At 40.0% G+C, this 123,546-nt stretch overlaps 3 protein-coding genes across 5 annotated transcripts in view; 1 reads left to right on the plus strand and 2 right to left on the minus strand.

Annotated features, from left to right (window-relative positions):
- The window catches only part of LOC133575083 (aminopeptidase N-like), a 57,220-nt gene extending 54,274 nt beyond the window's left edge, over positions 1 to 2,946 (minus strand). Inside the window, exons 1-2 of the mRNA XM_061927544.1 lie at positions 2,322 to 2,946; positions 1,951 to 2,093 (exon numbers count right to left, since the gene is read on the minus strand). Of these exons, the coding sequence (XP_061783528.1) occupies positions 1,951 to 2,093; positions 2,322 to 2,926 (748 nt within the window). The 5' untranslated portion in view covers positions 2,927 to 2,946. The remainder of the gene's footprint in view (positions 1 to 1,950; positions 2,094 to 2,321) is intronic.
- Positions 2,947 to 4,376: 1,430 nt separating this feature from the next.
- Positions 4,377 to 45,322, minus strand: LOC133575280 (uncharacterized). Of its 2 annotated transcripts, none has more exons than XM_061927905.2 (3): positions 45,067 to 45,322; positions 11,395 to 12,005; positions 4,377 to 7,184 (listed from the first exon to the last, which is right to left on the minus strand). In XM_061927905.2, exons 2-3 carry the CDS (start codon positions 11,923 to 11,925, stop codon positions 6,597 to 6,599), a joined length of 1,119 nt encoding a protein of 372 aa, XP_061783889.1. In that variant the 5' UTR covers positions 11,926 to 12,005; positions 45,067 to 45,322; the 3' UTR covers positions 4,377 to 6,596. The 2 variants fall into 2 exon arrangements, with proteins under 2 accessions (XP_061783889.1, XP_061783888.1); XM_061927904.2 differs by lacking the exon at positions 45,067 to 45,322 and adding an exon at positions 15,593 to 15,884.
- On the plus strand, positions 44,768 to 121,616 carry chka (choline kinase alpha). 2 transcript variants are annotated; one of them, XM_061927902.2, is made up of 12 exons: positions 44,768 to 45,140; positions 67,708 to 67,816; positions 77,181 to 77,234; positions 91,338 to 91,451; positions 93,198 to 93,331; positions 100,977 to 101,081; positions 101,348 to 101,406; positions 101,480 to 101,567; positions 108,226 to 108,334; positions 108,403 to 108,509; positions 108,592 to 108,673; positions 112,950 to 121,616. In XM_061927902.2, the coding sequence occupies exons 1-12, from the start codon at positions 44,905 to 44,907 to the stop codon at positions 113,007 to 113,009; spliced, it is 1,257 nt and encodes a 418-aa protein (XP_061783886.1). In that variant the 5' UTR covers positions 44,768 to 44,904; the 3' UTR covers positions 113,010 to 121,616. The 2 variants fall into 2 exon arrangements, with proteins under 2 accessions (XP_061783886.1, XP_061783887.1); XM_061927903.2 differs by lacking the exon at positions 77,181 to 77,234 and having other exon boundaries at positions 112,950 to 121,615.
- Positions 121,617 to 123,546: the final 1,930 nt, after the last annotated feature.

Below are 123,546 nucleotides of genomic sequence, written 5' to 3' on the forward strand. Positions count from 1 at the left end.
TCCCCGTCATCTTTGTTGTAGCGGTGTAGCGTGCAAGGACGGCAGTGGAAGAAGTGTCAGTGGCCTAGTGGTTAGAGTGTCCGTCCTGAGATCGGTAGGTTGGGAGTTCAAATCCCGGCCGAGTCATACCAAAGACTATAAAAATGGGACCCATTACCTCCCTGCTTGGCACTCAGCATCAAGGGTTGGAATTGGGGGTTAAATCACCAAAAAATGATTCCCGGGCGCAGCCACCGCTGCTGCCCACTGCTCCCCTCACCTCCCAGGGGGTGATCAAGGGTGATGGGTCAAATGCAGAGAATAATTTCGCCACACCTAGTGTGTGTGTGACAATCATTGGTACTTTAACTTTAACTTTAAGATGGAGCTAACTGTTTTAATGACATTCAGACTTTATTTAAAATGATTAAAGGAGCAGCATCTCCTCATCCGCAGAAAATATGTCCCATAAAAAAACGTCCGACCGGAACTCTGTAATAACTAAAGTTCCTTGGGTGAATAATGTAAACTCACTACACCGGTATGTTTTAGCCCTTTCATGGCGAGTTCACTGACAGATATAAGTACTTTACACTACTTTATATTATAAATGGCAACAGTGGAGGATGAATATCACATAACAAGAAGATAGAGAAAAAGAAGAAGCTTATCAACTACTACATAGGCGGACATGCACAATTTTTCAGGATTTATGCAGATCCCAAGAACAGATCAGCAGGTACCAGAAGGTAAGACAAGTTGCGTTTGCATAATATTACGAAACAAAACGCCAGATATTATATCTTACTTTATACACACACCATAATAATACTCGTATGTTGAAGCACAGTACAATCAATTAAGCGGTGCAACTTCATAGCTTACCAAAGTCGTACTAAAACATTTTGATAGATTTTTGAGCGTTGTGTGTAATGTTTTATATTTTCAATGGAACATATAAAATGTCGGTGTTATTTTACTTGTGACTGCCATTATATTGCAGTCTACACGTATATATTATGTTTGACTGCCATCTACTGGTCACACTTATCATTACACCATGTACCAAATAAAATAGCTTCGAGGTCGGTAAGCAAAACCAGAATTATTCCGTACATAAGGCGCACTGTCGAGTTTTGAGAGAAAAAAAAAGATTTTAAGGGCGCCTTGTAGTCCGGAAATACGGTAATATAATTAATACTATCAATATATAATTATAATTACAGAAAGAAACATCACCTAAAAGCTTCCTTATAGTCTGCTGTATGCTCTGTCAAATTGCCGACATTCTCTTTATACGTTTTACACTTGAATAGTCCATCCCTGGGTTTCCCCTACATGTAAATGATCGTGGCAGCCCGCCAAGGCAAAACTAAAGCTGCCAAACCTTAAAAATTAGGGTTCTTTACGTGAAAACAAATTAAAGTAATACAATGCATGAATGCACAGATATAGCCAGTTATTGTAACACTATTGACTAATGATACACTGAAAATTATTATTGTGTAATATTGACTTTGTTTTGATCAATTTTGAACAATTCTATGTCATAGTTTAACTGTCCTGTAGGTATTGTTACGCTGTCAAGAGCACTTAACATAAATAAATGGAAACATTTTACAGTTGATACAGTACATGTGATCGGTATCAGTATGGGTAATCAGCCCATCTGACTCATTGATGATCAGTTTTAGAATCGTTTTTGACAGCAGAATTGTTTGGTGCACCTTTGGACGAGCTGGGGGGGGGGGGGTTCTGGATGACATCACTGGTCAGAAGATATATTTTAGAATTACTTAAAATGTTGACAGCACAAAGCACAAACTAATTTTTTTACGGCACAAGCCAATAAAATTTGCATTGTGTGACAAATAAAGTCTATTCTATCCTATCCAATATGAAGGGAATGGAGGCCGGCAGCTTCATAGAGGTCACATTCCAAATGTTATTGGCATTGAATTGATTATTTACCAGACGATTCTGCGTTTCCAAGCGCTGTCATCTTTCGTCTGTGAACGATGGTGACGTCGAACGCGGCTTTCATTTGAGGCTCATCAAAACAAGGAAACACTCGTCTGGCGGCTGTCGGCTGCAGATTTGTACTGGCAAGAAATCTGCAAAGAAAAACATGTTTTTAAATTTCATAATCCTACTTATCGTTTGTATCGTTTAATGGTACAAGAAGCTTATAGGACAAGGGCAGTATTGTTACCGCCTTACTGAGATCAATTCATAAAAATATAAAATCAGTTTATCAATTATTTTTTAAAGTAACTAGCTTACTGTTTTAGCTGGTGGTATGAAGAATATGAGGATTAAAATGATAAACAATACAGACTCACCTGTGTGTGTTTGATGGACTTTGAGAGCGTGCATGACGTTCATCATAGGTGCTAATATACAGTCCGTGGAGCTGGTCTGACATGTGTCCACTGAAGGACACCAACAAGCTGTAATTCCTTCCTTTCTCCAGCGTTTCCTTCAACTGAAACTCCAAGAAGTCACTTTGGTCTTGGTGAGGCTTCATGCTCAGAATACTGATCTTCTTGTTCTCGTCTTCGTTCTTTACCACAGCGTCAGAGACTAGCAGGTCCCGACTGTGCAGGTAAATGCTCTGGGTCTTCTCCACACAATGGAAGCGTACCAAGGAGGTACCGGAGAACAGCAGGGTTTGGTTGGGAGTCGTGACATTCACCTCCTCCACGATTTGGGAGTAGAAATCCATTTGTAGAAAGATCTTGTAGTTTTCGGGGACCAGACTCGTTGGCAGCCGCATCGCAGGCGGCGGTCCCAAAGTCGTGGTAGGATAGGTCGGACGAGGTGAGGGGTTCATGGGTGTGATCTGAATGTTGTATATAATGATCATGGTGACGATGCTGCCAATGGCAGCCAGCGCCAGAATGACAAACGCGGCGGCAAAAGCCTTAGAAGTGGAGCTCTTTGACATCTTGGCCGCTGTCCTGAAGGTCCAACGTCTCTCTGTGCTCTCTCGGATCTGCAAGAACTTATCTGCATGCCAGTCACCGCCCAAGCATAAACAGGGCTTGGCCGGACCAACCCAAGTATGTTTGTGTTAAACATTAACCTGGACGTTGAAGAGGGAGCAAAGAGCAGGTGTTACATGGTCTTGGAAATGATCCTTGTTAAACATCTGGGTTTGCGGAAAATGATTTCTTTGGAGCCAGAACATTGCCAATAAGGAACCAGAACACTGCAGATGCCATTAAGGAACCAGAACAGAACCAGGACACTGTCATTAAGAAATTTAAAACACTGCCTTTAAGGAAACAGAATACTGCCAGCAAGGACGCTGGCCCCATGTGCTTCTTGCCGGGTCCATTTCTGGTCCGATCCTTCTGTCACGGTCGTGGATGTGGTGGGAAGGTGAGGTGGACCCAAATGCAGGGGAGCAAGGTGGAAGGAACACTGGTGCAGTGACGAAAAGATGGAAATTAGCCACTTGCTACTGAAGTGAATAAATTAACTCATTGTTCTACATATGGTGAATGTTTATATTCAACTTGGAGAAAGCTAGCCACCAGGTTTAAGTAAATAATGCTTGAGAACCAGCCTTAGTTGGATATTCACATGTGGCCTGGAATTAGCTCTCTCACGAGAAGAAGGACTCAGGTCCTCCACAATATAAAAAAGCGTATCTGCCTAATCACGTTATAACTATAGAATGATGGAGGGCGAGTTCTTGGTTTCTTATGTGGGTTTATTGTTAGGCAGTTTCATTAACGTCCTCCCAGCGTGGCAACAACACAAAACAACAGCAGTCACTTTTTTGTATACCGTAAAGCAGTTCGTCTGCCGTAAACAGCAATGTTGTGACACTCTTAAACAGGACAATACTGCCATCTAGTGCATTTGATGAAAGCACTTTTGTGCGTGCCACACAGCAATGCATCATCAGAGAGGGTGTTCAGCATGGTTTGAAAAATAGTGACAGAGAATAGAACAAGGATGGACAATTCAACCCTTAACTCAACAATGAGTAGATGAGTGTTATGTGTGTGTACATGTGTAAATAAATGAACACTGAAATTCAAGTATTTATTTTATATATATATATATATATATATATATATATATATATATAATTAAAAAAAAATATATATATATATATATATATAAATAGCTAGAATTCACTGAACGTCAAGTATTTCTTATATATATATATATATATATATATATATATGAAATACTTGACATATATATATATATATATATATATATATATATATATATATATATATATATATATATATATATGAAATACTTGACTTGGTGAATTCTAGCTGTAAATATACTCCTCCCCTTTTAGCCACGCCCCCAACAACGCCCCCGCCCACCCCCCTCCCCCCACCTCCCGAAATCGGAGGTCTCAAGGTTGGCAAGTATGGTTATGGTATACATCTGTTGTCTTCCCAGTCACTACACACGAACATCTCCTTACATGGTCAGGTTGTCCTGTCCTGACTAAGCACACACCCAGACAGAGAAATAAGGAATATATAACTAACTGATGGTTCGGCTCCTCCAAATTAGGAGTCCTTCAGTTTTTGACCGGAATAGTGACGCTCGCTTGTAATAAAGCAAGTTTTTGTTCAGCAAAGCATCTCCGACGTCTCTTTTGATCCAGCCACACTGCCGTGTTGACCTCCTGCCCGGGAGGGGGTGACAAGAACAGAAATCCACTTCACTACCATCTTGCATATATACACTTGTGTGTTCATCAATATCATTTATAAAAACAAAATAAAAAAATTAAGTGCTGTCAAAAAGTTGAATCCAATTTATCCAACAAACCACAAAGGATTTATGACAATCTGACAAAGAGGAGACAGCAAACAGAGAACTAAGTACACAGAATAATAAGACAACGGAATACACCTGGACTAGACATAAGAGGAAGAAGACAGCGGATTGGAGGAAACTATGACACAGGTGCAACCAATGACACAAACGAGCACACGGGGAACAAAACACAGAACAGGAAACAGATATTGAAAATGTGGCCTTCAATAAAACCGAGTTATTGACATCCATAGATACTCTCTGTATAGTCTGGACACACTTTCATACGTAATGTATAGATTTTACATGATTTCATTTATAAATTCCAGGCTGATGCTGCAGAACTTCCCTTCTTTCCATTAACTATGGAAAGGCTAGTGTCATAAATCCAAGAAGCAATCATGGCCATTGAAGCAAAACACGATCATCTTTTTATACAATGGTGATCACACCTTTGTTTATCTCTCGTTTATTCCTTTGTGTTGACGTGCACACACATGAGGCTACATTCACAGTACACTTCTTTCACTGCCATGGTCGGGTTCAGATGACAACATTAAAGAAGCGCATTAGAATAACGATTGTATTACTCAGCAAACAATTAAGATTCCCGGTAAATAAAAACCATGGAACTTGACTCACACTTGGACAACAGCGTCGGTCGGTCACACATCCTGGACAGCTGAGGAAAACAATCTTTTTTAGTTTGACTTGAAACATTTGTCAAATCTGATCATCATGAAACAAGTCCATGTCCGGTCAGTACATTTGTAAAGAAGTAAATCTGCATTCTTAGTTGAAACTCAGAAGTTTCCTAAAAATAACCGACAGACACCAAACTTGTGATGTGACATTACGTGAAACAACAATGCTACGTTTGAAAGATACACAAAAGTACTCATATTGCTTTACAAATAATATTATTAGAGCACCTGTCATAAGAGATGTTTTTACAATTTTACTAAAGATTTGATCATTTCAGCAAATAAACTCAAACAACTGCTGTACAAATATGCGTGGTAATGTGCTAAATCCATTTTTTTCAACAGTTGATTTAAAAATAGATGGGTTCTATTTTAACATTAAAGGTCCTAAAGGAGCCCTCATGGTCCCAAGGTCCCAAAATACCCCAAAATGGACTCACCCCTATTGTTCCTGGTGCTCCAAAAAGGTCCAAAACATACCCAAGTGTCCGGGAGCTGAGCGCAGGCCTCTTTGGATGCATTGCGGATCTTTTGGGAAACCCCATTTATATTAGGGACCTTCCCGGACACCTCCAGGGCCTAAATGGGGTTAACTCGGACTTTGTAGGTATTTAACAAAGCAGATTAGGGTAAGGGAAAATTTACCTTTTCAGATGGGTTGGGGCACTCATAAAATGGGGCAGGACAATAAGGGGCACCTATTCACTACAACTGTCCCCAAAGTGATTAGGGCCCATTTATTTGTATTAAAGATAATTCATGGATTTAGGGAATTCCAAACATACCCAAAACTACCAAATTACCCCAAAAATGACCATCTTCCCCTACAGGTCCAAAATGGTCCAACAGTACCCCAAAACACACTTACCCCTCAAAGTCCCGGTGCCCCAAGAGGTCTAAAATGTGTACATTTCAAACCTTTTTGAAGCAAAGAACTTTCTGTATATTCATTAAAAATCAGTGACGTTTATTGAGTATGATGTTTTTACACTTGTTTGGAGATTTTGCATCAGGTTTTCACTGGTCCTATAACAGCTTGCTAAACTAACAGTTCAATAAAATAACAGTTTTTTTAAACAGTTAAATGTAAAACTACTATCTTCAGTTGATGGGCTACCACAGCCAGCTGTCTAGATGCTGGACGCAGTAACAGGACTGTTCCAGGATGCCTGACAGTTCCCCGTAGATCTTCTCTCTCCATGTGGGTAGGAGTCGTTCATTGTTGAGGGCTTGGAGCCTTGGCGTACCCTCCCGTAGGACTTGATACATGCAGGGCCATCGGCTCTGAATCCTCAGCCGCGTGCGCCTGTCCAGCGTGATCCCACGGACGGTCTTCTTGGCTCTAAGCTCACGCAGAGCGGGCAGCTTCAGACAAGAGAAGACCAGTCCTCTGCTAGGTGACACGTCCAGGAACTCCAAAGAGAGCGACTCTAAGGTGTAGGAGATGCCAAGGTTCCTCAGCGGCACCAAGATGTGCAGGGTCAGAGACTTGAGGTTAGGAAGGGATGTTGTTAGGGTTTGCAGCGTGGACGGAGTCACGCCTTTAAAAACCCAGAAGTACTTGAGCTCCAGGACTTTGAGCTGCTGGAACTGCGTAAGCAGCAACACGGACAAGTCTGACCAATCGAAGTGAAGCCGCATCTTGCTGATACGAGGACAGTTCTGTGTGAGTTTGGTTAACAGCTCTTGGAAATTCGTCACCTGGCAAAACAAAAATAATGACTTCAATAAAATAAACAACCTACGGAAAAAGATGGTTACAAACTCATGTTTGGACAACAGCTTTATGGACTGAGTTTGGCGTGACTTTGATGCTGTAAATATGGCACTTGGAGCCAAGCTACTGCAACATAAATGGAGTGCTTACCATAAATAAAACGGAAAAAAACGTCCTTGGCCAGCTGAACCGAACGCACAATTGTCCATCGAGTGAGTCACTTTAATATTGATCATGATATACACAGCACATAAAGCGTGTTATGACAACTACATACATTGTCGAGCTAGCTGTGTACAAAAAAAACATGAAATGTGGGCTAATACTTTACATATACTGTAGTATGTTTTTCAGGCAGTACATATTGGTGTCCTATTGCATTGTGTTGTGCATTACAAACTCAACCGCAATTCGGTTGCTGACGTAGAAGGTAGCTTGTGGCTTGCCGGAGTTAGCTTTTACGGCTAATACCGAAGCATGCCGATATGGTACTCCCCTGGAAAAAAACAATAACAATGTTGCTACAGCTGTTATTATACAGGTTACGGAACATAAATTAAGTATTGTTGGCAGATTTGGATTAATTTTTAAAGTGATTTAGAGGTAGAATTCATTGCTCCCATTAGCTGCATTGATAGCCACCTAGAACGAGACAATGTTTACATGTTAGACTGAATTTTAAAATTAAAACAAAAAAAACCTTTTGTCTTCTGGTCTCTCATAAGGATTGTGAACAATAAGCACATTTCTGAGCAGCTTGCATTTTCCTTTTTGTTTCTGCTTTGGTGGATTCCGCCTTGGATTTTATAGCCAATTTCTGTCTCTTCGACTCCCTCTCCACTTCTAACTGCTCCAAATGCAAAAATCATAAAGAGTACAAACATCCGTCCATTCATTTTCTACTGTTTGTCCCTTTTAGGGTAACGGAGGGTGCTGGAGCCTATCTCAGCTGCATTCGGGCGGAAGACGGGGTACACCCTGGACAAGTCGCCACCTCATCACAGGTCCAAAACAGATAGACAGACAACATTCACACTCACATTCACACACTAGGGCCAATTTAGTGTTTATTCTATTAGCTAACTTCCTTTATCTGAATAGCCATTTGTGATTTATAGCACAAAATAACAAATATCTTGCACTCATGTTGTTTATGTTTCAAAATGAGTCAACTGTTCAATGTGAAAATATAAACGTTAGTAATAATGAACAAAATGTCAGCTACTGTCTTGTTCTAAAACACCAATAAAAATTAAATGTAGTATTTAGACAGGCTATACTATAGTAAAAGTCATCACGTGTGTTCTTAAATGTGTATTCCATGTCTTCCATGTCAAGAGTTTACATGGTAAACAACTCAAATGAATGTTTTGGCTGTTGTTTTATCCAGACGTATACATTTGTCCAAATGTGGCCAAGTGATGACTCTCTCGTCATCATTTGGGATGTGCGGGTCTGTTGTGATTTCACTTTCTGGTTCAATGACCCACCCTATCTTACCTCTGATTGGCCTGTCCCTAATGTTTTGCCCTAATCTTAACCAATCATGGATGTTCTTATACGTAAACCAACCAATCATCATTAATGTTTCCCGTTTATTTTATACCCTGCCCGAGGAGTTGCTTTGCTACGTAGATTAAATTTTTAAGTTAATAATGTTTAATAGAAAACCGTAGCTTTTACCACTGGATTATCAAAAACCGTGCTGATTACAGGAAAACCGTAGTTGTTGGCAGGTATGGCAAAGAGACGGATCAATATTATAACTCAGGTTGTAGGTCAGAAAAACCGAAGAAAAACGGAAAATATTTTTTATTATTTTTACAGAGATAAAAAAAGACAAATTTCCAACTATAGACGGAAAAATCACATGCTTGCATTTTTGTTGCATTTGCGACTAAAAATAGGTCCTGCGAGTATTGAAAAAAATAAAGTAGAACATGTGCGAATACAGATTTTAAACCATTAATTCGAAATTTGCTCCTAAAATAAATCCATCCAAATTCTACCAAACTACAATAAAATTTTTGCCCGTCTGTATAACATGTTTGAAATAAACTTACCGTATTTTTCAGAGTATAAGTCGCACCGGAGTATAAGTCGCACCGGCCGAAAATGCATAATAAAGAAGGAAAAAAACATATAAATCGCACTGGAGTATAAGTCACATTTTTTGGGGAAATTTATTTGATAAAACCCAACACCAAGAATAGACATTTGAAAGGCAATTTCAAATAAATAAAGAATAGTGAACAACAGGCTGAATAAGTGTACGTTATATGAGGCATAAATAACCAACTGAGAACGTGCCTGGTATGTTAACGTAACATATTATGGTAAGAGTCATTCAAATAACTATAACATATAGAACATGCTATACGTTTACCAAACAATCTGTCACTCCTAATCGCTAAATCCCATGAAATCTTATACGTCTAGTCTCTTACGTGAATGAGCTAAATAATATTATTTGATATTTTACGGTAATGTGTTAATAATTTCACACATAAGTCGCTCCTGAGTATAAGTCGCACCCCCGGCCAAACCATGAAAAAAACTGCGACTTATAGTCCGAAAAATACGGTAAACCATAAGAATAACCAAATGGACAAGTGAGTGTCACTAATCACTCTTTGCGGCTCCTGCGACATGTACAGAGGGGGTGCGGGGCCGGTCAGTAAAATGGTAAATGGATTATACATGTACAGCACTTTTCTACCTTCAAGGTAGTCAAAGCGCTTTGACACTATTTCCACATTCACACATTGATGACTGAAAGACAAACATTTTTGACCACCTTAAAACTTGACACAAACTGCGCTGTGCACTAGTAACTACGAGGTCTGGAGGTAATATAGAACAACAAATCAAAGATTGAAGTGACAAACTTACCATCCAAACAATACCCCGTTTGTTGACAACAACATACAGCCATGGAAGCACATGCAATCTATTTATAAGACAATGCTAACACAAACTAGTGAAAGATTTAAAAGCGCTGCCGTCGGAGCTGACAATCTGCCGCTGCTAGCCTGCTAAGCTAACAAAAACAGCTCAAGCTAAAATGCCTGAGACAAAGACTGAGCGTGGACTCGCTGACGTCACACGTCACTAGGCAACAGGCACCCCCTTTTAAAGGCACTTAAAATGATGCACACACTGCTCTCATGAAACTTGTCTCAACTGCATTATGCATGCGATTATTGAATTTTTTTAAGGAACATATTAATTACTTTCCCTAGAAATTAATTACACTGTGTAGGTGCCTTGGTTGACAAGACACTGCAACATTGCGTGGACATTGGGGGTGGTACCCAAGTGCATGGATAGCTTGTTGTCAGCGAGCCAGGTGCAAATTCTACAGAGTTCAGCACTGAGGATTTTCTCCACCTGTGACTTGTCCTTGCTGGATACCAGCAGGGCCGAGTCATCCGCAAACAAGAACAATTCACAGTCGCATGCTGATGATATGTCGTTTATGTATATTAGGAACAGTAAAGGCCCTAATATACTGCCTTGGGGGACTCCCCAGCTTACTGAGAGGGGTGGGGACACGGTGCCGTTCACCTCTACCACGTGTTTCCTCCCCTCCAAGTAAGATTGCATCCAGCTCGATGAGGTTTTATCAAATCCGATTGCTCTGAGCTTATCCAACAGTATAGCGTGGTTAACGGTGTCAAAAGCCTTCTGAAGGTCCAGCATGACTATGCCGCAGTATTTGGGTCCCTAGTCGGTACGTGGGACTTGGGAAAATTCCTGCTAGAACTTTAGAGGGCTGTCGAACGCTGATTGGTTGAACACAGATGGGAGTATTCTAAACTTTGTATTCAAAATTTCAGTCGCCTTTAAGAGTACGTGGGACAAGTTGTCTATTTCTAATTTGTGTGTATTTCTCTTACAATACACTGGGCTGACTTTTTATGTAAAGTTGGGTACATTTTGCTTTTAAGTAATATCGTTTTGTATCTTATTCCATCCATTTTCTATACCGCTTATTCTCATTAGGGTTGCGAGTAAGTTGGAGTCTATCCCAGCTAACTTCGGACGAGAGGTGGGGTACACCCGAGGCTGGTCCTCAGCTGATCATGGACACATATAGACAACCATTCACACTCACATTCACACCTATGGACAATTTTGGGTCTCCAATTACCTCACATGCATATTTTCGGAATGTTACCCTTCCATAGTTACCTGGTCCATCTTAGTGATGCTGTCCTGATGGGAGCTGGAGCTGGAGTGCACCCTAAGATCCAGTGGTTCAAGAAGAGTAAATGTCCAATTAAGGTCCAGATGACTGAGATCTCTGCAGTGGACATGGTCTAACAGGTGGCTGAGGAGATCCCCCCACTTATTGCAGCAATCCCCCAAATCAAAGCTGGCTTTCAGCGTGAGCAGGCTGGCCCGGCGTGATATTAGATGGTGGGTGTAGTGGTGAACCCACGACTTCCACCTCTCAAACACACGATTAGACACAAGCAGTCCCTCTTGACCCAGGTGAAAAACTCCACGACGGGAATAGTCCGCGACCCGCCAGAGCTTCCAAGAACGAATGAGGCAGCTCCAGCTCAGGCAAACCAGAGCACAGCTACATTTATCTACCTCGTTCAAGAAGGACAATACGTGCAGCTGGCACTCCACGGGCAGCAAGTTGAAGGGGAAGTGGTCGTCCACGGCTTTCCGACGTTTGCTGACAGGAACCAGGGCTCTTTTGCGCGGAGACATGTCGATATGTGACCGTCAGTATCGCCACCTGGAGGTCTTGTGGTCCGGCTTTGCCATAAATCTCTCTCCTCACCTAAAAGCTGAACAAATACAATATTAGACCAGAAGCATGTGTAAAGTCTAGTTTATGCTTTTGTGTCGGCACTACATCATCCTGATTGTTTTATAAGTCTCAGTGGGGGATAGCGATGTGCTGTGCAATTCTCTGCTTAAATTCAACAGGCGCTGTCTTACAGGAGACAACTTAGTAAGAGAACACAACACTATTTAGCTTGTCACCAAGGATGTAACGATGAACAGTATCAATGATAACCACGGTATAAGTCACGATGGTTAATATTACCATTTAAATTATATACATATATACATACATATATATATATATATACACACACACACACACACACACACACGTATATATATACACATATATTAATATACTGTACATATGACAGCAGTTTGTGAATCTGTGCGTGTGCCTTTTAAAAGGTGCTGCCTGTTGCCTAGTGACGTGTGAAGTGAAGTGAATTATATTTATATAGCGCATTTCTCTAGTGACTCAAAGCGCTTTACATTGTGGAACCCAATATCTAAGTTACATTTTTAAACCAGTGTGGGTGGCACTGGGAGCAGGTGGATAAAGTGTCTTGCCCAAGGAGAAATATTTAGGAGAAATATAATCTTAGAGAAAAATGTAATTTAAAACATTTGTATGCATGTACAACACTTAAGACCTTCAGTATATCACTATGTGGAATTAAATTATGGAATGGATTAAGCAAAGCAATCAAACAATGTACTAATATGATCCACTTCAAACTTAAAGTGTTTACAAAGTACAAAGAACAAGAACCATGACAAACATTCTCAATTTATTTCATCCATCCATTCATTCTCAAAATAAACTTACTTATCTCATCATATGAAATATGACTTACTTCACCAATTATTATTATTAAATTATTATTATTTATTTATTTTTATTGTGATTACTTATGGAGTATATTGTGAATAAATTGTGAACAGGAAGTGAACAAAAAGTTTTAGCAACTGTTATGTAAAAGAAAAGCGGTAGGATTAAATAAAATCTGCTTCTTTCTACTCCTTTTCGAACATGTTGAAAAGAGAAACTGGAAATTGTGATGTATCATGTTGTATGCTTGCATGTTCCAAATAAACTCAAACTCAAACTCAAACTCAAGGACACAACGGTAGTGAGTAGGAAGCGGGGATCGAACCAGGAATACCTCAACCTACTCTACCAACCGAGCTATACCGCCCTGTGTGACGTCAGTGAGTCTGAGTTTGAGCTGTTATTGTTAGCAATTGCAATTTGTTGACTGTGACGGCAGTTACTTTGAATTTTTGGCTGGTTTGTGTTACCTCTGCTTAATAAACAGACTGAACGTGCTTCCATGGCTGCATGTTCTTGTAAGCAAACGCGGTATTATTTGAATGGCAAGATTGTCACTTTAACCAATGATTTGTTGTTCAATATTCCCTTCGACCCTAGTAGTTAGAAACGTGCAGTGCAGTTTGTGTCAAGTGGTGGTGAAAAAAACTTATTTTACAGACTAATTCCTTCAACTAATATCTAGTTTCAGAGCTCAGAGGAGCAGCCGCGCTCCCCTATGTGCATGACACTTCCGCGTCAATCACAGTCCAATTTTTTTATGGTTATGGTTTTAATTTATTTCAAACATGCTATACAGATGTGGGGCAGCACGGTGAAGAGGGGTTAGTGCGTCTGCCTCACAATACGAAGGTCCTGGGTTCGATCCTGCGCTCGGGGTCTTTCTGTGTGGAGTTTGCATGTTCTCCCCGTGACTACGTGGGTTCCCTCCGGGTACTCCGGCTTCCTCCCACCTCCAAAGACATGCACCTGGGGATAGGTTGATTGGCAACACTAAAAATGGTCCCTTGTGTGTGAATGTGAGTGCGAATGTTGTCTGTCTATCTGTGTTCTCCCTGCGATCAGGTGGCGACTTGTCCAGGGTGTACCCCGCCTTCTGCCCGAATGCAGCTGAGATAGGCTCCAGCACCCCCCGCGACCCCGAACGGGACAAGCGGTAGAAAATGGATGGATGGATGGATATACAGATGTGCGAACATTTTACTCTAGTTTTATCAAATTCGGATGGACTTCTTATAGGAGCAAAATGCGATGAAAGGGTTGCAATTCCTTTTTGCACGTGCGGTAAGATGCACGGTCTACTTTTGGCCCTAGTGTGGGAATGTGAGTGTGAATGTTGTCTGTCTATCTGTGTTGGCCCTGGGATGAGGTGGCGACTTGTCCAGGGTGTACCCCACCTTCCGCCCAAATGCAGCTGAGAAAGGCTCCAGCAAACCCCCCTCCGCGCGCGACCCCTAAAGGGACAAGCGGTCGAAAATGGATGAATGGGTCTACTTTTAGTTGCATTTGCGATCAAATTAATCACACCGCACAGCACTGAAAGAAAAAACTTAACGTCAGCTCTGTGTTATTGATGTCAAAGTATACAATTATTGTGCTATTAGTATCAATATTTCACCTTTTTCGCTCTTCCTATGTAGTTTTGCTGTAGTTTTATCTCACAATATGTCACAGGCCAATGAAAAACGAGCTGCGGGCTGCAAATGTCCACACTTTGCTACTGTTGCATGATTTGTTTTTGCTTTTGTTCCCCTGCAGCGTTTATGTGGTTGCAGTATTTTTAATTTGTTATGTGTTATGTGTTTTTTGGATCATTTCTGTATTTGGACAGATACTGCTTTGCAATTTGTTGTCTCTAATTCTTTCTTTTTAACTGAACTCTCTTGGGCTCAGAGATTTGTAAATGTAACTTGGACATCAATATTTAATACCACCCATCCATCCATTTTATACCACTTGTCCCTTTTTAGGGTCGCGCGGGGTGCTGGAGCCCATCTCAGCTGCATTCGGGCGGAAGGTGGGGTACACCCTGGACAAGTCGACACCTCATCACAGGGCCAACACAGATAGACAGACAACATTCACACTCACATTCACACATTAGGGACCATTTTAGTGTTGCCAATCATCCTATCCCCAGGTGCATGTCTTTGGAGGTAGGAGGAAGCCGGAGTACCCGGAGGGAACCCACGCAGTCACGGGGAGGACATGCAAACTCCACACAGGAAGACCCCGAGCCCGGGATCAAACTCAGGACCCTCATATTGTAAGGTACATGCACTAATAACCCCTGTTCCACCGTGCTGCCCAGCAATATTTAATTGTAAAAGCAAACAAACAAAAATGTATCCACTGTGCTTTAGCACACTGAACAAAAAGGAGGGGAAAAAAGATAAATGATGGTCTGTAAAACAATCTAAGCAACATTTTGACCAAAGAACCACCATAACATGTTGTGTACACCACAAGGAAGCGTTTTAAATGTAGGAAAAAAATCATAATATGACCCGTGTCAAACAGTACTTGACTCGGCTTTAGAAATGTAATATGCTTATTAAAACACTTAATCTTATGTTTTATTAACATGTATTTAAGTCACTTGAAGATACGAATCATTTGCGTTGCCGACAGGTATTTGTTGTGGTGTGATGAAGTTAAATGTAGCTCAAGTGGAACTAAGACATTCATTTAAATGAATATATTTTAAAATGTCAATAGGTATGTTTATATTTCATATTATCTGCGTGTGCTCACCTTTCAATGGAACAGGCTGCGGTACTTTCAGAAGCTAACATGCTAAGTCGCTAACGTCAGGACGAAACAAAATGAGTTTTCACTCCAAAACAATTTGACGAATTGTATTATAACCTAAGTGGAGGCAATACGTAGCTACGTGTCCCACGTCACAAAAAGATATTCAATTATATATATATATATATATATTTGTATTTATCGCGAGTAGCTTACAAACAGCTGACTTCTGTTGTTGTTTTTGCTATGCCGAGGCGGAAGTGATGTCATCAACAGTCGCCAAATTGCACCTTGCCAACTGTAGGCCTAGAGGGCGCTCGCCGTTAATAAACATGTAATATTAATTTTCGACCAAACGTTTATGTCGATGGAAGATTACATTTTTTTTAAAGTATTCTCGAGTAAGTATTCAACACAATAGCTGTACATACATACATACATACATACATACATACATACATACATACATACATACATACATACATACATACATACAGTACAGGCCAAAAGTTTGGACACACCTTCTCATTCAATGCGTTTTCTTTATTTTCATGACTATTTACCAGAGGTGGGACCAAGTCATTGTTTTGCAAGTCACAAGTAAGTCTCAAGTCTTTGCCCTCAAGTCTCGAGTCAAGTCCCGAGTCAAGACAGGCAAGCAGGCCCGGCCCTAACCAATCTGGCGCCCTAGGCAAGATTTTAGGTGGCGCCCCCCCACATCGGCAGTGAAGTGTATATACTCACAAGAACCCGAATAGCTTTGTCTGTGACCTTTTTTTTTTTACTTACAACTATACCTAATATATAAAGGGGTGGAAAAGTGACTATTACCTGCAGGGCAAACATTAGCTAACCAGAAGGCAATAACAATGTAAACAAAAAACACCTGCTTAAAAGATCTAATACAAATGTCCCTGAGGAATGTAAGGTGGGAGTACTGTAATTACCTAACGTTACATTATTATTTTCCATAACAATTTAGCCCCCTCCACAATATTAACCCGACGTTAAAACAGACTAGCTATTTATTGATTAGCAATTGCCGAATCATGTAACATTAGCTTAATGCTAAAAAGCCAGGTTACTATCACATTCTGTAACAGACAAATAATTTAATGTAGGCTAACGTTACCTAGCTGCTACCTCTGTCTTTTCTCGTTTCTCCTCCTCTTCTTTTCTCTTTTTTCTTCCCTGGGCACCTGACAGTTTTGGCCGTTTTGACATCTTGTGTTGATTTTTTGATGTGGTGACGTCCAAAAAGAGTCATGATACGGGAAGGGAGGGGGCGCACCGTGCGGGTTGTAACAAATAATATTTCTATTAAATAGGCTTTACTTTGCATTTTAATTAACGTGGGATTATTTTTTGTATTTAGAAATAGTACCAACTTTTTTTTATTTATTTATTTTTTTTCTCCAACATTTGTGGCACTGGCGTGGCGCCCCCTAATGGACGGCGCCCTTAGCATTTGCCTATACGGCCTATGCCACGGGCCGGCCCTGCAGGCAAGTCCCGAGTCAAGTCCAAAGTCAAGACTGGAAAGTCTCAAGTCAAGTCCCAAATCCTGCATTTTGAGTTTTGAGTCCTTTCAAGTCCTTTTAACCACAGACTAATATATTTACACAGATTGTGTATGCTTTTAAAACGCTGTATTTATTTATTAAAACAAGTGCATTTGAAATTGCAGGAAAAAAAATAGTGCTGACATTGCACTTCATAATAGCACTATTAACCAGTCATTTTAAACTCAAATGTAACTCATTCCTTTACAGAATAAACACATTTGAAAAAACAAGTGCAACTGTACTTATTTGCACAAAGTGTTAACATTGTATTTCCATGGCATATTTCATTGCAACTAGTTCCACAGCAGTTTCTATCCTGTTCTTACCTTATCTCATTGATCTCATCTCATACTGTATGTGTGTTTATGTGTGCGTACACATGAAAAACTTAAAAAATACATAAACATAACAATGACCAGAGTTGTACTTTTTAGATGTCAGGGCCCTATGCAATATGTACACATATTCTTAATATAGTATACATTTTAACTGACCTTTATTTGACTATGTTTGTCTTTTTGTAGGTGGGTAAAATACGCAGTGCTGCTGACCGCCGTCTAACGTTACGTTACTGTGTGTGATACATTGACTAACGTAACGTTATGTGTAGGTACCTCATGCAACCCTGCTTAAAAAAGGCAGCGAACTGCAGTGGACGCAACAGCTTGCCGTGTTTGCAATGACTTTATAACCATAGACATCTTATAAGTAGACGCAGCATTGGCTGCAGTGACGCAAGAAATTTGACCGCCATCTTGAAGTGGTGATGAGGAGCCGGCGAGCAGCCTAAACTGACAGTTGACAGGTAGAAAACAAAGATGCCGGGCTGGTGTTCAGCGTTTTCCTGCTCAAATGAGCGGACTGTTGAAAATAGGAATCAGGGGATTACTTTTCACAAGTAAGATTCAACATTATAGAGAACATACAAATCCTTTATTTATTGAATTAAAGATACTGAAATTCTACGACATAGTGAATTTGCAAACAGCTAAAATTATACACAAAGCAAACTACAACCTGCTACCCAAGAATATACAACAATTCTTCTCAAAAAAAGAGGAGAAATATAATCTTAGAGAGAAATGTAATTTAAAACATGTGTATGCACGTACAACACTTAAGACCTTCAGTATATCAGTATGTGGAATTAAATTATGGAATGGATTAAGCAAAGCAATCAAACAATGTACTAATATGATCCACTTCAAGAAACTCTTCAAACTTAAAGTGTTTACAAAGTACAAAGAAGAAGAACCATGATAAACATTCTGAATTTATTTAACTCATCCATTCTTTCATTCTTTCACTCTCAAAATAATCTTACTTATCTCAACATATGAAATGTAACTTACTTCACCAATTATTATTTATTTACTTATTTTTATTGTGATTACTTATGGAGTATATTGGGAATAAATTGAGAACAGGAAGTGAACAAAAGTTTTAGCAACTGTTATGTAAAAGAAAAGGGGTAGGATTAAATAAGCTCGGCTTCTTCCTACTCCTTTTCGAACATGTTGAAAAGAGAAACTGGAGATTGTGATGTATCATGTTGTATGCTTGCATGTTCCAAATAAACTCAAACTCAAACTCAAACATTAACATATTATTGGTTGTATTTTGTGAAAATAATATTACCACAGAGTTGAGAAGTATGTGAAAATCACAAAGAAATCTTCTTGGGGAGGATGACCCCCTACAGGTGTTTGGTTTACAAACTTTCAGCCCCACCTAAAACAAAATTCACCAGCCGCCACTGATTATGATGCATTCTCACTTTAGGCAAAGTATAAGACAATACTTTCTTAACAATATAATTGTAACCAGGAATAAGTCTTCAGGTAACAATATTCAAATATTAACATTGTAGGGTAAGACAGAATTTGGTTTTATTCTGAATCCAGTGAAACAGATTGGTGGTTTTAGCTGATATAAAGATTTTCATGTGTTTATATATGTTTATGTTATGTGATAAGTATTTGGCAGACGCTTTTATCCAAAGTGACATACATAAAAATACATATAAAACAATCACTGTGTACATGATCATTTAAGGGAAGAATGTAATACAAAATATCAATACGAAGTGTCAAGACAGAATAAACTCTCTGCTGCTGCAGCAACAGAGATACAGTCTATAGGTCCCTAAAATATATAGATATCTACATACATTGTTTATGTAGGATATACGCATGTATATATAACCTAATCATATTGTTTCTTGAACTTAAAAATAGCTGACCGTTTTTTCCCCCTTCCCTGGGATTATATTCCCAGTTTTGATCTTGGACGTCTGGTCACTTATAGCATACAGTATAAGAATATTCTATTACTGTTAAGCAAACTATGAATAATAAAACACGCCAAAACATGTGTCCTTTATCATAGCTACACATATGACAAAAAAAGGCTTGAAAATAAGTGGTATTCAGTGAGGTGAAATTAATTAAATGCGCTGACAGTTCATTGCTCCTGCTAAATGAATTGCACTGAGTGGAGCGGATCACCACTCCAAGATGGCGGCCCCGCGTCTTGTCAGCGCCAGTAGGCAGTAGCGCTCGATGCTGCGTCTACTTATAAGATGTCTATGGTTATAATGTTAGCAGTGAGTTTACAGCTTCACTGATTTAACTACACAGCAAATAAATGTCACGTTATTTAGCCAATAAACGTTAGCTTACATTCAAAACTTACCCTTCTTTGTGCAACTTCAAATGTCGAACGAAGTTGGAAGTTGTTGCGTCTCCGTCTGTAATCTTCGAACTGCATGTTTTGCATACGGCAATTTGTTTTTGTTGACCAAGTCATAGTTTTTATACCCGTACGAAACCAACTTTTTTACTGGCGCGTTGTTTGACAATTCTTATTCGTTGGTTTCCCTGCAATTTGATTGGATGAGTGCTGTGGGACGAAAACAACGTAAAACTAACTAGAACGTCTGGTATCCGTTATAGGAAGGGGGGCTACTGTCAGGCTTGTCCCTGACAGTTTTGACTGTGTTTTAGTTTTTTCTCTGCGTTTGTCTCAGTTTTCTGTCCAGCACTTTTATTTTGTCTTTATTTCCTACTTGTCTCCCTGAGTGCTGTGTCCCCTCAGCTGTGGCTGATTGGCACCTGGCCACACCTGGTGTCAATCAGCCAGCTGCTATTTAAACCTGCCTTCCCCTCCAGTCAGTGCTGGATCATTGTCATTTCTACTTGTCGTTGTCAGTGTAGCTGGATGCGGTAGCGGTAAGCTATATTCTGTAGCTGTTTGTAGTCTGCTGTCTTTTTGTTCCTCGTCTTCCAGTTCTTGTTTCCCTGGCATCCTGTTTCCTGTTCCTAGTTCCTGGTTTGTGTTTTTTCCTTTATTTTATAAACATTAAATCTTGTTTTCCCGCATAATGCCTTCCGCCTTCTCTGCATCTTGGGGTTCGGCACCTACAAACTCTGACAGTGGAGTTATGTACTTAACAAAAAAAAGGTGAAATAACTGAAAACACCCTTTGCTCTGATTACTTTTTCGCACACTCTTGGCATTCTCTCGATGAGCTTCAAGAGGTAGTCACCTGAAATGGTTTGTGCTTGCAGCTCATCGAGAGAATGCCAAGAGTGTGCAAAGCAGTAATCAGAGCAAAGGGGTAGCTATTTTGAAGAAACAAGAATACAAAACATGTTTTCAGTTATTTCACCTTTTTTTGTTAAGTACATAACTCCACATGTGTTCATTCATAGTTGTGATGCCTTCAGTGACAATCTACAATGAATATAGTCATGAAAATAAAGAAAACGCATAGAATGAGGAGAAGGTGTGTCCAAACTTTTGGCCTGTACTGTACATGCATACATACATGCATACATGCATATATACAGTACATACTACAAGCATAAGAACAAGTATTCAACCAAAACAAGATGTAAGATATTACAAACACTTTTACTGTAACAGATCGGTGACGGGACTGCAATGAAAGAAGAGACTTTTAATTAAATTCCCGAACTTCCCAGTCTAATCTGGCAACATTTCTGACAATCATTAAAAGAAACTATTTACAGCTATTCCTAAATGTTCTGGAAGACTGTCAGGCATATCATGGCCAACAGGCAATAAGCGGTCTCTTTTTTGGTAATAATTTAGAATACTGTAAACCAGGACTTGATTAGTTGATCCACATAAACCTGTTGTCGACATAAGAGGGACAACAAAAATTAAAAAGCGGCCTGTTTTTTTAGCGCATGTATTTTGTCATTTGGGGACCCATGGTGAATAAAGTAATTGGAGTCATCTCTAATGTTGATATAAACTTCCATGCGAGCTGGAACGTTAAAGCTTGGTGAGCTGCACAACGAGTTGCACAGATCCTATCACCTTAACTGTAATTAATAGGAACATGAATCAAAATTTAATGAAGTGTAAGCTATTTTTCGGCAATCTTTATTTTATTAGCACAGTTGGACCTCCTGTGATGCATAGCGCTAATATTGTAAAGGCCGGAAGTGTGTGACCTTTGGGAAAAAGAGAGCTTTTGATGGTGGGCGTGTTTGACGGAAATAGAATATAAATAAAATAGAATAAATATAAAATAGAATAGAATGTGATCTTGTAATGTAGGGGTGTCAAACTAGTTTTTATTTAGGGCCACGTCACAATTATGGCTGCCCTCAGGGCACATTTAATGACGAACCACGTTGAATGATGTGTCCGCCACGTTAAATAACGTGGCGGACCACTTTAAATGACATGAAACATGATGTGGAACACATTGAATGTCGTTGAAGGCCATCTTAAATAATGTAGCAGACCAAATTTAATTACATGGCAGGCCTCATTGAATGACATAGCGGACCACATTAAATGATCAATCAAAGTTCAATCAAAGTTTATTTATATAACCCTTAATCACAAGTGTCTCAAAGGGCTGCACAAGCCACAACGGCATCCTCTCTCAGATCCCGCATCAGGGCAAGAAATGATGTGGAAGACCACATTAAATGACTTTGCAGACCATATTGAATAATGTGGCAGACCACATATAATGATTTTGTGCAAAGAGAATGTAAAACCATTGACAGCAAATCAAATTACGAAGCATTTTACACTTAGACTTAGACTTCCTTTTTATTGTCATTCAAATTTGAACTTTACAATGCAGATAAAAACGAAATTTTGTTGCATTAGCTCATGGTAGTGCAGAATAAAAGAGCAATAAGGCGCAGATATAAATAAATAGATTACTGTACAGATAAATATATTGCACTTTTGCATATGCATCCAGGTTTATGGATGTATGTTATATTGTCTTTATATTCCAGCGAGTTAAACCGTTTTTGGGGGGAGTTGAGGGGATTATTATGATGCGTTTAAGAGTCTTATGGCCTGAGGGAAGAAGCTGTTACAGAACCTGGAGGTTCTGCTACGGAGGCTGCGAAACCTCTTTCTAGAGTCCAGCAGTGAAAACAGTCCTTGGTGGGGGTGGGAGGAGTCTCTGCAGATTTTCAGAGCCCTGGTCAGGCAGCGGCTTTTTGCGATCTCCTGGATAGGAGGGAGAGGAGTCCTGATGATCATCCTCACCACTCTCTGCGGAGACTTCCAGTCTGAGGCACTGCAGGCTCCAGTCCAGACAGAGATGCTGTTGGTCAGTAGGCTCTCTATAGTGCCTCTGTAGAATGTGGTGGGAACAGGGGGGGAGGGAGCTGTGCTCTTTTTATCCGACGCAAAAAGTGCATGCGCTGCTGAGCTCTTTTTACAAGAGCTCCGATGTGTAGGGACCAGGTCATATTGTCAGTTATCTGCACCCCCAGGAACTTGGTGCTGCTTACGATCTCCACTGCTGTGCCATTGATGAAGAGTGGAGCATAGCTGGACTGGTGCCTCCTGAAGTCGACGATGATCTCCTTGGTCTTGTCGACATTCAGGACCAGGTTGTTGGTTCTGCACCAGTCAACCAGATGTTTCACCTCCTCCCTGTATTCCATGTCGTTGTTGTCACGGATGAGGCCCACTACTGTTGTGTTGTCTGCATACTTCACAATGTGGTTAGTAGTGGACCTGGCGCAGCAGTCATGGGTCATCAATGTGAACAGCAGCGGACTCAAGACGCAGCCCTGGGGGGTGCCGGTGCTCAGGGAGATGGCACTGGAGGTGTTGTCGCCCACTCTCAGAGACTGGGGTTGTATGTGAGGAAGTCAAGCAGCCAGTTGCATAGAGGGGTACTGAACCCAAGGGGGGCCAGTTTGCTCACCAAGTGCTGCGGGATGGTGTTGTTGAACGCCGAGCTGAAGTCCAGAAACAACATCCGCACGTGTATGTCCTTTCCTTCCCGATGTTCTAAGCTCAGGTGGAGTGCAGAGGAGATGGCATCCTCTGTGGAGCGGTTAGGGCGATAAGCAAACTGGTATGGGTCAAATGTGGGGGGAAGTCGTCTTTAATATATTTTTAAGTGAACAAATTAAGACGCAATTGTTTTGATATAAGAAAAACATTTACATTTTTTTTTTAGACATATTGACAACATTAAGTGGCAAATCTTGGCACCCTAGGCAACTGGCTATGTCTGCGCCAGCTGGTCTGCCCCTGCGTAAGCGTAATGACTGAGACCACCATATATATTCATCCTTCCATTTTCTACCCCTTTACTTTTAATTAATTCATTTACTTGGTTTACTTTTCTCTATTTAAATGTTGTTTTTTTCCACTGAATGATACTGCATTTTAGCTGATTCAAGAGAAGGTGAGACAGATAAAGGTTAAATAAATAAAAACAATTCAATAGAATCTGTCTGGTCTGGAAGATAGGCATGGAATGTGTGCATGTTTACATTACATAGGGCCTGCACATGAAACTAAATTTGCTTTGTTTAGGTACTGCCTACAGGATCTTTTAACCATAGATATCATATATAAATAGATGCTGCATTGGGCGCTGTGGAACAAGAAATTCGGCCGCCATCCTAAACTGGTCTTCTACTCCTCTTTGAGCAGCAAAAAGAACGAGGAAGAACACGATGGCAGCGTATTTTGGCACAAATCGGTGGACCATGGAAAACAGGCCACGGTGGATTACCTTTCACAAGTAGGAGTGAACGTTATTATTTGTTATATTTTGTATTTATGCCCACCGGCAAAATTGTTGCCAGCTCCTGCAGCTATCTACTGTATGTTTAGTGCCAGTGTTCCGGATATGAACTGAGACTTTATTAGTCATTCTTTTTAACCCTGACTTAGATTACAACAGACACAATATGCTATAATACTAATATTATTGGTATAACACTGACCGGTGAATCAATCAATCAAAGTTTATTTACATAGCCCTAAATCACAAGTGTCTCAAAGGGCTGCACAAGCCACAACGACATCCCTACATCAGGGCAAGGAAAAACGAAACCCGGTGCAATGGACGTCGAGTAGATCTAGTAATAGTGTGAGAGCCCAGTCCATAGTGGGGCCAGCAGGAGATCATCTTGAGTGGAGACAAGTCAGCAGCACAGAGATGTCCCCAACTGATGCACAGATGAGTGGTCCACCCTGGGTTCCGACTTTGAACAGCTAACGCCTCATCTGTGGTCACCTAATAACCTCTTCACGCAGGAGAGGGAGGCAGAGCAGAAAAGAGACGGCAGATCAACTGGTCTAAAAGGGGGGTCTATTTAAAGGCTGGTGTATACAAATGAGTTTTAAGATGGGATTTAAATGTACAAACCCCGTTTCTATATGAGTTGGAAAATTGTGTTAGATGTAAATATAAACGGAATACAATGATTTGCAAATCATTTTCAACACATATTCAGTTGAATATGCTACAAAGACAACATTATTTGATGTTCAAACTGATAAACATTTTTTTTTGCAAATAATCAATAACTTTAGAATTTGATGCCAGCAACACGTGACAAAGAAGTTGGGAAAGGTGGCAATAAATACTGATAAAGTTGAGGAATGCTCATCAAACACTTATTTGGAACATCCCACAGGTGAACAGGCAAATTGGGAACAGGTGGGTGCCATGATTGGGTATAAAAGTAGATTCCATGAAATGCTCAGTCATTCACAAACAAGGATGGGGCGAGGGTCACCACTTTGTCAACAAATGCGTGAGCAAATTGTTGAACAGTTTAAGAAAAACCTTTCTCAACCAGCTATTGCAAGGAATTTAGGGATTTCACCATCTACGGTCCATAATATCATCAAAGGGTTCAGAGAATCTGGAGAAATCACTGCACGTGAGCAGCTAAGCCTGTGACCTTCGATCCCTCAGGCTGTACTGCATCAACAAGCGACATCAGTGTGTAAAGGATATCACCACATGGGCTCAGGAACACTTCAGAAACCCACTGTCAGTAACTACAGTTCGTCGCTACATCTGTAAGTGCAAGTTAAAACTCTCCTATGCAAGGCGAAAACCGTTTATCAACAACACCCAGAAACGCCGTCAGCTTCGCTGGGTCTGAGCTCATCTAAGATGGACTGATACAAAGTGGAAAAGTGTTCTGTGGTCTGACGAGTCCACATTTCAAATTGTTTTTGGAAACTGTGGACGTCGTGTCCTCCGGACCAAAGAGGAAAAGAACCATCCGGATTGTTTTAGGCGCAAAGTTGAAAAGCCAGCATCTGTGATGGTATGAGGGTATATTAGTGCCCAAGACATGGGTAACTTACACATCTGTGAAGGCGCTATTAATGCTGAAAGGTACATACAGGTTTTGGAGCAACATATGTTGCCATCCAAGCAACGTTACCATGGACACCCCTGCTTATTTCAGCAAGACAATGCCTAGCCACGTGTTACATCAACGTGGCTTCATAGTAAAAGAGTGCGGGTACTAGATTGGCCTGCCTGTAGTCCAGACCTGTCTCCCATTGAAAATGTGTGGCGCATTATGAAGCCTAAAATACCACAACGGAGACCCCCGGACTGTTGAACAACTTAAGCTGTACATCAAGCAAGAATGGGAAAGAATTCCACCTGAGAAGCTTAAAAAATGTGTCTCCTCAGTTCCCAATCGTTTACTGAGTATTGTTAAAAGGAAAGGCCATGTAACACAGTGGTGAACATGCCCTTTCCCAACTACTTTGGCACGTGTTGCAGCCATGAAATTCTAAGTTAATTATTATTTGCAAAAAAAAAAAAGTTTATGAGTTTGAACATCAAATATCTTGTCTTTGTAGTGCATTCAACTGAATATGGGTTGAAAAGGATTTGCAAATCATTGTATTCCGTTTATATTTACATCTAACACAATTTTCCAACTCATATGGAAACGGGGTTTGTAAATGTAATTCCCCAAGAGCAAGCCAGCTGTCATGTCTTGATATACGTACATTTATTTGAAAATATAAACAACTGAACATCTGACTGTGCAGTAGTTTGTCATCAAGCCAGTTTGGCTGTTGATGTATCAATAATTTCAGCGGCTTTGCTTCATTAACAACAGATAAGCATCAAAATATGAGTTTTGTTTGAGAATTTGTATTAAGTCCCACATGACATAAGTGCCATTACAACATCCATCCATCCATCCATTTTCTACCGCTTGTCCCTTTTGGGGTCGCGGGGGGTGCTGGAGCCTATCTCAGCTGCATTCGGGAGGAAGGCGGCGTACACCCTGGACAAGTCGCCATCTCATCACAGGTCCAACACAGATAGACAGACAACATTCACACTCACATTCACACACTAGGGCCAATTTAGTGTTGCCAATCAACCTATCCGCAGGTGCATGTTTTTGGCGGTGGGAGGAAGCCGGAGTACCCGGAGGGAACCCACGCAGTCACAGGGAGAACATGCAAACGCCACACAGAAAGATCCCGAGCCCAGGATTGAACTCAGGACTACTCAGGACCTTCGTATTGTGAGGAACATGCACTAACCCCTGTTCCACCGTGCTGCCCCATTACAACATGTTTGTTGAAATTATATTCATTTTGTTCCACTGTGCTGCCCCATTACAACATGTTTGTTGAAATTATATTCATTTTGTTCCACCGTGCTGCCCCATTACAACGTGTTTGTTGAAATTATATTCATTTCAATGTTTTTAACTGCTCTGTCCATCTTGTTTGCAGTGTATTGCAGATCCTAGATGCTTCTAAATGCTATGTATTACACATCATCAATGTTATGGATGGTAAGAATGTTTGTATAATGATGTCCTTTAAATGTTTTTCAACATAAAGTTTTGTTTTTGTTGGATTGATCTTGTAGTCAGTGTATGTTCTCACATGAGTTCTCTGCAATTACACTGTTCCATTGTCCCAAAAAAACACTGTATAAGCTAAACAAAATACAATTAAAATGTTTTATTCTTTGTGAGTTTACATCCCTGTGATAGGAACTCAACAGTTGTTGTTTGACTGAACAACATTACATGTTGCTTTTTTGGAGGTTCTTGTTTCACTATGATCCAACTATTACGACTTTTTTATTTTGCAGATATTTGTCCGTGATCGGATTTGTCATTAATATAGATGCACAGATGCTGATGATTCCAGAACTGCTCCAAGTTCATCGCCATGTGCTCATCTCCAGGTTCATCCAGGATCCCTTGGAGCTCCTATTTAATTCAATCAGAGTGTCAGGTAGGGTTGATGATCTTTTAACTATAATACATTCTGGGAAACAATTGTTTTTTTATACATCTTGGGTGGTATTCTGTATTGTCTGTTTTCCATGTAAGGCGGCTGGAACAACAATCCAGCTGCACGCCAGTTCTAAGCCATTTCCGCCGTCTGATGGTTCTTTGTGGCGTCGCACACACTCTTAGAAATAAGGATTCCAAAAGGGTTCTTCTACTAGGGCTGAGGTTCAAACTGGAACCATCCATCCATCCATTTTCTACCGCTTATTCCCTTAGGGGTCGCGGGGGGCGCTGGAGCCTATCTCAGCTACAATCGGGCGGAAGGCGGGGTACACCCTGGACAAGTCGCCACCTCATCGCAGAAATGAGCAAATGGTTCAAACTGGAACCATTTGCTTCTGAAAAACCCTTTCCCGAAGAAAGGGTTTTTCAAGGGTTCTTGGTAACGCTAATGGTTCCAGTAAGAACCATTTTGATCCAGAGAACCCTTTAAAACCCCTTTTCTGAATAATTGGTTTTAAAAGGGTTCTCACTAACACTAAGGGTTCCAGTAAGAACTATTTTGATCCAGAGAACCGTTTTTGGAAGAAAGAGTTCTTCAGGGATCGTTGAAAGCATGGGTAAGATCCTGTGTCACCAGGGACATACTTCCTGATAACATTTGCCAATAATGGTGCAAAATACATTTCCTTGTGACTACTGATACAAATACTTTTCATATACAATTGTTTTGTTTATTTTAAAGCAAACTCTTCTTCCCCAAATCCTGTTGATCAAACTGTAACATAATTGCCCATCTTGGGATTTGAACACCTGCCACCCAGATTAAAGTCACAGGCAATAGTGACTGAGCTAACCAGCTGGCTGCCTTCAGTCATCAGGTCCACCATACTAGTCTATTACCTTACACCTTATGATCAGACATACAAATAATGGCAGTCCTATAACTGAAATGTTCTGTTACCAATTTATTTCCACAACCATTAATTATAAGAAAGCAAGATCTTCATCAGCAAATCTTGTTGACTCAGGCAAAGATTAGCTGTGACTGGGAGGACCATTTTTGAAATCTGCATTGACAACTGCTGTCTGGCTAGTGATTCCGTTTGAGAAATAGCTCAGTGATTTAGGAGCTGGTTCTTGGTGCCAAATAACCTGGGTTCAAGCCCTGACAAAGGTGGTGATGACAGCTCATGAAAATGCCAGGTGGTCTTTGTGAAGCAAACATATACAATTTAGAGTCATGATAGATTAAACATCAGTTATTAACTTATGGAGCAAATCGAATCAATTAAAAAATCAAATTACCAATATCTCCATTCTGTCTAGATGCAATATGTGTATTTTCAGACTTTTGTCTTGATAACTGATATATTTACAGTGGTTTCAAATCTGCATGCACAACAGTGAATGGCTGAATCAATTTGTGAAGCCACTGTTGAATTGTCACTTGCCAATTAGCTCAGCGTGATAGACCACAGTCTTTGGTTCTATTGTTGTGGATTTTAGCCTCAACTGGTGCAAAAGGAACATTATAATGTCAACTGTCTTGCCTTCCTGTTCTCCTGTTTGTTGCTCAGAATTGCCTTAATTTGCCAAAAATCGCCCGGACCCGACCCATCGCTGCGCAGCAGTTATAATTGTGTTTATTTAGTTTAGTTACACTACTCCCTTCTTCAGGAGGAAATGACACACAACAAAGAACTAGCAAGGTGGTCCCTGCAGCAAGGATATAACCCCTCTTTCTGGGGCATCTAAGTGAGCTATACGACTCACTGGACAAAGGCTTTTGAAAGTTTGTTACAAGTCAGGTGATCTAGGGATACAGTTTGAAGTTGTGAGTTCAAGGCCTGGTTGATGCAGAGTGACCATGTTAATGCATACTGAGGTGATGTGTGGATTAGTGACAGACAATTTAAAAAATATTAAACACTTATTTTACAGACAATTTTACTCATGTATTTGTCTCCTCCTCATACTTTTCCATGATCGACCTCATCCCATGGCTGCTGTGCCCTGCTGACTGGCTTAGTCGAGTTGTGAAGCTGCATATACGTTCATTGATAGACAACGGTCTTTGATGTCAGAGGCCAAGCCTTAACTGATGCAAAAATCACACTGTAATGCTGACTTTTAGGCTACTACATCAGGGTTTGTTGATGCTGGGAATTGAACCCTGATCTCCCAGGGGAAAGGGCAAGGCTTGGTGTGTTGGGCTAGGGAGCTGGCATGATGGTGGCTGTCATGTGTGAGTTAAGAGCTGGTTGCCCCATGGATTGCACCACATGGTCTGGTCTTCCCTGCCTACAAACCAGTTGTGACATACGAATAGTGATTACTGTGAACAGAACAGAACAAAGAAGAACAGGAGAGAGAACAGAAGAAACTTCTGAGAATCCATCCATCCATCCATCCATTTCCTACCGCTTATTCCCTTTGGGGTCGCGGGGGGCGCTGGAGCCTATCTCAGCTACAATCGGGCGGAAGGCGGGGTACACCCTGGACAAGTCGCCACCTCATTGCAGGGCCAACACAGATAGACAGACAACATTCACACTCACATGTAGAAAACAAACAAACAAATTGTATTGTGGTCAAACAATACAATACCTGACAAAGCTCTGCTGAATGCTGCCATAACAAAATAGGTTACAATATATCTGTACAATTAATCTTAAATCATTCTAAAAAGGTTATCGTAGTTGTTATTTTAATGAAATATTATAGTATGAATTGTCAATGTTAGAAGGAACTTTAACGTTGTCGGTAGCGGCGTTGCGGTCGCCATCTAGCTCGTCTTTGGAGGGATGGGTGGGCTGGTGAGCACCATGGATCTAATACATCCATGTTGAGCACACACTAATGTGCGGGTAGGAGGAGCAGGGAGACTGGGCTTGAGCTTGGTCTCCAACATAGTCAATCAATCAATCAATGTTTATTTATATAGCCCTAAATCACAAGTGTCTTAAAGGGCTGCACAAGCCACAACGAAATCCTCGGTACAAAGCCCACATAAGGGCAAGGAAAAACTCACCCCAGTGGGACGTCGATGTGAATGACTATGAGAAACCTTGGAGAGGACCGCATATGTGGGTAACCCCCCCCCCCCCCTCTAGGGGAGACCGAAAGCAATGGATGTCAAGTGGGTCTGACATAATATTGTGAGAGTCCAGTCCATAGTGGTAGCAGAAAGATAACACAAGACGAAGGTTACAGAGAGGATGATTCTTCCATATTATATAACTTTTTAAAAAACATGTACACCTCATCTTAATGGTTACCTCTTACTATATTGCTTGTCATTTTTCTTGAATGCATATAGGCTCAGGAGAGTGAAGAATGTAGAGAGGATGAATGGAGCATTGAAGCTCATATCAATGAAATGTCTACAGAGATGCTTAAGGTACACCCAGATCTGAACTCTTTAAAGGAGAGAATGAGACGAACCTATGCATACCGAAAGACTTTCATGGCAACTGCCAAGGCAGAGGAAATCATCGAAAAGTTTCCCGCACTGAAGCTTCCTAAAATAGTTGGTATCTTCAAGCATTGAATTGACCATATTTAATAGTATGTGTATTATTTCATTTATGATCATCAAGTATTTTGAGATGACACTTTTTATCCCTCCTTACAGCTTCTGTGGGAGATGAAGGAGCAATTCCTTGTAGAAGCTGATCGCAGAATGGTCACAGAGCTGGTTCGAATGGCAACAAAGATGATTCAAAGAGCATCTGTGTGTGACCTAAAGGACTGCTGTCAGTGGGCAATCAATGCCTGCCTGGATGATTCAGTAAGACGAGGTATCTAGGCCTATATGTGTATCTATAGGAGCCACAATCTGTATTTCTGAAAACAAAAAATATTACAGAATAATTTTATTTCCTCAGGACTCATTAGGGATGCAGCAATTCTACTGCTGCCTTCCATTTTCAGAGAGGACTCATCCTTGCTATACACTCTACTGGAGGTAAATACTGCATTTAAGGTCAAGATTTAGGAATTGGCATTATCCATATTATGGCAACATTGAGTCATTTTGCTGTTTTCAGAGAAGGTTTTATTTACTGACATGTATCTGTTTTTATTGCATAGGAGCCAAGCGTGCCTACTCCAGCAATCATGCTCCATAACACACACGAGGGGAACCCTTTGCAGGCACAAAGGATAACCCTATACCTAGATGGTATACATGTTTTGACTGAGGACAGCAGCATGGACAAATCATATGCTATGAGTGCATTAATGTCACTCTATTTTGTTTTTGCTGTCCAGTACCCAAAGGAACTGAGAAAAACTCTTATTTTCATTGAAAGATTTGTGTTGGGGATCAAGGACCACAGTGTTGTACCCATTTCAGTGAAGAGACTATACAACTGTGTCGGAAGTGGGGAGTAGTGAGTAGATGTGTTGCAGCATGGGATTTCATGCTTTATGTTCTTGTTAATGGTCAAATTCCTGCTGCTGCTCTTTGTTTGTACATATTGATAAAAAAAATATCCCTTATTTAATACATATTTTGTTTGATTTTGGCATAGCGACGTCTCTAGATTTCCATTATTGTTACAATACGTAACATTTTGAGTACTTATTACATAACACTGAAAAGTATTTCAACAATATTTAAATCAATGTGAAAACTTTGTGGGATTCCCTCACTTTCTCATGATTCTGTTCCACTGTCACAATTAGTACATACAGTATGTACACTGATTCTTTTCATTGGACCATGCATTATTTTATTGTTTGTAGATAGCTTACAATAAGGCGCAGTAAATGCAGTAAGTGCACCTTGGATTGATTGAACTAAAACTATTTTGTGTCTCTTTCTGCCATGTCACCATTGCTGGAGATTTATTTACACAAATTCACCTACTGAGGACAGCATGATGTGTCTGGCCTGTCATGTTGCTGATTCCACTGGACCTATGCTGACTTTTGACCTGTTCTCCCCTGGGACCTACACAGCCTCTCCTGTTTTGTTGGACTATCTTTAAATAAATGTTTTTCTCATTAAAATGTTTTGAATGTTTGTTCAATGTCAACATGGTAAATGACCACAATATAATATGAACTAAACTGATCTGTAGAATACAACATGGTTCTTTATAGAACCCTCAGAAGACAAGACGGTTATCGGAGAAAACCTTTGAAAAGGGATGTTTTTAGAACCCCCTGTGTCAGGTCTAGATGAAACCCTTGAAACATGAAAGAGTTCTTAGTGGAACTCCCTGTGTGGGTTCTAGATGAAACCCTTGAAATACGAAAGGGTTCTTCGTGGAACTCCCTGCATGGGTTCTAGATGAAACCCTTGACAAACGAAAGGGTTCTTAGTGGAACTCCCTGTGTGGGTTCTAGATGAAACCCTTGAAATACGAAAGGGTTCTTAGTGGCACTCCCTGCGTGGGTTCTAGATGAAACCCTTGAAATACAAAAGGGTTCTTAGTGGAACTCCCTGTGTGGGTTCTAGATGAAACCCTTGAAACATGAAAGGGTTCTTCGTGGAACGCCCTGTGTGGGTTCTAGATGAAACCCTTGAAATACGAAAGGGTTCTTAGTGGCACTCCCTGGGTGGGTTCTAGATGAAACCCTTGAAATACAAAAGGGTTCTTAGTGGAACTCCCTGTGTGGGTTCTAGATGAAACCCTTGAAACATGAAAGGGTTCTTCGTGGAACTCCTTGCGTGGTTTCTTTGTAGAGCCTCTCATGGGGGGTTCTGGGTGGAACCTTACACACACCTTACACTTAATATTTTTGTTTTAAGGGTTAATATTTTTTGTTGAAAATTATTATGGTTGTGAATTCTTGTTACATTTTTTGTAAATAAGACACATTTTGTTTACTATAAAAAGGGCAATTTATTTGCTTTGTTACACCGCTATTCTCGCGAGGTTTTGGTTTACTATTGGAAGTTGCGAGAGACCTGCACTCGCCCAGACATGCAAAGGACTTTGAGCGAGCCATCAGCAGCAGCAAGAACATTTAGCTGGCTGAACAAGGTATTTGTCATATTGTGTCAAATTGTTCTGTATATTTATAAAGTACATTGGTTTAATTATTGTACGCTCATTTAGTATGCACAAGACTGAAATAGTTGCTGCCCAAGAACCTCCGAAGTGGCAGGCGGCCACGAGGTAGCTATTTTGTTTAGCACTTTATTTGCCCGTGACTGATTTATGTCTAAAGTATTGTATTTCATGTCTTGTCCAGTAGTTTTCACGGCATAAACCCAAGTAAAGAGCCCGTCTTTAAGAAGCCGTGCCTGTGTTGTCATTTCGGAGTCACAGCGAAAACTCGCCCAGCCCAGCGCCGGTGAGAAGCACGTTAAGACGACAGCAGGTGCAGTGGGTGACGGTACCGTGGTACGACACCAGAGGGCGCCATTACCAAAGCTCATCACACACAAGCAACCAAGCAATGCATGTATAAGGTTATAAGAATGAGTACCGTATTTTCCGCACTATAAGGCGCACCTAAAAACCACAATTTTTCTCAAAAGCTGACAGTGCGCCTTATAACCCGGTGCGCTTTATTACGATTCATTTTCATAAAGTTTCGATCTCGCAACTTCGGTAAACAGCCGCCATCTTTTTTCCCGGTAGAACAGGAAGCGCTTCTTCTTCTACGCAAGCAACCGCCAAGGAAAGCACCCGCCCCCATAGAACAGGAAGCGCTTCTTCTTCTACTGTAAGCAACCACCCGCCCCCGGAAGAAGAAGAAAAAACGCGCGGATATCACCGTACGTTTCATTTCCTGTTTACATCTGTAAAGACCACAAAATGGCTCCTACTAAGCGATCCGGTTCATAAAAAGACGCAATCTCTCCATCCGCACACGGATTACTACCGTATTTCACAGCAACTGATATTCCTGTGAACCGCACTGTGGAACGGGAGCACGTACGGTGAATATTCGCACCACAGGGAATGAGAAGTCATCCTTCACTGTGGTTCTAGCTTGCCATGCTAACTTCCACCCATGGTGATATTCAAAAGGAAGACCTTGCCAAAAGAGACCTTTCCAGCCGGCGTCATCATAAAAGCTAACTCGAAGGGATGGATGGATGAAGAAAAGATGAGCGAGTGGTTAAGGGAAGTTTACGCGAAGAGGCCGGGTGGCTTTTTTCACACAGCTCCGAAGGCGAACACACCTTCACTAAGACGGGCAGACAGCGCCGGACGACATACGCCAACATCTGCCAGTGGATCGTAAATGCCTGGGCAGATATTTCGGTCACAACTGTGGTCTGAGCTTTCCGGAAGGCAGGATTCACAGAACTGCTGGACAACAGTGACACTGACTCCGGTGACTTCGACGAGACGGAACCGGCCATTTTGGATCCCGTATTCGCCCAACTTTTCAATTCGGACACCGAAGACGAAGAATTCGAAGGATTTACGAATGAAGAATAACTTCAGAAGGTGAGCGCTATGTTTATTTTGTGTGTTGTGACATTAACGTTCGAGCAACATTATGTTGCTATTGTTCTACACCATTTTGAATTTTACTATGTTTGTGATTGCACATTTGCGTACATTTTGGGACAGAGTTGTTAGAACGCTGGTTTTCAATATATTATTAAAGTTTGACTGAACTATCTGACTGTTTTTTTGACATTCCCTTTAGCGCAGCGTAGGCGCGGCTTATAATCCGGGGCGGCTTATTGGTGGACAAAGTTATGAAATATGTAATTCATTGAAGGTGCGGCTAATAATCCGGTGCGCCTTATAGTGCGGAAAATACGGTACAGTGGAAATTAAGAAAGGACAGTGCTAAAGGAAAAACGAGTGGTTTAAGTCAAGTTTAAAGGTCCACTATACGTTTCTACAGTATATTTGTCAAAAGTTACTTGATTTTTACTGTATCTCAAAGTGATGCATTGTCGTTGAATTAAGAGTTTTGTGCATTTTGCTTAAGGTCAAAACAGCATTTTAAGTTTCTAAAAAGATATTTATAAGTTAAAGTCCAACTAAGCAAATTTGAAGAAGTATTTTTGGAATTTAAACAGTGTGTTAACCAAACGCTAAAGATGACCGACAAAGATAAAGAAGAGTTACCACTTAACGAAGTTGCAGAACATGATGAAGTGCAAGCTACAGAACAACAAACTGTTCGTAAAAGTGAAAGACTAAGAACATTAACCGAAAAGGGTAAAGAGCTTCAAGAGGAGAAACTAAAGAGACTCCAACACAAATATGCACTTGTTTTTGAAAAATGGAGATATGAAGCAAGATTGAGCAGAGTAATGCTGAGAAAGGAAGCTTCAGAAAGTGAATTAAAGGAGTTAATCAATAACATAAACATCACTTGTAAAGATGTGCAAGTCGTTTATGACCAGATACGTCAAATACAATCTCCTGAAGCAGACATTAGACGTAAAGTTGATGCATGCACGTCATTCTCCGGATTTATAGTCAACAGAGCTGAGAAATGGCTTGGAGGAGACATTGAGGATGACGAAGAATCGTGGCCAGATGTCAGATCATGCTTAGGATCTGAAAGTTCTAAATCAAGGTCAATATCACAAAGGTCCAAAAGTGGTTCAGGACAATCCTGCTCACAAATAATAAAAATAATGGAAGCTGAAGCTGAAGCAGCTGCATCTCAAGAAATACTAGCAGTAATGGACGAGCAGGAAAAGGAAACAGCTGAACTACAAAAATTGGAACTTGAGAATTTTGCAAGGCAACAAGCAATGGAAGAGCAGCGTAAAAAGATCGACCGCTTGGAAGAAGTTAAGAAAATGAATGCTGCCAAAGCTCGCATAAAGGTTTACGATGAAGTTGAAAGTACTGCTGAAAGTCGAAGTTTGTTACACAGTATTAAAGCAGCGAGTGAAACCCAAGCAATCCCTATCACACCAAGCACTCCCTTTCAAGCTATAAACACAACCCAAGTCTTTCATGCTACAAGCCATGCATTTGCTCCACACATTCAACAAACTCCTATCATACAAGCAAAGGCCACAAGTCAAACACTCAAAGCATCAAGTCCACCATTCATCCCTCAAGACACACAAGTTCAAATGGTTGTAACGCAACCACAGTCAAATTCGGATCTAGTTAGCATACTAGCAGAAGCAATAAGTGCAAATCGACTTCCAACTCCAGAACCTGCATTGTTCACTGGAGACCCGCTAAAGTTCAAAGACTGGCAGTTGTCATTCGAATCCTTAATTGAAAGAAAGAACATTCCCAAGAATGAGAAACTTTACTATCTCAGGAAGTATCTCGGTGGATCTGCAAAAAGAGCAGTTGAAGGATTTTTCCTAGTAGGCACAGATGAAGCGTACGACTCAGCTTGGAAAGTGCTGGAAAAGCGTTTTGGAGATCTGTTTACCATAGGAAAATGCTTCAGAGACAAGCTTCATGGTTGGCTGAAAATAAGCTACAAAGATGGAAGTGAGTTAAGGGAATTTGCTGACTTTCTTGGAAGTTGTGAAGCTGCGATACCACACATAAAGGCATTAGAAGTTCTCAATGATTGTATGGAAATTCAGAGACTCTTGTTGAAACTTCCAGATTGGTTGACTACAAGATGGAACCGCACAGCCATGAAAATAAGACGAACAAATAATGGAGAGTATCCATCCTTCCGCACGTTTGTGGAGTTTGTGTCTATGGAAGCTGACTTAGCGTGCGATCCCATAGCCTCAATGCAAGCACTCAAAGGTTTGGACACAAGTAAACCCAAACATTCACGCAGTCAAGTCATTCAAGCAGAAGCGTTTACTACAAACTCAAGTCACTCAAAAGGCTCAGGTCACACAAATACTGTAACCTGTCTCTTCTGCAAAAGGAATGGCCACACGCTTGATAAATGTTTCAAGTTCACGGAAAAAATGGTTCAAGATTGTATCAAGTTTGCACAGACAGAAAAGCTGTGTTTCGGATGTTTAAAGACTGGACATCATTCAAACAAGTGCGATAAAAGGAGCACGTGAGAAATGTCAAAGGAGACATCCTACATGTCTGCATGACGACAAGTTCATGGAACGTAAAAAGGCAACACCTGCAAAGAGTGAAGATAACTCAAGACAAAGTAGACACTAAAGTCACAAAGGATGAAGACAAATCTACCGCAATCTCTAACAGGGTAACTCAAGACACCTCAAGCACGTTGACATCCTCTATACTACCTGTCTGGGTCTCATCAACAAACCATCCAGAGAAAGAAGTTCTAGTGTATGCGCTTCTCGACTCACAGAGCGATACATCTTTCATCTTGGATGAAGTAGCTCAAGATCTCAACACAGATAAAAGCAAAGCCAGTCTGCGGCTATCTACTATGTCCGCCAAGTCAACAGTTATACCATGTGAGAAGCTGGTAAACCTTCAAGTCAGAGGATATAAGTGGGGAAAGAAAATCATATTACCACCAGTCTTTACTAGAGAATTTATCCCAGTTAATAGGTCACATATCCCGACGTCTGAAACCGCTTTGAAGTGGCCTCATCTGGAAAAGCTAGCAGATAAGTTACCACCAATGCTCGAATGTGAAGTTGGCCTTCTTATCGGCTATAACTGTCAACAAGCCCTTCTACCAAGAGAAGTTCTTGCAGGCAAAGAAAACCAACCCTACGCACAGCTAACCGATCTCGGCTGGAGCATAGTTGGTCGCTCGTCTCAAGTCCACAATCACAATGATGCCATCGGCACAAGTCACAGACTCATTGTGCGTGAAGTAACTCCTGTGTCACAACCAGCAGTTGAACTCAAACAAGAAGTGCGTTTTGTATGCAGAACTCAAGTAAAGGAAGTCAGTCCAATTGATGTGATAAAGGCTTTGGAATCTGACTTCTCTAAGCATGCAACAGACGACAATCCAATTTCTCAAGAAGACATTTTGTTCATGACAAAGGTGACAAAAGGTATACAACAAAAGGAAGACGGTCACTACGAACTTCCACTACCATTCAAAACAGACAATCCAAATCTTCCAAACAACAAACAATATGCTGAACACAGATTGTCTTCATTGGAACGTAGACTCAAAAGGGATGAGAAATACTACAAGGATTATGTCAAGTTTATGGACGACATCATAACCCACGGAGACGCAGAAAGAGTCCCAGTACAAGAGCTGGATAGCACGACAGCGTGGTACTTCCCTCACCACGGGGTTTACCACCCCCATAAGCCTGCAAAGATCCGCGTGGTTTTTGATTGTTCTGCCCGTTTCCAGGAAACATCTCTCAACGATCAACTTCTGACTGGACCAGACCTCACCAACGCACTGGTCGGAGTGTTATGCCGCTTCAGAAAGGGTCCCATTGCCTTCATGTGTGACGTGGAGAGAATGTTCCATCAATTCTATGTTGTCAAGGAACATCAAGACTACCTGAGATTTCTCTGGTGGGACAAAGGTGATTTGAACTCCGAACCTTCAGTGTACAGGATGAAAGTGCACCTTTTCGGGGCAGCTTCCTCTCCCGGATGCTGTAACTTTGGACTCAAACATCTCGCATCTCAAAGTAAAGACAAGTTCAGCAAAGAGACTGTCAAGTTCATCCAAAGAGGTTTTTACGTTGATGATGGACTTGCTAGTGTAAAATCAACAGCCAAAGCCATAAAGCTGGTCGAAGAGTCAAGAGCACTTTGCAAGACAGGCAAACTCCATTTGCATAAGTTTGTGTCAAACAATAAAGAAGTGCTCAAAGCAATTCCCCAAGAAGAACAAGCTCAAGCCAAAGACCAAGACCTGGCTCTTGGAGAACCCCACGTTGAACGCGCACTCGGAGTACAATGGTGTATCGAGGCAGATGAATTCCAATTCAGAGTCCAAGTCAAAGACAACCCGTTGACAAGGAGAGTGGTGCTCTCGACAGTTGCATCAGTCTATGACCCCCTTGGGTTTGTCGCCCCATTCATACTGATTGGAAAGCAAATACTCCAAACGTTGTGCAAAGACAAAGTAAATTGGGACGACGATCTCCCAGACCACATACTACCATGGTGGGAAGCATGGTTGAGAGACCTGCCCAAACTGGCAGCTCTGAAGATCCCACGAAGTTACTCACAAGACAGGAATGTTGTACAGTACGAGTTACATAACTTCTCAGACGCAAGCCTCGAAGGTTATGGCGCATGTTCATACCTCAGAGCAATAAGTAAAGAAGGAAAAATCAGTTGTTCACTAGTCATGGGTAAAGCGCCATACCAAGACTCGAACTATCATCAGCCGTGACTTCAGTCCGCAACGCAGATGTAATCAAGCGAGAACTGGAAATTGAAAATCTCAAGGAATATTATTGGTCAGATTCACAAGTCGTATTGGCATACATATCCAACGATGCAAAAAGATTTCACACATTCGTCGCCAATCGAATCCAACGAATAAGACAAAGCACAAGTCCTGAAAAATGGCAGCACGTCAGCTCAGAAAACAACCCTGCTGATCATGCCTCAAGAGGTTTAAGTGCAACTCAGCTGAAAGAATCAAACTGGTTAAAAGGCCCAGATTTCCTTTGGAAACAAGATATTCCAGTCAATGAGGAAATGGTGGGAGAGATCGAAGAAACGGATCCCGAACTCCGTAAAGGTCACACGCACACAACACAGTCAAAGGAAGCAAACCCAGTGCTAGAGCATTTACAGAAATTTTCCGATTGGTCAAGAGCAATAAAGGCCATTGCCAGACTCAAGAGATTCTTCAAAGAATATAAAGGTATCCAACAAAAAACAAACAAAGTCACAGATCTTGAAGAGAGAAAGGATGCAGAAGTGTTCATCATCAAGCTAGTGCAAAGAGAAGCTTTCTCTGAGGAAATAAAGAAAATCCGATCTCAAAAAGAAAATTCTCTACACAAGCACAGCAGACTAATACAGTTGAATGCTTTCCTGGACAAGTCAGATGTTCTCAGGGTGGGAGGAAGATTATCCCAATCAGCCTTACATCATGATGTGAAACATCCCGCAATTCTTCCCAAAGAATCTCACGTGTCAGCCCTACTCGTCAAACATTACCATGAACGTGTACATCACCAAGGAAGAGGCATGACTACAAATGAATTGCGTGCAAATGGAATATGGATCTTAGGATGTGGAAATGTTGTTTCATCGCACATCTTCGCTGTGTTAAGTGTAGAAAATACAGAAAAGCTGCAAATCTCCAACAGCGACAGAAATGGCAGAAAGTTTCAAGAAACCTGCAAGTAAATGATATTGTGATCATACAGGATGACAACGCTCCAAGATGTAAATGGAAACTAGCTCGAGTGATAGAAACTTTGGAAAGCCCAGACGGCAAAGTTCGAAAGGTGAAGTTGAAGACCAGTGAAACCACTTTTGACAAAAGGAAACCACTGACGAGACTGATATACCTAGAAAGACCTATTCACAAAGTCGTGACCCTACTTGAGACTGACTTACACAGTAAGATAGACTCTAACCAGGATACTTCTTAGAAAATCACATTGAGAGACAATGAGTGATTTTGGTGGGAGTGTAAGTGTCGTTGAAACTTACACTTAATATTTTTGTTTTAAGGGTTAATATTTTTTGTTGAAAATTATTATGGTTGTGAATTCTTGTTACATTTTTTGTAAATAAGACACATTTTGTTTACTATAAAAAGGGCAATTTATTTGCTTTGTTACACCGCTATTCTCGCGAGGTTTTGGTTTACTATTGGAAGTTGCGAGAGACCTGCACTCGCCCAGACATGCAAAGGACTTTGAGCGAGCCATCAGCAGCAGCAAGAACATTTAGCTGGCTGAACAAGGTATTTGTCATATTGTGTCAAATTGTTCTGTATATTTATAAAGTACATTGGTTTAATTATTGTACGCTCATTTAGTATGCACAAGACTGAAATAGTTGCTGCCCAAGAACCTCCGAAGTGGCAGGCGGCCACGAGGTAGCTATTTTGTTTAGCACTTTATTTGCCCGTGACTGATTTATGTCTAAAGTATTGTATTTCATGTCTTGTCCTGTAGTTTTCACGGCATAAACCCAAGTAAAGAGCCCGTCTTTAAGAAGCCGTGCCTGTGTTGTCATTTCGGAGCCACACACAGTTCTAGGTATAACCCTTCATGTTGGGTTCTAGGTAGAACCTTCCAAAAGGGTTCCAAGTGGAACCTTTATAAAAAGGTTCTACCTGGAGCGAAAAAGGGTTCTCCTATGAGGACGAGCCGAAGAACCTTATATGGTTCTACTTAGCACTTTTATTTCTAAGAGTGCAGAGAGCCCAAGGTAACACAATGTCCCTCTTAGCAGTAGAGATGTCCTCTGCTGAAACTGCAGAGAAGCACCCATCACCATTTGCCAACCTATCGGCCATTGTGTGTGACCATTTGCAGGTCTGGTGACGTATGTCACAGGACCTATGGTGGCCTAGGATGGAAAAATAAGACAATTTTCACAACAGACAAAACTCGTATTTTCTGACATTACCACAGTAAAATAATTAGTTCCTTTAGCTGCGTCACAGTTTATACATAACTTGATATCTGCTGTAGCCATTTTAAACCATTGAGAGGGTGTAAAATGTAACGTATTTTAGATGTTTAATTTACCCAGCTAATTTTAATTACCGTATTTTTCGGAGTATAAGTCGCACCCGCCGAAACTGCATAATAAAAAAGGAAAAAAACATATATAAGTCGCACTGGAGCCCGGCCAAACTATGAAAAAAAACTGCGACTTATAGTCCGAAAAATACGGTACATCTAAAGGTTGCAAATATCATTCTATGACGTGTCTTTTTTCTTTTTTTAAAGGAAGAGTAAATGCAGATGTAAACACTGCACTACGTAAAGTTGTTTATGGGTGTGTTTACTATCTGTACCTTGTATGCTATATTATTGCATGTACTTTGAAAATGTGTATTTAGTTCTTACTATACTTACTTTTAAGCCAATTAATGAATTTGAGTTGAGTAAAACGTTTAAAGACATGCCTGGATTACATTTTGACTGCAAACTTGCATTTGTGTCCAAATATTGGGGTATTTTCTTAAGCAAATGTTAAATATGAAAGTGAGTAATAACCTGAGATTAATCATGATTAATCACAGCTCAAGAGTGTGAATAATCTGATTAAACAAATTAATCACTTGTTGCAAATATCATTATAAAAGGGAAAAGCGGTAGAAAATGGATGGATGGATGTGTCTTTTATTTTTTTTAAAGGAAGAGTAAATCCATGCATCCATTTTCTACCGCTTGTCCCTCTTGGGGTCGAAATACTGCACTACGTAAAGTTGTTTATGGGTGTGTTTACTATCTGTACATTGTATGCTATTTTATTGCAAATACTTTGAAAATGTGTATTTTAGTTCTTACTATACTTACTTTTAAGCCAATTAATTAACTTGAGTTGAGTAAAACGTTTAAAGACATGCCTGGATTACATTTTGACTGCAAACTTGCATTTGTGTCCAAATATTGGGGTATTTTCTGAAGCAAATTTTAAATATGAAAGCAAGTAATAACCTGAGATTAATCATAATTAATCACAGCTCAAGAGTGTGAATAATCTGATTAAACAAATTAATCACTTGACAGCAGTATATATATGTTTAGACCAGCACACATGAGATGGCACAAAATTAGTACCCAATGTACCAGATTTAGCCCAATGAGTACCACTACAGCATAAGTTATGAAGAAAGGTGTAGAGTAAGTTATAAAAAGCATACTTAAACTGATTTTATGTATGCTTAAAAAGCATACTTAAAATGTAATATATATGTTTATGGTATAAACGTATATATTACAAATAGAAGACTGTGTATATGTGTTTGCAAAACACATGTCTACAGTCTGGCTCAGCAGCGCATGCACTTTTTGCGTCGGATGAAAAGAGCACAGCTCTCTCCCTACATTCTCAGCACATCCTACAGAGGCACTATAGAGAGCCTACTGACCAACCGCATCTCTGTCTGGACTGAAGCCTGCAGTGCCTCAGACTGGAAATCTCTGCAGAGAGTGGTGAGGACGGCGGAAAAGATCATCGGGACTCTTCTTCCTCCTATCCGGGAAATCGCAAAAAGCCGCTGCCTGATCAAGGCCCAGAAAATCTGCAGAGACTCCTCCCACCCCCACCAAGGACTGTTTTCACTGCTGGACTCTAGAAAGAGGTTTCACAGCCTCAGTAGCAGAACCTCCAGGTTCTGTAACAGCTTCTTCCCTCAGGCCGTAAGACTCTTGAACGCATCATAATAATCCCCTCAATTCCCCCAAAAACGGATTAACTCGCTGGAATATAAAGACAATATGACATACATCCATAAACGTGGATGCATATGCAAAAGTGCAATATATTTATCTGTACTGTAATCTATTTATTTATTCCTGCACCTTATCGCTCTTTTATCCTGCACTACATCGAGCTCATGCAACGAAAATGTGTTCTTATCTGTACTGTAAAGTTCAAATTTTGAATGACAATAAAAGGAAGTCTAAATCTAATCTTGTAATGTTAATTCCACTGTGAATATGACAATTCATTTGCTCTGTACCATAGCTACATGTATGACATTTGCATTAAAAAACGCGTGAAGATCATTTAAGTATAGAGAAAGTTATGATGGATTAAATGTAATTAAATGTAAATAAATAAATGTAGAATATATTTATATTATTTATATATTATATATATTATATTATTTATTATTATTACTGTCTATTGTGAGCGAACTGTGGTGCTGAATTTCCCCCAGGGATCAATAAAGTACTTTCTATTCTATTCTAAATGTGCTGACACTTCATTGACCCTTCAGTCGCAGGGTGTACCCCGCCTTCCGCCCGATTGTAGCTGAGATAGGCTCCAGCGCCCCCCGCGACCCCAAAGGGAATAAGCGGTAGAAAATGGATGGATAGATAGAGATGTTGACCGGTTTAAGATGGCGGCCATGCGGCTCGTCAGCGCCAATAGGCGGTCGCGGCCGATGCGGCGTTTATACATTAGATGGCTATGCCTTTTACTGCAAGGCTGTGTCCCAGCCAACCAATCAGGAGCGGGAACTCGACTACTGTGCGTCACGTGACAACAAGGTCCCCCGCCCCTCCCGTCTTGTGTGTGTATATGCGCGTGATGCTAGCGTCTTATTCATTCTCCAGCAAACTGCTTCAAGCGCACATTGATGCTACATTTACACACACTTAAAAACATCGCTTAGCAACGAACCATATCTTTAGAGAAGAAGCCTGGTTGAGCGTTCATCACAGAACAGTTTTACCCGAAAAGCCACAATGAAAACCAAATTTATAAACGGGGTTTCTTCTTCGCCCTCCATGTCGCTGGGCCTGCTGGTCACCGACAGTGTCCTGCAGGTCCAGCCCGACACCCAGGACGACTGGAAGGACCTGACCCGCCCCGACAGCCCCGACCGGGACACACGGACGATGGCTTACCGCTGGTGTAAAGAGTTCCTCAACGGATCCTGGAGAACCCTGGTAGAGGACGACTTCAACATCACCATCATTAGGTACTTCTTCAGAATAATTAAAAAAAAAAAACATGATGATATCCACGTAACGCTAACACACCTCCTGTCTTAGCAAAAAACATCCATCCATCCTTTTATATAGGTTAAACACACATACTTTTATTTTGAAAAGTGATGATGCCATGTTCAGTTCAATTGGAATATACAAAGACTATGAAGATGTACAAGGGTTATCAAAGTGATGATGTCATACCTTCGTAAACTATGAACTGTAATCACGATGACGTCATAACAAAGACAATTGACAGAATGATTTTAATGAGTCAATTCTTATTTAAATTTTTTTGTACTTTTTAAATTATCTAAAGACGTTTTTAGGCCCTTGCTCGCTTTGCCCATTCAGAGTTTCGGTAACCTTCAACCTGTTTTATAAAGGCTTTAATATAATGTTTCATACCAAAAATATATTGCAAGAATCTGTTTGAATCAACTATTGTGTTGAATTGAGATTTGATTCCGAACCGGATCTAGGGCTGCATTGATTGATTGATTGAAACTTTTATTAGTAGATTGCACAGTTCAGTACATATTCTGTACAATTGAACACTAAATGGTAACACCCCAATAAGTTTTTCAACTTGTTTAAGTCGGTCGGGGTGCACGTAATCAATTCATGGTGCAACGATTAGTCAATGAATTTTCTGCAGACAGATAATAGGTTCTCTAAAAACTCCGGTGGATCTATTTCAGAGCTATAGTAAAGCATGTCAAGTTATAACATAAATTATAACATAAGATACAAAAGTATTTTTTCTGGAACGTTCAACTATGACGCAAGGTAGTGAACAAATAAACACATGCAGTAGCTTGATGCTAATTTACATTGAAAATCCCATTTACTGTGTGCGCTTGTGATTAGCATTAGCGATCCGTTGCCAAATGTTTACTGGTGCGGGGTTTAGACTTAGACTTAAACAAACTTTATTGATCCACAAAGGAAATTGTTCCACACAGTAGCTCAGTTTCAAAGGATGGAAAGGGTAAGGATGGAATGGATAATGCAGATATTAAGTAGACTAAAAATGTACCCATCCATCCATCCATTTTCTACCGCTTGTCCCTTTTGGGGTTGCGGGGGGTGCTGGAGCCTATCTCAGCTGCATTCGGGCGGAAGGCGGGGTACACCCTGGACAAGTCGCCACCTCATCACAAGGCCAACACAGATACACAGACAACATTCACACTCACATTCACACACTGGGGCCAATTTAGTGTACCATAGTAGCAATATAAAATATAACATATATGTAACATTTATATATTATATATACAGTAGATGATATATTATGTTATTATATTATATTTTTTATATATATTTTTAGTAAGTAAGTTAAGTAAATTCTTTTTTTTTGTTGCTTTTTTGAATGCTGCTCATGGCTTAGTGGTGCAACCAGACAAGCTCTGCTACTCCCCAATCAATCCTTTTGGACAGTTAAACACTTGAGCAAAAATGTGTTCTTCTAAAGTTTTGTTTGATTGCATGGATTATTTTGAACTCTTCTGAATATAACAATTACAAACCCCGTTTCCATATGAGTTGGGAAATTGTGTTAGATGTAAATATAAACAGAATACAATGATTTGCAAATCATTTTCAACCCATATTCAGTTGAATATGCTACAAAAACAACATATTTGATGTTCAAATTGATAAACATATTTTTTTTTTGCAAATAATCATTACCTTTAGAATTTGATGCCAGCAGCACGTGACAAAAAAGTTGGGAAAGGTGGCAATAAATACTGATAAAGTTGAGGAATGCTCATCAAACACTTATTTGGAACATCCCACAGGTGAACAGGTAAATTGGCAACAGGTGGGTGCCATGATTGGGTATAAAAGCAGATTCCATGAAATGCTCAGTCATTCACAAACAAGGATGGGGCGAGGGTCACCACTTTGTCAACAAATGCGTGAGCAAATTGTTGAACAGTTTAAGAAAAACCTTTCTCAACCAGTTATTGCAAGGAATTTAGGGATTTCACCATCTACGGTCCGTAATATCATCAAAGGGTTCAGAGAATCTGGAGAAATCACTGCACGTAAGCAGCTAAGCCCGTGACCTTCAATCTCTCAGGCTGTTCTGCATCAACAAGCGACATCAGTGTGTAAAGGATATCACCACATGGGCTCAGGAACACTTCAGAAACCCACTGTCAGTAACTACAGTTGGTCGCTACATCTGTAAGTGCAAGTTAAAACTCTCCTATGCAAGGCGAAAACCGTTTATCAACAACACCCAGAAACGCCGTCGGCTTCGCTGAGCCTGAGCTCATCTAAGATGGACTGATACAAAGTGGAAAAGTGTTCTGTGGTCTGACGAGTCCACATTTCAAATTGTTTTTGGAAACTGTGGACGTCGTGTCCTCCAGATCAAAGAGGAAAAGAACCATCCGGATTGTTAAAGGCGCAAAGTTGAAAAGCCAGCGTCTGTGATGGTATGGGGGTGTATTAGTACCCAAGACATGGGTAACTTACACATCTGTGAAGGCGCCATTAATGCTGAAAGGTACATACAGGTTTTGGAGCAACATATGTTGCCATCCAAGCAACGTTACCATGGACGCCCCTGCTTATTTCAGCAAGACAATGCCAAGCCACGTGTTACATCAACGTGGCTTCATAGTAAAAGAGTGCGGGTACTAGACTGGCCTGCCTGTAGTCCAGACATGTCTCCCATTGAAAATGTGTGGCGCATTATGAAGCCTAAAATACCACAACGGAGACCCCGGACTGTTGAACAACTTAAGCTGTACATCAAGCAAGAATGGGAAAGAACCGCCTGATAAGCTTAAAAAATGTGTCTCCTCAGTTCCCAAACGTTTACTGAGTGTTGTTAAAGGCCTACTGAAACCCACTACTACCGACCACGCTGTCTGATAGTTTATATATCAATGAAGAAATCTTAACATTGCAACACATGCCAATACGGCCGGGTTAGCTTACTAAAGTGCAACCGACCAAGCTGTCTGATAGTTTATATATCAATGATGAAATCTTAACATTGCAACACATGCCAATACGGCCGGGTTAGCTTACTAAAGTGCAATTTTAAATTTCGCGCAAAATATCCTGCTGAAAACGTCTCGGTATGATGACGTCAGCCCGTGACGTCACAGATTGTAGAGGACATTTTGGGACAGCATGGTGGCCAGCTATTAAGTCGTCTGTTTTCATCGCAAAATTCCACAGTATTCTGGACATCTGTGTTGGTGAATCTTTTGCAATTTGTTCAATGAACAATGGAGACAGCAAAGAAGAAAGCTGTAGGTGGGAAGCGGTGTATTGCGGCAGGTGTTGTGCCGGATAACGCACCCCCGCCGTAGAATGCACCCCCTGACTGTTGTGCCGGATAACACAGCCGGTGTTTCATTGTTTACATTCCCGGAAGATGACAATCAAGCTTTACAATTGGCCTGTGGAGAACTGGGACAACAGAGACTCTTACCAGGAGGACTTTGAGTTGAATGCGCAGACGCGGTGCCGTGAGTACGCATGCAGCTGCGGCTTCCAGACATTTGATCGCTTGCCCGTACGTGCGTGCCGCTATGTGCATGTCACGTACGTAACTTTGGGGACTTTGGGGAAATATATGTGCTGTATGAACTTTGGGGAGGTGAACAGTACTTTGGGCTGTGGGATTGAGTGTGTTGTGCAGGTGTTTTTGAGTTGTATTGGTGGGTTATATGGACGGGAGGGGAGAGGTGTTTGTTATGTGGTATTAATTTGTGGCATATTAAATATAAGCCTGGTTGTGTTGTGGCTAATAGAGTATATATATGTCTTGTGTTTATTTACTGGTTTAGTCATTCCCAGCTGAATATCAGGTCCCACCCGCCTCTCACAGCATCTTCCCTGTCTGAATCGCTCCCACTGCCCTCTAGTCCTTCACTCTCACTTTCCTCATCCACGAATCTTTCATCCTCGCTCAAATTAATGGGGAAATCGTCGCTTTCTCGGTCTGAATCGCTCTCGCTGCTGGTGGCCATGATTGTAAACAATGTGCAGATGTAATGAGCTCCACAACCTGTGACGTCACACTACTCGTCTGCTACTTCTGGTACAGGCAAGGCTTTTTTATCAGCGACCAAAAGTTGCGAACTTTATCGTTGATGTTCTCTACTAAATCCTTTCAGCAAAAATATGGCAATATCGCGAAATGATCAAGTATGACACATAGAATGGACCTGCTATCCCCGTTTAAATAAGAAAATCACATTTCAGTAGGCCTTTGAAAGGAAAGGCCATGTAACACAGTGGTGAACAAGCCCTTTCCCAACTACTTTGGCACGTGTTGCAGCCATGAAATTCTAAGTTAATTATTATTTGCAAAAAAAAAATACAGTTTATGAGTTTGAACATCAAATATCTTGTCTTGTAATGCATTCAATTGAATATGGGTTGAAAAAGATTTGCAAATCATTGTATTCCGTTTATATTTACATCTAACACAATTTCCCAACTCATATGGAAACAGGGTTTGTAATTCTATCCAAGATATACCCGCGCACAGCGATCTACAAAATGTGCAATGTGCAAATTTTAAGAGGACAGTGGCAGCTTTTAGGGAGAGAAAATGCAGCTGGAGCAGGTGTGCCAAGCAAGTGTAACGTCCGGCTCGCAGTTTGTCGCGGACTTCAAGCAACACAGGTGAAGAGTCTCTAAACGCAAGTACCGTCTCCAATAACACCAAAAAAATATTTTAGATTTGTTGCTTGGTGTTTTTAATCAAGAGAAAGTCACTAAGAGGATTGGAGAAGTCTCTTGAAACTTCAACAATTCTCAACAAAGTACATTGTACAATAAGCAGCATCAATGAAAAAAATAGAGCAAAACAATATAAGAAAATATATATGTTAATATTAATTGATAATAGGGCAAATATGTTTTTAAATGTACAGTACAGGCCAAAAGTTTGGACACACCTTCTCGTTTCAATGTGTTTTCTTTATTTTCATGACTATTTACATTGTAGATTGTCACTGAAGGCACCAAAACTCTGACACCTGTGAAGTGAAAACCCTTTCAGGTGACTACCTCTTGAAGCTCATCGAGAGAATGCCAAGAGTGTGCAAAGCAGTAACCATAGCAAAGGGTGGCTATTTTGAAGGAACTAGAATATAAAACATGTTTTCAGTTATTTCACCTTTTTTTGTTAAGTACATAACTCCACATGTGTTCATTCATGGTTTTGATGCCTTCAGTGACAATCTACAATGTAAATAGTATTGGAAATAAAGAAAACACATTGAATGAGAAGGTGTGTCCAAACTTTTGGCATGTACTGTAAGTATAACAACATGTTTAAGCCTTTTAAAGAAAATATATGCATCAAATTAAGATGAAGTCATGTTGGCCACGCCGCCATCGCCACAGGTATATTGGCAATCGGGAAAACTCTGCTAACCCTACATTGAGGGGACATTGTAGCGACAGCACAAAAGCTTAGGAACACAGTACGGTAGTACCTTGCTTTTCAATCGTAAAGACCAAATCGCACGAATACTGAAGCTATTTGTTTCCATAAGAACTAATGAAAATCCAATTACTCTGTTTCAGACACCCACAAATATGACACAAAACAGATTGTATAGAGAATAATGATAGTTTTAAATACCGGTACATAAAACAAAACAATGTGAAATACATTAAATTACATTTAATACAAAAATCAAGAAGTGACAACTGAAGCAGTTATACTTGATGGCCAGCTTATTGAAACTGTGGAAACATTCAAATATCTTGGTAGAGTCCTTGTTAGTCATCTTTGTTTTGTGTAAACATTGATATTACATTAAAGAAATGTTCCCAGCGACTTAGTCTTCTAAGAAGATTAAGCGGTCTGGTCCAAACAATTCTAGAGCTTGTTTATTGTGCACTTATTGAGAGTGTGCTAACATTTCATTTCTGTGCTTTGTTTGGTCAGTTAACTTGTAAGTGTAAATACACAATAGGTCAAATGGCTGGTAAATTTGTGAGGTCTCTGAGTCACATATATACTGACCGTATGAGGAGGAAAGCTTACAGGTTTTCTGGCAGATGACTCACACTCTCTGTGCTGTCAGTTTGAGCTCATAAGTCAGGGAGGCGCTATAGAGCTCCACTGGCCAAAGGTCCTTTTTAAAAAGTATGTTATCCTGAATGCCATCGCCATTCTTAATGTGACAAGGTGAACAAATCCACGTGTCACCTGAACTGCTTTGCTTTTATGTTTTACCGATACTCTTTTACATCCTAACTTTTATTTACTTTGATTCCTGTTTTTACCTAACCTCTGTTCTTATTGTGTTTGTTATATGTTTTATATATGACATTGTTTGTATTTTAGTTTGTCGACCGTGTTGGTGAGCTAAAGACAATTTTCTACCTCAGTGGACAATAAAGATTTTTTATTATTATTATAAATGGAATCTATACATAGATATTTAACATCACTTTTGATTTGTATTAAAGACTTTGGTTAGCATGATTGAAAAGCTAATGCCACATTTGTACTTTTCTACAAGTTATTTATTGAACTCAATAGCATTTTAACACCTTTATTTGGGAAATCATTTTGCAGTCATACCCAATACAACATAGTAAAGAGACTGAGTCACCAACAAGTGATTGGATACCATTTGTAATGCCCAATGTTTGGATAATGTAAAAGGCAACTTTTTGTCAAAAACCGGATCCTATGAAAAGTGAAGCGTACAAAAACCAATGCTTGACACAACAAATAAGGTAACACAATGGCTAAAAGGTTAGCACATCAACACATATTATGCATACGTTGACCTACAGTGCTTAATAAAAATAATAGAACACCACCTAATTTTCCATGAATTTTCAAAGGCTTTTTTTATGAAAAACCCAAAACCAAAAAAATAGAATTATAATAAATATGCATCCATTTTATTTAGCGCTTGTGCTCATTTGGGTAAGCTGCCGCTCATTATTATTGTTTCTTTGATTTGGATGTGCAGTTATTCATTTAAAATTGCTGTTAAAATATGAAGTTTTTTTCTGTAGGATACGCCAATCGATCAGCCACCAATCAGTATTATCTGATTTCCGGAAAAAAGTGTGTGATTGGCCAATGCTAATTCATGCGTTTCAATGACACAAAAGCCGATTCCCTCTGGCTATTGTTGTCACTGGAAGGCGGTGCTAAACATGTTACGCACCAAGTAGGATCAGACAAGAAAGCATGCTAATTGCTACGCTAGCTGCTAAACTAGCCATTAACCTAGCTGCAAAGATAGCCACTATGCTAGCTGTTAAACTAGCCGCTAAGCTAGCCTGATACAACAGAAAACATAAGTGCGTAGTAAAGTTTAAAAAGTGTAGATAGATGCGTGTTACAGCAGAAGCAGTGGAATTTAACGAGTACGTTAGTAAGAATAAATGTAGGGCCCTGTGGAATTTGTTCTTTTTTTTCCAAATTCCAATGTATTTTTTCCCAAATACATTTTTTTTGCTTAAATGTTTTAGAATTGCATTTAATACCTTATACATTTATTGTCTCACTATATAGTGTGCTTTTAGTGTAATAACTTAAATTGTGTACAATGTCCTAAAACTTAATGTAAAAATATTTACATTTATTTATTCAATAGACCAGGGGTCTCAAATTCAGTTTACCTGGGGGCCGCTGGAGGCAGAGTCTGGTTGAGGCTGGGCCGCGTCTCACCAAAAAAAGCTTTGTTAAAAAAATTCTAATCTGCTCTGTTTTCATTTTTATTTTTTCAACACAAAATAATTAATATTACTATAATATTATCCCATCAGCGTTCCTGTTCTGTAACCCTGTAACCCTCATCTTGAACGGGTTTGTGCTAAAAACAACATTTCCAAATCACAAGCACAGCATTTACTTCTTTGACCCAATCCAAACAACCTTTCCTCCATCCATTTTCTACCGCTTGTCCCTCTCGGGGTTGCGGGGGGTGCTGGAGCCAATCCCAGCTGCACTCGGGTGGAAGGCTAGGTACACCCTGGACAAGTCGCCACCTCATCGCAAGACCAACACAGATAGACAACATTCACACTCACATTCACACTCGGGCCAATTTAGTGTTGCCAGTCAACCTATTCCCAGGTGCATGTCTTTGAAGGTGGGAGGAAGCCGGAGTACCCGGAGGGAACCCATGCAGTCAGGGGGAGAACATGCGAACTCCACACAGAAAGACCCCGAACCCAGGATCTTCTTATTGTGAGGCACACACACTAACCCCTGTTCCACCATGCGGCCCCCTTTCCTCGTCATGGTGCAGAAAAAAAAAATCAACCACCACAAAAAGTTAACACACATGGTCACACATAACACAACCTGCTCCCTGAACTTTGTGGATATTATGAAGAAGAAAAAAATGTCCCATCACCAGAAAAAAATGGAAATTACACCCATTTAAAATTAATTGCAAGGCATGATGGGAAAAATGCAAAACACTCTCCCTACAATTATCCATGTTTGACTTTCAGCTGCTTGATATTTCTGATTGATTATAAAGCTTTAAAGACATTGTCACGGACGTAAACAAGGTAGGAGTTGAACTTTCACATACTCCTAATATTAAAATGTAATAATTATTATTTATATATCCATTATAAAATCATAATACGTAAACTCACACATATACACACACACAGCACTGCTGATTAATGCCAGCTCTGCCCAATTGCTCCGCTGTCAGTGGCATGCTGAACAGCAGAGGAGAGAGAAGAGAAGGCGAGCACAGCAGAACCACATGATAGCAGTAGAATGTAACAGTACCAACTCCCTCACAAATCCCCTTCAAAAGACACCATCTGGTGGCTTACCTGGCCAGTCTGGAAAACGGCGATAAAACTGACAGCACGCCTGTCGATGGCCATCAACCAGCTGAGGGGAAAAAGAGGCGCTACACGAGGGTTGAGAGGGCTGGAAGTGACAGGCTTGATGCAGGAGACGTGGAAGACCAGATTTCACTTGAGGGATTCTGAGAAGCGGAGCGTGACTGCAGCACAGTTGATATTCTCAATGATGGGGCCCGACAAATCTGGGAGACCGTTTTCTGGAGTCTGTGGCAGGAGCAAGGTCCTGGGAAGATAACCATACTTTTTCTCTCACCTGATAAAAGGTGCGGGTGTGTGACGGTGGTTGGCCAGCCGTTGGTTCTAGACAGACCAGTTCTCATGTTGCGCCAGGCCAGGCGTGTGTGGCGCAGGTGAGCTGATTCCGACGGAACGATGGTGTCTGATTCCATGGAGGGAAATTCTGAGGGCCTTAATCCATAGGCTGCATGGTAGGGTGATGAGACTAGGGCTGCAGCTAACGATTATTTTTCTATCGATTAATCTATAGATTATTTTTTCGATTAATCGGTTAATCTATAGATTATTTTTTCGATTAATCTATAGATTTTTTTTTTAATTTAAAATGAAGAGGAAAAAATAAATGTAGGCCAGTTTTTTCAAAAGGCATGGCTTTTATTTACAAAAAAAAAAGTATGGCCACTCAGTCAACATTGACAACAACATGACAAAATATTCTGTAACAATGTAAACATTTAAAACTTTTAACATTTAACAAAATTAAAAGTAGCTTATTTGCTTTTTAATGTGCAAATATAAAAGTAAACATCCAGTGCGAATCTTAATATTCTGGAATAGTATAAGCATTTCAAAAGTAAAAGTATTGCTTATTTTGCTTTAAAATGTGCAAAAATAAAGATAAACATCCAATACAAAAAAGTGCAAAACGGAAATATTCTGTAACAAGTGTAAACATTTCAACAAAAGTAAAAGTATTGCTTATTTGCTAAAATGTGCAAAAATAAAGCTAAACATCCAATACAAAAAAGTGTACAGTGTAAACATTTCAACAAAAGTAAAAGTATTGCTTATTTTGCTTAATAACACAACAATGATAGTATGATTAAAGTGAAAGTTAATTGTTCGTTTGTACATAGTATATGTAACTGTTAATGTTGTAAAAGGTATTTGCACAACTAATTAACGTTAGCGTTTGTGACACGTCTTGTGCCGTGGGGTTCTTTCAGGACCGACAGACTGAACGCCAGACGGCTTTGCCAGGTTTACAATCTTTTAATTTTACACAAAGTCTTTTCTCTTCCAACTGCGCGGATCGCGCACCTGGGCACGATTGCGGCGTCGCTCCCGGCGCGCCCCGCCTCGCCGCTCGCTCGCCGCCGCCGCCTCTCCACAGCGTTAAAGAGGAGCGCGTCTTTGTAAACACTGAACAGGCACGCCAAACGCGCCTCTCAGAGCAAAACGGTGCTTTAGTTTATGAATTTACAACGCAGATACAAATGACACATTCATGTTTTTGTGTAATAATGACAACGTATACGCACGCGGACGATTGACTTGTTGATGGTGATGGCAAGAACGCTGTCAGGGGTTTTCTTTTCAAATGTTCGTTCATAGCCGTTGTGCTGCTATGATAGGCCATTTCCGCTCGACACAGTGTGCATACAACAACATTATTAGGCCGTTAATTGAAATACTCCCACACTTTTGACGACTTTTGGCGCGCTTTTTTCCCCTCGCTCGCATCGTCTGCTTTGCGCTCCGCCATGACAGTAAAGTAGAGTGACGTAAATATGCGACGCGCCGACGCACAAAAACAGCGTCGACGTATTTACGTAACCGATGACGTCGACTACGTCGACGCGTCGTTTCAGCCTTAGATGAGACAGTCACAAAACTAACGAGGGAATTGTGTTAATATTCAACCCATGGTAGGTCGGCTGATCAAGTTGAGGGTTGAAGATGGCAAACACATCGGATGGTCGCAGCCAGGTCCTGTTTAGTCCCCTCTGTTTGGCCATTGCCCTGAGGATTGTAGCCAGAAGACAAGCAAGGAGAAGTGCCCAGGGCCTTGCAGAACGCCCCCCAAACCACAGAGAAAAACTGGGGACCTCTTTCAAACACCACGTTTGCACTAACAGCTGGGTTGTTTCCAACGCCATCAGCAACTTGGGGAGTGCCACAAAGTGTGCCATCTTCAAGAATCAATGGAGGATGGTGAGAATTGTAGTTTTGCCATTAGATGGTGGCAGACCGGAGACAAAGTCCAAAACAATGTCGCACCGAGGTCGGGAAGGAATGGACAGTGGGTGGAATAATTCAGAAGGAGGCTGATGGGAGGCCTTTTTCCGGGTGCAACCTGGGCAGGCAGCAACAAACGTCTTTGTGTCTGCTTGGAGGGTAGGCCACCAGAAATGTTGAGCGAGCGGTAAAATGCTGCGATTAACGCCAGGGTGACAGGCGATCTTGGATGCATGAGCCCAGCACAAACACACGTCAGAGCAGAGTTTGGGAACAATTAACAGGCGTCCAGGCGGGAAACACTTTGGAGACGGGCCAGACTTCAGAGCTTTTGTGACTTGCTTCTAGATGTCCCACTGGAGACCGCGAAGGATGCGGAACCATTGAATGATAAGCTCTGGTGTACTCTTTTGCAGGTGGGAAATAGAGGCCGGACAGAGCATCTGGTTTGACATTCTGTGAACCGGGGGGGAATGTGATGACAAAATTAAAGCATGTCGGGAAAAGAGCCCACTTGGCTTGACAAGGGTTAAGTCTTCGTGCTGAACAGATGTATAGCAGGTTGTTGTGGTCTATATGAATGATGAAAGGTAGCTCCGCAACTTTCAGCCAGTGCCTCCACTCCCGAAGGGCCAGGACAACTGCCAAAAGCTCCCTGTTGGCAATGTCATAATTTCGTTTTGCAGGGGTCAGGCGACGGGTGAAAAAGGCTCCTCGGTGATCCAAGCCGGTGTGATGTCGCACAGGGCCGTAGAAAAGTAGTGTCGACCAGCTTTGATGAGCGGCAAAGCGTGACGGGGCGTCCTCACTGAACATCCACCTCATCTTCCTGGTCTTAGAGCCAATTGTCGATCCGAATTGGCAACTCAATGAGGTGGCGGCTAAGCTCCAGAGCAACAATCTCTGCCTTTATGTGCTTTGCTAGCCCAAGGTAAAAAGTGTCCAAGACAGCAGATGGGTTAAGGTCGCTGTCAGCGGCCATCGTGTGGTTTTCAATGGCACATTTGGATACTCGTTGCTGTCCTTGACGCAGTTTGAAGAGGGAACGAGTCGCTTCTCTTTTGAGAGGATTCTGCTGGAATATTTCGGTTAATGCTTTGAAAAAGGCAGCGAATGAGGAACTTGTTGCAGCATGACTCTTCCATTCCTTCGTTGGCCCAGGCTCCAGCGCGACCAGAGAGGTCAGAAATAGCAAATGCAACTTTTGCTTGCTCGGTGATGATAGCGGCAGCTTGCAGCTCAAAGTGAATTTCGCATTGTGTAGTGAATGTTTTTACATTGTCTATCTCACCGGTGAATCTCTTTGGTCGGAATAGCTGTGGGCAGATTGCAAGAGGGGCTTGGGCAGGCGGAGTAACTTGGCTTGCACGGGTCCGGTGCGTGTGATTGCGGCAAGCAGAGTGTTGAGGTGCTCCATCATGGCATCTTGTTGTTCTGACAAACCTTGGGGGCCAATACCCATAGCGTTGAGCTGGTCCTCTTGGTGAGTCAGACGTTGGGCCTGATTACACAGCGCATACTTTATCGGGGTCTGTTTCCGCAGTTTGCTTCTCTTTGGACGGTGTCTTCTGTAACGATTCGTCAGTGCGTGGATCCAGTGACAGAAACCAGATAACAGTTTTGCGATCTCTTTATTCCTAAGGTAGGCAAGAACAGGACATGATAGAGGCAGTGTGAGTTTACACATTATGGAATAAGGAAAAATAGCAATGGAGCGAAAGGCTAAAACTAGACAGGAGACAAAATAATTGGGCAAACCAGGAAAAAGGGGAGGACGCCAGTCTGTTTAGAGAGTGTTATCCCGAGCTGGAGGAGATCCTGAAGTATCAGATGTGAAAGTAGATACTCCCATCTGCCGCTACTCTGCTTAAATAGTCAACACTGCTGATTAATGCCAGCTGTGCCCAATTGCTCCATGTCAGTGACACTCCCAACTGCAGAGGAGAGAAAGGAAAAGGCGAGCACAGCAGAACCACACGGTGGCAGGAGAATGTAACATGTACTAACATTAAACTTTCATATTAAGGTGGGAGCCACAAAATATCGTCTCACGGTGCCGCAATTAGCCTGCGGGCCGCAGGTTTAAGATCGATGCAGCAGATCATTGGATAATTTTTACTACTATTTTAAAGGGGCTGTTTTCAACTTGCTCCCAGTTACATTTTTCAAAGCAAAAAATATAACAAAAACAGCACCGGCTAGCTTATGTTAGTTACCATTATTGGTTTACCGGAACATATTTGTTTTACAATTATCTATAGTTTTCACATTTACAAATTTTATATACTACACATTTTTACCGGCCTGAATAAAATGATCGGTATTTACGGCGGTCACTCACCCTGTCTTGTCAACACCTACGCGCAGGGAGCATGTGCACATATACAAAAGCAGTCCAAGAAGCAAGAAACAATTTGCAGTCATGTTGACAGGTAACGCAAACCATCCAAATCACTATTAGCTAACAACACCTGAAGCTAATAATGTGCGTCCACGTGTTATGTACTTACGCAGCGTACAGCATTACATTCTAGAAGCCGTAAGAGTGCAGGATATAGTGTAAAATACATTGGAAAGTTAGCGACCTCTAGGCACCTATGCAAATGTTGCAAACAGGCCCTTGAAGTCAAAGCATATTACACTTGTAACATAAATGGAACAAATAGTGCTTTAAGTACAAAGTGCTTACAGTATGTAAACTACTTTTTTTAAACCTTTATTTTGCAAAGACAGGATTTTGCACACAGCTGTCTTACTTTGAAGGCTGGCAGTGTGCTGCTGTTCTTAAGAGCGCTTGACGGCCTAGCTTTGTAGTTTGTTTGCAAACTTTGCTGGCGTTATAAAGTGAACGTTTTGACACTGTTCAGGGTGGGAGGGTGTGACACAAAGTGGTGACGAGAGGCAGGACCGCCTTAACCTGTGGGGGTTGGGCTGTGGGGGTTTTGGTGGTCCCCCGCCCCCAACCTCAGCAACTCCACCTCGTCAAACCTCAACAGCCCTCCCCCGCCCTGAAAACACAGTTTGAAAAAATAATATCATGATTGTACTCAACAGAACAGAAACAATGCAAACATATCCATTTTAGAAATACATTTGTTCTTAAATACTGTACAGATTTTAACAGAGGCCAGTCAACTTTAAGAATAGTGCTGACAATGTGGGCGATTGCCTGTGTTTAAGCTTAGTCAGTACACTCGCCTTTACACCGACAACCTGGGTTTGCACCCCGCTGGAAGCAGTAAGAAAAAACAACGCAGTCGCTTTATTTGTCATTGCACTTAAAAAGCACAACAAGATTTGTTTACAGTCAACCATCCAAGAAACCTCTTGTCTAAGATGGGATAGAGTGAATGAGCCACACCTATTGTACCAGTCATAAACAAAAAAGTAAAAAAACAGAAGTTCCTAGCAATTTCTGTGCGTGTGGAGACTTTAAAGTGACTGTCAAGTCTGTTTTCCACAAGAGTATCCTCTACCTCTTATTGAGGACATATTTACTGATTGACATATTTATCTGACAGGTTTAAACAGTTTTCAAAAATTGACTAGGCTCAGCCTTATCTTCAAATGGAAATCTGTAATGCAATGAAAAAATAACTATTAACACATACAAAGGGCTCTATCAGTACAACAGGTTAGTGTTTTGAGTCACATCAGCTCCTGCATTCTGGTAAAGAGCAATGGATTAAGTCCTTCAGGGAACTGACCGGCCCCCAATGTTATCTTGATGACATTACTGTCTCTGCAGAAATGTCACCTGACTAACCTGAAACAAGTGCTCACCGATTGCAACAGTGTGGACTTGGAACCAATCACTATAATGTTGAGTTCTTCAAGAAGGAGATCTCATACTGTTGACAGTTGATTAAAGGGGAACATTATCACCAGACCTATGTAAGCGTCAATATATACCTTGATGTTGCAGAAAACAGACCATATATTTTTTAAACCGATTTCCGAACTCTAAATGGGTGAATTTTGGCGAATTAAACGCCTTTCTAATATTCGCTCTCGGAGCGATGACGTCACAACGCGACGTCACATCGGGAAGCAATCCGCCATTTTCTCAAACACAGAGTCAAATCAGCTCTGTTATTTTCCGTTTTTTCGACTGTTTTCCGTACCTTGGAGACATCATGCCTCGTCGGTGTGTTGTCGGAGGTTGTAACAACACGAACATGGACGGATTCAAGTTGCACCAGTGGCCCAAAGATGCGAAAGTGGCAAGAAATTGGACATTTGTTCCGCACACTTTACCGACGAAAGCTATGCTACGACAGAGATGGCAAGAATGTGTGGATATCCTGCGACACTCAAAGCAGATGCATTTCCAACGATAAAGTCAAAGAAATCTGCCGCCAGACCCCCATTGAATCTGCCGGAGTGTGTGAGCAATTCAGGGACAAAGGACCTCGGTAGCACGGCAAGCAATGGCGACAGTTTGTTTCCGCAGACGAGCGAGCTAAACCCCCTGGATGTCTTGGCTCCCTTATGCCACCAAAGATGATCAAGAGAAGAATATCGACCCTAGCTTCCCTGGCCTGCTGACATCAACTCCAAAACTGGACAGATCAGCTTTCAGGAAAAGAGCGCGAATGAGGGTATGTCTACAGAATATATTAATTGATGAAAATTGGGCTGTCTGCACTCTCAAAGTGCATGTTGTTGCCAAATGTATTTCATATGCTGTAAACCTAGTTCATAGTTGTTAGTTTCCTTCAATGCCAAACAAACACATACCAATCGTTGGTTAGAAGGCGATCGCCGAATTCGTCCTCACTTTCTCCCGTGTCGCTGGCTGTCGTGTCGTTTTCGTCGGTTTCGCTTGCATACGGTTCAAAAACCGATATGGCTCAATAGCTTCAGTTTCTTCTTCAATTTTGTTTTCGCTACCTGCCTCCACACTACAACCATCCGTTTCAATACATGCGTAATCTGTTGAATCGCTTTAGCTGCTGAAATCCGAGTCTGAATCCGAGCTAATGTCGCTATAGCTTGCTGTTCTATGCGCCATGTTTGTTTGAGTTGGCATCACTATGTGACATCACAGGAAAATGGACAGGTGTATATATAACGATGGTTAAAATCAGGCACTTTGAAGCTTTTTTTAGGGATATTGCGTGATGGGTAAAATTTTGAAAAAAACTTCGAAAAATAAAATAAGCCACTGGGAACTTATTTTTAATGGTTTTAACCCTTCTGAAATTGTGATAATGTTCCCCTTTAACAAAGATGGCTTACACATGGCCAGGAAAAGTTTGTAGCTGTTGTTAAGGCCCCACCTCCTGAAAATGTGTCAAAACTGAGATCATAAGGAACTATTACCACTAGCCCCTGTCTAACATGTCTACTGTTCTACACCCTCTAAATACACTTCTACAGACCGGAAGACCATTGGTTTGGACTGTGAGCTGCAACTCAGCATTCCAGGAAACTAAGAGGGTCTTAACAGATAAAGTACTTGTACACTATGACCACTCCGTACCGTTTGTTAACACTGGCCTGCGATGCCTCACCCATAGAATAAGAGCTGTGTTGTCACACACGTTTGCAGATGGCTCAGAAAGGCCAATAGCGTTTGCATCCAGAACCTTAAAAGAAGCAGAACACAATCATTCACCGATTTAATAGGGAGACCCTGAGCTTTGTGTGGAGGGTCCAAAAATTCAGTCATTACATGTATGGGCAAAAGTTTACCCTGTTGACTGATCATACGCCCTTGTGTCCATTTTCAACCCATGAAAAAGTGTGCCAGCTGCAAAGGTGATCTCTTTTCAACGGAGACCATATGTATGAAATTGAGCACAAGGGAACCAAGCAATGTTGCATTACAGACATGTCGCGCTTATCGCTGCCAACATCAGTTGGTAGAGCTAAACTGGATTCAGCAGCAGTGTTTCATTCCATTATGATTGAACAGTTACCTGTGACCAACAGCTTAGTAGAGAGAGAAATGCACAGGGACCTGTTCAGAGTATACAGAACAACATCACAGTCAAAGGATGGTATAAACAGGATGATGAACTGTTTCCTGCTTTTGTAGCAAGAGAGGAGCAGTTGTCAGTGTGTCTGGGCACATTACTGTGTGGTTCACAAATTGTAATACCGCCGGAGTTCTGAAAGAGCTACATGATCGTCACCTGGTCATAGTATAGGTTTGTGGGTGTGGTCTGATTGAGGGAGAAGTAGTCCAGTTGTTAATGCCAGGATTCAGTGAGACAGAGGAAAACCAGGTTATTGTCAGTGATGAATTGATAGAAGGATGGAAGATTTGTTATTCAGGGAGCAGGTGTTGAGTAGTGCCGAGGAGTGAGGAGTGGCAAATAGAGCAGAGATATCGCGTGCGATGTCTGGTTTTAACATGATAGATTAAATTGTGAAGTGTGAAGGGAATGAGCTAAGGAGACAGACAGATAGAAACAGGGGTTTACTCTGGTACTAAGGTGGGGTTGCTTTTACAGTACAGCGGTAAAGATGTATGTGTTACTAGTCAATGAGCTGATGTTTGCACACTGTATATTATGTTTGATTTTAAGATATGTGAGCCAGGGTTATTTAGGTGAAGTATATACCTGTTAAAAAGGAGGATTTTGTTCTAGAATTAATTTGAATCATCAATAATAGTGACCCTAAAGGTCCTGCAGGTTACCTGGAGCCACTTGTTGAGGCTAAGGAGTTTGCTAAAACTACCAGGTCTACGATTAAGGGTGGGAAGGGGACCAGGGATGTAAATAGAGAGTCTGGTGCTTTTTAGTGAGTTAAAGAGAAGATTGAAATTAGATTTTGTAATTTCGAATTGTTTGAGTCGTCTTTGTCATTTGAGCCAATGTGTGTGATCATTCTCTTGATTTCTGATGGGAAGGATGGGATGAGGTTTTTGAGCTTGCTCATTATGTCAAGCACAGTGGCACCAGGATAACAGTGGGTGATTGCATTTGCAAATGTAATGTTAGGGTTATTAAATTGCTGATGATTAGTGCGTTTGGGGTTAAAGGGGTTTTGGTGTGGGTGGATAATGCTCAACAATGGTGGGCGGCACGTTGCTTTCCAGCCGGTCACACTGATTTCCAAGATGCATGCAAGACGAGTGGGGGTGGGGGAGTTGGAGACAGGTAGCATGGCATTGCAGGATATCATCGCCAATAATTTGTCAGTGGCTGATTAGGTGGTGGAGCAGGGGCGAGCAACTGCTCGTTTGTTCCCTTCTTTTTGGTTGGAGTGGGGTAGAGCACAGAGGAGCCCCAACGGCGTTCGAACGTCACCGTGAATGTTCCCGCTAGTTGTATTTGAACCTAGCGCCCAGGCACAATTAGGGGTTATCGGGCTTTGCCAATGGCTTGTCTGGCACAGTAGTCTCCATGATGACTGAGCTGGTCCATGGAATTGTGTTGTCACGGTTAGTCGGCAGGGGAGAGCAATTAAAGAGGATTTACATAGGATGGACTTGGAGGGTGCTGGTTCTCATAACAGTGAAGGGAGAAGTCTAACCCACCATTCTTTAGCTTTCCAAAACGGTGGCCCTAGAATAATTTAGTTGAATAGCCCTGGTTTTCGATTGATTGATTGATTGATTGATTGAAACTTTTATTAGTAGTTTGCACAGTGCAGTACATATTCCGTACAATTGACCACTAAATGGTAAAACCCGAATAAGTTTTTCAACTTCTTTAAGTTGGGGTCCACTTAAATTGATTCATGATACAGATATATACTATCATCATAAAACAGTCATCACACAAGATAAACATCAGAGTATATACATTGAATTATTTACATTATTTACAATCCGGGGTGTGGAGGGGTGGGGTGAGTGGGGGGGAGGTTGGGGGTTAGGTTTGGTTGATATCAACACTTCAGTCATCAACAATTGCATCATCAGAGAAATGGACATTGGAACAGTGCAGGACTGACTTGGTAGGATATATACAGCAAATAGTGGACATAGACATAGAGATAGAGATCAGAGAGCATAGGAATAAGAATAAGTATCTACATTTGATTATTTACATTTGATTATTTACAATCCGGGGAGGTAGGATGTGAAAATAAGTTTGTTAGTTTATGGTTGAAGTTGCCTGGAGGTGTTCTTTTAGTGCGGTTTTGAAGGAGGATAGAGATGCCCTTTCTTTTACACCTGTTGGGAGTGCATTCCATATTGATGTGGCATAGAAGGAGAATGAGTTAAGACCTTTGTTAGATCGGAATCTGGGTTTAACGTGGTTAGTGGAGCTCCCCCTGGTGTTGTGGTTATGGCGGTCATTTACGTTAAGGAAGTAGTTTGACATGTACTTCGGTATTAGGGAGGTGTAGCGGATTTTATAGACTAGGCTCAGTGCAAGTTGTTTTACTCTGTCCTCCGCCCTGAGCCAGCCCACTTTGGAGAAGTGGGTAGGAGTGAGGTGTGATCTGGGGTGGAAGTCTAGAAGTAACCTGACTAGCTTGTTCTGGGATGTTTGGAGTCTAGATTTGAGGGTTTTGGAGGTGCTAGTGTACCAGGAGGTGCAAGCGTAATCGAAAAAGGGTTGAATGAGAGTTCCCGCTAGAATCTTCATGGTGCTTTTGTTGACCAGAGAGGAGATTCTATAGAGAAATCTCGCTCGTTGGTTGACCTTTTTGATTACCTTGGTTGCCATTTTATCACAGGAAAGATTAGCCTCTAGAATGGAACCTCGGTAGGTGACCTCATCTTTCCTGGTGATAACAATGTCACCCACGTTTATAGTGAAGTCACTGACTTCCTTAAGGTTGATGTGGGACCCAAGTAGAATGGATTCCGTTTTACCCAAGTGTATGGATAGCTTGTTGTCAGCGAGCCAGGTGCAAATTCTACAGAGTTCAGCACTGAGGATTTTCTCCACCTGTGACTTGTCCTTGCCAGGTACCAGCAGGGCCGAGTCATCCGCAAACAAGAACAATTCACAGTCGCATGCTGATGACATATCGTTTATGTACATTAGGAACAGTAAAGGCCCTAATATGCTGCCTTGGGGGACTCCACAGCTTACAGAGAGGGGCTACACGGTGCTGTTCACCTCTACTACCGGTTTCCTCCCCTCCAAGTAAGATTGCATCCAGCTCGATGAGGTTTTATCAAATCCGATCGCTCTACGCTTATCCAACAGTATAACGTGGTTAACGGTGTCAAAGGCCTTCTGAAGGTCCAGCATGACCATGCCGCAGTATTTTCCCGGGTCCACCTCATGTTTGATGTGGTCGGTCAGATAGAGATGGCATGTGTCAGTGGAGTGGTTAGTTCTGAAGCCGGATTGGAATTTGTACATGAGTTTATTAGTGGCAAGGTAACTATCGACCTGTTCATAAACTATTTTTTCCATTACTTTCGAAATGGAACTGAGAATAGAAACAGGTCGGTAGTTGCCAGGTTCCAATTTGCTTCCTTTTTAAAGAGGGGAGTTACTCTTGCTATCTTGAAATCTTTTGGTACTTGGCCTTGTGTAATTCAGAGGTTTATTATGTGCGTGATGATTGGGGCAATGGTGGTGGCAGAGTCCCTGAGGAATCTGGAGGGGATATTGTCAAGGCCTGTGGCCTTGTTTGGGTGGAGCGCGCTTAATTTTTTAAGCACCTCGTCAGCTGAGACCATATCTAATTTGAAATTGTTGTTGGATACTCCTAGCTTTCTGTAGAAGGCTTTAATGTGTTCAACACCAATGGTATAGATGAAAGGGGTAGCTTGTGCCTATGTGTGGTGGCCAAGAATTAATAAGGAGATTGAAGACATAACCAAACACTGTTCTGGTTGTTTCCATCGCTCACAATACACAGCCCCAAACCCCTTTGTATCTGTGGGAATGGCCGTCATCACGATGGCAATGTGCGCTTATCGACTTTGCCACACCATTCATGGATTCAATGTTTCTGATAGCAGTTGATGCCCATTCCCAATGACCAGAAGTGATCAAAATGAAAACAACCATAGCACAAAGAACCATTGAGGTTCCGAGGACTATATTTGCCAGGAAAGGCGTACTTGAACAGATCTTCACAGATTATAGCAGACAGTTGTTTCAGAAGAATTACAGAGGTTTTGCGGCCCCCACCGTAATATGTAAGTCTAATGTTAGTGCGGCCCACAAGTTTTATATGAATGGCACTTTACAGTGTTGTGTGGGGAGCTGAACGAACCTAATCCAATCCAATCCAATCCACTTTATTTATATAGCACATTTAAACAACAAAATGTTTCCAAAGTGCTGCACAACAATATTAAACACAATTAAAAACAATATAAAATAAATATGATTAAAAACAATTTCAAAGGGTAAAACCAATTAAAACAGTAAATAGAAAGCACCATTTTAAAAACACAGGACAACAGAGGACCACACAACTCACGTAGTGTTAAAAGCCAGAGAATAAAAGTGGGTCTTAAGACGAGACTTAAAACACTCCACTGTGGGAGCAGTTCGAACATGGAGGGGCAGAGTGTTCCAGAGCTTAGGGCCGACCACAGAGAAGGCCCTGTCTCCCCTGGTTTTAAGTCTCGTCTTGGACACCACGAGCTGGAGCTGGCTGAACCTACCAATCATGGTGGGGTATATGACTCTTGGGGGCAGGACATCGACCGAGCTTGATGCAAGCAAAGAAACATTTCTCAATAAGCGAAAGTTACAGCAGTGTTGCAATGGCGTTTTCTTCCGTGCCTGGCTGGTTTCCTCGTTTCTATTGGGCACACGCGGACATTCGTTCTAACGTGCTGCGTTCAAAACACTTCCAGAAAAAAAGTTTTTAAAGTTGCTATCCAGTGGGACATTATACGTATATGTCGTGGCTTACTTTCAAAACTTTGGTGCCAATAGAACGTAAAGGCACTGCAACAAAAGGCTCAGGCACAAAACACAATGAGCAGGCAAACAGGCTTGCTGCCAAGACAGCCAAGAAAGCACATAGTGTCCGTCAGCGATAACATAACCCGGACCAATTATAGTGTCACACTATTATTTATTTGTGGGTCATTATTTTGTATACGCATCAGGATATTTGCATTGTATTTGCGTTGCCTCACACAATCAACACTACATATATTTCTATTTGATTTCATTAGTTTTTTATTACTACGTTTACAACAACAGCACGGTGTCATTTCCGCTTCTTTATCGAGTAACGGCATTCTGGGAGCAGTTGCCTTTTTGCACTCGTTATCCCAGTACCAGTTTTCCCAGCACCATCTACAAATGCCCTAGTGATCATGTCACCATGAAAGACATGAACATCGTGCGCAAAAACAAAGGAGTCTGCTACCGTGCTATTATCCCGCAATTAATACATGTGATTGGTATCTATTGGCTGATCTCACTCGCGAATGATAAAACCCATAAAACACTGATCGAAACATTCTTACTTTGGTTGTTTGTTTGATATTTGCCAAATAAATAACCCTATGTTTGTTTAGTTTTAAACATGTTTTTCAAATATCATAATACATCTTATGCATTAGTGTTCTCATATGTTGTTTATGTCATTATGGCTTATGACTGTGTTTTGCAGAGGTGGGCTGAGCAACAAGCTCTTCTTGTGCAGCCTCCCAGACAGTGCGGACACTGTTGGCGATGAGCCCAGGAGCATTCTGCTGCGCCTCTACGGGGCCATCCTGCAGGTGAGATTCCTTTCTGTTATCGTTTCACAGCTCAAGGCTGTCTTTTCTCCACATACTGTAATAATATATAATAACTTATAATTACACTGAGACATTTGTTTTCTTATCAGTCTTCATTAAGTTCTGGCTGCCCTTTTTCAGGATTAGCAGCAGTCACAAATATCAAATATTTCAGATTGTTATGAACCATATTGTTGATAATAAAGTTGATTTGTCTGTCCTTCAACAAGATAGAGTGGGGAAACTAAGCATTGAATCCCCTGTGCTGATTGAGTCTGTTACCCCATTACAAAGAAATGGATTGTTAATCATGTTATTGTAGCTGAGACAGACAGAACATCAACAAAAATCCAGAAACAAAAACATTAAATACATTCATAATTGAGCCGGTAAATGTTTGATTCCAACACAAAAGGTGATTTAGTAGTTGTTGTATGAAGTATTGTTGGCAAATACAGAGCTCAGATGCTTCCTGTGGTTGGTCACATCTTAGAAAATGGGTTTTGGTCCTCACCTCTCTACAGAGACTCTCCAAATACTGAATGTTTCGAGGCTGTCACTTGGCAACTGTATTGGCTTTTGTACTTTAAATATTTAACGTTGTTTTTTTACGGAATATTTATTTTTTATACATTTGTATTTCTATGCATATCGTATGGCACACTGCAATCTATTGAGTTCACATAAATGACAAATGATCTAAAATACTGTATGTAGTATTTTTTTCTTCAGTCAGTTAATATAAACATCTTTGACGTTAAAGATGTTATTGAACTAATAGCGTATAAAATAACAAAATAAAAAATAACGTCACAGTTACTTTGCTGAGTAACTAATTGCTCCTACAATGGGATAACTAACTTACTAACTCAGTTACTTTTTGGAGAAGTAATTTGTAAGTGTAACTAATGACTTTCATAAGGTAAGATGACCAACACTGGTTAGGTTTTGATGCAGGTCTGTGTTGTGGGTCATTCTGGGCTGGTCCTTTACCTTTCTCTTAGCCATCCTTGCCTCACCAGGTGAAGTTTTCAGTCATTCGTACGAGGGCACAGAGTATGGCGTCAAAACAGAAACAATGCTGAAGTCAGCGCGGATATATATGCTGATATCGGACATATGTAAAGTGTTCATAAATGAACAATATTGCAGTGTAAAACAGCACATTTAAATAAGTATCAAATAATTTTAACACAGTAACTAACGTGTCCGTATCATTCAGTTTACCATAAACTTAACGCTTAAAGCTTAATGTTTGTGGCCACTCCACTTGGTGTCGCAAAAACAAGCAATTACAACTCCACTTCAACTTAAAGACAGCATAACTCCAATCCAGACGGTTAATAGGGAAAATAAGTGTGTGTTTTCCGTACCTACCATTGTTCTGTTTGACTAATTTCACTTTTCTAACATGTTTCTAACATACAACAATATCAGTAGTGAAAAAGGTTTATTGGGACATCCCCAGTCCTCATGGTCCATTTCAATAAATACATTCATGCCACAAATAGATTTGGTGAGACATCACTCATAAGCAAATCAACTCTCACCTGGTCTGCAAGAGAATAAGAAGACGGAGCATGTGGGATCAGTGTTGATAGTTTAACTTTAACAGTGTTGATAGCCTTTTCAGCATTCAATCTTGTCAGTGTATGTTTTGGTATTTACATGTTTTTTTTCATAAAGGAATTTTGAAAAACAAAAAACGACTCTTTTTTTTTAAATTTCGTTTTAAAATACAAAAAAAAAATGAAGATCCCAGCAAAGAAAAACAGACCTAAACAGATGGTTTTTCATAATCTGACACCGGAAGTCTTTATTTTCAAAGTAAAAGCGGGGATACTACAGTACCCGTGTGTCTGGCTAAAATGTATTTGGAGCCCTACACATAACATATTTTAGACATGGAACAACGAGGTCTGACGTCTGCATCTACAAATATCTCATATGAAAGTGGAGGCCAAAAAAAGATTCAATCGTGCACCATAGTACAGAATTTCTTACAGGGCAGTTTGGGTCCTGTCTTTAAAATCGCTACGTCCGGTTCCGGTGTCAGAATATGAAAACATCAATTATGGTCTGTGTGTAGATATTTCTGGAGAAGTCTTGGAACTTTGTGCCATGTCTAAAATTTTAAATATGGTGATAAGGGACACCCTTGAGGAATGCCCATCTTGATTGAGAAACTTGGATTTGTGCCTTAGACTAGTAAAACACAAATATTAATATTACCATAAAGTCCTGTAAATATCTCATGAAATGTAATACCAAATGCAGTGTGTTCTAGCACTAAAAAAAGAAAGTCATGTCCCAGTGAGTCAAACACTTTATAAAAGTCCTAGAAGAGCAGAAAACCATCATGTGTAATTAAATCCCTGTATTCACTAATATATTGTGTTGTTATGAATGGAGCCTGATTGTGTTTAAAAAGCGAGGATAATTACTACAATACCGTGTGTCTGAAACGCTTGCTAAAGAAAATATTTTACAATTGGCCCTAAGTTCCAAGATTTCTACAGAAACTTCTGCGCACATGTCAACAGAAACTGAAACTGAGAAACAGACCAAAATTGATGTTTTCATAGCGATTTTAAAGACAGGACTGCGAACTGTACTTTGGTGCGCAATTGAATCCTCTTTTGCCTCCATTTTCATATGATATGTGCATATAGATATCTGTATATACAGACGTCAGACCTAGTTGTGCCATGTGTAAAATATTTTCTGTGTAGGGCTCCAAATACATTTTTGTCAGACACACGGGTATTGCAGCGAAGAAGACACAACAGACTCCCTTCTTGTCTCTCATGGACACACACCTGTTGTTGTTGACTTTGGACTGACTGGCAAGAACACAAAGGCCGCAGAACAGAGACACGCGGCAGGCTTGCACACACACATGCATCCACAAAATATATACGCCACATCCACATACCCAACCCTCCATCCAACGCCCTTGTCGCGAATCCCTTAGGGCAGTGGTTCTTAACCTGGGTTCGATCGAACCATAGGGGTTCGGTGAGTCGGCCTCAGGTGTTCGGCGGAGGTCAAGACACACCCGACTCACCGTGTAAATACAAATTTCTCCCTATTGGCATATTAAGGATATGGCAAACAGCTGACTGATTTGCAGGTGTGTAAATTGTTGTGAGTTTATGCACTGTGTTGGGTTTGTTCTTTGAACAAGGTTCATTTTGTGCACCAGTAATAAAACATGGTAACACTTTAGTATGGGGAACATATTCACCATTAGTTAGTTGCTTATTAACATGCAAATTAGTCACATATTGGCTCTTAACTAGTCATTATTAAGCACTTATTAATACCTTATTCGGCATGGCCTTATTATAACCCTAACCCGCTCACCATTGGCCCTAACCCTCTAACCCTAACCAAAAAACTCAAAATTAAGTCTTAGTTACTTAGAATATGTTCCCCTCGTGTCCAAATAACTCTAAATTAAGTCTTTGTTACTTAGAATATGTTCCCCCTACTAAATTGTTACCAAAAACATATAACTTTGTCTTGAATTTGAAAAAAAATTTTATTTTTATTTTTCACTAAAGAAGGGTTCGGTGAATGCGCATATGAAACTGGTGGGGTTCGGTACCTCCAACAAGGTTAAGAACCACTGCCTTAGGGGTGATAGACAGCTGGGCAGCGCCTGAAGAGCTGCAGCCCTCCATCGTAGCCCCACTCCCTCCCCTCTGTTGCAAGTCTCAAGATGTATGTTGTAATATGCTTATTATATTTTTAATATGTAATATGCTTTGCTATGGAGGTTTTTTCCCACTCCAGACTTGGCCCCCTTAGGAGCCTAGTCTAGATTGTATTTTTTTACTCACCCTCCCCCAGCGTTGACCTTTTTCCCATCTTTTACGGGGCGCCTTATCAGCGTTCCTGTTCTGTAACCCTGTACACTGTTTGTTTGTCTAATCTTGAACGGGTTTGTGCTGAAAACAAAGTTTTGTTGTACTTGTGCAATGACAATAAAGACCTACCTACCTACCTACCTACCTACCTACCTACCTACCTACTGTAGTATCATCGCTTTACTTTGAAATAAAGACTTCCGGTGTCAGATTTTGAAAAACCATCTGTTTTGGTTTTTGTTTAATGGGATCTTCATTTTTCTTTTGAAAACCAAAAAAGAAACGCTTTGTTTTGAAATTTTTTTTGTATTTTAAAACGAAAAAACCTGTCGTTTGTAGTTTTTCAATATCCCTTTATGAAATTGAAATACCAAAAACATACACTGACCCAATCTAAATGCTCTTTTTCAAAAAAGCAAATTTGATGGAAATGTTTAGAGCATACTTGCCAACCTTGAGACCTCCGATTTCGGGAGGTGGGGGGAGGGGGTTGGGGGTGGGCGTGGTCGGGGTGGGACGGGGGCGTGGTTGGGGGCGTGGCTAAAAGGGGAGGAGTATATTTACAGCTAGAATTCACCAAGTCAAGTATTTCATATATATATACCGGTATATAAGAAATACTTGACGTTCAGTGAATTCTAGCTATATATATATATATATAATATATATATATATATGTATATATATATATTTATTTTATTATATATATATATATATATATATATATATAATAAAATAAATATATATATATATATATATATATAGCTAGAATTCACTGAACGTCAAGTATTTCTTATATATATATATATATATATATATATATATATATGAAATACTTGACTTGGTGAATTCTAGCTATATATATAAATACTTGAATTTCAGTGTTCATTTATTTACACATATACACACACATAACACTCATCTTCTCATTGTTGAGTTAAGGGTTGAATTGTCCATCCTTGTTCTATTCTCTGTCACTATTTTTCGAACCATGCTGCTCTGATTATGCATTGCTGTGTGGCACGCACAAAAGTGCTTTCATCAAATGCACTAGATGGCAGTATTGTCCTGTTTAAGAGTGTCACATCATTGCTGTTTACGCCAGACGAACTGCTTTACGGTATACAAAAATGTGACTGCTGTTGTTGTTAGCGGACTCAGGTCAGTCCGCCTGTATTTCGGGAGATTTTCGGGAGAAAATTTGTCCCGGGAGGTTTTCGGGAGAGGCGCTGAATTTCGGGAGTCTCCCGGAAAATCCGGGAGGGTTGGCAAGTATGGTTTAGGGACTGAAATTGAAGAATGTATCATTCTCAACGAGCATCAGCTGCTGCAGCCTGATAGCAGATCAAATGCTTATTTAATTTGTGTAGTTTTTTTTAGATTTTATGTTGATATTCTGTCTCTATATTACAACAAAGCCACCGTAAAATATATTGAGCAATGGTTAAACCTACAAAAGCAGCCGGGGATCAAATACTTATTTCCCCCACTATCACGTGGGCTCCAAGGTTAAGTAGAAAGCAGACAAGAAAGAAGCCACAGTTGATGGACGCAACATTACCTGAGGTTGGACGCAACATTACCTGAGGTTGGAGGGCTTTGTGATTGTGTGTTAGAAGCTGATGATAGTGTCTGCATGCACATGCCTTCATTCCTTGTGTGTCTTTCCACACGTGTTAGCCATTGTCGTACATAGTGATGTACCCCCATGGCTGTACATGCATGTGTTCTTTGCCGTAGGCTTCCCAAAGGAGCATGCCTTGGGCATTCTTGTTCCCTGTTGAGCCCACCAAAAAACACGGTACAGTATGAGATCTCTGAAATCTCAGACTAATACAAAGACGTAACACACACTCATGTAGCGCAACTTTGACTGCTGGCAGTGGTAAGTTGCTGTTTGGAGAGATTACAGAACTGTGAAACCCCTCTCCTGTTTGTTTCCCCTCTAAATCTCAATGTGATCCTGCTTAAGCAAACAGTTTACTTTTGAAATAGTCTTAAAGCCACAAAGAGCTGCAGGATAACTCCACAATTGTTACTTTCCCAGCTGACAAAACAATTTGCTAACAAAACTGGAGTGTTTTTAAAGTTATTACTGAGACCCTTCTAGAATTCGCAATGTAGTGACGGTGCCAATTCATGCAAATGTGACCAATTACGGGCTCGCAACTTTAGCCAAACCCTGCACAATCATCATTTTCGCCACTCAAATCAACTGTCTAATCAAAACGTTTGTTTGTTTCTTGTTCGGACAAAGCAGGAACAGCAACAATATACCAACTCTCGTATTACTCGTAGCCCAGACCCTCTTTCAATTCCCATCTACAACGCAAAGCATTTTGGGTACTAGTCTATATAGGAATTCAGCAACACATGCGTAAAACATACACAGAAAATATCTGCTACTGATCTGCAATTCACAACTTTGCGACTGCGCCATTTCACGCAAGGTTAACCAAATATGGCAAATATTGCGTGGCCTTGCCACTTTGTCCAATCCCCACAATTTCCTTGCAGATTTTGACCAATCATCATTTTCTCTAATCCAAATCAAACTACCTAGTCAAAGCATATTTTTGTTTCTTGTGTAGACAAAGCAGGAACAGCAATGTGTAATGATATCTCAACTATTTATTGATCAAATGGCACAACTCTCGTATTTACCCGTAGTTCCAACCCTCTTCTGGTTCCCGACTACAGCACTAAGACTTCTGGGTAATGTCGTAATGTTCCTTTTTTACATTGACAGAGATGTTAATGACATAATCTCTTATCCTCTCTTGTTTACCAACAAAAAACACCGCTACGGATCACGCTCAGCAATTTTGCATCTAAACCAAAGCGGGGGTAAACTACGTGCAATGTGTTAAAACATAAACAAAAGTTTAAAATGGACAATCTCTTTTCAAGCATAAAACAGAGAGAATGTCTGCGATTTGTGGAGGACAGAGCAGGCATTAAGGAAGCCTTTCTTTGTGTTTTTTACAATACAGTGTAGGGATGTAACAAAATTAAAATTTTATCTCATAGTTGTGATGAAAATTATCACGGTAAAAATGGCAATGATTGTTCTCACGGCATTGTCGAATGTGCTCAAAAAGTACTTCCTTTTATTAAAAATATATACTTTCTTGGCAGAACAAACAATAAATTATATAATATATAATATCTTATTTGTTCGTGCAGCAATGTGGTTATACAAGTTTAGTTTTGGATATGTTGTTTTATACAATGTTTTATTACTCTGTTGCAATAAAACGAATGATGCGTTAATATTTGTTTTCCAAACTTTGTGTGCATAATCCATCCATCCAAAAAGCTCTCGCAAAATCAGGCACTTTAGGCCGCAACAATCACACATAATGAACATTTAAATCCCGGAAGGACTGACTACTAACGCCTCACAAGCTTAAACATATTTGTACATATCCTGCAAACAGTTGTGTACTAGTACAAACCAACCAGATATTTTGGTATGGAGCCTTTGGTGTGCAGAAAGTGTATATGGTGTCTACTCGCTAAACAAATACCAGTCCTTGTAGGATTTTGCGACAATGTGATCGCACAATTTGAAGCAAATTCTTCCAATAGCCACAAATATTGCACGGCCTTGCAACTTTTCTTAATTCCAGCAACTTATTTGTGGCCAATCACTTTAATTTTCCCAAAGGAATTGGTCTCTGAGCGCACATCAACTCATCAAAACTCTTGTTTCTTGTGTAGACGAAGCAGAAACAGCAATGTGTAACACTATGTGTGTGTGTGTGTGTGTGTGTGTGTGTGTGTGTGTGTGTGTGTGTGTGTGTGTGTGTGTGTATATGTATGTATGTATGTATGTGTGTGTATATATATACATATATATATATATATATATATATATATATATATACATATATATGTATATATATATATGTATGTATATATGTATATATATGTATGTATATGTATGTATATATGTATGTATGTATGTATGTAATATATATGTGTGTGTATATATATATATATATATATATATATATATATATATATATATATATATATATATATATATATATATATATATATATATATATATATATATACACACACACACACACACACACACACACACACACACACACACACACACACACACACACACACAGTATATATAGTTGAAACGGCACAAATGCCACCCTCCCACAAAGCTCAGACCGACTTCCTGTTTTTGTCTACAGCGCTAATAAGCCTTCCAGGTAATGTAGTATATAAACATTTAGCAACACGCCGGTGTACTCACGTCCTAGTCTACATTAATTTATATGGTTATTTAACTTTTTGTTATCCAGGATAAGACAATTAATAACATATTTTTATTTGCAATGTTGACCTAGCATACATGACCAAGATGTTGATGTGTGAATCTGTCATTGTCTCTCATTTACCAACCTAAAAATGTGGCATTTATTTTTGTAATTATAATTAATTATCACTAATAATAGTTAATAATGAATTAAATCAGTACAGTAATTCGACAATGAGCTCTAAGTATGTGCTTTTACTGCCATTTGGTGTGTACTTTTAGTCTATGTGGTATAAAATGAGTAAAACATCAATTCAGTTTTTGTTCTCCAATTTTTGTCAAAATCATGTGCGTTTTAGGTTAGTTACAAGGAACACTTAAAACAATGGTAACAAATTAACAGAATCACACCAATTCAATGTTTTTGGAAAAAAAGGCATTGAAACATTGCAACTTTCTGACACAACTTTCTGACAAAGCTGTTGTGAATTCAGGCATTTAAAGGCCACAACAATTACAATAAAAGCCCACTAAATCATGTAGGGACTGTATAATACAGTCCTGTTTTAGCTTTAAAACCGAGATACGTACCCAAACGTGATTATGGCGTACTGTTACACCCTTACTTTACTCCCGACAGTGTTTAGTGTGCGATAATGACAGCGTAAGAAAGTTAATGATTGTCATGAAAAGCCATTTTTTGATTTACCCACAAATTTGTGGCTCGATGTTACTCACGCTCGTTAGTACCTGCTGTTTGTGTAATTCCTAATGGATAGCCGCACAGATGCACTCAGTCCTGCACCAAGACAACTGCAGCAGTCTCTTCCTTTAAGGAGTTAGTGGATCAAAAAGCTAATAAAATGAAGGCTGTCTGATTCCATCGGCAGAGTGCACAGCTACTAATGATTAAACAAAGCGCACATATGCTTTAAATGGCGTTTCTTGGCAATGAAAGTATGCGAGTGTGATATTGTACCGTAAGTAACTTAGTTTACTAGATGCTTACATCTTCAACCTAGCTTAATCAAATATGATCCCAAATACTTTCAACAAAGTGGGGTCAAAGTCATGTCCTTGGTTTGTTGCCTGACGCATGAAAGAATGTGTGTTAGAACCCACGCCGGATTATCTGTGCTGTGGGTATGGTTCGCACAGGTGGCTTCACATGTATTAATGGATAGTTCTTTGCTTTTTCTTTTGTTGATAGATGTCCTGTAATAAGGGAGAATCCCAACAGTCAAACAAAGACAATCCCTTTCAAGTAAGTAGTGATGATGGTGCCACTCTACGCCATTTTCTTTTGCCTTAAAACCCTCTTTTCCTCAAAGGTCTCTGTTTACTTGTCCTTTTGTCCGGATGTGATGCTATTTTACTGGTATTTAGTTTTAGATGTGCAGTGGTACTTTGGGTTACGAGTGCTTCAGTATATGAGTTTTTGGGGATAAGAGCTTTCTCTCAGCTAAATGTTATGCTTTAGATTGCAAGCAAAATTTGGGTTATAAGGCTCCCCACCACTAGTTGGCGTAGCGATTGTCGCAGATAACCCCATAAGAGCCGATCAAAATATCCGTTCTTAATCGCCAGTATTATCTAATAATTAGAGATCGATACAACTCCGTTTTTTTTAACCATGCGAACGAAGAAAGTGAGTGGGAAAGACACATCCACTACATAACGTGTAACTAGCTAACTTGGTGAAGCTGTTGGAGCCCGCCTGTTGGTACTCGTCTGCACTATACTGAAGAAGAATTAGTCGATAACGCCAGCCAAGGACATTACAATAATATCTAAACTGCGGACATTTATCAATGAAAATATGGAGAAGCTGCTGTTGGTGTGTTTTATAGAGAAGCAGCTGAAAGGAGACACGGTAAAAGTCCATTCTCCAAGGTAAATGGTGTACTATATAATTTAGAGATGTCCGATAATATCGGCCTGCCGATATTATCGGCCGATAAATGCTTTAAAATGTAATATCGGAAATTATCAGTATCGGTTTCAAATAGTAAAATTAATGACTTTTTAAAATGCCGCTGTACGGAGCGGTACGTATCCGGTAAAACACGGACGTAGGGCATACTTGCCAAACCTCCCGATTTTCCCGGGAGACTCCCGAATTTCAGTGCCCCACCCGAATTTCTCCCGATTTCCACCCGGACAACAATATTGGGGGCGTGCCTTAAAGGCACTGCCTTTAGCGTCCTCTACAACCTGTCGTCGCGTCCGCTTTTCCTCCATGCAAACAGCGTGCCGGCCCAGTCACATAATACATGCGGCTTTCACACACACACATAAGTGAATGCAAAGCATGCTTGATCAACAGCCATACAGGTCACACTGAGGGTGGCCGTATAAACAACTTTAACACTGTTACAAATATGCGCCACACTGTGATCCCACACCAAACAAGAATGACAAACACATTTCGGGAGAACAGCCGCACCGTAACACGACATAAACACAACAGAACAAATACCCAGAGCCCCTTGCAGCACTAACTCTTCCGGGACGCTACAATATACACCCCCGCTACCACCAAACCCCCGCACCCCCTGACCCCCGCCCACCTCAACCTCCCCCCAGGGAGAGCATGTCCCAAATTCCAAGCTGCTATTTTGAGGCATGTTAAAAAAAAAATGCACTTTGTGACTTCAATAATAAATATGGCAGTGCCATGTTGGCACTTTTTTCCATAACTGGAGTTGAAGTTGTTCTCTTATTTTGGAAAAACTTGTCTTTGATTGATTGATTGAAACTTGTATTAGTAGATTGCACAGTACAGTACATATTCCGTACAATTGACCACTAAATGGTAACACCCGCATAAGTTTTTCAACTTGTTTAAGTCGGGGTCCACGTTAATCAATTCATGGTAAAGTTACATTGTTTAATGCATCCAGCGGGGCTTCACAACAAAATTAGGCATAATAATGTGTTAATTCCATGACTGTATATATCGGTATCGGTTGATATCGGAATCGGTAATTAAGAGTTGGACAATATCGGAATATCGGATATCGGCAAAAAAGCCATTATCGGATATCTCTAATATTATTACATTACTTCATAAAGCTACTGTAGTTGTTATGTTAGTACTACATTCTATTGTAGGGATTTTGTTGGTTTTGCTTCCACAGTGCTCCCTGACTCGGCTACATTGTTAACATCCATGCTCCTGCCAGGTCTCGCCTTAAAGTTCTTCCAAGTGACGTAAAATGTTCCTCCAAAGTAGTTGTTGTAGTTACATTAGCCATAGCCCAGACGTCAAAATTCCGATATAAACAAAAGAGAGTCATATTGTACATCATCGAACCAGGAAGGGAAATCACAACAGATATCCCAAATGATGACGAGAGTGTCGGAGAAGAGAAAAGGGAATATTCAAGCAAATTGTACGACGAAGTGAGGAAGATCATAGCCGCACAATTAAGCAAAGTCACTTACTTTGCGCGGACCACGTCCAGTAGGGCCACAGAACCGTACGTGTGTGACGGTCGTTACATCGTCGACTGGGAATTAAAAAGTGCCTGCCTGCAAATTTATTTTTTATCTGAGTTTGATACATGTTGTATTATTTTCACAGCTATGTTATTTATTTTATGTAGAAATGATATTTTTCTATTTTACTTATGTTATGTAATTCTGTACTATTTAAACCGTTTTTTTTCTGTGCTATCTTGGTTAATAAAAGTACCACTGACTGTTTACAGCAGTGTTTTTCAACCTTTTTGAAGTTGAGGCACATTTTTTTAATTGAAAAAATGCGGAGGCACACCACGAGCAGAAAACATTAAAAAATGTAACTCAGTAGTCGATATTGACTGTAAAAAGTCATTCTGGCAAGTGTTTTATATGAATTCAAACCATAACCTCTTGTCTCAAACTACTGTCACGATCTGTCACATCACGCCGGGACTTATTTGGAGTTTTTTGGTGTTTTCCTGTGTGTAGTGCTTTACACTCCTATCTTAGAGTGGCTTTTCCTGTTTTGTTGGTATTTTCCTGTAGTAGTTTCATGTCTTCCTTTGAGCACCTGCTTTGTTTTAGCAATCAAGACTATTTCAGTTGTGCGGACGCTATCCTTCTTTGTGTGGACATTGTTGATTGTCATGTCATGTACGGATGTACTTTGTGGACGCTGTCTGCTCCACATGCTGTAAGTCTTTGCTGTCGTCCAGCATTCTGTTTTTCTTTACTTTGTAGCCAGTTCAGTTTTAGTTTTGTTTTCCATAACCTTCCCTAAGCTTCAATGCCTTTTCTTAGGGGCACTCACCTTTTGTTTATTTTTGGTTTAAGCATTAGATACAACGTTTACAAAACAATTATCTACCGGCTGCCACCTACTGATATGGAAGAGTATTAGACGAGCTCTAGACAGCATAGACACTCAACAACGGCACTTTATTTGCAGATTATAACTACTGGTTTACATAAAATATTTTAACCCAGTTAGGTGAAATTACATAATCTCCTACGGCACACCAGACGATATCTCACGGCACACTAAATATAGTGGTTGGAAAAACACTGGTTTACACTACAGTTGTCTTTCAGTTCAATTTCGGTGAATATCGCTCAAAAATGAATATCTTTATATGTATATATTTACCGAACAATATTTTGAGATATATATCGATTATCAAGTTTAAGTAAAAATATATCGATATATACTTTTTCGTCCATATTGCCCAGCCCTATGTCATACTACGGTATATATGGTAATATCACACAGCACTAGCTTTAACTATCTTTTTAACCAACGGCTGCCAGCTAAACTGCGTCTATATACATGTCTGTGTACAGCTTTGTAGAATCAGGAACATTTACCATCCATCCATTTTCTATCGCTTGTCCCTTTTGGGGTTGTGGGGGGTGCTGGAGCTTATCTCAGCTGCATTCGGGCAGAAGGCGGGGTACACCCTGGACAAATCGCCACCTTATCGCAGGGCCAACACAGACAGACAGACAACATTCACACTAGGGCCATAACATTGCATTGTATTGGAGTTTAGAATTATATGATTATTATTTGTATTATTTTTGCAGTCCAAATAAAATCAGTGATACAAGTGATGGCTTTCTAGAAGTAGTTATCTTTATTCAGCTTAACAAATGTCAAGCTGAATTTAAAAGCTATCCGGGAGGAACACAAAGTAAAGCCGCTGCTCCTCCACATCGAGAGGAGCCAGATGAGGTGGTTCGGGCATCTGGTCAGGATGCCACCCGGACGCCTCCCTAGGGAAGTGTTTCGGGCACCTCCGACCGGTAGGAGGCCACGGGGAAGACCCAGGACACGTTGGGAAGACTATGTCTCCCGGCTGGCCTGGGAATGCCTCGGGATCCCCCGGGAAGAGCTGGGGAGAGGGAAGTCTGGGCTTCCCTGCTTAGGCTGCTGCCCCCGCGACCCGACCTCGGATAAGCGGAAGAAGATGGATGGAATTTAAAAGCTTATGGCTAAATAAGAACCACTGAATACGCTTTATAATCCGAGATGGACTTTCAAAATAGTTGTTAGTTGCAGCTCCAGTGCTGAGTGATGTCACCAAATCAGATGATGGTTAACAAAACGGGAAGTTGAGTGAACATCTTCAAAAAATACAAGTTAAATACCGTAGTGCCTGGTCAGTAAGTGTTAACATACTTGGATATTTTTTAACAAGGACGTCGTGTTGATCATGACAGCTCGGTTACATCGCCAGAAACTAGGACGAAAGTGGAGGAACTTTGAGAACCTTTTTGATGTCTTTATACTATTTATATCCTCTTTGTTACATTTGAGCTCCATCCATCCATCCATCAATTTATCATCTTCCACTTATCCGAGGTCGGGTCGCGGGGGCAGCAGCCTAAGCAGGGAAGCCCAGACTTTCCTCTCCCCAGCCACTTCTTCCAGTACATTTGAGCTATTTAGAAAAAAATCCAAGGTAGAAAGAAGTCCTATGATTGTGTGTAACCCAGAAAGCGGCTTGTTGTGTTTCGGTATGTACCGTATTTTTCGGACTATAAGTCGCAGTTTTTTTCATAGTTTGGCCGGGGGTGCGACTTATACTCAGGAGCGACTTATGTGTGAAATTATTAACACATTACCGTAAAATATCAAATAATATTATTTAGCTCATTCACGTAAGAGACTAGACGTATAAGATTTCATCGGATTTAGCGGTTAGGAGTGACAGATTGTTTGGTAAACGTATAGCATGTTCTATATGTTATAGTTATTTGAATGACTCTTACTATAATATGTTACGTTAACATAGCAGGCACGTTCTCAGTTGGTTATTTATGCGTCATATAACGTACACTTATTCAGCCTGTTGTTCACTATTCTTTATTTATTTTAAATTGCCTTTCAAATGTCTATTCTTGGTGTTGGGTTTTATCAAATATATTGAAACAGTGTAGGTCTGACTTGGTAGGATATGTACAGCAAGTAGTGGACATAGAGAGAGATCAGAAGGCATAAGAAAAGTATCTACATTTGATTGTTTACATTTGATTATTAACAATCCGGGGAGGGTGTTAGTTTAGGGTTGAAGTTGCCTGGAGGTGTACTTTTATTGCGGTTTTGAAGGAGGATAGAGATGCCCTTTCTTTTATACCTGTTGGGAGCGCATTCCACATTGATGTGGCATAGAAAGAGAATGAGTTAAGACCTTTGTTAGATCGGAATCTGGTGTTGTGGTTATGGCGGTCATTTACGTTATGGAAGTAGTTTGACATGTACTTCGGTATCAGGGAGGTGTAGCGGATTTTATAGACGAGGCTCAGTGCAAGTTGTTTTACTCTGTCCTCCACCCTGAGCCAGCCCACTTTGGAGAAGTGGGTAGGAGTGAGGTGGGATCTGGGGTGGAGGTCTAGAAGTAATCTGACTAGCTTGTTCTGGGATGTTTGGAGTTTAGATTTGAGGGTTTTGGAGGTGCTTGTTAGTACTTAGTTGCTAAATCATTTCTTGTTGCTAAGTGATTTCTTGTAAGGGCATGCAAGCAAAATAAAGTTGCAGCCTCACACCTCCAACATTCCTGTTCCCTAAGCAAAGCCTTTACAAAATGAACCACCGCTGACCCCCCCCCCCCTTATTGAAAGAGAACCGAAGGTTGATCCACTGGCCTTGTCTGGTACAGATAAATCCTCTTTGCTTTAGAAGGGATGCCTTGAGCGCTAGTTACTAGTGACATTTTGTTTTCTTTTTGGTGTGAGCTACAGGACCACAGATACCTGACTTTGGACACGGCTGCCCTAAATGTAGTCATTTAAAGACTGGCCAGTGTTACTCAACGCTTAATGTATTGCAAGGGCCTAATCTGCGTCATTTGACTAAAATTGCCCAACGTCCCATTCAGAATCTCAGGTTCTGGTTCAGGTCGATAGATATGAGTTACTGGCACACAGTACCAGACAGATAAGGATTGAGGTTGCAATAGCAGCTGTCACCAGCTCACAGTGCCCCTATTGCAACACTACAAGGCTGGACAAGATTGACGTAACACTACACTACACTTACCACATCATATTTACTACTCTACACTTACTACACTACACTTACCACACTATATTTACTACACTAAACTTACCACATTACACTTACCATACTACATTTACCACACTACTCTCACTACACTTCACTTACCACACTATATTTGTCACACTATATTTACTACAATACACTTACTGTACTACACTTACCACACTATATTTACTACACTACACTTACTATACATACCACACTATATTTACTATACTACACTTACCACACTACGCTAGAGTTACTACACTACATTTACTACACTACACTCACTAGTCATTTGCATCTTTTCTTGTTTTGTATTTTACAAAATAAATATTTGTGTCGCATAGTGCCAGCACTCACTTTTCTGTCCAGGGGTGGATTACTTTGCAGTCCCACTTTATTTAATTTTTTAAAGTAGAGACTTAATCCAAAATGCCTGGGATTCTTTGTTTGGACACTGCATTTGTGGAATGATATGCAGTTAAACGGACTTCCTTGTTATGTTCCACATTTGTACAATATATACACAATATAAATGATGTGATATACAAAAAACGGGTCCCAATTTTGACTGACATTTTTGTCAAATACTCATGGAGAACTGTTGGTTAAAGTAGTTGTAAAAGTAGTATACTATTATTATCATAATTGTGTTGTTGTGTAGCATAAGAAAAGTATTTGATAATCATCATTACCACAAGAACCAAATAAATGATAAATGGGTTGTACTTGTATAGCGCTTTTCTACCTTCAAGGTACTCAAAGCGCTTTGACACTACTTCCACATATACCCATTCACACACTGATGGAGGGAGCTGCCATGCAAGGCGCTACCAGCACCCATCAGGAGCAAGGGTGAAGTGTCTTGCTCAGGACACAACGGACATGACGAGGTTGGTACTAGGTGGGGATTGAACCAGGGACCCTCGGGTTGCGCACGGCCACTCTGCCACTGCGCCACGCCGTCCCAACTAACCGTAACCAACTTAAAACTTTGCTGTCAGGAAAAGAATAATAAAAAGCTAAACTTTCCCCGATAGCCCGCCACATGAAAGTTTGTTTGTAATGCTTATCATTTTGGTTCAAACTGATTAGTCATGTTTGTGAAGCTTGACAGGACCCAGGAAATGCAACTCTTCGTACATACTGTTTGCAGAGGCACAAGTAGGTGGACACTATTAATATGTAACTTTATACTAGGGATGTCCCGATCCGATATTTGGATCGGATTGGCCGCCGATATTTGCAAAAAACTGCGTATCGGCAAGGCATGGGAAAATGCCGATCCAGATCCAGTTAAAAAAAATACTCCGCTCCGTGTTATCCAACGCACCTATTTAAATAGTACATTCCACTTTTCTGCTGCTCCCTATAATTTCCGTTCCGCATTTTCCAGCACACCTTCAACACATCCACAGGTCTGTGGATTCTAACGCAATTGCTTTTAGCTGCTGGCATTACACGACAGGCTTTTCTCACTCTTTTCTGTGTCTGTGCTTCTCACAGACAGCAAGCGCACCTTCTTACACACGTCACATACTGTCACGTCATACGTCACATAAGTATAAGCCCTCCCCGAGCAGAGAGGTAGCAGCATGGCTAACGTTAGCTGTGATGCTAGCGCAGCCGTGTGACCAACGTTCTCTCTAAGGTGCGCGCTTGTGCAATTGCGCACTGTTTAAACGTCCTCTGCGCATAGCAATTATATGCCACGCACAAAATCAAATAAAAAAATAAGCGCATAACAATTTTCGACACACCGACACGACAGAGAAAACAGTTTTCGTCATCATTGTTCAAATATTATAACGTCTGTTGAGACGCTTATCTCCGTTCGGTGCCACACGTCCACACCATCAAAATGCCGAGGCAAAAATTTCCAGATCAACACCGTATGAAAAAATTCGTGATTTTTTTTAGTTGTGATTTCCTTCTCTGCATGAAAGTTTAAAAGTAGCATATATTAATGCAATATGAAGAATAATGTTTTAATGTAGACATGCAAGCCTTAAAAGAAAATGTTGAAAATCAAGACTCTATTTCCTGCAAATGGATGCATTTCTACCCTATATTTTAACTTTAGATTTATTCTCATATCAAACTCTTTTGGCTGTCTTTTTGACACTTACATCCGGCGCCCCCCTCCACACTCTGGATTATAAATAATGTAAATAATTCAATGTGATTATCTTGTGTGATGACCGTATTATGATGATAGTATATATCTGATAGTATATATCTGTATCATGAATCAATTTAAGTCGACCCCGACTTAAACAAGTTGAAAAACTTATTCGGGTGTTACCATTTAGTGGTCAATTGTACGGAATATGTACTTCACTGTGCAACCTGCTAATAAAAGTCTCAATCAATCAATCAAAACACACAGAATCATCATACTGCTGTGATTATATGCATCAAGTTTTCATTCAAGGCTAAGGCAAAATATCGAGATATATATCGTGTATCGCAATATGGCCTTAAAATATCGCAATATTAGAAAAAGGCCATATCGCCCAGCCCTTGTTTCAATGATGCCATTTCTGTTTGTCATGTATAATTTTGTCTATTTTGTGTTTATCCTTGAATAAACAGGTCAGTTTCTTGTTACCAACCATTGTGTATTATTCAAACTCCCCTAATTCAGCTGGCTAGTTGTTATCAAGAGTACTAAAACCCTTTTCAACATGATTCTGACAACTAAGTAGGCTAAATAACTTTAAACTTTAATACATACTCGGATAGGCCATTATCAGTCAGTATCGGTATCGGTCAGTATCGGTATCAGATCGGAAGTGCAAAAACAATATCGGTATTGGATCGGAAGTGCAAAAACCTGGATAGGGACATCCCTACTTTATACATTTTGATATTGCTTGACACTTTCTATACTCCAAGATGATGATGCTGAGGGTATTATTGTGATCATCACTGCATGGAGTGTTGCATAATGGAGTAGAGCTTACTCTTAATTTATTTACTAAAGACATTAAATCATCTGCATGTTAGTGCTGTGCTACTGAGTATCTTTAAGCAAACAAGATAAATGATCAGCTGATATACAGTTTATAAAAGAAATGTCCCCAACAGGACCTAATCCACCACAAAGAAATGATTTCATTGGATGTTCTTGACAAACCCATTTATGGAAAAGCTATACAGGAGAACCTTTTTTGAAAGGGACAGACAACAATTTTTTCCCCAAATTTAATGGATATAGATGACTATTTTTTATGTTGGGACTCGCTCAAAATTTTTTTTAAGTTAAATAAATTAAATAGTGTTAATACACATATTGTACAACTCAAAATGTTTACTGGTCAATCTCAGGCAACGTTTTTTCATTTTTGTACTAGGTTGCTATGCTTTGCTTACAAATCATGTTTTTTGGTTGCAAATATTTTTTTTAGTTCCAAATACAGGTAGGAAAAATGATTCCCCCCGACGCATCTCGATCGGAACTTGGACTATTCTAAATCAAACAATCAACAAATGTCCTAATAGTGATTGTTTATGAATGTTAAAGTAATACAGACAGTTCTTTAATTCTCCCATGATGGCTTGAATTTATGAGTGTAACTGCTGACTACCTCTGCCGTCAACACATTTAGAAGAAGAATACCAATGATTAAGACTGCGTGAGACTGACCAATAAAAGGTCTATAACATACTGTATTGTTTCAGAGGAGGCCCCGCCCACATTATTGAAAAACTATTAGTAACCAAAAAAATGTATTTGCAACCAAAAAAAACATTTGTAACCAAAACATTATTTGCAACCAGAAAAGTTTTTTGCCACCAAAAGACAATTTGCAAAAAAAAAGTAGGCCCTGCCTTTTAGAAATTGAGTCCCAATGATTGGTAATTAAAACATTATTTTTAACCAAAAAACGATTTGTATCGCTCAGAACCTTTGTAACTAAAAAAAAAAAAAAAGATTAGCCAAAAAAAAAAGATTAGCAACAAAAAACCCCGATTTGTTACCAACAACAACAAAAAAATTTGCAAAAAAATTTTTTTTAATTTTTTTTTTTAAACTTTTTTTAATATTTCAAATATTTTTCATTTGTTTGCATATCTTTTTTGGTTTACGGATCCATTATTTTTTATTTCTTTGTTGTTCAGTTCCATAAAAATAAAAATGTCTCTAAGCCACATAACATTTATGCCACTAAGCAAGAAAAAATAGATAACATCAAAAAATAATTAAGGTAACAGGACTGTGCTGAGATTAAACACCCAGTCATATTTGAAAAGTGATGGAATATACAGAAAAATCGTTTCTGTTCTTCCCATGGCCAGCAGAAGATGTGAATGATACAACTTTCTGTGGACCATGTCACTTTTCAGAGGGAGTTAGGATAACGACTGAGAAACAATTTAGAAACACCATGAATGTGTGAATTTTATGGGTTTTTTTTATAGAATAGAAAACTAAAGTATAGCTGGGATAAGAAATATATACATATATATATATATATATATATATATATATATATATGTATGTGTGGGAAAAAAAAATCACAAGACTATTTCATCTCTACAGGCCTGTTTCATGAGGGGGGGTACCCTCAATCGTCAGGAGATTTTAATGGGAGCATTCGCATACCATGGTTTATATAGGGCACAGAGTGGGTGGGTGCAGGCTGGCCTAGGGGCATGGTGATTGGCTCATGTGTTGCCTAGGAGGTGTTTCCGTCTATGGCGGCATGTTGTTACAATTTCGCTGCGCTTGTTGAGGGATGACAGGTCTGGACGGTAAATAATAAATAGTTTCTCTTTCAAGCATAGGTTGCATCTTTTATTACCGCTATTGTAAGGTGTGCTGGATGCAAGAATTTGCCATGTTATTGAATATTCAACATTATTGTCTTTGAGGTCCCAAATGTGTTTGCTGAGTTCTGTGGTATTTCGCAGGTTTTTGTTCCTGAAAGAAGCCTTGTGATTGTTCCATCTGGTTTTGAATTCTCCCTCGGTTAATCCTACATATGTGTCGGATGTGTTAATGTCCTTGCGTATTTGTATTACCTTAGATTGGTAGACAACTGATGTTTGTAAGCACCCCCCGTTGAGGGGGGTGCTTACAAACATCAGTTGTCAAAACCAGATGGAACAATCACAAGGCACTATTTTTTTGCATAACCTTATTAAGACATATATATATATATATATATATATATATATATATATATATATATATATATATATATATATGTATGTATGTATATGTATAAATATATATATACAGTATGTGTGTGTATGTATGTGAATGATTGATGAATGAGTTAAATGAGTATATTTCATGGTAAAGTCCCATTTTAGAAAGAAGGAACAGTCAATAATGTGGTTTAAATTAATCTGGTAAAGAAAGCGGTAGAAAATGGATGGATGAACGTGCAAGACACTTTAAAAAAAACTAAAATTTGATTCTCTGGGGTGTAAATGGCACAAATTTGTAATTGTAACTGAAAGGTAACAAAAAATGTCTGGTTTATTTTCTTCTCGTTGCAATATAAGTATTGATGATGTCGGAAGGATCGTAAACAGGACGTCACAAAGCAGAGTCGTTCCTGGCAAGGCAGCTTCCTGCTGGTTGTTGCATGAACTGGAGGACATTCTCTGGCTGCTGGCCAAAGACTCCTGGGCCCTTTGTTCTTTCTCTGCTGCCGCTTAAACACTTAAAAGTCAGTATTTTCATTTCTAATATGCATCAATATTAAATATGAATATAATATTGGATGAAACAATACTGAGAATAAAAGTGTTTGTTTTAAAATGTGTTAACAAGAACCAAACTGTACTTATTGTCCCAGTTATTTTAATCTCAGTCTTTAGCACTTCAGTTATTATTCATGAAACGTCAGTGAAGAAGATTTTATAAGGGTGTACTAACACGAAACCAAACGTGGGCAAACTACGGCCTAGCTGGCTTTTTGCTCGAAGCTGGCAATCGAATTTGCAACGCTATTTTGAAATTACTATAAATCTACAACTACAAAAACAATATTTCCATTGATGGGACAGCGTATATAAGGTGGCAGAGCGGCCATCCTAAAACTGGAGAGTACTTTGGTTCGAACGTGTCCGATATCAGCAAAAACAAATATGTGATTATATGTATTTGCATGTAAAATGTGTGCTACTATGTTCGATACGAGCAGTCCTGCAGCGTGTTTATTTGTGCAAAGCTGGACAAGTGTCCTACAAAAAGCACACAAGGTTGGTCTTTTCTTGTACTTTCGTCAAGGTTTTTAGAAAAGGTAAACATGGTAGGCTAGAACCTACACAACAGCTAAGCACACAATAAATAGCACCCAAGTTTGACATTAATAATACGTGTCCTTAATTGAAGAATATTGCAGTCAAAACAGCACATTTGTCAATATAAAAAGTATCAAATAATTATAGTTACACATATAAAGTCTCCAAGGCAAAAGTCTAACAAATATGTCCGCATCATTCAACTTACTGCAACATGAGCTTAACTTTATGAATTACTGTGGCCACTAGGTTTTTCCCAAAAACTAATTACCAACCCATTTCAGTTTAAAGACAGCATAGTTCATTCCAAACAGTTTCTAATATATAGGATAACTCAAAGCAGAGTATAGTTTGTATTTTAAATATTAAATACTTTGTGCGTTTTACTTTTTTTTAGATAAAAAGCTGTAAAATTAAATTCAGTTTTTGAGGTGGGCTCTCATCATACAGTAGATTGTACTGTTAGCATTAGGGCTGTAGCTATCCCTAACCATGAGGCTAACATCCATCCGCAGTCTGCAGTGTTTTAGCAACTTCTAAATCAATAAACCTCGCCTCCATGGCATCAAATAAAGTAGGTTTCTTACAAGTATCATCATCCCTGCAGGAAGAGGAATAGCTAAACACGGTTTACTACACACCGTAGGAGGATACAATAGCTCACCGCTGGCGCTCCTCAATGTAAACAAATGGGTCGATCGACACAGACATTGACTGTAAGGATACCAAGTACAAGAGCTGTATCTCGTCGATACTACAATGATTACATCAATAATTTTTATTATCACAAAATCCTTTATCATTTTTTCATAATTTATAAAGTCTGGAAATATGTCCCTGGAGATAGGAGAATTTTATTATTACCAATGTATGATCCTGAAACTACTTGGTATTGGATTGATACCAAAATGTGTAGTATCATCACCTTAAACGGATGTAAAGTATCCAAACAACAAAGGAATGAGTCCTAATTACATTTGAACAGAAATCTTCAGATATTAACAGTAAATGAACAAGTTTAATAATCAATTTTCTACCGCTTTTCCCTCATAATTTTGACAAAACAAGAGAATGGGAAATTACACAATATGTTACTGCATACGTCAGCAGCCAAATTATGAGCCCTTGTTTGCTTACTTACTACTAAAATAGTAGTTGTCGAGATTGTTCACTATCTTATTTTATGACAAAAGTATTATTTTATTGCAAAAACAAACATACGTTTATTGTATCATAAGATGTTCTGTTAAAATAAAGCCAATAATATTTTTTTGTGGTCCCCTTAAATTTGAAAAGTATAAAAATACATTTTGGCACCGGTACCAAACTATTGGTATCGGGACAACCCTTGCAGAGACGTTCCATGGTGGCGCCTTTCAGCAGCCGTTACGCATCCAGTGGAAATCCTGTGTGACTTGGTGAATCATGCCGGACCCCCAATGGAGGGGAATTGAGTCATGAGTCAAACTAGTCTTCCAGTTTTCTGAACATTTGCTCTGCTTTTGCATTTGACAGCACAAGTGCTTTGTGCCGTGTGTGTTCTTCATACACTCCAAATGTTTTACCTGTTATGTAATATATATATATCTGTTTCAGGGGGCAGAGGCCATGGTGCTGGAGAGTGTGATGTTTGCCATTTTGGCGGAGAGGGAACTGGGACCGAAACTCTACGGTATTTTTCCACAGGGACGACTGGAGCAATATCTACCGGTGAGTTATGACATGTTACATGTCATTTTACAGGATGTAAATAGTTGGGTGAAGTGAAAATTACCACATCTGAACCTGCATCCAAATTGTGGACAAAGTCTCACTACTTTTTCCAAGTGAGATCATTGCATTGCTGTGTGAGTGACATTTTGGCAAAAATTACACATTCATACATCCGCTTAGTCAGTCATGCAACAATAGCTCATTGTTAGGAATATCTACATATGATATAGAAGGAAATTTTTGCTTGTATGTACCGTATTTTCCGGACCATAGGGCACACCGGATTATAAGGCGCACGACCAAAGAGCGGGTCTATTCAGGTCTATTTTCATACAAAAGGCGCACCGGATAGAAGGCGCATTAAAGGGGTCATATTATGATTTGTTTCTAAATGTAAAACACTTCCTTGTGGTCCACATAACATATAATGGTGGTTCTTTGGTCAAAATGTTGCATTGATTATGTTTTACAGATCATCTTCAAGTCGCTTTCTGACAGTCGCTTCAGGATGCGTCGTTTTGTGGGCGGTCTTATTTACGTGGCTCACCTTCGACAGTGTCTTTTCCCCGTCATCTTTGTTGTAGCGGTGTAGCGTGCAAGGACGGGGGTGGAAGAAGTGTCAAAAGATGGAGCTAACTGTTAATGACATTCAGAATGTACTTAAATTAACAACGGAGCAGCCTCTTCTCATCTGTGGCTTGCGAGTGCAACAACCGCTCCAGAAATGTGTCCTGTGAAAAACCGTCCGACCGGAACTCTTTGATAACTGAAGTTCCGTGGGTGAATAAAACAAATACCCAGAATCCCATGCAGCGCTAACTCTTCCGGGCTGCAATATACACCCCCGCTACCACCAAACCCCGCCCCCCCAAACCCCCTCCGTGCGTCGGTTGAGGTGGGCGGGGTTGGGGCGGCAGGGTTTGGTGGTAGCGGGGGTGTATATTGCAGCCCGGAAGAGTTAGGGCTGCACGGGATTCTGGGTATTTGTTTTGTTGTGTTTATGTTGTGTTACGGTGCGGCTGTTCTCCCGAAATGTGTTTGTCATTCTTGTTTGGTGTGGATTCACAGTGTGGCGCATATTTCTAACAGTGTCAAAGTTATTTATACGGGCACCCTCAGTGTAACCTGTATCGCTGTTGGTCAAGTATGCGTTGCATTCACATGTGTGTGCGTGCAGAAGCCACACATATTATGTGACTGGGCCAGCATTCGTTGGACTGGGTGAAAAGCGGACGTGACGATTTTCGGGTGGGGCACTGAAATTTGGGAGTCTCCCGGGAGGGTTGGCAAGTATGAGAATTAGCGGTGAATGCGGTGTTACCGCGGCACCGCCGCTGTATATAATCGGCGGGCCAGCTCTAGTGTTAATTTGATATCGCCTCAAGGGCCAAGTGGAATTACACGGCCAATTTTGGCCCGCAGGCCAGAGTTTGACACCCATGCTCTAAGGTGTACACCTAATATTAGCATGCTATTATGGTAGAGTTATCATGCTAGCTAATGACTAACATTATCAAGGAGCATTTTGACTTTGGAATGGTTGGAAATATGGATGTTTAAAAAATGTGTCCATTTATTTCAAATGTGTGAATGCTTTTCAGCATTGAGAGAGACTGACAAGTGTAACCGTGTTTATTTTAGCCACAATTAATATGAATTTAGGTAGTAACGTTGTGGCTGGTCAATGTATATGAAAGAAAGTGTATCATTTCACGCCTATAAATGAATCAAATGTGTTGACAGAGCCGTAAGCTGGACACCTGTGAGCTGAGTGATCCCAACATTTCAGCAGAGGTTGCAGAAAAAATGGCCAAGTTTCATGCAATGAGGATGCCGTTTAACAAGGAACCCACGTGGTTGTTTGGAACCATGGACAAGTAAGTCCTGTTCTTGTACCCACACTGGCTAACGTTGGTCACTGTAGCCCGACTTTGGTTTGGAAAGTAAAAGGTAGAAATATACCTTTATGACATTTGCATATTAGACATTAGATGTGCAACACTTAACACTAATTGTACCTTGCCAGTAACTGAGATACCCTTAAAAATGTTTATTTTTGACACTGTGATGCATCGAGATGTTACGACAGCTTGCTCTTCTCCCTACAAACCGTCTTGCTAGCTTTAAATTTAGGACAAATCATTCAGTTGTTTTCCTATTCTGCACTCTCATTTTGCAAATTGTCCAACACAGTACAACATAAGATAACCAATCAATATTGATCCCATGCCTTTATTTGTAAGCTTGGAGACAACCTGATAAATGTGTCGATGTCATCTTGCACTTCACTTGAGACCAACTAAGTTTGTCTAGCGGCTGTTTACAATGTTAACATTGCACAATTATTGTCATTGTGTACGGACAAAGTCCACTACCCTGCTCCAGTTTTCTCCCTGGAAAGTTCCAAAATGTGTGGTTTTTTTATGACGCCTTGCCAGGTTGCGCACTACAAATAGTATATTATGTGTTGCGGCATGACTGATGTTGGACTTTAAAAGGCCAAACAACTTTTCCAGCAAGCGAGAGATGAACTTTGATGCTCCTCTATCTGCATGAAATACTCTGACTATATTTACAGTAGGATTTAAAAAACTGTGCAATATGATACTATAACTAACACCAGTTAGGGGGAACACCTGATTCTTAATTGTTTTGATTAATTCACGACTTAATTAATTTTTTAAGCATTTATTTCATGAACATGTCTATCATTGCTCTATGAATTTATTTTATCAGTCGAACGCAGCCTTTAAACTCAGTGGGCGAATCCTAAAACATGTTTAGATACCTGGCACTTCCGCTGGTCTGTGGAACCTTTTTACCAGAGAAGCGGAGGAGTACTGAAAGTGCGGATTCAACTCAAGACTAGACTGACCATACGTCCTCTTTTCCCCGGACATGTCCTCTTTTGTGGGGCGGTCCGGGCTGTCCGGGCGGAGTTTCTTAAATGCCTCAAATGTCCGGCATTTTGAGTTAGGGTTGCGTGTATTTTCAATGTACGTCCAGGGTTAAGAAGTGGTTGAAAATAAAACAAATTGTGAAGGTGTGCTCACGCAGCAACATTCATGAGGGAGGGGCAGAGACAGAGAGAGCGAAAGATTGATTGATTGATTTATTGAAACTTTTATTAGTAGATTGCACAGTACAGTACATATTCCATACAATTGACCACTAAATGGTAACACCCAAATAACACCCAAAGGCCTACTGAAATGCGATTTTCTTATTTAAACGGGGATAGCAGGTCCATTCTATGTGTCATACTTGATCATTTCGCGATATTGCCATATTTTTGCTGAAAGGATTTAGTAAAGAACATCGACGATAAAGTTCGCAACTTTTGGTCGCTGATAAAAAAGCTTTGTCTGTACCGGAAGTAGCGTGACGTCACAGGTTGTGGAGCTCCTCACATCTGCACATTGTTTACAATCATGGCCACCAGCAGCGAGAGCGATTCGGACCGAGAAAGTGACGATTTCCCCATTAATTTAAGCGAGGATGAAAGATTTGTGGATGAGGAAAGTGAGAGTGAAGGACTAGAGGGCAGTGGGAGCGATTCAGATAGGGTAGATGCTGTGAGAGGCGGGTGGGACCTGATATTCAGCTGGGAATGACTAAAACATTAAATAAACACAAGACATATATATACTCTATTAGCCACAACACAACCAGGCTTATATTTGATATGCCACAAATGAATCCCGCATAACAAACACCTCCCCCCTCCCGTCCATATAACCCGCCAATATAAATCAAACACCCGCACAACACACTCAATCCCACAGCCCAAAGTACCGTTCACCTCCCCAAAGTTCATACAGCACATATATTTCCCCAAAGTCCCCAAAGTTACGTACGTGACATGCACATAGCGGCACGCACGTACGGGCAAGCGATCAAATGTTTGGAAGCCGCAGCTGCGTACTGTGTTACACATACAAATTAAAACAAAATGCTTATGGCAACATTCTGGTTGCGTACTCACGGTACCGCGTCTGTGTATCCAACTCAAAGTCCTCCTGGTAAGAGTCTCTGTTGTCCCAGTTCTCCACAGGCCAATGGTAAAGCTTGACTGTCATCTTTCGGGAATGTAAACAATGAAACACCGGCTACGTGTTTGTGTTGCTGCAGCCGGCCGTTAATATACCGCTTCCCACCTACAGCTTTCTTCTTTGCTGTCTCCATTGTTCATTAAACAAATTGCAAAAGATTCACCAACACAGATGTCCAGAATACCGTGGAATTTTGCGATGAAAACAGACGACTTAATAGCTGGCTACAATGGTGTCCCAAAATGTCCGCTACAATCCGTGACGTCACGCGCAAACTTCATCATACCGAAACGTTTTCAGCAGGATTTTTCGCGGGAAATTTAAAATTGCACTTTACTAATCTAACCTGGCCGTATTGGCATGTGTTGCAATGTTAAGATTTCATCATTGATGTATAAACTATCAGACTGCGTGGTCGGTAATAGTGGGTTACAGTAGGCCTTTAAGTCGAGGTCCACGTTAATCAATTCATGGTAAGACAGACAAGACATCCGGTTTGCTTGTTTTTTTTTATTGTATCGATTATCGCTTTCTGCCAGTGTTTTGTTTTGTTTATATTTGCCGGGTCAAATTTCCGTCCCCGTTTATTGCGTTTTTATTTTGATTCGCCAAAAGTTTTACCAATGACAACTACTGGGACGGCGTGGCGCAGTGGAAGAGTGGCCGTGCGTGACCCGAGGGTCCCTGGTTCAATCCCCACCTAGTACCAACCTCGTCATGTCCGTTGTGTCCTGAGCAAGACACTTCACCCTTGCTCCTGATGGGTGCTGGTTAGCGCCTTGCATGGCAGCTCCCTCCATCAGTGTGTGAATGTGTGTGTGAATGGGTAAATGTGGAAGTAGTGTCAAAGCGCTTTGAGTACCTTGAAGGTAGAAAAGCGCTATACAAGTACAACCCATTTATCATTTATCATTTATTTACTGCCTCAGTTTGCACTCGGAGAAGGTTACCCCGAGGGGCTGTCAAAATAAAGACTTCATGGTAAACACTAAGGTGAGTGTAAAGTAAACATTTTTAACTCCAGTAAATGAGTTATTTTAGTCTTTGTGAGTCCATGGAAACTTCACTTTTATCTCCCGCTGGATCCACATCGTTCGAGGATGGAGAAAGGTTAGCTGTCAGCTTCAAGCTAACCAGCCCCCAAAAACATACTTTGCAGGTCAAAAAACGGGGCAATAGTTTAACCTTTTGAAGTGTTAATTTGCGAGGAGTGTTCAAAAGGAGTCTGTTGGAGAAGTGGCTGACAAGTTAGCATCGCTGACAGTGACGTCATCACCGTCATTGTTTACTGAAGCAGAGATGCTGACTGTGCGTTATGATAAATGCGCATGCGTAGCCAGGCTCTGCTATTTATGGATAGATTTATCAGATTTAATTTTTTATTATATCTATAGCAGGGGTGTCAAAAGTGTGCTCCGGAGGCCATTTGCGGCCCACAGCTAATGTTTAAGGGCCCACGGCACATTCTAAAAATACTATTAAAATAAACAAAAACATAACAAAAGTGAAATAAAAAAGCTTAAAGGGGAAATGTAATTTAGAAAAAGTTGCAATGACTAATAAAACAAAGCTGTTTTTTTTTCTTTCAAACTGCTCAAAACATAATATTGAATCAAAATCAATGTTATTATGAATTTTATTGACCTGTTCACTTTGAAAAATATTTTTGGTGGAAGATTTTGCATATTTTGTATGTTTGCCATTAAAAACATAGTTTTGTTTGACAAAAAAGGGCAGAAAACCAACAAATAAAAAAACAACATAAAAAAACAAAAACATTTTGAAATGAGGGATAGATCTGAAGTTGATGTAGACTCCAGAGATTTAAGCGTTAAATATAAAATGTATGTATGCCCTGGCACACCATTATCATCATTTCATGACTGAAGCAAAACACTTTTTACACTTTTATACTGAAATAAATACACCTATAACTTATTAAATAAAAACATAGAAAAAACTACCAGCAGCGGTAAAGTTTAGATCCATGAAGGAAAGAAAAGTGAATGAATGTTTATAACTGAATAAACATTCATCATTATATTGATTTATAACCTATAGATTATTGCTTTCAGAGATGCATATATGTATTTGTATACATATAAATAAATAAATATATATATTTATTTATATATAAATACATACAAATGTATTTATATGTATACAAATGTATTTTCTTTTTTTATTATTTTTTTTAATGAATTAAGTAACGTTTATGACAACCTTTTTCTAAAACACAATATAGAATGTGAGATATAACAAGATAATGCATACGTTTATCATTTCTTTTCAAAACGCTTACAAAAAAGTGGGACCCCAAAAATTTACTGTGGGACCCCATTTTTATGACTTGATGGGGTCCCTGGGACCCCATTTTGAAAATTCCTAGCGCCAACACTGCTGTCAACAGAGGAGAAAATATGCTTTATTTAATTAAAAATATTATAATAAAGCAAGTTCGAAAATCATTGGCAAATGTTCACCTAGTCCCGGCTTTGGCGTGCTGCCCGCCTTGGCACGCATATATGTGTCCTCTTTTTGGGATTTCAGAATATGGTCAGCCTACTCAAGACAACAATAAAAAATAAATGCCTCTACTTTAATTGCCACATGTTCTGGATCAGCAAGTCTTGCTTCCATATACTCCACAAGTCTAAAATATATATCACCAACTCTCCAAAAAGTACAAGTACATCATGCTGAGCCGTCATGTCTTCAAAAAGTTCCAAAGCAATCAGACTAGATTCCTGTTCGCCCCGCCCAATGACTTTGATAGCGGAGTTTGACAGATAAAATACATTCATGAAGCGCTGACACACATTTATAAAATGAATAATTAAATCATGAAATAATACATTAAAACATGAAGGGCCAGGGGAAGGAGCAGGAATGGAACCCAAGTCCATGGCGGTACGATTGTCTAGTTTTGAGTATGTCTTTAGAAATGTCAAAAGCACCTTCTTATTAGGTTGCAGTCGATACTGCACGACCATATTGGAGACTTCATTATCATAATTGGCATTTGCAATGATAATCATCCTCGGACACCCTCGGTTGGTATCAGCATTGCTATACCAGAAAGGTATAGCAATGGGCTGTTCGATCTCTCCAATTCTTTTCACGGCAGCTTTCAAAGTTCGGGGTGACCGGTGCAATGGATGCCGAGTGGATACGGTTAATAATGTGAGGGCGATCTTTGGAAATTTCGGTATCCATAGTCCCAGCCTGTAGCACATCATTTCTGGCTGTAAAACCGCACTAACACAAGGCCAATATAGCTGGCTCCATGACCGAGTCCTGCAAAAGCCCCTTGAGATTACAACAACTTCTCTACAACCAGATATTGTGCCCTGGTCCTCTGTCACAAAGTTTGTCATCTTGGCTGAACCGTGGGAAGAGAGAAATAAGGCTGCTTTTGAGAGGAAGAGGGAGAAATGTGCAGATCTTTCAGCTGCCTGCAAATAATCTAGTTGAAGTTCTCACACCTACCTCGTGGAAGTCTGGTGTAGAGGCTACACTGGAAACTCTACCCAGCGGTCCCCGAAGACTTTGGGCTTAAGATGGCCTAAACCAAGAAAATCCCTGAAATACCTTGCAGAAGAAACCGAACAAGGAAGCTTCTGGCTATGGCTCCGGCAGAACAACAAGGATTGGGGGAGGGAAAGGTCCTAGTAGTGGCTGCAGGGAGTGGCACCATGAATTGATTAACGTGGACCTCGACTTAAACAAGTTGAAAAACGTATTCGGGTCTTACCATTTAGTGGTCAATTGTACGGAATATGTACTGTACTGTGCAATCTACTAATAAAAGTTTCTATCAATCAATCAATCAAGGGAGACGTCCCTGCCACTGCTCCACAACCAGAGTTGTTCTAGTATTAAAGGGCGAAGGGTGAAATGTGACTCCCGACTAACTATCCTGCAGCTGGCCCAATGGCACTGGCGGAAGTGCGACAGGCAGAAACGCTTAGCAGTTGGTTCCACCTGTGCTCACAACAAATAATTTATGTTACGTCTTTCAAGAGTTACCTACAAATATTCACATATGTTTTAATATGCCCTTTTTAGAGCTTTTTGGTGTTTCTTTGACATGTGTACTGACCGCAAAACACCAGCTGTTTGATAGTAACATGTGTCTTTGTAGTTTTCATTAAGAAATTTGGAGGTGCTGAAATCGCCATGTAAAATTTTAATTATCAAGCAAGCGCATTTTGAAAATTGCAGTGCTACTTTTGAACACTTTCTATAAGGCATGCTTGCTTTGTTGGCATATAAATGTACAACATTAACTAGAGGTAGTACACTATCAATACGCCTGTTTGTCCGCCAAGTATTTCAGTCGGTGCTGGGTCTTGTGCAACAAAGGTATGGAAATATGGTACTGACAGATTTTACATGAATCAGTACTCAACCGTATTGACAGTATACAGTTGGAACTTCTAAAAGTAAATATTCGGTACCCATCCCTATGTGTGATTACACATACATACATACGTACATGTGATTATCGAAGCCAGTATTTGGCATTTTGCATATATTGGTATCAGCCTCTTGTTATCGGTATTGGTTGTTCAACTCCAACTGAACTACATCAGCAGACACAACATATACATATATGATACCAGTATTTTTAATATAATAAAAAAATAGTAAAGGATATACTGTAGTGATAACCACTGCTCAAGCCCAAGCCCATTCGTCCTGCATGAGAAATGTTGCCTTTTTTACTGTGCTTACGTGTTCTCTCAACGACCCCAATAAAGTTAAAGTTAAAGTACCAATGATTGTCACACACACACTAGGTGTGGTGAAATTTGTCATCTGCATTTGACCCATCCCCTTGATCACCCCCTGGGAGGTGAGGGGAGCAGTAGGCAGCAGCGGTGCCACGCCCGGGAATCATTTTGGTGATTTAACCCCCAATTCCAACCCTTGATGCTGAGTGCCAAGCAGGGAGGTAATGTGTAACATTTAAATAAATGTTCAAAATATTTCAGAGTTCCTCACGAGGAAACCTTACAATGTATTAAATATATAAACATTTTATAAAACTTGAGTAAATGGCGAGTTATTGTGATGTAGAGAAATCCCATAATTTTACCAGATTTTCCATATTTTAAAATGCAAATAGTGATGCTCCTCTGATCTTCAGCATTAGACATGCGTAATCAACGTGTTTGTGAAATCCCTTGATGTTGTCTGGTGCTAAATTAACCACAACATTAGCGCCACATTAAACATGTCGCTGCTGCTCGACGTTTTCTAAAAAATAAAGTTAAAAAAAAACATGTCTAGCTGTTTAACTAACTGCAAATGAAAATGGGCTCCAAATATTGGTTATCGTCCTCTTTGAATACTAACAATTGGTATCGTTTCGGCCCTGGAAAAACATTGGTCAATCTCTAACGTGTACTGACTGTGTACATGATTTCATAAGGTGCTCAGACAATACTTCTGTGTTTACCATCAGGTATTTAGGCCAAGTCATGAGACTCAACTTCACTCGAGAGTCTCAACTGCGTCGCTTCAACCGCTTGCTGAGCTACAACCTGCTTCATGAGATGGATTGGCTGAAGTATGTTCTTATACAAACTGTTCCAACCATGGAGTTATGTAAGAAAACATACCTGTGTCTGTTTCAGTGAAGCTTAAGAAAAGGAGCTGATGAGAGAAACATGAAGAGAGTCATGATGTTAATTAACTGATGAGAATATTAATTTGCAATTACTGAACCAGTGCTAGTGTATAGTGTCGTGTTTTACACTGATTTTCAGTAACCCTGCTACACATTGTATACGAAAATAACTTGAAACATGTCTTATAAACTCTTCTTTTGTTCAGGGCTCTGCTGGAGTCCACCAATTCTCCTGTGGTGTTCTGCCACAATGACTGCCAAGAAGGTAAACACATGTGCAAACTAATTCATGTCTATTTTCTCAAGTGACTCCAATTGAACTAATTTGTTGTTGTCAGGAAACATCTTGCTGCTAAACTGCCGTCCTGAATCAGACAAACAGAAGCTGATGCTAATTGACTTTGAGTACAGCAGCTATAACTATAGGTATGTTTTGCACGCTCCCACCACACCAGTTAGTTCGTTGTTGTTGGGAAAACATTCATGTAACGTGTATAATTAGTAATACGTATTGTATTGCTCTTATTTCTCTGCTTATTAGGCAGTGCAGCATTTATATCTCCAACATTGCTTTGAATCTAATGCTGGAAAACATAGAAAATTAAAAAAATAAACGTACAAATGCATCACTGCGTGAAAACAATTTGTGGGTTATACTTGTATAGCGCTTTTCTACCTTCAAGGTACTCAAAGCGCATTGACACTATTTCCACATTCACCCATTCACACACACATTCACACACTGATGGCGGGAGCTGCCATGCAAGGCGCTAACCACGACCCATCAGGAGCAAGGGTGAAGTGTCTTGCTCAAGGACACAACAAATGTGATGAATTGGTAGAAGGTGGGGATTGAACCAGGAACCCTCAGGTTGCTGGCACGGCCACTCTCCAAACTGCGCCATTCCGTCCCCCAATTTAATATATAATTTACACCTACATGTAGTGCAGTTAACAAAGAGGGAGCTACCAGAAGGTCCTTCCTCACCAAGTAGTAATTATGGGTAAACATATAAACAAATAACTGCACTGATTCTTTGTTGGTGCTTCATAATGGTGTTATTTACTGGATTAAAAAAGTCACTACATTAGACCTGCAAACACTAACACTCGACTAGTGTAAGCTCACAGATTCGCACGTCTCCTCTTTTGGCACCATTACAAGAATCGGTCCTGGGCCCCCTTTTCGCGCATTGAATGACTGTAATAAGATAGCAGTTTATTAACATAAATGACACAATGCACAATGCAAACCAAATCCAAATGCTCAAATTAATCAAAAATCAAACCCACATAATTGGTGTGTGTGTGTCATTAAAGGCCTACTGAAATGCGATTTTCTTATTCAAACGGGGATAGCAGGTCCATTCTATGTGTCATACTTGATCATTTCGCGATATTGCCATATTTTTGCTGAAAGGATTTAGTAGAGAACATTGACAATAAAGTTCGCAACTTTTGGTCGCTGATAAAAAAGCCTTGCCCTGTACCGGAAGTAGCAGACGAGTAGTGTGACGTCACAGGTTGTGGAGCTCCTCACATCTGCACATTGTTTACAATCATGGCAACCAGCAGCGAGAGCGATTCGGACCGAGAAAGCGACGATTTCCCCATTAAATTGAGCGAGGATGAAAGATTTGTGGATGAGGAAAGTGAGAGTGAAGGACTAGAGGGCAGTGGGAGCGATTCAGATAGGGTAGATGCTGTGAGAGGCGGGTGGGACCTGATATTCAGCTGGGAATGACTAAACCAGTAAATAAACACAATACATATTTATACTATATTAGCCACAACACAACCAGGCTTATAATTTAATATGCCACAAATTAATCCCGCATAACAAACACCTTCCCCCCTCCCGTCCATATAACCCGCCAATACAACTCAAACACCTGCACAACACACTCAATCCCACAGCCCAAAGTACCGTTCACCTCCCCAAAGTTCATACAGCACATATATTTCCCCAAAGTCCCCAAAGTTACGTACGTGACATGCACATAGCGGCACGCACGTACGGGCAAGCGATCAAATGTTTGGAAGCCGCAGCTGCATGTGTACTCACAGTACCGTGTCTGCGTATCCAACTCAAAGTCCTCCTGGTAAGAGTCTCTGTTGTCCCAGTTCTCCACAGGCCAATGGTAAAGCTTGACTGTCATCTTTCGGGAATGTAAACAATGAAACACCGGCCGTGTTTGTGTTGCTGCAGCCGCCCGCAATACACCGCTTCCCACCTACAGCTTTCTTCTTTGCTGTCTCCATTGTTCATTGAACAAATTGCAAAAGATTCACCAACACAAATGTCCAGAATACTGTGGAATTTTGCGATGAAAACAGACGACTTAATAGCTGGCCACCATGCTGTCCCAAAATGTCTTCCACAATCCGTGACGTCACGCGCTGACGTCATCATACTGAGACGTTTTCAGCAGGATATTTCGCGCAAAATTTAAAATTGCACTTCAGTAAGCTAACCCGGCCGTATTGGCATGTGTTGCAATGTTAAGATTTCATCATTGATATATAAACTATCAGACTGCGTGGTCGGTAGTAGTGGGTTTCAGTAGGCCTTTAAGAGGTTATGAATACAAGTAGTTGATGAAGTTGCTGCCTTTCCCAATAAAGATAATTAAAAAGGCTGGAAATGATCCACAAAGTAAGCGTTCCTCAAGCTGTGAAGTGAATTGTATTTATATAGCGCTTTTCTCTAGAGACTCAAAGCTACATTTAAACCAGTGTGGGTGGAACTGGGAGCAGGTGGGTAAAGTGTCTTGCCCAAGGACACAACGGCAGTGATTAGGATGGCGGAAGTGGGTATCGAACCTGAAACCCTCAAGTTGCTGGTACGGCCGCTCGACCAACTGAGCCACGCCGCCTCAAGCTCACCCGCCAGCTTGTGTCCTCACGGGCGCTAACCGGACAGTGCAACATTAAACACACAGATATAACCTCGACTCTCCAGCAGCAAGAATGTAGATTGATAAGGCAAAGGAGAAGGAACAGCAGCTGGCTGCTAGCCTGGATAAAATCGATACATCCTCCCAGCGATCGTAACTCAAACGCCACACTTGTTATGTAAGCACAGATTTGGCGACGCAGCGAGACCAAACAGACTTTTCAAATATAAAGATCTGTGCTGCGTGCTTGCATAATAAGGAGGAGGCAACCGTCTTGTCCTTGAGTGGACAAAAACAATATTGTTGGGAACGGCACACTATCTCAAACTGCTCTTTATCCCACACAAAGCTTTCCTTTTCTCCCACACTGCCTTGCCTTACACCCGCATAGAGGCCCCTTAAAAGGCCATGCTACATACATACAGTATTTTAATGTACAATATATACACACAGTCATACAGCAAAACTTCCTCTACGTGTTAGCCAGGATTGCTTAGCCCTAAACTGTTAATGTAATAAAATAATAATGTGTTGATGAAATAATTTAAAAAAGATATCATAAATAATATAATTGCAAAAAATGTCTCCTGTCGAATAAGTTCACGTGGTATACAAAAGGTTGGTAGAGTAGCCAAAAATTGTACCCAATGGTAGCGTTCATTTAGAATAATACAGATTAAGTAAAAGTAAAATGTAGTCATCCAAATAAAAGTAAGTATTCAGTAAAAAAAAAAATACTCATGTATTGAATAACTTGTGAGTAACTCCTGATTTATTTGATAGCAATTTTTAATAGGATATTTACACTTTGACTGATTGATTGATTGATTGAAACTTTTATTAGTAGATTGCACAGTACAGTACATATTCCGTACTATTGACCACTAAATGGTAACACCCGAATACGTTTTTCAACTTGTTTAAGTCGGGGTCCACGTTAATCAATTCACTACAACCGTAAATTGTGTGTGCGTGTGTGTGCGCGTGCGTCAAGAGAGAGACACTACTACAGCATGTACCACAAAAGATTCATGTTTTACTTTCACTTGTGACGTTATAACAGGGCTGATGTTAGATGTGTCCCCTAGAGGGGTGGGGGAGGTTACCCACATATGCGGTCCTCTCCAAGGTTTCTCATAGTCATTCACATCGACGTCCCACTGGGGTGAGTTTTTCCTTGCCCTTATGTGGGCTCGGTACCGAGGATGTCGTTGTGGCTTGTACAGCCCTTTGAGACACTTGTGATTTAGGGCTATATAAATAAACATTGATTGATTGATGATTGAGATGTTAAAAAACATGTATAACTTACCGCAACATGTTTTTTCTAGATTAAAGTGGAATTCTTGAAAGCTAAAATGTGAACATTTCTACTGACACATATGACAGTGCATGATGTAAATGTTATTGTTCATAGTTTGTAAGTAATTATTGAACAATTATGCTGCCTCGTCTGACGCTGTTACTTTTTATAGTGTGTGGTTTGAGCGTGGTCATGTGACTGCCAGACTCCATTTGATTAGTGAAATGGAGTCAAACGTCACCAGTGCTTAAGTTGAACTGGTGAAACAGAGTCATGTGACAGTGCCCGCTGGAAGAAGTCTCTCTAAGAGCCAAATGAATACATCTCTGAAAGCAATAATCAATAGGTTATAAATCAATATAATGATGATATGTTCTCATTCATCCAGGTCATTGTCATTTCAGGTCATTCAATCAATCGCAACTGGACTGTTTGGTTTGTCTTAGAAGACGTTTCGCCTCTCATACGAGCAGGCTTCATCAGTTTGTGCTCATAGACTTACATTGGTCAGATCTAGTCTAGCGGCTGGTGCCAAAACCCCAAATATTTCTACTCCAAAACCAGGAGGGACGTCACGTGCCGGCGTCATCATACCGAGACGTTTTCAGCAGGATATTTTGCGCGAAATTTAAAATTGCACTTAAGTAAGCTAACCCGGCCGTATTGGCATGTGTTGCAATGTTAAGATTTCATCATTCATATATAAACTATCAGACTGTGTGGTCGGTAGTAGTGGGTTTCAGTAGGCCTTTAAACTCAGGTGCGCACACGTTGACTGTGTGTATCTGATATCCAAGTATCAATACTAACACTTCCTGGCAGCTGGAACCACAGCTGTGTTTATTATTTCAATGTAGGAACCACAAGGCGTCGGTGCAGGGCGCCCTGCAAAAAAGATGAAAAACAAGATCTTATGTCCTCTTCCAGTGGAGGAAAGTGCATCAAAACATGAACGTGCATGAGAAGACCTTAGACATGATGCAGTATTGAGCATGTAGCATGCATTCCGTGTTCATTTTGACAGCTGTGTTTAATTTAGTTTGTTATAGTCTTTTGATAAAAATCTATTTCAGTTTTAGTCATCTAAATTAATTTAGTTTTAGTCCAGTTTTAGTCAACGAAATTCCTTAAAATTTTAGTCGACTAAAATTACAGTAAATCTTGTCGACTAAAATATAAAGTATAGCGGACAACCGTCTTTGAGTTGTCTTGAAAGCACTTTTATTAATTATTATTACAGATAATCTCAAAAACTACATTCACAACAAGACCTGCACTCCATGAATACATTTCACACTAACCTTACTATGTGTTATAGTTTTAGCTGAAATGTAGCCCTTTTTTGTTTAAAATGTTGAATATTACATGACTAAAATGGTCACATGAAGAAAGAAACTAGTTTCAGGCAAGCTCACCTATGTGGACAACAAAAGTAGTGATAGAGTAAGCAGTCTTGCTCCTTCTCTACTGTCTTTAATAGTAACAGTAATTCAGTACACTTAGAGTCATTTGGAAATATTAGTTAAGGCCTACTGCAATATATACAAATTACCTTCGTTTTATCTAAAATCCCGCCGGCGTTCATTTAAAGTGACATTTGTCACAGGGTTTCCTCACTCATCTTTGCACTAGGGCTGCAACTAACGATTAATTTGATAATCGATTAATCTGTCGATTATTACTTCGATTAATCGATTAATAATCGGATAAAAGAGACAAACTACATTTCTATCCTGTCCAGTATTTTATTGGAAAAAAACCAGCACACTGGCACCATACTTATTTTGATTATTGTTTCTCAGCTGTTTGTACATGTTGCAGTTTATAGATAAAGGTTTATTCAAAAAATAATTAAATAAATAAATATTATTTAAAAGAAAAAAAAATTGCCTCTGCGCATAGCATAGATCCAACAAATCGATGACTAAATTAATCGCCAACTATTTTTATAATCGATTTTAATCGATTTAATCGATTAGTTGTTGCAGCCCTACTTTGCACATAACTCACTGCCTTTCAGGTAACCATCTACCGTTTGATAGAGGAGCATGTGTGCTCTAAATAAACTGCAAGATGAATTTCCCTTTATACATGATTAATACAAAATTTCTTGTGATTAATCACATGTGTTAACTTGTTAAAATTCATAGCCCTTGTTCACGTATAGTTTGGTCATTTTGAATATGCCAGCATCAGTCTTACTGAGATGTGGCATATCCTGAATGTGTCTATTAACATTATTATTGCCTCCTTTCGACATGTATAGTTTTTGGAGGGTGCATAATATATGTTGGGCAAGTTTGAGGAATTATGTTACCATATTGATAAATCCAATAACATAATAAAATAGCTATAGTAACCAATACAAATCAGGCAAGATTGCTGTGCTGTAGGTGGGTTAGGGTGAGAAATATTACCATATTTATACATCCAACAACACAATAGAACATAAATGGCTGATTAGTGTGACAAAAGCTAGTCAGAACTTCAAATAACAAATGTTCTATGATTGTTTACATTCAGGTCAACCATCTTTGAAAACCAACTCTCTAACTTTTTAAGTGAGCATTCCGAACTTGTGGGGTACTATGAACTCATAAATTCCAACTGTACTGTTCACATTGACAGAAACATAATCAGATTCATGTCATATATGGGCATAAACAATCAGAATTGTCCTGCAGTGTGAACATAACCCGAGCTAATTAGTGTAATATCTAACATACTTCATTGATACTGAGTTTATTTTTACAATATGCAAAAAATCAAGGGCACTTTGAACAACCTGTTTTCCAGAGGGTATTGGAATTATCAGCATCAGACATATTTGATGGCTTTACTGTATCATTCATCTTATCAAAATGTTTGTTTTCATCTTTCACAGAGGATTTGATCTTGGCAACCATTTCTGTGAATGGATGTATGACTACAACTGTGACCACTTTCCGTTTTTCAAAGTCAATGTCCAGGCATATCCTTCCAAGGCTCAACAGGTGTGTAAAGTGCTGACGACAAAAGTTTTTTGTCTTCCAAAAAATTGAACATTTGCATGTCTGCACAGCTCCACTTTATTGAAAACTACCTGCGTGCGTCTGATGGAGACTATGACAACCTGAGTCAAGCCGACCAAATGAAGATGAAGGAAGAACTATACGTGGAGGTCAACAGGTAAGCAAAGCCAGATTTGCTGTAAGGCAATGCATTTAAAAGATCAACAACACATCTTTGTGTGTTTTGGTTTGGATCATAGGTTCTCTCTCGCATCCCATTTCTTTTGGGGCCTGTGGTCTATCATTCAGGCCCGCCTCTCCACCATCAAGTTCGGATATCTGGTAAGTGCTAACTGTGCAACTTTCAAATATACCCTAATTCCACTTGTGTACGTGACAGTTCTGTTCTAATGACATCTTAAACTTGTATCTTCATTACAAAAAAATTGGGTGTGAACGCTGAAAAGCCAAAACTGGAATGTTAACGATTGGCGCGCTAGCCTGACAGCATTGGGGGTGACTCTTAGGTGCATAACTTGCGAAATGAGCTACAAAAGCCAGCATCATGCTACCGTCAAATATATTTAAAGTACAACATTTTTTAAATTAATACTGTATGCCTTTAAAATTAGCAGCGAAAACTAGCATGCTAATGTTAGCGTTACAGTAAACATGCGTGATGTTCCAAAATATATTACGCCTCATGCGAATTTTAGCATGCTAACGATAAGAATGTGTGAAGTACCAAAATATATGACTCATGTGTATACCTGCAAAACTTGCCAAAAATAAACTGGCATGCTAAAGTTAGCATGGTAACAGTTAACGTGTCCCAAAACCAAAATATAAAGTTCAAGTTAAAGTACCACTGATAGTCTCACACACATTAGGTGTAGTGAAATTACCCTCGGCATTTGACCCACCCTTAGGACTTTGGTAAGGTAACCTGCCAAAATAGCAAATAAAGTTATTATGCTCGTGTTAGCATGTTAAAATGCTAGCATGCTAGCAATTTCCTAACATAAGCAAAAAACATATTGACTTCGGAACTGATGAATGTCGAAGTAGTATCACTTTTTATTTGACAATAACTGTTACGGAACGGTAAGAAATCCGGGAAAACAATTTTTGGGGACCAAATCGATTAAATGGATTTTCTGAATAAGTGGATTGTTCTTAATTTTGGAATGATTTTAGTTGGTTGGAAAATGTAAACATTTGAATAATTACCCTTTTTTTTTTTTTTTTAATCGTTGCATATGCGTGTGTATTAAAAGGGCGTAGCTTACATGTTCAGACCAGGAAGAGGGCGGGATTGCAGCGCCCTCTAAGCAGCCACTAAACTGTTGCTAACAGCACAAACTGTCGCGACACGAACTGTGGTGACACAAACTGTCGTAACAAGAATTGTTGTTACATACATTTTGGTCACATGGACTGTGGTGACAGTCACTGTTGTAACACGAACTGTCACCAGACGAACTGTGGTGACGCAAACTGTAGTAACACAAACTGCGTTGATACAAACTGTTGTAACAAAAACTGTGGTGACACGAGAACTGTCTCTACTCTTTTTTTCCAGTTCTTTCTTTCAACACTTGGAGTGAATGAGTAATCAGTAGTTATTCCATATGAAGAGAATGGAATAAGCTCAGCTTCTTCCTACTCCTTTTCGTATATGTTGAATTGTGTAACATATGATGTACTTTAATGCAACTTAGACTAACTTTGTTGATCCACAAGGGGAATTGTTCCACACAGTATAACTTATTAACTTGCATTTCCTCAACAAACAAACCCTGACCATGATGATTAGAAATAAACATTGTGGTTTCGGTCAATATTTGTTAAGAACAGGTCAGGTCGCCATGTTGATGTGTCTGCCCAAATTTTAAATACACTTTGAAATGTCACATCTTGGGTGTTTAGGGATGTTTAAATTTATCTAGGATTCTACATACAGTGCATTTATTTGGTGAGATTAGACAGAATTAAAATCCATACTCTTCTGACTGAGTTTGAAGGCCTACCAACCTGTAGGATAACTGGGGACGATTACAAAATCCAAAACCAGTGAAGTTGGCACGTTGTGTAATTCGTAAATAAAAACAGAGTACAATGATTTGCAAATCCCTTTCAACTTATTATTATTATTATTTTATTTTTTATTTTTTTTGTGTCCTGTCCAGCTTCTCAGGCAAATCATATAGTTGATGTAGATGCCCATGTCGGCTGTTCAGATTTACTTTACAAAAGAGAAGTGTAGAATACTTCTCTTGTTGCCTTATTTGTATTTGACTTTATTAAATGTATTTATATTATCATTTAGTGCAGCCGGGCCGGAGCAGGAGGGGATAGAAAGAGAAAAAAAAAGAAGACAGAGGGGGAAATTGTGGGGACAAGAGGGGGATTAGACAGAGAGACAAAAACAACAACAGCAAACAACAACAATAGAGCAACATCAGCAAATATGACATGTACAAATATGATGGTAAAAGTAATAGCAAATAAGCGGTTAGCGAAAAATAAAAAATAATACAGAAATGACAATGAGCATTATTACACTACAAATGGATCAATACAAATACCAATAGAAATAGCGCTATTGATAATGAACAATACCAATAATTTACCTTTATTATCAACAATACAGTTGTTTAAATGCAACAATACATATACGTAATGATAACTTGAGATACGAAAGAATGCAGAAAAATGGAGGGGGAGAAAGAGAAGCAACCTACATTAACCTTGTAGATTGTTATAGTCACAATAGGTTAAGCTTTGTCAGTGTGCCATGTGTTACACCCAGTGTACCCTAGGGCAACAACGTTAATATATGTTTGATGAAACGTGATTATGTGCATGAGTGTAAGTATGCATATGTACTTGTATATGTACAGAATGTGTATATGTGTTTGTACAATGAATGTATATGTACAGAAAGTGTATATGTGTTTGTACAGTGAATGTATATGTACAGTATGTGTATGTGTATGTTTGTATATTGAATGTGCCCCTTTCAACTTATATTAAATTGAATAGACTGCAAAGATAAGATACTTAATGTTCGAACTGAGAAACTTTAAACATTTTTTTGCAAATAATCATTAACTTAGAATTTAATGGCAACAACGCATAGCAAAAAAGTTGCATAGGGGCATTTTTACCACTGTGTAACATGGCCTTTCCTTTTAACAACACTCAGGAACTGAGGAGACCAATTTTTGAAGCTTTCCAGGTGGAATTATTTCCCATTCTTGCTTGATGTACAGCTTAAGTTGTTCAACAGGGGTCTCCGTTTAGGCTTCATAATGCGCCACACATTTTCAATGGGAGACAGGTCTGGACTACAGGCAGGCCAGTTTAGTACTCGCACTCTTTTACTATGAAGCCACGCTGTTGTAACACGTGGTTTGGCATTTAATTGCTGAAATAAGCTGGGGCGTCCATGATAACGTTGCTTGGATGGCAACATTTGTTGCTCCAAAACCTGTATGTACCTTTCAGCATTAATGGTGCCTTCACAGATGTGTAAGTTATCCATGCCTTGGGCACTAATACACCCCCATACCATCACAGATGCTGGCTTTTGAACTTTGCGTCTATATCAATCCGGATGGTTCTTTTCCGCTTTGTTCCGGAGGACACGACGTCCACAGTTTCCCAAAACAATTTGAAATGTGGACTCGTCCAACCACAGAACACTTTTCATCAGTCCTATTTAGATGAGCAAAGCCGGCAGCGTTTCTGGGTGTTGTTGATAAATGGCTTTCGCTTTGCATACTAGAGTTTTAACTTGCACTTATAGATGTAGCGACAAACTGTAGTTTCTAACAGTGGTTTTATGAAGTGTTCCTGAGCCCATGTGGTGATATCCTTTACATACTGATGTCGCTTTTTGATGCAGTACCGCCTGAGAGATCGAAGGTCACGGGCATTCAATGTTGGTTTGCGGCCTTGCAGTGATTTCTCCAGATTCTCTGAACCTTTTGAAAGTATTACGGACCGTAGATGGTGAAATCCCTAAATTCCTTGCAATAGCGCGTTGAAAATGTTTGTTCTTAAACTGTTCAACAATTTGCTCACGCATTTGTTCACAAAATGGTGACACTCGCCCCATCCTTGTTTGTGAATGACTGACTAAGCATTTCATGGAAGCTGCTTTTATACCCAATCATGGCACCCACCTGTTCCCAATTAGCCTGTTCACCGGTGGGATGTTCCAAATAAGTGTTTGATGAGCATTCCTCAACTTTCTCAGTCTTTTTTGACACTTGTGCCAGCTTTTTTGAAACATGTTGCAGGCATCAAATTCCAAATGAGCTAATAGTTGCAAAAAATAACAACGTTTTCCAGTTTGAACGTTAAGTATCTTGTCTTTGCAGTCTATTCAATTGAATATAGGTTGAAAAGGATTTGCAAATCATTGTATTCTCTTTTTATTTACGATTTACACAAGGTGCCAACTTCACAGGTTTTGGGTTTTGTACTTTTTGAGGACATTTAACAATACCATGATAATAATGATAAACGTGACATGAAATGTTCAAATCGCTACATGAAATACATAAAAATGATTGTGTTTTCTAAACTGAATGTTTGCCGTGTGTCACAGGAGTACGCCCTGGCCAGGTTCGACGCCTACTTCCAGCAGAAGAAGATGTGGGCTGTCTAGTGAGGAAGATGACGAGCACGGCGGTCTTTCTAGCGGATGAAAAGATTATTGCTTTATGGCGCTCTGCGTTGAGCGTGTTTGCTGGCTGTGGCTGGTGGCGATGCTAGAAGTCAATCACTAATCCGCGTGCTACTGTACAAACGTGATACAGCCCAACGTAGTCGACGCCACGCTAGTCTGCGCTTCTGCATTGCTTGATTCTAATCTAACATACAGTAGGCCGTGTCAGGCAGGTCGAGGGGTGGATTTCAGTTGGGGCGAGACTGGAAGCGTTAACATTGCATCAATGTATTGATCATTTTGTGGGTAACCCCAACTATGTATATTATATATAGACCTCAGTGGTACTATCGCACCTCCGGGTTAGTGGGCTTGTTATACCTATTATGTGTGCTATTATTATTCACGCTCTTTTAGTTAACATTTGGTATTCACGCCAGAGAAGGGATTTTGTTGCATTTTGTCGAAATGAGCGTATATTTCATGTTTTCTGGGTCACATAACCCAACCCAAATGAACAAAGTCAACCTTTCACGGACAGTAGAACCCCGCTAGTCACAAAGTCACGTTTACAAGAACCCCCATAGATGGTGAAAACCGCAAAATCATGGATTTGGATTTTTGCCTATCGTTCACAATCATTATTGGAGACAAGAAGACAACTTTTTTTTTTTTTTTTTTTTTTGCATTCTACTTTGTCATAATCGGCTCGTTCTAGGTGGCTAGCAATGCAGCTAATGGGAGTAATCAATTCTACCTCTAAATTACTTCAAAAAAGCATCCAAAAACCATTACCTGTGTAATAACTATGCCGTAGCAACATTGTTATTGTAAGAGCCAACAACACTCACTCACTCTTCCCCATGACTGTCAAGTCGTTGGGGGGGATAACTGCGATGAAGAAGCAGCCAGTCCGTGCCAGTTCCCACGGTCCTTAGTGGCCGTCAATAGCTCTGCGGTCGACAAGTCCGTCCATGTCTTGATGTTGTCTGTCCAGGATTACCGTGGTCTTCCTCGCTTCCTTCCATCCTCTAGTGTGCCCTGCATGATGGGGTGTGTGGCCAAATCAAGCTAATTTCCTTCTTTTGACTGTTGCGAGCAGGGGTTCTTGGTGACGAACGGGTCTTTCGACTTCACCTTTCATTGGTTTTGTGTTCGTGGTATGTTATCTTGAGTATTCTTCTGAGGCGTTTGTTTTCAAAGGCTTGTATTTTCCGTTCTGATCCTACCAGGAGTGTCCAGGTCTCGCATCCATAAAGTAATATTGATGTTATTAGGGATTTGCAAAGTTTGAACTTTGTCTTAATGTTGCTTTTCCATATTTTGCTTAGTTTGGTCATTGCTGCTGGTGGCGATCCGAATGCGGATTTCCGCATCACATGTGGCATCTTTGGCCAGTGTTGCTCCCAGGTATTTTAAATCTGGACACTTCCTCCAGTTGTTTTCCATCCATCATTATGTTGGCCCTTGAGTTCTTTGAGGTGTTCACCAGTTCCTTTGATTTGGCTGTGCTGACCTCCATTTCACAGGCACCAGCTGCTGTGCATAATTTGTTTGTAAGGTCCTGCAGTTTGGAGTTTCAGCCTGCCATGAGGTCGATATCATTTGCAAAACGTAGAGAGCGAACAAGGAGGAACTCTTTTTTTCCAACGTAGTAACACATCGGCCTGTTTCAGCAAGCTTGCTACGGCAAGAGATAAGCCAGCTTCCACGTTAGCACCTGAATTGCTTTTGAGTCTGTAATGCAATCTGTACTGACTGAAAAACATTAACAATCCAACAGTATCTGTAAAGTATTAGCCCACATTTCATGTTTTGTTTGTACACAGATAGCTCGAAAGTCTATGCAGTTGTAATAACACGCATGACCTTCAGCATGTATCATGATCAATTTTGAATCACTCGATGGACAGTTGTTCGTTTGGTCCAGCTGACCAGGGATGTTTTTTACGTTTTTTTTTGGCTAAGCACGTCCAAGTTCTAGGCTTCTGTCTGCTTCAACATTTCACCCTTCCTTCATGCTCGCTTCTATAAGCAACAGTTCGTCCTCTGTATACTCAGGTTCAAAAAGATATGGTTGTGAATCCTCATTTGTCCAAAAATAGTCATCTTCGTTGTCTGTTACCAAGTCTGCCATGATTAGAAAACACAAGCGTTTGTTGCCGGAAGGAACTCAGTTGAATAAAATGACCAATACGGTAAATATTGATCGTGTTACATATTGTTAAGAACATGTCTAATGTTACTACACTTGCAGTGTGTATATAAACCTTGATGCAGGGTTTTGAAGGCTACAATAGTGACTCCCATTAGCTGCATCTTTCAAGCCTATTTTTTAATCATCTTTAAAACCCTTTAAAAAAAGACTGGTGTTCTGGGGCCGTATTTATCAAGCGTCTTAGAGTGCCATTTTACACTTAAGTCCTGAGAATTTGCGAAATTTAGTCCTACTCTCAAACTTAAAGGGGAACATTATCACAATTTCAGAAGGGTTAAAACCATTAAAAATCAGTTCCCAGTGGCTTATTTTATTTTTCGAAGTTTTTTTCAAAATTTTACCCATCACGCAATATCCCTAAAAAAAGCTTCAAAGTGCCTGATTTTAACCATCGTTATATACACCCGTCCATTTCCCTGTGACGTCACACAGTGATGCCAATACAAACAAACATGGCGCATAGAACAGCAAGGTATAGCGACATTAGCTCGGATTCAGACTCGGATTTCAGCGGCTTAAACAATTCAACAGATTACGCATGTATTGAAACGGATGGTTGTAGTGTGGAGGCAGGTAGCGAAAACGAAATTGAAGAAGAAACTGAAGCTATTGAGCCATATCGGTTTGAACCGTATGCAAGCGAAACCGACGAAAACGACACGACAGCCAGCGACACGGGAGAAAGCGAGGACGAATTCGGCGATCGCCTTCTAACCAACGTTTGGTATGTGTTTGTTTGGCATTAAAGGAAACTAACAACTATGAACTAGGTTTACAGCATATGAAATACATTTTGCAACAACATGCACTTTGAGAGTGCAGACAGCCCATTTCAGGCGTGCTAAGAACATATATTTTTCCACAATTTCAGCACTCAGGTTAACCATACCTAAATAGACACAAAATACTGCATTACACAAGACTACTCGAATGATTGAAAAAAATAAATGTTTTTAAGCTAAATTATTGGTAAACACAGTTTATGTATAATAATTTACGTAAAACTGCGAGTAATGAATAAAGTTTTCATCAATTAATATATTCTGTAGACATACCCTCATCCGCTCTCTTTTCCTGAAAGCTGATCTGTCCAGTTTTGGAGTTAATGTCAGCAGGCCAGGGAAGCTAGGGTCTTTATCGTTGGAAATGCATCTGCTTTGAGTGTCGCAGGATATCCACACATTCTTGCCATCTCTGTCGTAGCATAGCTTTCGTCGGTAAAGTGTGCGGAACAAACGACTGACCATTTCGTCGGCTTTCCCCACAGCCTCGTATTTTGAACAAATGTCGTCCAATTTCTTGCCACTTTCGCATCTTTGGGCCACTAGTGCAACTTGAATCCGTCCCTGTTCGTGTTGTTACACCCTCCGACAACACACAGACGAAAGTGAGAAAATGGCGGATTGCTTCCCGATGTGACGTCACAACGTCATCGCTCCGAGAGCGAATAATAGAAAGGTGTTTAAAAATCGCCAAAATTCACCCATTTAGAGTTCGGAAATCGGTTAAAAAAATATATGGTCTTTTTTCTGCAACATCAAGGTATATATTGACGCTTACATAGGTCTGGTGATAATGTTCCCCTTTAAGATTAAAAGCTATTTATCAACTTTCTTAAGTCTCAGAATCACTCCTACTCTCCACGATATTTAAGAGACCTTCAGAGGTGTCCTAAGTGGTTAGGAGTTGCCAGCGGGGTATGGCACTGAGGCGAACGTTCAGGGAGCGGAAGGATGTCCTGGCTTTGTTTGATGACGAGCAGCTGATCAAACGGTATCGTTTAGACAGAGCAGGTATTATTTTTGTCACAGATTTAATAAGGGGCGTCATCTCATCAGCAACATCACGCAGCAGAACTAAAGGTCATCACAATGCTTCGATATTTCGCCACTGGGAAAATGAATTGGAAAGAAAAGGAAACATTTATTTTTTATTCATTGCCGATATTGTTTCTTTGTTTTGTATTATTTTGTAGTTTATTGTCAAAATATACACTCCCATTGTCCACTTAAATATTTCTAAGATATTTCTTTATTCTTAGACAAGGGATTCCCTTCCGTGATTGATCATTTCTATGGACACAGAAATGACGTCACCTATAATTCCATTTACGGCACATAGTAATGTCGTAATTCAGCTCTGAGTGTGACACTTAAGATTCAGTCCTACACTTTGCTGAAAGTGTGAGTAAGACGCTTGATAACTAACTTTCAGCGAATAATTTCTTTACTCATAAGTCAACTCTTAGCAGACTTCTTAGGAGTAATTTTAAGACGCTTGATAAATACGGCCCCTGTTCTTGTCTCTCATAATGATTGTGAACGATAGGCAAAATTCCCACAAAAAAGTGCAGTCCCCTTTAAGGTATGTGTTTCACACATTCACACAGTGTAGTACTGCAACAATAAATGCAGTCACACAACTGTAACGGAGGCTGTGCCAACTGAACGTCAGTAAACCTCACTACCCCATGCCTAAAGAGCTTTTGTGGACACCGAGTTGACAGCTCATTCTTTTAGCTCAGTGCCTAGCGCACACCCCTATTTCGGGGGACCCAGGTTCGAGCCCCGCGCAAAACAGACACAGAGGCTGGACCGGCATCATGTCTTGCTGAAGCGAAAATGTAGAGTTTCTCTGCTGATTGTGCCACCAAACCACTTTTTATCTAAGTCGCCATTAAAAAAATACAATTTAAAGCAGAAAAAGGATTCCTGCAAATAAGCTCGGATCTACTGTAGCAATATTGGACTTAGTAAGTTCATTATACTGTACAACTGCTGTATGTCCTTGTCGCTCACACTGACCGTTCTGACATGTTCTGTGATGAGTAAATGCAGTTTGAAAATGCACCTTTTAGAAAAGTCTACTTTACACTTCAACTGTGTGAGTCTAGCTGAAACAAAATTGCGGCGATACGTCGAGTACGTTTCCATGCACACAATATCAGTCCTGACAACATTTAGGCCTTTTTCGTGCTCGACACATGTTGCTGCTCTCTAGCTAGCATTTGGTTCTATTTCCTGTGCGGAAACCGCCTCTCTTCTTCCCTTTTCTAACCAACTTGCACAACAGAAAGTACGCCTTCGGAAAAATGTTCTTCGCATAACTTAGCGACCGTGATTGGCTGGCTTGTAGAACATTACTTCCTGTGTGTGTACGACTCATTTAGAGGGCACAGACGCCTTTTACTTTGACTTCAGATCAACATTTGCAATAAAAAAAATACAAACTTTTTAAAAACGTCAATAATCTACTTAATAAACAATTGTCAACTTTAATCATTTTGACGATATTTACTATATTTTCTCAAGACGTGAATGTGGTGTGCATGGAAACTTTACTTAACTCTCCATTGATCATCAGGGAACTATTGATTATATTTTTGCAATGAAGATCCTTTTTTTTTTAAAGACAGACGCAAGCTAAATGTTCAGACTTATTGGCTTTTGAAGGTTGCTTTAAGCTTTTTAAATAAATGTCTTCAAGCATGCTAAGTCAGTTTGCACCATAGTAAGTCAGTCAGTGCTCCGTATCATGCTAAATGAGATAGCATAATGCTAAACCAGTCTACATCTACATCATGCTAAATCTGTTAGCGTTGTTTTAAATGTGTTAGCATCGTGCTGAATATGTTAGCAGCATGTGAAATCAGTGAGCATAATCTTAAACATGTTAGCATCATTCAACATCAGCTAGCATCATTTTAGGATTGTGTTACATCAATGAGCATAATATTAAATTGGTAAGAAGCATCAGGCTGAATGAGTTAGAATCATGATAGCATCATTCGAAAATCGGTTCGGATCATCCTAAATCAGATAGCATTATGCGAAATACGTTAGCATCATTTCGAATCAACTTGATAAGAAGTATCAGGCGAAATGAGTGAAAATCACGCTAAATCAGTTTGCATCATGCTAAATGATAGCATCATTCAAAAATCGGTTTGCATCGTCCTAAATCAGGTAGCATTATGCTAAATACGTTAGCATCATTTCGCATCAACTTGATAAGAAGTATCAGGCTAAATGAGTGAAAATCACGCTAAATCAGTTTGCATCATGCTAAATGATAGCATCATTCGAAAATTGGTTCGCATCGTCCTAAATCAGGTAGCATTATGCTAAATACGTTAGCGTCATTTCGCATCAACTTGATAAGAATCATCAGGCTAAATAAATTTGAATCATGCTAAATCAGTTTGCATCATGCTAAATGATAGCATAATTCGAAAATCGGTTCGCATCGTCCTAAATCAGGTAGCATTATGCTAAATACGTTAGCATCATTTCGCATCAACTTGATAGGAAGTATCAGGCTAAATGAGTGAAAAATCACGCTAAATCAGTTTGCATCATGCTAAATGATAGCATAATTCGAAAATCGGTTTGCATCGTCCTAACTCAGGTAGCATTATGCTAAATACGTTAGCATCATTTCGTATCAACTTGATAAGACGTATCAGGCTAAATGAGTGAAAATCACGCTAAATCAGTTTGCATCATGCTAAATGATAGCATCATTCGAAAATTGTTTCGCATCGTCCTAAATCAGGTTGCATTATGCTAAATACGTTAGCGTCATTTCGCATCAACTTGATAAGAATCATCAGGCTAAATAAATTTGAATCACGCCAAATCAGTTTGCATCATGCTAAATGATAGCATAATTCAAAAATCGGTTCACATCGTCCTAAATCAGGTAGCATTATGCTAAATACGTTAGCATCATTTTGCATCAACTTTGCTTCGTATTTTGTAATGTTTACCTACGAGATTTTATCGAGCGATTAGCATTATGCTAAATACGTTAGCATCATTTCCTATCAACTTTGCTTCATATTTTGCAACGTTTACCGACAAGATTTTATTGAGCGATTAGCACTATGCTAAATACGTTAGCATCATTTCACATCAACTTTGCTTCGTATTTTGTAATGTTTACCTACAAGATTTTATTGAGCGATTCGCATTATGCTAAATACGTTAGCATCATTTCGCATCAACTTTGCTTACTAGTTCGTAATGTTTACCTACGAGATTTTATTGAGCGATTAGAGACCTGACGCGATGAAAGTTGCACTATGCAATGACCTAACCGCTGACCGATGTGTTCATATGTATATCAGTACTGCAGAATGCAGTGTTATTTGCAGATATACATGTATCAGTACTGCAGTATACAGTATTATTTGCTTATATACATGTATCAGTACTGCAGTATGCAGTATTAGTCGCTTATATACTGTACATGTATCAGTATTCCTTGCTCACCAGTGAGAAAAACCCTAAAATGTGATCCAGTTTTACCTCATATTTTCTTCTAAGAGTCGTGTCACAATGGAAGGAAGTCAAAGTTATTTTGTGCAACAGTCGATGCTGCTTTGTAATGTCCAGTAGAGCACTTTCCATCTAAAGAAAACTGGACTTGATACTTGGATTTGTTTGAGTCGGTTTCTTTTGCATGTCTTTTGTATCCCTTCTTATATTTTACCACTAAACTTGTTTTTCAGTGTTTTTAGCGTTTATCACGATTTTGTATTCTCTTTATCTTAAAAAATCATTCTGAGCCCAGATTTTTTCTTTTGTTGTATAAAAACAATGTTGTTGGGTTATTGTCATGTAACAGTACATGTAGAGGGGGGATGTCCCACTCCTAATATTCTTCACATTTATGTTTATTAAAGTAAAATAAAAATGTCAAACTATGCTCAAGTTCAATAAAGTGGACTACGTACAGTTTTAATCAAAAATCCAAGTTATTATTATTATTATACTTTTGGTGGCATTTAATGGTTTTCACGTGGCTTTGCACACTTGAGTAAAGGAAGATGTATTAAAATGTATCGCGACCGTCATCTTCCTCCTGTAACATTTTGGTTTGGACCAAAAAAAAAAAATGACGAGTCGACGTTAGCCATCCATCATAACTGTTCATAACTGTTAAATGCGTATTTTAATGACATACGTTTGAAGTTTTTCCTCTTATTCTAAATTATGATTTTGTAACAGTGCATTTTCTTTCATTTTTGTTTCACGCCAGTAGAAAGTCGGACTAATAGTTGACTAACACAATTGCTGATTCGCATGTGGTACAGTAAATATTGAGCTTCAGCTATGAATACATAACTTCTATGTTTACTGATGAAGCTGCATAACATGGTGTATAATAATTCTGCTTTGCACAAATAAACAGAACAACGGGAAAATGCTTTGTGTGTTGAAATATGTATTTGTTCATAAGTAGCAAGTATGCTTCTCAATACAACTGCATCATTATTTTCTTAAAAAAAACAATTGACAGAAGAATCAAACTATTGAGCATACTGTATTATATTAATACTTTTTAATATTGATTGATTGAAACTTTTATTAGTAGATTGCACAGTACAGTACATATTCCGTACAATTGACCACTAAATGGTAACACCCCAATAAGTTTTTCAACTTGTTTAAGTCGGGGTCCACGTTAATCAATTCATGGTGATAGAAAGATTTCACTGATTATCTGAGTGGAAAACAGTGGCGTACCACAGAGCTCAACACTGGGACCACACATGTTTGACATGAATTCTGCAAAGGTGACTGTAGTATTTGCAGATAATACTGCATTCTGTCCAGAGGAACACACACACTAGAGCAGGGGTGTCAAACTCATTTTTAGCTCAGGGGCCGCATGGAGGAAAATCTGTGCAAAATCATGGCATTAAAAAAAAAAAGATTGTTTTCTTTGTCTTACTTTGGCCAAAAATAGAACAAACACATTCTGAAAATATTACAATAAAAATATAGAAAAAAATTCCGGCAGCGGTAAAGTTTAGATCCATGAAGGAAAGAAGAAAGTGAATGAATGTTTATAACTAAATAAATGTACATATGCATTAAAAATTGGTTTTCTTTTGCATTGTTTTTTTTAATGAATTAAGTAACGTTTATGTTTTCCAAAACACAATATAATAATAATAATAATAACTGGGATTTATATAGCGCTTTTCTAAGTACCCAAAGTCGCTTTACATGTAGAACCCATCATTCATTCACACCTGGTGGTGGTAAGCTACTTTCATAGCCACAGCTGCCCTGGGGTAGACTGACGGAAGCGTGGCTGCAATTTGCGCCAACGGCCCCTCCGACCACCACCTATCATTCATCATTCAATTCACCGGTGTGAGTGGCACCGGGGGCAAAGGGTGAAGTGTCCCGCCCAAGGACACAACGGCAGCGATTTTTGGATGGTAAGAGGCGGGGAGCGAACTAGCAACCCTCAGGTTTCTGGCACGGTTGCTCTACCCACTACGCCATGCCGCCCGTATATAGAATGTGAGATGTGACAGGATAATGCATACATTTATCATTTGTTTTCTAAATTTTCAAAAACCTAATTTTTATGACTTGATGGGGTCCCTGGGACCCCATTTTGAAAATTCATAGCATCAACACTGATAACAGCAGCAGGCGGCTGTGGCCTGCGGGCTGGTTTTAGTACTAATCAAATATCCTCCCGGGGGCCATAGATCATTCATTCCTTGACTTTGCACTAGACCAATAAAAACAGTAAAATTTAACACATTTAAAAGATGGTTTGATTATAAACTGATTATCCTTAAAATAATTACGGTGGAAAATATACTCAAAGGCACCTAATAGATGATAAAATAAGATAGAAATGTCATTAAAATATAATACAAAGTAATACTTCAAAATAAATAAAAAAACATGATGTTCTGAAACAAAAATAACTTGATATTTTTACTGTACTTGAGTTGTGTGTGGAAATATGGGAAAATAAGTATAAAAGAACACTTCCTTGCAACTGCAGTACTGCAAACAAGTATAGATACAATACACACAATACCCTGGCTGCCACACAATAATGAACAATACATTTTGAAGGTGAACACAACCTTGAGGAAAAGTAAAAACATGAAGAAAAAAAAATGGTGGCATCAAAGCAAGAATGGAGTGAACAGATGAAGGAACTACTGCATGTTTAATTGTGATCATGTGACCATTGTAGACCTGAAACATGGTATACAAAAACTCCAATATTAGGACATCAGTAAAGCAGACTCTACAACGTGAAGAAGTATCAATGACTACGTGAACGTGTTGAGTTCAGTGAAATGTTTGGAATGCAAAGAATGAAGGAGGGGTCAGAGGTCACTGACCAGGGTGCAGTTCTTCTCCAGTTTTAAGATGAGAGCAAAGCAAACAAAGAAAATGTGCTTTGTGTTCCACACACACCCATATATATATATATATATATATATATATATATATATATATATATATATATATATATACATATATATATATACAT

This window comes from Nerophis lumbriciformis, linkage group LG35 (assembly GCF_033978685.3).
Source record: "Nerophis lumbriciformis linkage group LG35, RoL_Nlum_v2.1, whole genome shotgun sequence".
In the NCBI taxonomy this organism is placed as follows: Eukaryota; Metazoa; Chordata; class Actinopteri; order Syngnathiformes; family Syngnathidae; genus Nerophis; species Nerophis lumbriciformis.

What these genes read in the sequence shown, in the direction of transcription:
- chka (XM_061927902.2), top strand. Translation starts at nt 44,905, where the DNA reads ATGAAAACCAAATTTATAAACGGGGTTTCTTCTTCGCCCTCCATGTCG. An exon ending in TTGTTTGGAACCATGGACAA is followed by an intron (nt 93,332 to 100,976) that starts GTAAGTCCTGTT and finishes GTTTACCATCAG; the next exon opens with GTATTTAGGCCAAGTCATGA. An exon ending in CCACAATGACTGCCAAGAAG is followed by an intron (nt 101,407 to 101,479) that starts GTAAACACATGT and finishes TGTTGTTGTCAG; the next exon opens with GAAACATCTTGCTGCTAAAC.
- LOC133575280 (XM_061927905.2), bottom strand. Translation starts at nt 11,925, where the DNA reads ATGTCTCCGCGCAAAAGAGCCCTGGTTCCTGTCAGCAAACGTCGGAAA. An exon ending in GCATCACTAAGATGGACCAG is followed by an intron (nt 7,185 to 11,394) that starts GTAACTATGGAA and finishes TTGTTTTGCCAG; the next exon opens with GTGACGAATTTCCAAGAGCT.